At 50.9% G+C, this 127,271-nt stretch overlaps 1 protein-coding gene and 1 long non-coding RNA gene across 6 annotated transcripts; both read right to left on the minus strand.

The window, feature by feature from the left end:
* Window positions 1–4,924: 4,924 nt before the first annotated feature.
* On the minus strand, window positions 4,925–23,517 carry LOC309617791. 2 transcript variants are annotated; one of them, XR_014238140.1, is made up of 3 exons: window positions 23,414–23,517; window positions 23,106–23,313; window positions 4,925–12,472 (listed from the first exon to the last, which is right to left on the minus strand). It is a non-coding gene; the product is annotated as an uncharacterized lncRNA (long non-coding RNA). The 2 variants fall into 2 exon arrangements; XR_014238141.1 differs by lacking the exon at window positions 23,414–23,517 and having other exon boundaries at window positions 23,106–23,364.
* Window positions 23,518–27,845: 4,328 nt separating this feature from the next.
* Window positions 27,846–93,473, minus strand: RGS9 (regulator of G protein signaling 9). 4 transcript variants are annotated; one of them, XM_082370440.1, is made up of 19 exons: window positions 93,326–93,473; window positions 81,403–81,499; window positions 77,775–77,825; window positions 76,366–76,472; window positions 76,118–76,169; window positions 75,797–75,855; window positions 74,626–74,702; window positions 68,724–68,805; window positions 61,924–61,986; window positions 53,044–53,073; window positions 52,257–52,318; window positions 50,225–50,338; window positions 47,029–47,144; window positions 43,526–43,613; window positions 42,909–43,047; window positions 41,042–41,127; window positions 38,699–38,816; window positions 29,726–30,183; window positions 27,846–28,276 (listed from the first exon to the last, which is right to left on the minus strand). In XM_082370440.1, exons 1-19 carry the CDS (start codon window positions 93,380–93,382, stop codon window positions 28,126–28,128), a joined length of 2,007 nt encoding a protein of 668 aa, XP_082226566.1. In that variant the 5' UTR covers window positions 93,383–93,473; the 3' UTR covers window positions 27,846–28,125. The 4 variants fall into 4 exon arrangements, with proteins under 4 accessions (XP_082226566.1, XP_082226568.1, XP_082226567.1 ...); XM_082370442.1 differs by having other exon boundaries at window positions 28,139–28,448; XM_082370441.1 differs by having other exon boundaries at window positions 28,139–28,451.
* Window positions 93,474–127,271: the final 33,798 nt, after the last annotated feature.

Consider the following 127,271-nt stretch of genomic DNA (forward strand, 5'->3'; position numbering starts at 1 on the left):
TTGCTGGGATGGACACGGTTGCTAGGATGGTCTAATCATAGACCCCATACCATGGTGATGAACGGGACCCCAGAGCTACCAGCAGCCATGCTCTCTGCTTGAGAGAAAGGAGGTGCCCCCCCAGGAAGAAGCAGATATGGGAGCAGAGTGAGAGTCTGTGACTCTGAGGTCCTCAGAACTGCCCTGTTACCCGCTCGGTATCCTTCGAATCAAGACCCACTTTCCCTTAAGCTGGTTCGAGTTGGCTTCTGTCACTTACAATGCTGACTAATACAGCCCCCTGCCTAGACTTGGCCTCCTCCGCAGGGCTCAGTTCTTTTAGAACCGGTAGGTCAGCTTTGTTCACTGATGTGTCTAGTTCCCAGAAAGGTGCCCGAGCCATTGCAAGGATGCCATAGAATGAATGATGACAATACGACAGAGGTGGGTTCAAATCCCAGATCTACCGTTTATAAGATGCAAATTACAGGAGCCACTGAAATGTACTGGAATTTAACCCCCTCCTTTTTCAAATGGAAATAACGCACTGTCTGTTTCCCACCTGTAATTGTTATTAGAAATAACATAAACATATATGGAAAGTCTCCCAGCCTCAAGGGCCTCACAAGAATTCTTTCTGCCATGTCTTTCTCCCTGTGGGCCCAGCTGATCTGACTAACTGGAACAGCATCTATGCCTCATGATGTCTTGGCCTACGGGAGAAGCATCTGTGTGTATCGGATCTTCTGCCACCGTCTCCTTCCAAGCAGAGTGGTCAGAAGAGGTGCCTATGCGTGTGTTGCTGTGTTTTGAACCAACTGATGCTGGCACAGCCAACTGACATGAGCAGTGGTCTTGGCTGGCCAGTGGCCCTTGCGGTGCTTTGGTGGAAGAGCTCTACTCACCAGGAGTGACCTACAGTGGCCGTCCAATCAGATTCTCTCACTGAAAAATGAGGCTTGTAGAGAAAAAGAGAGAGAGGTGTGATTATAGGGTGGGGGAAGCCACTGAAAGACACACAGAGAGAAGAAGACAGGAGATGTCATAGATGGTCTGAGACTTAGAAGCTTAACATGGCAACATCCAGGAAACGGGAAGAAAGAAATCTGATGCCACTATGTCAATAGCAGCAGGGACCTACTGGCCAGGCAGCTAACAGATGTCTTCTGCTCAAAGGGCAATAGTATGACCAAGTCACTCTCTGCTGGATGACCGGCGTTGCCATGGAAATACCCTAACTCTTGAAATGCCCTATTGAAAAACCTGGCTATCAGAATCCCATAACTCCTGTTATGGTATAAGATGTTCCCGTTCTTTGTGGGGCGTGGCTATGCAGCTGCTAAGATGTTTGCTGTCTCTCTAGATTCCCTGGGTCCCCTTATCATAAACCCCATTAACACAGCCTGAACGCACCCCTGTTCCATACAGTTTAAAAGAACCTATCATACCTTTCTCTCCGCCTAACACGTGCAGGTCTTACCTCAAAAGAAAGTTTGATGTAGACATTTCAGGCATTAGTGAAAAGACTAGTTGGTACATATATTTTAAGTAAGGAAACATAAAAAATCATACCACACAGACCCCAGTGTTCAACTTATCAACAGAACCAGAATTATACCACAAAGGACTGTAGTAATTATTCTTTAAAATAGCACTCTCTACAAAAGACTTGAACAGGACTTCACAAAAAAAAAAAAAAAAAAAAAAAAAGGATATCCAAATGGCCAATAAACACATGAAGAGGTATTCAGGTACTCAGCTTCAATAAGGCAATGACATACCACTACGTGCCCATCGAAATAGAAAATACCAAGTGTGGGCAAAGAAGCAGAGCACGAGAAACTCTTACTCACTGTGAGGATGGGACATAACCTGGTACAACCACTTTGGAAAACTGTTTGGTGGGATCTACCAAAGCGGAACACACATAGACCCTGTGACCCAACAATTCCACTCCTAGGTATGTGCCCCAAAGAAACACATTCACCGAACAACATGAAAAAAATCAGAAACAATCAAATGCCCATCGGCAGGAGAACGGGTAAAATCTACTGTGTAGACTCACAGTTGTAAATGTAGTTACTCGGTGGATACTGTATGTCAATGAGCTTGAACAAACTTTAGATAAACATCATGGGCAAATCTCATAAACATACTGTGTGATCCATTTATATAATGTTCAGAAAGTTCCATCCACATAAAGTTTAAATCAGGCAAAACTAACCTAAGGTGTTAGAAGTCAGGGTGGTTATTATTGTCATCAAGGGGCAGGAAACTGGAAGGGGTACCAGGGAGGCTCCTGGGGTTCTTGAAATGCCTGTGAAAATCCATCAAGCTGTACCCTGGTTCGCTGTGTGAGCCTCTCTATTTATGTCAGACTTCAATGAGAATGTACCTTAAAAAAGAAAAAGACCGCCTGGCTCAAAAATTACACTGAATAGATCAATGTTGATGTGATTCATGTGCCTTTGTCTTTCAAAAACAGTTCAATTCTTTCAAAAACGATTCTTTCATTGTTGCATCAATATAATTCATCATGGCAAGCTTTCCTTTCACACTGTACAGACAGCTGTGTCCCAGGCCCCATGCTGGCCGGCCCTTTGTGTGGACTCATCTTGTTTATTGGCAAGGCCAGCTCTGCTCAGCACCTGTGCTCGCTTGGAACCTCTAACCCCATCCCAGATGCTTTGGCTAATTTTGCGTTCGGCAGGAAAAAACGTTGTCTGATAGACCACGGGGTAAGATGGAAAGAGCAGAGAACCAGATCTGCTTCTGTGGAGTCAGATCTGGACGACTGACACATTTCTGCCGCGTCAGGTAAGTTGCTTAACCTCTCTGAGCCTCAAGTTGCTCACCTGTAAAATGTGATCACGGCAGTTGTGAGGAATGAATGGGGTGATATAAAGTAGCCAGCCCCATGCCCGGCATATTGAACTTCCTGAGTAAATGTGAACTCTTACTGTTGTTGTTGGAAAAGGATCTGAAATAAGTTTTTTTCTAATTTCAAAATTAAGGATGTTCTATTGCCAAACACATGAAAACCACAGGAACGCACCCAGAAGGAGACAGAAATCGCTCAGCGATAACCCCCGAATCGTAATTCTGTGGTGTGTCCTCTTACTCCGTTCCTGTCCATACATCCTGGTCCCCAGCTTCAGGTGGGCAAGAAATAGATGTTGATTTCCTCTAGTTCAGCTTGAATTCTGTTATGAGCCCACCTCCCTGCAGGCAGGAATTCACCTCATCAGTTCAGCCCCCTTCTTTTCGCTGGAGTCGTATCCAAATTCTCAGGGTGGGTGGAGGAGAGAAGGAGGAGGAACTGGGGGCCGGGGGATCTGGTCCATGGCTCTGGGCATCCATCTATGTGGTTTGCTGCCCACTGCCCCTCACTCCCATCTGCAGGCCCCGCAGGTCCCCTGGAGCTGGGGGCAAGCCGGGGCATGCCACAGAGGCGGTCTGAGGCCCCATCACAGGATCCTCTCCACAAAGCACCCTCTCTCTGGGGTCAAAGGCCTCAGGGGAATTGCCTCCGATGCCCTTGGTCCTCAGAGCCTTTGAAGGTTCCTCCACCTCCATGCAGCCCCCCGGAAGGCTCTGCCTAAGAGATGAGCAAGGCTCAGGACTTTTTCTTTTTTTTCCTTTTTTTTTTTTTGGCCGTGCCTCACGGCGGGACCTTAGTTCCCCCACCAGGGATCGAACCCGTGCCCACGGCAGGGGAAGCGTGGAGTCTTAACCACTGGACCACTGCGGAAGTCCCAGGACTTTTTCTCAGGAACCCTCCAGCCTCTAAACTCTCAGCCTCTCTCCCTCTACCCCCTCCAGCATCCCTCTGTCCCTCCCCCCCCTCCGATCTTAACCCCAGAGGACATTTTCTGGGGTGGAGCTGGGGGAAAGTTTATCCATCGTGCCTTCTGTTGTGGCAGCCCTCAAGACCTTTCTGTTTTTCAAGCCCCAAACCCTGAGACTCTCCTTTTCCACTGCTTCCTGTTTTACATCCCTTCCCCGAGGCAATAAGCACCAAAGAGCTGAACTTTAATTCCGAGATAGCGGTCTGGGAGGAAGTTCAGCAAAGGGTAAAAGGAAATGGAGATACAGAAATATCCCTTAATGTTGAAAAGATATTGTCTGCACACACATGTGCGCGCACACACGCACCCCAGGAGGACGCAGCTTTGTGGCCTAATTTTTCCATGTAGCGATGCCTTGTGGACCCATGCCTGTGTCATGATGGCATTTTTATTGACTTCATGCTGTGCCATTGTCTGGGGTGCAGTCACTTACCTTAGTGCACCCAGTGTTGGAGAAATTCATGACACGTTTTCCTTGAGTTATGATGGGCTTACATCCCAATAAACCCACTGTAAATTGAAAACACCATAAGTCGGAAATGCATTTAAATCACCTCACCTACCAAACATCATAGCTTAGCCCGGCCCGCCTTAAAAGTGCTCAGAACACTTAACGTTAGCCTGGGCAAAATCATCCAACACAAAGCCTGTTTTATAATAAAGTGTTGAATATCACATGTAATTTATTGAATACCGGACCGAAAGCAAAATCCAGAATGGTCGTCTGGATCCAGCGTGGTTGTCAGTGTGTTGGTTGTTTACCCTCGTGATCGCCCGGCTGCATCTGCACAGCATCAAAAGAGGATCGGGGGCTTCCCTGGTGGTGCAGTGGTTGAGAATCCGCCTGCCAATGCAGGGGACACGGGTTCGAGCCCTGGTCTGGGAGGATCCCACATGCCGCGGAGCAACTAGGCCCGTGAGCCACAACTACTGAGCCTGCGCGTCTGGAGCCTGTGCTCCGCAACAAGAGAGGCCGCGACAGTGAAAGGCCCGCGCACTGCGATGAAGAGTGGCCCCCGCTTGCCGCAACTAGAGAAAGCCCTCGCACAGAAACGAAGACCCAACACAGCCAAAAATAAATAAATAAATTTATAAAAAAAAAAAAGAGGATCGGACCTCATATCGCCAGCCCAGGAAAAGATCCAAATTCGCACCACCTTAAAGTTGAGAAATCATAAGTCAAACCACTGTTAAGTTGGGGACTGTCTGAATCTCCAAATCTTTATTACCGTAAATAACATTGCCACGCACGTCCCATGGGCAGGTCACTCTCAGCTGTGGGTTCTAACACAAGGCTCATTATCTCTCTAAGCCTTAGTGTCTTGATTTATAAAACACTGGCACTACCTCACAGAGTCGTTGGAAGAATTAAATAAGATAGTAGATGTAAAGGTGTAAAGTACCCAGCAAAAACGTGTTCATTCAAGGATGATGAAGATGGTGATGACGGTGATGGTGACAGTCACACAGCTTCTTATACATCTCTATTTTTCTCAGGATAAAAACCTAAAAACAAAACTGCTGGGCTAGAGGTTCCTTAAAAAACTGAAAATAGAGTTACCATGTGATCCAGCAATCCCACTCCTGGGCGTATATCCATAGAAAACTCTAATTCAAAAAGACACATGCACCCCAGTGTTCACAGCAGCATTACTCACAGTAGCCAAGACATGGAAGCAACCTAAATGTCCATCAACAGAGGAATAAAGAAGATGTAGTATATAGATACAATGGAATATTACTCAGCCATAAAGAAGAATGAAATAATGCCTTTGCAGCAACATGGATGGACCTAGAGACTATCATACTAAGTGAAGTAAGTCAGACAGAGAAAGACAAATATCATATGATATCACTTATACGTGGAATCTAAAAAAAAATGTTACAAATTAACTAATTTATAAAACAGAAATAGGTCCACATAGAAAACAAACTTATGGGGCTTCCCTGGTGGCGCAGTGGTTGAGAATCCGCCTGCCAATGCAGGGGACATGGGTTCGATATCTGGTCCAGGAAGATCCCAGGTGCCGCGGAGCGGCTAAGCCCGTGAGCCACAGCTACTGAGCCCCCGTGCCACAACTACTGAAGCCCGCACGCCTAGAGCCCATGCTCCACAACGAAGAGTAGCCCCCGCTCGCTGCAACTAGAGAAAGCCCGCGCACAGCAACGAAGACCCAACGCAGCCAAAAATAAATAAATAAATAAATTTTTAAAAAAGAAAACAAACTTAAGGTTACCAAAGGGGAAAGAGAGGGGAGGAGGGATAGATTAGGAGTTTCGGATCAGCAGACACACACTACTATATGTAAAATAGATAAACAAGGGCCAAGAAAACAAAACCGCTGGGTTAAACGATAGGTACATTTTCTAAAATCTTCTGAGAACTATTTTGATTTACCCTCCATGGCCCTTGCCCAGAACCCCATTGCCAGCCTGGTGCACCTGTCTCCCACCTGTTGGGCACGTTGACTGCAAAGGGCTCACAGCTGCACTGTCATTTGGAGCGTCGCCCTTGGCCTATGGGAGCCACCCACCTGAGAAGTGCCTGGCATGTTAGCCCGCCCCCAGGGCAGGCCGCAGCCAGTGGCTGACTGACACAGGCTGCAAAGGCCAGCTCCCTGGCCTCAAGGTGGCACAACCCGTGGTTCCATTCCTGCTCCCAAGCTCCCCACGGGATCAGGTTAAGACCGGACTTCAGCTGAACCACATCGCGGCTGAGTTTCTTTCTCTAGCCCGCTTCCTTCACTTCCTTAAAGGCTTTTCTCCCAAGAGCCTTCCTCGATCAGTAGATCATTTCCCTGGGAATCCCTTCCACAGACTCCATCTTGAAACACCCATCCAATAGCAGTGGGGGGCGTCAGGTGGGAGGTCTTAGGTGCATTGTGTGGTTGTCACTCTTTAAAGCGCGTGACCACACAGCTAGGCAGCACGAGCGTGTGTGCTGGTAGAATGGGGGTCTCCATCCCAGGACACCCTGCTCTGAATGGACGCATCTCCCCAAACACACGTGCACGGGCTGCCCTCACCCAGCGAGCCAGTGAGTCTCGAGGCGAAGTAGGAGCAGACAAGCCGTGCAATAACAAACAAGCCAGCGCTACGAGAAGGCGGCGTGGAGCTTCCCTGCCCTTCACGGAGAGAGGCCGAGGAAGCCGGCACACAGAACCTGGGGGTCCAGGAGCGGTGAGGGGGTGGGCAGGCTGAGGCAGCTGAGACAAAGTCCAGAACGGGGCCAAGGTGAAAAACGGGCACTGTGACCTCGTTCAAGTACATCCGCGCAACAAAGATGCTCATTGAATAAGCAAACCACCTGATGCTTGCATGGTAGGAAAAATAATAATAAAACACCTGGCACTGCCTTTGGGTTGATCAGCCAACCCAACTCTCTCTCTGTCTCTCTCTCTGTCTGTCTCTGTGTCTGTCTCTCTCTGTGTCTGTCTCTGTCTCTCTGTCTCGGTTTCTCTCTCTATCTCTCTCTGTCTCTGTCTCTCTCTCTCTCTCTGTCTCTCTCTGTCTCTCTCTGTGTCTGTCTCTCTCTGTGTCTGTCTCTGTCTCTCTGTCTCAGTTTCTCTCTCTGTCTCTCTCTGTCTCTCTCTCTCTCTCTCTGTCTGTCTCTGTGTCTGTCTCTCTCTGTGTTTGTCTCTGTCTCTCTGTCTTGGTTTCTCTCTCTATCTCTCCCTGTCTCGGTCTCTCTCTCTCTCTGTCTCTCTCTGTCTCTCTCTCTGTCTCTCTCTGTGTCTGTCTCTGTCTCTCTGTCTCGGTTTCTCTATCTCTCTCTGTCTCGGTCTCTCTCTGTCTGTCTCTCTCTGTCTCTGTCTCTCTGTCTCTGTCTCTGTCTCTCTCCCCCTCGATGACTGAAGTACCCACTCTGTACAGCCTTTTGCTCAATCCACACTGGTAATAGTGACAAGACTTTGATGTGCTCCTCATTCAACAGAATGTTGTTTAGTTCAAAGTGAGGAACAGAGGCAATTCTTTGCTTTTAAATTATTAGCTCCCTAAGTCTTCTGTAATGATGTAGTTTGACTGAAGTGTGCAGTTTATTAACTACATAAAGACGACATTATCAGAGCGGAGAAAGGCGGCTGCGAGCTCTGCCATTCAGCTCAGCAGCAGGGGTTCTAGGTGCTTTGATCTCAATCAATGCTAAATGTCTTTGTGAGATAGAGAGCGAGCTGAAATTATCTTTGGCATGGCGGCAGCATCAATTATTCAAGTCCTTTTCCTTATGAATTAAAGTGTTCTTCAACTTCCACCCCATTTGTGGGTTTGGGGCATTTTTTTTTCTTTTATTGTTGTTTTTCCAGTCAGGAAAGGCCCTTGGAATAAACCTCCAAGCGTTTGCTAATCATACTCCAGCTGACCTTTGAAAATCCACGTCTCCTCCTCCTCCTCCTTACTAATTGCTTTCCCCACCCTCACTCAGAGCCCTGGTCCTCTTCGAGGTGACCCGAAGGACTGCAGAGAAAACAGGGGCATTGTTTCTATCTGGCTTCGTGCCAGGATGGTCAGCAGAGGCCAGTGAAGTAGCCCCTTGACAAGAAGTGTTGGTTTGAAATCTGATGAAACGGAGGCGTCCCCAGGCTGTTAGAACACCGCCCCCCGGCTGACCTCAGCTGCCCGCTGTACCCCCCAAGGAAGAGGTCAGCTATCAAACCGCCCTTCTGATCAAGACCCAGTTCCTTTGAATACACCCGCCCTCTGGGATGGTGATTTTTCCATCTCCAGGCTGAGACCCATGAGTGAGTCATCTAATCAATGTAGTGGATTGTGTCCAGCAGAACTGAAGAGAAAAGAAAAGGAAAGATCAGAATGCATTGGATGTATTAGGCTACGTATTGTTCCTTGAAACTCTACTTCAGATCTGAGTGCCCTGGGTCAACTACCGCATCACCACCACCACTTCCTCACCAGAGAAACCCTGAGACAAGGATCTGGGGGCAAGTCGCTTATTTGGGGGGGGGGGGTGATTCCAGAAAGTTCTGTGCTAGGCGGGGTAAATGAGAGAAGAAGGAAGAAAGCCAATGAACTGCATGTTAATTACTGGGCTGCCACCATGGGCCACTGGAGCTCCGTCCCTCTGGGGACATTCTGAGTTGTCCCACCAAAAATGAGGGAGCTGAAACCTTGGTCCACAAAGGCTTGTCCTCCATCGGTTAGGGTCTCGCCTGGGTATTAGCTCCCTGTCGCTTCTAGGATGTTCCATACGTAGACCAAATATGCCCCCGTGGCCAGAGAACTCCTTCAGGCAGAGGGATGGGACAGAGTGCAGAGAAACTGTCTGTGAGGACGCTGGGGGAGACCAAGGGAATATACATGGAGCACAGCAGCATTTGCTCCACCATGTAAGACGTATTTTGTATCACGGATGGCTGTCAGAACAGTCTGAACATCCCTGCCCTAGAAGATAAAGGTAGGAGAGCCGTCACCCATACCACTAGAGTATCCTTTAAGCCTTCTAGACTTTTCTTGAAAGCTCTGTATCAACTACATTCACTAACTTACTACATTTACCTTACAAGTTAGTGATGTTGGCACAGCAGAAGCCCATGGAGGTCAATGAGCCCAGCAGAGTGCTGGCCTGGAATGGCTACTCAACAAAGGGTGAGTTGAATTTGAAACCAGTTTATGAACCACGGCGGGGGGGGGATCACTGAGCACCTACTGAATGCTCGACATGGTGCTTGGTGCTGTGGGCAATCAGGGCGTTGAGGTACTGATGATCTGATCAAAAGACAAAGCTAAGCAAAAAGCGCCAGCTGGAAGACATCATGCAGCCAGTCAAAGACCGAGTCAGGAAGTAGGACTTGCCTCTGCGTGACGGTTAGGATCACGGTACCTGGGTATTTGGTCAAGCATTATTCTAAATGTTTCTGTGAAGGTGTTTGAGGATTAGATGAACATGTAAATGAGTGGATTTTGAGTAAAGCAGATTGCCCTCTATAATGTGGGTAAGCCTCATCCAATCAAAGACCTCAGAAGAACAGACTGACCTCCCTCGAGCAAGAAGGAAATCTGCCAGAAGACAGCTTTGGGACTCAAACTGCAGCTCTCCCCAGCCTTCCTCCCCCATCAGATTTTAGACTCACCAAGGCTCCACTATCATGTGAGCCAATTCCTTAAGATCTCTCTCTCGATATCTATCTATCTATCTACCTACCTACATACCTATCTGTGTATCTCCTTTTGGTTCTGTTTCTCTGGAGAACACTGATTAATAACACCTAGATTCTCCCTTTTCACTCACCCCCAACCCCTCACAACCCGGTCACCAAACTCTTTGGTTTCACCTCTTTATTATCTCCAGAATCAATCCCTCTTTCCCACCCACACCATCCCATCCACGCCATCTTCTTACCTGGATCACTGCACTCTACACATAACCAGACTCTGTCTTCCCACCACCTTAGGGACCTATGGCACATGTGTTAAATGTTGGCAGACTGGAAGCTGAGAACTTGACTTTGCCTAAGGTGACCTCAAGGGCTGAGCACAAAGGAGAAGAAGGCCAAGTAGGGGGCTGGAAGAGGAGAGAAGAAGGGTACATAAGATCCTCCTAGAGAAGGTACTGCTGGAAATGAGTCTTGGAAAAATGGATGACTGTTTACCAGGCAGGATGATAAAAGGGTGTGAGAAAATTTCTGGAAGAAGGAAGTGGCATGATGGGTTTAGAGAACCAAACTCTATTTAAAGTGGTGTTTTTAAAAAATGTACGTTTAAAATTGTAGTACCCACAGTAGGTGAAATGGGTTCTCACATATTCTGCTGAGAGTATTTTCCTGGAAGGCAAATGACCAACAGGTATGAAGAGCATTCAAATTTTTCCGCTCACTTGACAAGCAATACTTGTAGGAATTTTTTGGTAAGAAACGCCTGTAAAAGTGAAAAATTAGAAATATCCCAAATAGCCAACAAAATGGGATTAGTTCAATAAATATGCTATATCCCCTACAATTGAATACAATCTGATTATTTAAAATGATGTTGAGATGAATATCTATTGTCATGGGAAAGTGTTCATGACAAATTAAGTGAAAAAAGTAGGTATTAAACTGGGTGAAAAGTACGTGGGAACTCTCTGTACTACTTCACGACTTTTCTGTAAATCTAAAACTATTCTCAAATGTAAAAGTTTGTCTAAATATCTTAAAAACCAGATATTTACAGTCCTGTCTTATTTGTACTGATATTTGACATACACACTGAAGAATATATTTGAAGGTTATCATAGTGGTTATTCTGTGTGGTAGGATCAAGGGCACTTATTTTCTTCTTTTTACTAATCTGTATTTTCTATCCTTTCTACAATGACTGTGGAGTACTTCTGTAGTGCTTTTAATAAGAAAAATAAAGTTTATCTTAAATTTATCTTAAATGTTCTTTAAAGGGAGCTTATCAAAGAGGGAAAGAAGAAAGGCCAGTGGCTAGAGGAAAATAGTATCAAGAGATGGTTTAACATTTTATTTTAGTCTTTATTCCAATTCTAAAATAATATATTCTAATCATGTAGAAATCTGAACATTACTAAAATGTACAAAAAGTGTAATCATCACACATAAGCTTGCTTCTCAGAAATGATCACCGGGGAGTGGACTCTGGTGTTCCACTGAGAGCCCACGGATTCCTTCGACCATTTCTGGAGCTCCTCTCCTGGGTCCAGTGTGGCTTTGCTTCTCACCACGAGCACCTGTGACTCTCTTTGAAGGGCTACTTTCAGGATCCTGGAGCTGCTTTGCCCGAATGTGCAGAGAGGGAGAGGTGGCTGGGCAGACTATACGCGAAGGAGTAGAGCATGCGGTGAGGCATAATTTACACTCCTGAGTTTCCCTGTGGGAGGAGACTGGAGCTACTCTTAACTCTACTGAGACTGCATTCTGACTTGGCTTCCTCCCCATCCCTATCCTGCTTCCCCCTCCCTGACCAGCTTCTCCTGGAAGCACTTCCGTAGTAAATCACCTGCACACGAATCTCCATCTCAGGGTCTGCTTTTAGGAAAACAGCTATGTTGTTGCTGTTGATGCTCAAATGCATCTCCTTCCCTTCTTTTCTCTATACATTAGAGATTCTCCCTTTTCACTCACCCCCAACTCCCCAACCCGGAGTTTGGTGACCAGGTTGTGAGGGGTTGGGGGTGAGTGAAAAGGGAGAATCTAGAGAAAGTACACGCTGTACTTTATGGACAACTTGGCTCTGATCTTCCCAGAAGCCAGTGCTGAGAGAGCCATGATTGGTCACATGATTCAAGGCATCCATGGGATTTAAAAAAAAAAAACAAAACATAGCTGGAGAGAAGCGGAGGTATGTTCTAGCATTGAGTGCAGAGAAAAATTTACCCTGTGACATGCAGAGAACCACCTCCTCAACAACTGCCTGCAGTGATTATAGTAACAAAGTCCATAAGCTGAAGCCAAAGAGCTGAAGTGGTGTGGTTAAGGAAAAGATGCTCTGATGCTCTGATAAAATCCAAGGTTTAAATTCAGCATGTAATCAGGGATTGCACAAGCAGATGCCTGTGGAGGCAAGGTGGTGTAAACAAGGCACCAGTGAGAACAAAAATGATCGGAGGGCACATTTCCTGTAGGAGCCACTACACAGCTCTAATGGGGAGTTGCCATGTGGGAGCATTGTTGCCAGATCTTCAAGAGGACCTGAAAATCAGAATTTATATGTAAAATATCTCAATTTTTAAATACTGGAAATCTTTTTTGTTTTTAAAACACCAGGCAAAACAAATATGATTGTGGGCCAAATTCAACCCATGACTAACAATTTGCAACCACTGTTCTACGGGGGGAAATAATGCATAGAAAGGGGAAAATAAGGCATGTTCTTCAAATAAGCCAACAAAAAAACTACCTCGCACAATTTACCTTTTAACTGCATTTTTCTATTGCTAAAAGCATATTGTACAGTCAGCTTTATCTTCTATTTTCATTTATCACAAGCATTTTCTAACACCATTAAATGTCACCTATGAAAATAATTTTAATGGCAACATTACAGAAGTACTTAAAGTGCTAGGGAGTTTTTGTTTGTTTGGGGATTTTTGTTTGTTTGTTTTTACTTTAGGAAATAACACTGCATTTCAGATAATTTCCTCCAACTAGACTCTTAGGTGTGGAATTACTTTGTAAGAAATTTTTTTAAACTCTAAATTCATATCAAGATTTAGAAATGCTGTTGCATATACCAATAGTTTGTTTCTTTTTATTGCTTTTTTATTGCATTCTACTGTATGAATATACCAAACTTTGTTTATTCATTCTCCTGTTGATGGACACCAGGATGGTGATGGAATAATAAAAAGGTATTTAGTGCCAAGTTTAAGAACCACTGAGATACACACAGAACACAGATGATCATAAATACCGATGAGGGAAGGAAAAAATAATATTATTACCTGTATACCCCTCATCATACATGGTGGGTCAAGTGGGTGAAGAGAAAGGTGAAAGAAAAAGTTGTTTGAGGACTAAGCATTTTTTTCTGTATTCTACATAGGAGAGATAACACCAGGGAATTTCAACTATGTCTTGGGAAAAAGAAGAAAGAGTTGAAGGTCACCAAAACTGTGGCTGATGAGGTCAAATATGGAGAGTCAGCCTACAGGGAGAGAGGACTAAAGAACACATATTTAGACACATAAGTAAGTGGTGGGGCTGAGGCATTTGCCTATGAAAAGGCTTGTGACATCGAGTGGCCACACAACACACACCCTCCCTGGGCGCCAGCAACATGCACTCATGGTCTCTAACCGCCAGTGGGTCCTCAACGCTGCCACGCACCCTCCGCATTCCTCTGGCCCTTCTCACTTCACTCTCCCCCAGATGCTGTGCTTGAATCTCTTCTCTCCCTCTGCTCTGTCCCTCAATATCCTCCTCGAACACCAGGTCTTCAACACTCCCATCACGTCTCTGAGGAAGCCCACAAAAGCTACATCACCCTTCCCGTCTCCTCTCCCAGGAACCCATTTGGCGTCTTCAGACTCAACGTCATGAATTTATCTCCCCCAAACCACTCCCTCCTCTTGGTTTCCTGGTCCCATCAAAGGCAGCTCCGTTCTCTAACTCACAGGATTCCCCGGTCTCAGCGCCTTCGCCTTCACCCTCTCCTTTCCCCTGATGACATGTTCCAGGTCTGTTCGACCTCTGGCTGCTCTTTCCTTTCTAGTCCCATTGCTGTCACCCTTGTGCAGTCCCCTTACCTCTCCAGCCCTATGGAGATTTCGCAAGCTTGCTGTGACTCCATCCATCCCAAACCCTGTCCCCAGAGTTATTCTTCCAAAGTGTGGCTCTGATCAGCCACTGTCAAGCTCAAAAGCTTCCTGCGACTCTCCCGTCACCTATCAAGTTGCGTCCATCCTCCTGAGCTCAGCTCTGGGGTCAACCTAAGCTACAATATCATCCCCTACTGGCCCTTTAGTAAGCTGGGCTCCTCATTGTTCTGGAATGCTCCCCCCCTCTATCCTCTGGCCACCGCATTGTCCTCGTGGGTCCCTGTAGAACTGGAACGCTTTCCTTCTCCCCTTCCCATCATTTAAGTTTCAACCTAAACTCATCTATGAAAACCCTGATGGCACCAGTGGGGTGATTCTCCCTTCTCTGAAGCTCTGTACTCTCTAGGCAGTTGATCACATTCTGCTCTGTATCATTTTAATGCAGGTCTTAGCGCTCTGACTACCCACAAAGTCCTTGAGGGCTGAGGCCGTGCGATCCATTCCTGCATCTTCCAGCAACAGCCGTGCGTAAATCCTCATAACGGGTGTTCAGTGAACCCTTAAGTTACTCAGGTTGTTGAGACTTGCCGAGCCAGGCCACATATGTGGATAAAGAACTCTCTTCCTTGGCTCCGTTGCTAAACACACACACGCACCATCTCACTGGCGTTGCCTCACAAGTCAAGCAGCGCAGACACATCCCTCATTACAGACCCGCCCAACTGCTCTCTCTTCAGACCCAGATCTCTTGCCCTGAGGGTTTCCAGCCAACACCCCCAGACTAGAATCTCAGTCTCAGGGCTTAGCTGACTTCTTAGGGCCTCTTTCTTTGTCTTCTCGTCCCCAGCTTTTCACTTCTGGGACAATCCCCAGGCGCAAGAGCAAAGCCAAAGCTTGACCCCAAGGCAGAGTCCCCTCGGAACCAGCTCGAGAGCGGAAGAAACCCTGCCTTCCCCGAGATGAAAGCTCTGTGCAGCCGGGATCACCCATGGCCTAATGCCACGCTGCCATGGCAACATGAATTTTAAGCAGTCATCGGCAGAACCCGCCTCTCCTATTTCAACAGCCCTGGAGCCAGCCTCTCCTGGGTGGGTCTTCCCACTCTGAGCGTGCCGGGTGGCCTTGAGGGACCTGAGTCACTTTCTGGGGTCAGGGCGGCCCAACCTGGTAACTGATATCCTGAGACCTGTTAAGTGTGACGTCCGGATCACACTTACGTCTCCAGACACAGAGTTCATTGCTGGGGAAGATGTGGAGGCACCAGCAGCCTCAAGGGAAGAACACCCAAGAGAAGGCTGGAAACAGATTCTCACTTCTCTACCCTCCAGGAACCGGACTTTTCTGTACCTTTTGCATCCATGCAAAGATGACCGACGTGTACGTGATCCCAAGGACGTCACCGCTTCTAGGGAAAATAAACCACATATGGAAACAACACAAAATGCGTTGTAACTGAGGTCATAATAAAGGCTCCTCCACTTCCTGTTAAGCTGTAGGCTGGGACCCCGGGTGACAGTGACACCAAACAACAAACACCCAAAGCCCCAGCGAGGCTGGGATGCCCCAGAGGACAGGCAGGGAGGCACATGTCCTTCAGTGTCTGTGACCGTCCCCACTGTCCTGTCCCCCAAGGGTCAGGGGTGCTCAGAGAGACTAAGGCCCCAGCACACTTGGCCTCGTGCCCTAGACTCTAGAAAAAAGTGCTTGAGCCCAGGTGGTCTCCGTGCTGAGCAGATGCAGCACAGACAATGTAACAGTGTCAACATCAGCTCCGGCTAGCACGCGAGGAAATGATTGCCCACAGACCTTCAGATCAGTAGAAATCTGAATTAGTACAGAGTTTTAAAAAGGCAATTTGGGGACCTCCCTGGTGGCACAGTGGTTAAGAATCCACCTGCTAATGCAGGGGACACAGGTTTGATTCTTGGTCCAGGAAGAGCCCACATGCCGCGGAGCAACTAAGCCCGTGCGCCCCAACTACTGAAGCCCACGTGCCTAGAGTCCGTGCTCCGCAACAAGCGAAGCCACCGCAATGAGAAGCCCACGCACCGCAACGAAGACCCAACGCAGCCAAAAAAAAAAAAAAGAGGCAATTTGTTATGGTGGATTGGTCTTTAAAAATATGCATACTTTTTAACCCAGGGATTCTTTTTTTGTTTCTGTCCTGGAGAGGTCCTTGCAGATGTGCCCAGAAAGGAATGCACCACAGTGTTGGTTGCAACATTGTTTGTTTTCATGAAAACTTGAAAACAACTTAAAGTTCATCTACAGGAGAATAATCAAACCATGATACAAACTAAATGTATTGGTTTCCCAGCGCTGCTGTGACAAAGTAAGACAAACTAGGAGGCTTAAAATAACAGAAATGCATTCTCTCATAGTTCTGGAGGCTAGAAGTCTAGAATCAAGGTGCAGGCAGGGCAGTGTCCTTGTTTTCAGAGCGGAGTGTCCCTCTGAAAGCTCTGGGGAGTGTCCTTGTTTGCCTCTTCCAGCTTCTGGTTGCCCTGGCAATTCACAGCATCCCTTGGCTTGTCGCTGCATCGCTCCAATCTCTGCCTCTGTCTTCACATTCCCTCGGTGTGTCTCTGTGTATCGTCTCCTCTTCTTAGGATTCCATTCACTGGATTTAGGGCCCAACCGAATCCAGCATGACTAATGTTTCAGTAGATTCACCATTAGGGATTTTTTTGTTTTTTTGACTGCACGGCACAGCATTTGGGATCTTAGTTCCCTGACCAGGATCGAACCAGTGCCCCTGCATTGGAAGTGTGGAGTCTTAACCACTGGACCACCAGGGAAGTCCCAGGATTTTTTTTTAAAAAAGACATAGAAATCTGGACACCCATAACTGCTGTGAAGTCATTGACTTTTCACCTATTTCACCAAAAATAATAGAAAGTAATATGAGATGTAAAAGTGAGGTAATAATAGGGCCACCAATCCACAGTATTAGTCGCAATGTGTAGTGATGTATCTGGACGTTTCCTGTGTAATCAGGAGATTTTTATTTTTATAGGTGACCCGACATCCTCAACCCCCTAAACCCCAAACTAAGTGTGGTACTGCCTTGGGGTCTGTACAAAGATGAGGTTATAGACGTGACTCCTGCCCTGGAGAAGTTCCCTTTGTTGAAACTGATTGAGGTGAGAGTAATGGGCAGTACAAATGCTTCAAGCTCTCTTTTTGCCTCAAAGCCAAAGAATGAGAGAATATAGAGGATTAATACAGGGAAGGACCAGCACCAGGGATGCTGCAAGGAAAGTAGAAACCCATAACCTAGGTCTCTCTAACATCTAATTAATAACATATCAACACATAATAGAAGCTAACGGCTTGGGTCAAAGGTTTGCGCCCTACTGGGAATGAAGCTTGCTCTCCTCCCAGAATAGGTGGTCATGCTTCCCTGCTGGCTGAAATAGGCTCTGGTCTGTCCTCCTTCCCTGGGCTTCTAGAAACTGGATCCCAGAAGGTGTTTTATGCCAGCTCCTCACCGAGATGGGTGTCTCCTTCGTTCTATGCCTTCTCATTTTATATGGATAACATCTCACCACATTGTTTTGCATTTTATTGAAGGTCAGTGCTCTGAGATTATTTTGATATGTTTCACATGTTCCTCAAGGGAAATCCTTCCCCATACAAGCCCAACTCACAGAGAGCCACATTCTGGGGCCAGAAAGACTTTATGAAGGCTCTTCTTTGCATCAATACAACCTTGCATGTAAAAACTGCAAATAGTCATCGAGCATTCACTAGGTACCAGGCACTGAACTGAGTTTTTTTTTACATAAAATTTCCCATAATTTTCATACCCCTGTATGAGGCAGGTATTACACAGATCTCAATTTTATGGACGAGAGAACCAAGTTTGGAGAGTTTTATTAAATGTTTAAGGTCACTCAGCTAGGAAAGGGTAGAACCTGGATCTGCCCCGAGGTGCTGTGCACCAGGCAGTGTGCTCCTACTGTCATGCTCTGCCCCACCTCTTAATATAGTGTATTCTAATTCTTAGTTTGAAAGTATGTTTCCCAACTAAACTATGAATTCTTGAGAGCAGTACCTAATTTTATTCATGGCAACATACCAAATGCCTAGTTGGCCTTCTATGAAATTGGATGGATGGATGGAAATGATAGGAAGGAAAAACCTTTTCCCTCTACCAATTTATGTCCATTGCTTGGGGGCCTGCAAATTAACTGACAAAAGGACAGATTAACAGATTAATGAATGGAGGTTAATTCTCAGATTGACAGAGAAAAAACAAAGTTTATTCCTGAGCATGAGAGCACACAAAGAAATGGCTCCTGAACAACTAGTTAAGGGTCTATATGTCATCTTAATCAAAAGGGAGGTTAGGACTTCAAGGGAAAGCAAATGGTGGGAAACTAACAAGAAACAAATAGGAGAAACAAGCAAAGGGTATGGAAAGTTTTGATCAGGTTTTGTTTATGTAATTTCTCATGCAGGTGCAAGTGGTCCATCTCCTTTCTGGCTGTAAACCTCCCAGAGAGGGGGTTTATGGCAGCTGTATTTTTGAGGCTTTAAGTCAGAAAGAAAAAAAAAATCAGGTAAGGTTTTTGCTGCTACTGCTGTTTGTTCAGATATTTTCAGCTTAAAATAGGCTTCATATCACATTGGTGGGTCCAAGTGGATACTATCAGATGGATGGTTGGATAGATGGATGGATGAGTGGATTGGTGGGTGGATGGATGGGTGGGTGGGTGGATGGATGGGTGGATGGAATGATGAAAGTGGATGGTATAAACTCATCTGTGCGTTTGGGGTGGAGAGTAAAGAGGCATTTTACAGCAGGGCCAGAGCCACAGTCAGCCTCACAAGACGTTCCGTATAAATCTCCTGCCACCAAATTACATCCACAGCTTGCTGAGGTGCCTACCGTTCTAAGTTTGGAGATGCATTTTCTTGAGCCAGAGATCCCTGTTTAAACGGGGCTACAATAGAGAGGGAAATAGTATAATTTGAGAATTTATACGAAATGTATACTTATAAATATATGTGTATAATAATATATATTATATATGTTATATTGTATATATGCATATATATAATATATATACATATCTATCTATCTATATGTGTGTGTGTGTGTGTGTATATATATATATATATATATATATATATATATATATATATATATGTCAGACAGCTGTGTTGCAGTGGAAAAGAAGACCCCGGATGAACTTCTAGTTCCAGCAACAGGACAGCTGAGCTAACACGGACTCCCTTCTGTTATAAAATGCAGAAATAATACTAAATGAAGATAACAATTACATAGGCCCTGGGGGAGAACAACAGGAGGCTCAGAGACTTGGGGGATCAGACCTAGGTCCCCTCCATCAAGCTGGAATACCTGAAGGGCTGCCCAGGACAGGAAAAGGGGGCTCAGATAAAAGACAGGACTTCTCCCTAAGGTATAGCAAACATATAATAGGAGCTGCCGAAAGAGGACAGAGGAACGTTATTCAAAGGACAGTGGATGAGAATTTTGAGAATGGAAACAAGACCTGACTCCTCAGATTGAAGAAGCACCATCCTGAGCAGGACACACAGACACATGCCCACCTCTAGACACACGGCAGGGAAGCTGCAGGACCCTCAAGGTAAAGACCTCTTCTTGGAAGTGAAATGGGGAAGAAAATCTATAAAATAACAACAGTTGGACTTCTCATCAGCAGCAAGACAGGGCAGAAGGATGAAATAATATCTGAAATGCAGAGAGGAAATTACTCTCAACTTATTCTTTATCCAGCTAAATAATCATTTAATGGTAATGATAAAAATCGTGACAGGTGGACGTAGAGAACAGACTGGTGGTTGCCAAGGGGGAGGGGGTTGGGGGAGGGATGGAGTGGGAGGGTGGGATGAGCAGATGTAAGCTTTTATATATAAATAGAATGGATAAACAACAAAGTCCTACTGTATAGCACAGAGAATTATATCACTATCCTATGATAAACCATAATGGAAAAGAATATGAAAAAAAAGAATATATATATATGTGCATAACTGAATCACTTTGCTGTATAGCAGAAATTAACACAACATTGTAAATCAACTATACTTCAATAAAAAATAATAATAAAAATAAAAAATAAATAAAACTAAAGCAATACTCAAAGAAAAAAATAGTGTTAGGGTACAATAAGAATGAGGGTAAAACAGAGACATTTTCAGACAAAAAACTCAGTTTCCTAATCAAAGCCATTGATGAAAGATCACTAAAAGATGCACTCCAGTAAAAAGAAAGTGGACCTGGAAGGAGGAAGTGGGATCCTAGGGGTGACGGTGAGCAAAGAGCTGGGTAAACATGCAGTTGAAGCTAAATCAGCATTGACTATAATAAACAATAATAACAGTCACAATGACTCATTTGTTTAAAACCGTAATGGTACTAATAATAACATCAAGGTTGGCAAACCTTGAGCCTGGAGCTAAATCCAGTCAACAGCCTGTTTTCATATGGCCCTTGTGGTAAAAATGGTTTTTCCATTTTTTTGTGTGGTGGTAAAATACCCGACATAAAAATTACCATTTTAACAATTTTTAACAGTTCAGTGGCATTAGGTATATTCACGTTGTTGTACAACCATCACCACCGTCCATTTCCAGAACTTTCTTCACCTTCCCACACTGGAACTCTATCCCATTCCCCTCTGCCCCTCAGGCCCTGGCAACCACCACTCTGTTTTCTGTTTCTATGAATTTGACGACTCTAGGGACCACATATAATTGGAATCACACCGTATTTGTTCTTTTGTGACTGGCTTACTTCACTCAGTGTAATGTCCTCAAGGTTCACCCATGTTGTGGCCTGTGTCCGCGTTTTCTTCCTTCATAAGGCCGAATAATATTCCACTGTATGGACAGACCACATTTCAGTTATCCGTTCTTCCACTGATGGACACTTGAGTTGTTTCCACCTTTTGGGTCTTGTGGATAAAGCTGCTATGAGCATGAATATGCAAATATCTGTCCAGGGCTTCCCTGGTGGCGCAGTGGTTAAGAATCTGCCTGCCAAAGCAGGGGACACAGGTTCGAGCCCTGGTCTGGGAAGATCCCACATGCCACGGAGCAACTAAGCCCGTGAGCCACAACTACTGAGCCTGCGCGTCTGGAGCCTGTGCTCCGCAACAAGAGAGGCCGCGACAGTGAAAGGCCCGCGCACCGCGATGAAGAGTGGCCCCCGCTTGCCGCAACTGGGGAAAGCCCTCGCACAGAAACGAAGACCCAACACAGCCAAAAATAAATAAATAAATTAATTAATTAAAAAAAAAAAAATATCTGTCCAAATCCCTGATCTCAGTTCTCTGGGGTATAGACCAAGAAATTGAATTGCTGGATCATATGGCAACTCTGTTTTTGATTTTTTGAGGAACAACCATACTGTTTTCCAGAGCGGCTGCACCATTTTATGTTTCCACCAACAATACACAAGGGCTCCAATTTCTCCACATCCTTGCCAACACTTGTTGTTTTCAGGGGTTTTTGATAGTAGCCCTCCTAACAGAGGTGAGGTGGTATCTCATTGTGGTTTGAACTTGCATTTACATAAAGATTAGTGATGTTAAGCATCCGTTCATATCTTTATTGTCTGTTCATTTTTGCTGACATAGAAGGTGGAAGGGAGGATGGATGCAGGCAGGAGTATAGAAATATTGTTTTGCTTTTTTATTACGTATTAGAAGTAATTTGGGCAAAAAGTTAACATGAGTTAATTCTAGGTGATGTGCATATGGATGTTTGCTATGTTATTCATTGTATTTTTATGTATTTTTAAATTCCAAAATTGAATTATAATTAACACACACACAAAGAAAATAAGGTGCATTAGATTCCATTGGAGTGCTTCTACCTGTTACAAGTGGGGAAATCACACCTGCAAAATGAAGGTAGAGATGCTCTCCCCCCACAGCGCTGTAGTGAGAATGAAATGAAGCAAGAATTCATGGAGGGACTCTTTCAGTGTAAGCCTGGAAGCTGTGGTTGCCCAAATCCCTAATTCCCCGAGACGGGGATCTTCAGGACAACACAGCTTGGTGGCCGCCTATGGTTGAGGAAGAAGAGCCGGTTAGAAGATGGAAAAAGGATTTCTTTCTCAAGGTTCTGAGCAGAGTCCTGCAGGAATTCTGCCCAGGACCAGCCTAGAGCATGGGCTTGGTCAGGTCAGTTGAATCTCACTGGACCCCAGCACCCTGTCTCACATGCAGTGCCCCCTCTCCCTAAATATTTGGGATCAGGAAGACAGAGGCAGGGACTTCCCTGGTGGTGCAGTGGTTAAGAATCCGCCTGCCAATGCAGGGGACACGGGTTCAAGCCCTGGTCCGGGAAGATCCCACATGCCGTGGAGCAACTAAGCCCGTGCGCCACAACTACTGAGCCTGTGCTCTAGAGCCCGCGTGCCGCAACTACTGAGCCCGCGAGCCACAACTACTGAGCCCGCATGCCACAAGAAATAAAAATAATAATAATAAATAAATTAAATAATGAGGGACGGAAGGGAAAGAATTGAAGGAAGACAGAGGCATTCGTCACCAACATCTCAAGGACACATCCTGTGATGTTTGCCACCTGCATCGTGGTCTCCAAGTTCACCGCTGAGTTGCTGTTGCGTTGGGTGTACGTGGTGCGCCCACTGCAGCCGGAACCTGGCTCACACCCGCAGCATGCCATGTGGGCAGCACAGAGGCACTCCCTACACACGCGGACAGGGCGTTCGCATGTGGTCCCTGTGCGTGCATACGTGTGAACGCGCACACTGTCACGCACACGGGCCGGCTCCCTCCCCTCCGCGGCTGACGCCAATAAACTGGCGCCTGTACACTCACCCCGCCGTCCCTAATACGCTCCTTCTAGTCACAGCGGCCTTCAGAGACCCTTGGTTCACTTCTTGAGAAGAAGATGAGCCATCTCTTCCCTCAATCCCCTATCGTGTGGCCATACAGCGCCCTCCCACCAGAAGCGGAAAAAGCTTCTTTTCTGGCACCACTTATTCCCCCTGCACATCACCCCGCGCAGGCGCCCCCGATGCCCCAGGCCCCCGACCTCACCTGCTCAGCGGAGAAGCTGACGAATCACTCAGGCTGAGGAGGGGAGATGAAGGGGGCTTGATCAGTTTGCGGTGCCAGGAGTTGGAGCTGGACACACAGAGATGACCCTCAAAGGGAGGAATTCTCTTGGCCGTGGTCCACAGGCCAGGGAGGGAGTTTTCTTTCTGCACGAGGTTTTCGGCAGAGTCTCAACACTTATCCGAAGCCACTAGAAACAGGGCAGAGGCCCCTTATCCCCTCAGGGCACAGCAGCCAGGAGACCCTGCGGCGACCGCCCCCCCCCCCCACCCGCCACCATCAGCTCCCACCTCGCCGGCTCCGGGGGCCCTGGGGCTGAGGACGGGGTGCGTGGGGAAGCCCGGTCCCCTCTGCTCCCCACGCCACCCCAAGCCGGCTTTCCAACAAGGAAAGGACTTTCTCCACAACAGGTCCCTGAATCCCTAAGGGGAAAGCCCAGCCGCCCCTCTTTGGGGATCCATGAGCCTGGGACGCCCCCTTCTGGTGAAGTGTGGGGAGGGGACTGTCCCCAGAGCGGAGGGCGGGGCCTCTGAGGCTGAGGAGAGGGACGCCCCGTGTCCCCAGACACACAGACCCCCGGCTCTCCTTCTCTGCACCCTGGGACCCCGGAGACCTTGGCTGACGCAGACGTCACGATCCTTCTTCCGTTTCCTAAAACTAGCAACCGGCAGCACTGTCTCCTCTAAGGGTAAACGACTTCACAGCCTCCAGGGGGCCACTAATGGTCCCCTCCCCAGAGGGCCAAGGGACAAACGCCTGAGGACTCCCGGAGAAATGGCCCTGGTGGTCAATTTTCAAAAGAAGGAAAATAAGCACATTCCCAAAACTCTGACAAAGGTAACGGGATTCTGTCTCTGTTTCTGCTGTGGCCCCAAAGACTGAGAATAAACCGGTAGGTGCCCACCACTCGCCCAGGTCCAGACAAGGTGCTGGACAGGAGTGCCCACCTGGTGGACCAAAAGGTATCCTTGCCGTCCAGCCTGTTGGGGAAGAGGGGTTGTGCCCTCTCTTCAGTTAAGTGAGGGGGTGTCACAGGGCCGTTCAGGGGGCTTGGCTTGTGCTCCGGAGTGAGAAGGGCGGGACCGGAGGAAAGTGAAGGTCAGTTGAGGCCACGCAGCAGAGGGGTCGGAGGGAGGACCAGGTGCCCTGTTGGGGCAAGGATACTGGTGTCGGAGGGGCTGCGCGCGGAAGGGAGTGGCTGCAGCCATCTGAATCTCGCCCCAGGCAACTGGAGATGTGACCACAACTCAGATGGGGACCAGGGGACGCTCAAGGGCCCAGAGAGGCCCTCATGCAACCAGCAAGGGGACTCGTGGTCCCTTCTGACTACGGAAGCCGAAGCCAGAAAGCCCTCAAGGATCTAGGAAACCCCCCACCCAAGTAAGAGTCAGCAGGACGGGTGGTTTCTGCGTCAGTCAACTAAGCGCTTCCCTGTTCTCCCACCTCCCCGCTCCAGGGGCCAGAGGCTCCACAACGAGTGGGAAAGGAAGGAAAGAAGAGCAAGGCAGACAGGAGAGAAGAAGCTGACCCTTGTCTCCGCAGCCCGGGCACCCCAGGCGGCGCAGCCTGGAACAATGCAGGCTGCAGGAAGGAAGGAGCTTGACCTCTGGATGAAGTTCTGAGTTTGCTCATTACGCTAACATTTGCAGTGCAAACAGAATTAACTCGAGATGGTTTTTGTCACGGACAGTGCTTGGAGGATTTGTTTTCTGAAAGAGACCAGAAAAGATACAGGACTTGCCAGAGCTTTCATTCAGGGTTTAGGAAAAGAAAGAATGCACAGTGTAGGTTTAAAGGGAGAATGGGGTGTGTGTGTGTTGGTGGGGAAATACAGTTGTTTTCCTCTTGCACCCTATAAAGTTCTGAACAGACAAAAAGTTACATATGTATCACCTCATTTTATGTATCTCCAAATAACCCTAGGAAGAAGGTCAAATGATCACCCTGGGTTCACAGAAATCAAGGAGCTGTCCCAAGCTGGAAAGGGGCTGGGGGAGCTCAAGCATCTCACAACCCTACAATCCACCAAAGACCCACAGACCCAACTTCCCCACCTTCTTCTGAGCAAGAACAGAGCTCCATAGATAAGCAGCTTTCCTACCCCCTTTCTTGGTGTTTGGCACCTCACAGGCATTCCATCTGAATGAATGAAAAGCCACCCAGCCATGGAATAGAGCATGACTGCATTTCATAGATATTTACAAACTATTTGGCTACATAAAAACTAACCAGCACTCCAATCCTCTCCTGCCCCACCTCCTGCATCCTCCCATTTTCCCATCCCCCAACCAAGACAGTGTAAGCATTCCAGTGTGGGAGTGCCTATGTATCCACCGATATCCATTCTCCCCACCTTCCTTCCCAGTATTAGAACCTCCAGAAGTTCAGCTAGTCACACGCTGGACTAATGAAAGACTACAATTCCCAGCTTCCTTTGCACCCAGGTACAGCCACGTGACCAAGTACAGGCCAATGGGAGGTGGGTGGAGATGACACCCACCCCTTCCTCTCTTCCCACTGTCTTCCCAGGCATGACCATGGACGTGGGGGTGGTGAATCAGCTTCAGTCACTACCCCAGGGCAGTGGTTGCCCACCTTGTCTGGACCTTGGGATCACCTGGGCAAAGGCTCTAAAAAAGCCCTCTGATGCCAGGGCTCCACCTCCAGATTCTGACTTGATTGGACCAGAAGATTCTAACGTCCAGACAAGACGGAGAATAATCATACCAGCGCCGAGGGGAGGGGTGGAGCAGCAAGATGAAAACGTCTCGGTCCCTGGATTTCCGCTCTTCCTTGGAGTCCACTCACCCTGGGCCGCCTCCTGCCTTTGAGCAAGGATGTGACAGAGACAGAAACCCCTCCACGTGTGAACCACTGCCTCCCTTCCAGGCCTCTTTGTTAGTGCTCTTTGGCCTGGACCTCACCTAGTCCAACGAGGGAATCCTCCAGTCTCCCATAATTGATGCTGGGCTTGGTTTCTCTGTAGGACCCTGGGGGCCTAGGAGTACAGCCCCCTAACACAAGTATGCAAGTCCAGGGTTGAAATTCTCCTGATTTCTAGACACACTGGCTGCTGGTAGGGTATGGATTTGCCTTTAATCTCATTGTAGACGAGCTTTGCAAGTAAAGGCATCAAATTAACTGGCCTGCTCGCCTTCCAAGAAAGATCTGGCTGATTTTGCTTACTCTCTGGGAGAAATGTTTCCTTTCCCCTAGACGAGGGACTCTTGTGAGCCCCAAAGAGTGGATTCTGTAGAATCTAAGATGAGACACTCTTTCAGTGGTGAAGCATCTGTGTTCCCTGCAGGGGCAGTGAGTCCGGGTCTTGGGCACACACCTACCTGCATTCATCTTCAGAGGCGTGCAGAGAGATGGCTCAGCGGCCCCAGTACTTATGGGCTAAATAAGGTAAGTTGTCTGAGGTTACAAGCAAGTGAGGGGCTCCTACCTGCTAACTGGTTTCTGCTGAAGCTGAGGATTAACGGTGAAGGGCATAATGAGTGTTTGGCAAATCACTTACAATCTTTCCTCCGACGAGGACTTTCCAGGCAACTTTTAAGAAATGTTTTATTCACCACGTAACCCTTAATCTCAACCCACTGTCCAATCCAAGTATGAGCCCAGCGGGACCCTTTGGGGCAACACTTCAGGGCTTTGGGCAGAAACCAATGACAATGTCGAGCAGCCCAGGGCGTAACCTGTAGCTTCGAGTCCCGGGCTCCTCCACAGCGGCACTGAAATTTGAGACCAGATCATCTTGGGGGGGGGTTGAGGGCTGCCCCGTGCGCTGTAGGATGTGTAGCAGCGACCCTGGCCTCCGCCCGCGCGATGCCAGGACCGCTCTCCGCCCCAGTCATGGCGTCTGAAAATGTCTCCAGGCCCTGCTCAACGTCCCCTGCGGGCAGAGCTGGACGCTGGTTGAGAACCGGTGCTCTAGATGAACTCCACGCATTGAGAGGTCACAGCTGCCTCCACAAGGGCTCAGCGCAGACTGCACTCATAGGGGGCGCTCCGTCAATGCTTGTTGGGGCTCCGTCAAGGCGTGTTGCGTTAATAATTGGAGGAGAGGTGGGCGGGGTGCACCGAGGCCCAAACCTCCAGAAGTGCCTCCTACGTTCGTGCAGCGGACGTGAAAATGTGCGCTCAGGGGGCAAATGGACTGAGGGTCCCCAGCACGTCCACACCAGGGCCAGGCTGCCCACGGGGGCTCCCAGCCAATGACCTTGCTTGGTGGGGGTCCTAAGGCAGAACCGTTCTCACAAGACACCGGCTCAAGGACACCCGGGCAGCATGGCCAAAACCTTCTTGGAAATGCTCCGCCACCTGAGACTCCCTGCCCACCGCCTCCCCAGAGGTCAGCCCCGCACCGTGGTCGTGGTCCGAGAGCCCTCCCCCTGTTCTCCAGCCTCCACCCATCATTCTTCACAGGTGTCTCCACCAGCAATCCCCTTGCCCACCTCATCCCATCTTGGCCTCTGCCTCTGGGCGGATCGGAGCACACCTGGCATTCTAGAAGGATGCCTTTCCCCAGCCCCCTCTTCCTGTGTGATGCCACAGCCTGGGGCTTCCTCCCGGGGGGCTCCGTTGATGAGAGCATCACAGAAAACCCAGTTTAGACAGGGAGGGAGTTCTTGGAAGTGATTCAGTTCCCTTGGTCCAGAAAACCAAAGAAGACTTGAGATTATCTCATAAATAGCTAATAAAACCAGACACACACTAACATTCCAATCCAAAAACACTTTGACAAGGTAACCTTTTATCGGTTTTAAGGCAGCAAGTCAAGTCCTCTGGTCCACATGCCTCTCTTCTGACCGAGGGTCAGGGTCGAGGGAAGGGGCTGGTCAGGGGGAGCCCAGCCACAGCACTCTTCTCCATCATCCATCCGTCTTGTCTCTCCAATCCCCAAATATGATCTTAATGCGCTTTGGTTTAGAGCAAGCATGTCCCGCGGCCCCATCCAGCCGAGTGTGCGGGAGCGACTGCCTAGTCCGAGGCCCCGGGCTCAGCTAGCTTTGCCCTCGGCCAGGCTCTCCCAGGGGCAGATGACCTCCTTTTCTATGGCCTGGTCACTCCGTTCTCCTGTCCCCGTGTCCTCCAAGTCCATCAGGCAGGTCCCGCTCCCCATAGGCACATCCATTTTGATCTGGAAGAAGCTTCAGGCACAAGAGGAAAGCAGGCGTGTGGGGACAGGAGGTCACCAAATCCCCAACTCACCCTGACATCCCTGAAGAAGCGTGGACACAGGTGCATTTGCCAAAAGCTGTGTGTGCAGGGATTGGCTCGGCGGAACCCTTTCATTGGGGAAGGAGGGAGGCTCCTGTTTTCCTGCTGAATGAAGGACAACTCAGAAAATGCTTTACTTTCATTTTCAAGGGGCTTGAGTTTTTATGGTTTTGATGAATTCAGGATGTTCCTATAGAACATGCCAGGACTTAATCCTCAGCCCCTTTAAACTGCCTTCTGATGAAGTGGTGGCCACTGAGAACAGTTTTAAAAGCCCCAAGCCTGTATGTGTGGCCTGGCTGTAGCCACAAAGCTAGAACATTCCCTCAGCAGAGCCAGTTGGGAGGAATCAACAGATATGTTCACCCTGGATCCTGACCCCTCCCCTCCCCCATCCCCGGATGCACAGCGCACAGCAGAGGCCAGATACTAGGGTCTCCATGGCAACCTGAGACCTCAGCAGGCGCCTTCTTTCTCCAAGACCTGGCAGGGCCAAGCGCAGGAGCCTGTTGGTTGGTGCAAGGTTGCCCCCCCGCCTGCTGTCTCCCCCCCCCCCAACCAAATAAAGATGGGGGCTGATTCTTTGTTTTGCACTGTCTGTAACTTTTCTTTCTGCCCCTGGTCCGGCAGTGATCAAGCGCCCCTCAGAGCCTCTGTTCTGCACCCAGAGAGCTGCTTCGGGGCAGGGGGTCCTCAGAGGTGGGAGCCGCACCACCCACAGTGGGGTTTAGAGGGGCCACCCCTGCGCAGAGACCGGACACGGTCAGCACCCCTGCAGCGCCTCTGAGCCACGGGGCAGGTGTGTGCAGGAGGGGTTGGGGGAGGGGAGGGGGTGCCGGGGCCCCAGCACCGCCTGTGGGTCCCACTGCTGCCACTGACCTTTCCGGACCTTTAAAAATGCGACGGATTCATTAGATTAACGTTTTGGGGGTGGAGCAGGGTGGGTGCAAGAGTATAAAAAAGGGGAAAAAAGATGGAAAAGAAAGGCACTCTTCTCCTTTTCCTCAGAAAAACAGGAGAGGGCAGCACTGAGTGTCTGGAAACGACCCAGAGGCCGAGGAGTTTAATGGGCCTGTGGGTGGTGTCTGTTCTCCCAGAATCCTCCTTACCCAGCCCCCAGCCCCCTACTGCCCCCCAGCCCAGCCCCCAGCCCCCAGTCCCCAGCCCCCTACTGCCCCCCAGCCCAGACCCCAGCCCCCAGCCCCCTACTGCCCCCCAGCCCAGACCCCAGACCCCAGCCCCCTACTGCCCCCCTAGCCCAGCCCCCAGCCCCAGCCCCCAAAGCCTCGGTCCTCACCAGACATCCACGTGCCCGTGCGTGCGCACACAGACACACACACCCCTCCATCACACACACACACACACCCCTCCATCCTTACTTGGCTGCTCTCCGGGACCTCGGTCGTGGCAGCTGCCGGCCCGCGTCCCCCAGCGGCTGCACCTTCCCGTGGGGCACAGGGGGGCACCTAGGGGAGAGCCTGGCAAAGGCCGGGGAGGCCAAGCAGCCTCGTCTCAGGAACCGGCCGAGGGACAGGGCCACGCGGGCCTTGGGAGGGGCCCGGAGCCGGGGCTGGTCCGCGGAGGCCCCGCCGGTCCCAGCATCCGCGCGCCCGCGGGCGGCCTCCCGCTTCTGCTCCTCGCCCGGGGAGCCCTCCAAGGCCACCGTGATGGGCGAGGGGCAGACGGTGCTGCTGGGCCGCCGGAGGAAGCGGCCGGGCGAGGGGAAGGGCCTCCGCGGCGAGCGGCAGCGCGGGGAGCGGGGGCTGGAAGGAGAGGGGGGCAGGCGGGTCCCGGTGTACACGGCCAGGTGAGGGCTGGGCGCCGCGCGCTGGTCCGGCTGCGGAGAAGGAGGGGGAGAGCGCCGAGTGAGCCGTGTGGCTGGTCCACGGCCCGCGGGCCGCGCTCGGCTGACCCCGCCGCCTGGGCCGAGGGCAGGCCGCACACAGACCTCCCACCAAGGGGCCTGCCCGTCCCCAGGCCCCGGCCACGTCCCCAGAGCTGGGGGGTTGCACCCCAGGGCACAGACGGCCGTTCTTCCAGGCCTGGGACAGGGGTGTGGCCAGGCTGGATTTCCAATCGGCCTTGGACTCCGCCCCCAGCGAGCACCGCCTGCACCCACGGTCCATCATGCCCTCCCTTCTCCGTCCTCGGTACCGCCTGGAGTCTGGAGGCGTCTAACACCCTTTCCGCAGAGCAGCGGAGGCGGCACGAGGAGCTCGTGCTGACCCCCCCAGGCCTAAGACCACCCGTCTGGTCCTGAGCCCCGACCCATGTCCACGGGTCTCCCCTGGGGATGGCCGGGCCCACCCCTTCCCGTGCCCTTTCCCGCAGGCAGCGCAGCAGGACCTGGACCTTCCGCGGAGAAGGAGCCTGGAAACACAGACAAGGAGGTTATGGGTGGGGAAAGGGGAAGCAGGTCAGCAGATCAGCCTCCCCGGGCCACGGGGGCCGACCAGGGGGCAGGAGCACGGGGTCAGGCACGCTGTCGGGAAGGAGCCCGAGACAGCTTCGTCTGAGCTAACGGCGGAAGCTAGAATCCGACTCCTCAGCAGGAAGGCTCTCTGCTCTCACCTCTCCTCGGCCTGCTTTGTGTCCCCCCACCCCACCCCGAAGGCCTGCCCCGGCCACGTGCCACATCAAAGCCCAGTGTGGACGGAGCTGGGGGCTGTGCTGGTCCTGGCGGGGAGACGGCTCCCGGGACAGCTGGACCGACACTGCCTCCAGGAGAGAAATGCCTTCAGGGAAGAAAAAGCCTCTTTGAAACTGTCACCGCCACACAGACGTCCCCGTTAGAGGGAGCCACCTGTCCCCAGGGGCCTGGGCACTGCCCTGGGGCCGAAGGAGGGCAGCTCCGGGCGCTGAGCTGGAGTCTCCTGGCTTCTGAGGAGTGTGCTGGTCCCAACCTGAAGAGGGAAGGGCACATCCGAGAACAGCCCTGAGAGGAAAAGCAAGGCCAGGGGGCCACAGGGGGCTTTGCCACCGGGGTGGGGGAGGGCCGTCTCCACTCTCTCCCACCAGCTCCCTGAAGCTCAAGCAACACTCGGTTCTGAAACAGCAGCTCGGAGCCGCTGATGCTGTTCCACTGCTCAGACAGGCCGACAAACCAGAGCCGAGGCCCAGAGCTGAGGCCACTGGGTTATTACGCTAATCATCATTGTGATTACTGTTAACATGCAGTGACAATTTAGCAAATGTGTTTCTGGGCTGAGCACTTTATGTGGACTATTGCATTTATCTCCCAGAGCCACTCGGTGAGGCAGTCAACTCTCATTATGCCCATTTTACAGATGAGAAAACTAAGGCTTCCAGAAGCCAAGCCCCAGGAACGCGGGAACGGTGAGCAGATTTTGCAAAACCAGGCTCACTGGCTCCGTAGTTTGCGTGGGTGACGCCAGCCGGATGTCTCAGTGCAGACTGCAGGTCAGAATCGCGCAGGGTGCCCGTTACAAATGCAGAGCCCAGCCCCACCCAAGACCCACTGGAGGAGAACCTCACGGGGGGCACTCAGGGAAAGCACAGTCTCACAAACTTTGCGTGTGCGAAGGAGATGCTTTGCAAGACCCAGTAAGTTTGGGGCGCTGTGCACTGCGCTTCCGACACCTGCCTCCTACAGGGCACAGCCTGCAAAGGAGAGTAACAAGAGGGACGGCTGGGCCCTGATGAACGGTTTGGGAGATGACTGTCAGGTGTACGGCCCTGCAGCTTATGAAGCACTTACGATGTGCCAGGTGCTCAACGCATCTATAACCACCCCATTTTAGAGACCAGAATGCTGAGGACCAGAGGGGTTCAGTACCGTCCCCATGCTTCCACCACAAACCAGTGGCTGTGGAACACAGAACTCTAAGGTGGCACCAAGATGCCTGCCCCTGCCCTTCAGGATGGGTGTGAGCTGTGGAAGTCACGGGGCAGTCATCCCCAAGGTCAGGCTATGGCATACGGCACAGGCAACTCTAAAAAGGGATTATCCCGGTGACCCTGATCTCATCACCTGATCCCTTCAAATCTGAGTCTAGAAGCCAGAGAGACAGAAGTCAGAGAGGTTCGGAGCATGATTAGGAATTCAACGAGGGAGGAGTTCTCCACGGTTGGCTCTGAAGATGGAGGGTGGGGAGCGTGCAGCAAGGAGTTCGGGCGGCTTCTGGAAGCTGAGAGCAGCCCTCAGCCGACAGCTGGCAAAAACGAGGGGGCCCTCAGTCCCACAACAGGAGACGGAATCCTTCCAACACCGTGGAAGAGGCTCCAGATGAGAGCACGCACAGCCTCGCGACACCTTGACTGCGAACCCTGAACAGAGAGTCCTGCCCAGTCTCACCTGGCCAACTACGAGCTGATAAATGGTGCTTGTCGGTGCTAATCTGTCCCTCGGTGATCGCTAACTAATACAGTGACCAAATGAGACTCTGACCCCAGGTCTGTGTAACCCCAAAGCCTTTGCTTTTCCTACTGGTCCATGCTGCCAGCCCATTGCCTGGGGGGTTTGGATGGGACTTGGGGTCCTGGGCCAAAACGGCAAACTAGGAACCAGGCTTTGTTCAGAGAGATGGAGAGGCATCGAGTTAAGCAAGGACACACCCACCCCCAGTTCATTACCTTAAATCCCACTCACTCAGAATTTGCGGTCAACTCCTGCTATAATCCTCACTTTACAGATAAAAAAACAGAGGCTCATGGAGATGATGCAGCTTGACCAAGACGATACAGCTTAGGACAGCCAAGCCCCGCCACATCCCCCCGCCCAATTCTGGCCCCTCCTCTCCACCCCACTCCTCCCCCCAGCACCTGCTTTTTTCCAGGATGAATGACAGGACACGTTAGGAAGATGGCTACTGTCCTGCTGCACCTACCTGGCCTGAGAAGGTCCCTTCTTCTGGGCAAACAGGCATCAGCCCACGTGGCCCTGGACACTCTGAGCAAGATGCCTTTTTCTACCCACTCCCACCAAGACCCTGGCCCCTCCTATACCCACCACGGGTGTGAAGCAGCAAAGCAGCGGCGTGCGAGGCACGTGGCAAAGAAATGACACAACAGAGACACAGTGAAGGAGTGCTTGGCTTTCTTTCGTGCTGCTGTTTTATTCTGCTGCAGAAAGAGCATGACATGGAGTGGGTTCAGTGGCATGAGAACACGAGCACAGGCTTTTCATGACAGGCAAAGCAGATGATGCAGAGACGCAACTCACTTTCCGTACAGAAACTGGCTGAGAATTTGCAGGAGACCCTGTGGCCACTTCCTGGGAGCAGGCAGGCGGAGAGGGCCGCCTTCCATGCACCGGTCCCCCCTTCCCAGCCCCTCTCACTCGCCCTTTCCCTGCTGCCCCCAAAAGCAAATGAGCACAGTTGGCCCCGTGGAGAAAAATCCACATGGGCAAACACCCCATTTCTCGTACCAGTCAGCTCATCTGCCACCGCCCAGCGCAAGACCTTCCCATCTTGAACAGACGAAACTGGGGACCCGTGGACTGACCAGTCACTACACTGCTGCTGGTCAGCCCTCTCCTAGGAACTGCGGACATACGACATGACATCAATTCCCCACTCTCTTCCCCTCAAATATATCCTAATGGTCCCTGGAGAGCTAGACTCTGAGAGAGAAGAGAAGTAAGATGGCTTGGGTCAACAAGGCTTTAAATACACCTCAGGAAATGCCCTAAATAATAAAGAATAACGAACCACTGTATTGGGCAACACTGACAAATGCAAGGAAGAACAAGCTTACTTTAAGACCATGAAGCTACTAGGGTTGGTGATGATGATACTGATGACAACAATGACGATAGTGATGGTGATGATGGTGATGATGATGATGGTGATATTGATGAGGATGATGGTGATGATGATGGTGAGGATGATGGTGATGGTGATGATGATGATGGTGAGGATGATGGTGATGGTGAGGATGATGGTGATGGTGATGATGATGATGGTGAGGATGATGATGGTGAGGATGATGGTGATGGTGATGATGATGATGGTGAGGATGATGGTGATGATGATGATGGTGATATTGATGATGATGATGGTGATGATGATGGTGGTGATATTGATGATGATGATGGTGGTGATGATGGTGATGATGGTGGTGATGGTGATGATGGTGATGACGATGGTGAGGATGATGGTGATGACAGTGATATTGATGATGATGATGGTGCTGATGATGGTGATGTTGATGATGATGATGGTGATGGTAAGGATGATGGGGATGATGGTGGTGATGGTAATAATAATGATGGTTGTGATGATGATCACGGCAGCTAGCATTTACTGAGCACTTATATGCCAGGCATTTTCCTAAGCACTCTACTCTACTCCCTAGCCCTTGTACTTCCACTCAACCCTCACAACAAAAGCAGTCTTTTCTCTAAAAGCCAAGCCTGAAAATGAATCCTGGTACCTTATGGCATAACTTATATTCTAGCATCAGATATACACCACATGGGTAGAGAAACTCAAGCTGTTTACAATATTGCATTAATGGAATTAAGACGGTGCCTAAGTACGTGGCAGAATAGAGAATATCATAGTAATTTAAATGTATCAATACTATTGTCCAAATAAATACTATTTTTACACCATTTGAGATTCAAATGGACCCTGTGGGGCTACTGTTAGTGCATCAAAGCTGGCAGGAGCAGATACCAGTGGCTGGAGTCTAGAAGCAGACACACTTCCAAAACCTCAAAACTGGGTAGGGCTCCTTTCCACCAAACATGAGAATTTCCTGGTGGATCCCCCTTGACCCCCGCCAGACAACTCTCCCCCATCTCTGTGCTCCGCTAGTGTGTTGTACACCACCCAGCCTAGATCACCTCCAGGCACCCTTGTCAGCCCCCTGAGGGCAGAGAACACCTCGGCCATTTCTGCATCTGTGCCATAGCACCCACCACGGGCTCTCACACAAAACAGGTGTTTAAAATACGTTTGTGGATGGAGATTAAGAGGTACAAACTACTAGGTATAAAATAAATGATACCAGGACGTAATGTACAGCACAGGGAATATAGCCAACGTTTTATAATAAGTTTAAACAGAGTATAATCTATAAAAATATTGAATCACTATGTTGTACACCTGAAACTAATTAATATTGTAAACCAACTATACTTTAATAATAAAAAATATATAGAATACACTTGTGGAACGCATCCAGAAGTGAAGCCATGTGTCATCTCCCTTCCTTCAGAAGGGTAATGTGGAAGCACCCATCCGTCCAATAAGGAACGATAACCTACTTTGTTGACATGTCTGTGCCTCTCCTTTGACTGGGGATCCTTGTGTGTCTGACACCGAGAAGGTTTCCATCAATGCGTGCGCCACACCTACTATGCGTCTGACACAGTGCATTGGGTACTCTGCAGGAGGTTGACAGGCACATGAGGCAGACATGTCTCACGAGTGAGGAGTGGGCTGGTGAATCGCTGAGTGAAAGATGACCAAGACATGCTCTGTGTCCTGAAGAATTCAAGGTGCATTTCAACTCTCCCACCACCCCACCACCATTTTGTTAGGTGTGTAACCTCAGCTCATACAGGGGTAACTAGGATGGATGGCAAATACCTCCAGTTCCATGCTTCTCAAACTTCCCCACAGAAGCAGGCCAAACAGCAGGAGAACTGGGCAACCATGCTCTCCCAGGAGTCTGAGGGCAAAAGCCTGAAACTGCCACAGCCAGGCATGAGATATCTTTGATGTCTCAGCTTTTATCTTAAAAAATTCATGTACATCTTGCAGTCTAATTCGTAATATATTCATGATTATTTTAATGTGAAATTTTAAAAATTATCTAACTTTCCTTCCATTGCAAATCTTCAAGTAAAACTGATGCCCCAGGCTGGGTATGCTCCTGGAATTCACTGAGTCTGGTTTGAGAAACATGGATCTGGTCCCAACCCCTCATTTCAAAAATTATGAAGCAGAGAGGTGAAGTGACTTGCTCAAGACCACATGGCTAGCGACAGAATGAGGACAAGAGCCTAAGAGGCCTTCTCCAAACCCAGGGCTCTTTCCACCCACCCATCCATCCACCCATCCATCCATCCATCCATCCATCCATGTAATGTGTTTATGCAGAATTCACTAGATCTAAAGCATCAGATTCCAAATAGTGAGTGAGACACGGTCCCTTCCCTCATGTCACTCAGTTTACAATGGTTCATCACCTGAAATTTCCGCTTGAGGCGCTGCCCCTGAGTTGGAGGACTCCAACATTCTTCAAAAGAGAGATGAACAAAGCATCTCTCTAGTTGCTCTTCCAGAGTGTAAACCAGTCTATGACTGGGGAAGACGGGGAGAGTAATAGAATCCCTTTGCTAACATGAAACCAAGAGCCTCAAACCTCTTACAATGGCCTGGAAAGCCCTCGATGGCCTGCCCTGCCCACCTCTTGAACCTCATCTGGTACCACTGCCCCTCTGTCTACCAGGCTCCTTTCAGCTGGCCTTTCAGTCTGAGCCATTTCCCACCTCTGAGCCTTTGCTCATGCAGCTCCCTCTGCCTGGAAAGTTCTTCCTGCCTCACCTGCACTCCTTCTACGGCCAAATCTTTTGCATCCTCTGCTTATCCGCCACCACCTCAGAGAGACCCCCTGAGTCCACACATGTCTCATCCCCCTACTACGGCACCATATGCATTAAAGCACATTCTATGGGTTTTATCATATTTTTGTTTGAGTTGCCGATTGCAAGGATGGCCTCAGTTCTTCAGCCCTCCACATCTCCCTGTCTTTTGCCAGGAGACTTTGAAATTTCTCTCACTGAAGAGGTAGAATCGATTTCCCCAGCACTTGATTCTAGGCTGGATTTGTGACTTGCTTTGGTTATTAAGATGAGGTACCAGTTCCAGGCCTTCATCTCAAGAATCTTACGTGCTTCCACCAACTCCCCTGCAATTTTGCCATCCTCATAGGATCATGCCCAGGCCAGGCTGTTGAAGGATAAGAAACATGTGAGCAGAATCCTTCAACTCATCCCAGCCTAGGCTGCCACAGATCAACCCTCACCAGGCGTGGGAATGAGCCCCACCAAGATCAACAGAGCCACAGAGATGACCCTATATGCATAAGCCATGAACACTTACTCTTCTATACCACTCTAGTTGTGTGCTTGTTTGTTACACAGCAGCAGCTACCTGATACACTACCTGATACACCTTATTTTTTTGTCAGTCCTGGACTATAAGCTCCATGAGGCAGGGACCATGTCTATGTTATTCACCAATGCCTGGCACATAATAGGTGCTCAGTTAATTTGCTGAGTGAGTCTTCTTGATGTAGAAGGTCGGTACCTTGTTCATCCACTTATTTTATCTCTTTTGCATTCTTACACAGGTGTACAGGAGCAAACCCAACTTCAAGAATTACATTTAGGCCTCCAAGGTCAGAGCTGGAACTGTCCTGACCACCCCCACCCCCCACCCCTGACCACAAGCTAGCCTAATCTAAAGCTACGGAGGAGGGAAGCACCAACATCTAGATATCCCAAAGAGTACTATCTTTGACCCTGACTCATTTTGAAAATGTCACAGACCTCTAACCATCCCTCCTCCCATGAATGAAGACATCAGCACCTTCGTCCTTTAACCAAAAAGATGCTCCATTTTACCTGGACTTCTCTGGAAGCCTCTGGCCTAAGTCCTTCATTCCTACAAGCTACTAATTCCCCTGGCATCATGTAAAAGGGGGATGGGGAGGCAAAAGGGAAGGAGAGAGCCCACCAACCCTCAAAACTTAGGACTAAGAACAAGCTCAAAAGAAATGTCTCAGCAGAGCTTCTCCAGGCAGGTGTGACAGAGGGGCCCCAGGAAAGGGCATTTACAGGGGAGCCCTGCAGCCAGCCCCTGGTTGGGGGGCCCGTCCCTGGCTGCTTTAGAGGCAGAGTCTAAATTGGAGAGACGGGAGGAGGAGCTTCATGAAGCTACTGGAAACAAACGTGCGGAACGACACCCTGGGGGTAGTTAACTACGCCCTTCTCGCCAATGGCGGTTCACGAAGCAGCTTTTCCCTCTGGCTCTCACCCCCAAGGACTCCGGAGGGTAAGACAGGCGATGTCACAGCAACGGAGTCAGGTGCAGCCCCTCTCTCCCCCCCTCCCCCGTGCCCGCCCGGCCCCTTGGCGATCTGGAGGGGTAGGAGGAAGCCCAAGACAGGGGTCCGAGGAATCGGGGGTGAACCCGACTGGCCCACCGCCCCATGAATGGGGAGCAGAACCCTCTAGACTCTCCCCCTACCCCCTCTGCCGCCCTCGCCCGCGTGCTTCCCCCCCCCCCCTCCCCAGGAATAAATAAGTAACTGTGGATTTATTTGGGAGGCAGCTCTTTTCTGAGTTGGCTCCTGCGGTCCAGCTTGCTCATGACCTGGGTGATGTCCACCGTGGTGGCCGCTTCCCGAGCCTTGGCTTCTTCTTCCAGCTGCCTGAGGATGACGGGGCTTGGGCTGGAGCGCAGGGGGCGCCGCATGAACGGGAGGCTCGATCTGAACGGGAGGAGAGAACGGTGGTCGGTGGAGGGCCACGCGCTCCCCGAAGCGACACTGGCACACCGGGCGGGAGGTGAGGCGGACTCCGGATCGGCCCCTTATCCCCGCGGGGAACCTCAAGGGGGGCCCTCAGAGGCACATCCAGCCGTGGCTCTTTTCTCCCCGCTGGGAGGATGGGACCAGACTGAGGACCAGCTGCCATCAGATCTTAGGCTTAGACGCGGCCAGGAAGACTCAGATGGTGCCAAGTAAGACCACCTTTCATGAGGTTTAGAAATCAACGAGGCATCTTATCTTCCTGGAGGCCCTTCCAGAAAGAAGCGGACAAGGAGGGTCTGGAGACTGGAAACCCAGGGGTTCTTGCCTCCAGGGAGAATTGGAACTCTTGTTTTCAAAAGCCAAGGTTCTGGGAAGGAAGGAAAGAGCGGGGCCATGGAAGAGCGAGGCTGCACGGGCAGAGCAAGGGGAAGGGTCCGGAAGAGGGTTGATGAGCAGCCGTGCGCTGTGCGCATGCACCACACCCGGCGGACCCTTCCTGCAAAGCGCTGTGCGCATGCGCGAGCCGTCAGCCCCGTCCGCGAAAGCGAAGCGTGCATCTCCGACCCCAAACTCTCCACCACGACCTCGGGAGCCACGACAAAGCTCCAGGTATCTGAGTGAGGCAGGCGATGGAGAGCAGGCTTGGAAAATACGCGTTTCAGCAGCAAGGGGAGACAAAACCTAGGACCTCCGCAAATTTCAGGACCACGTAAGCCCCTGGAACTCCAGCATCCACCCTAGGGAGGAAGAGGGCTCCCCTACCCGTAAGTCAGGGCTCCCACCAGCCCTGACTTCCTGGAGCTCCATGTAACTTGTTCTGGAAAAATTAAGTTTTGTGCGCTGTCTCACGCCTGAGAGTCACGGGACAAACTCATACCCGCCCTGCCATCCCCACATAGTTCCAGGCCGGGCTTCCCACGTCCCACGGGGGTGTTCTCACTCCGGGTAGCGGTGACAGCATCACCGGACCGCGGTACCCGACCTCACAGCCGAGCACTGCACCTGTGGTCTAGTGCCACCCCAGCCAAGCACCCGGATGCCCCACAAAAGCCCTCAGCTGATTTCTCAGGTCTGTGCCAACTTAAAAAACATCTGGAGAGAGACATACGAGGCTCTCCTCCCTTCCCCACTACTTTCTGGCAGAACTTCTGGAGCTATTATGGCCCTTTCTTGTGGCTTAAAGAAAAGCTTTCAAGTCCCCAGGGACACTGAACTCCCTTCCTTACCCCGTGAACCTAGAAGAATAGCACCACAAAGACCTCCTTTCTCTCCTTTTCATAACAGGGCCATTATCCTCAAGAATAAAACCAAGTTGGGGTTTTTTTTAAGCTCCTTTGACAAAGGCTCTGGTCCAACCACCCCTCTTTTGAATTGACTGGAGACTCTGGAAAAAGAGCCCAGCGTGGGCTGAGCTGGCAAACGGGGCGGGGGGGGGGGGAACATCTACTAAGGGGGGGCCTGGGGAGGGGGGGACAGGACATGCGCTGGCGCTGGGAAAACCTCCGCCAAAGTCCTGCGTCTTTGTTCAAGCTGCCGTTTGGCTACTCTTTTGAATCTTTAGTCCCTGTAGAGTTTTCTTTTTCCCCCAAAAAAGGAGTTCAAACTGCCCCTCAGAACATTTCATCCTTTGCCCAAGGGCTCTGCCAGAAGGGATGCTCCATGTCTCCAGTGAGGAAGGTGAGAATGAATACAGAAGGCAGTCCCCCGGGGTCAGCAAGAATACCTAGAGTTTTCCTGTACATTTTCCCTAAGAGTCTCTGTTTTTCTTGGGGTGCAATCTGCTCTTCTCTCCACGGTCTTAGGCCGTTACAAAGGACATTACCAGGATGTAGCTAAATTAATTCCTACACATCAGTTTGGAGGTGGAGAAGTGTAGCCATTAAAAAGCCAATGAGATGCTTCCATTTGTAATAAAGGTCATTATCCCAGCTCATAATCAAAACTCTTTGAAACCAGTGTTAGGGAAACAAAACTTACTGGCGGTAATTACTATGTACATCTTGCCAGCATGATTTCAGAGCATGGTGAAGACAATAAGGCAGTCAGACCCTAAGAAATACTTCCCAGTCCCCAATATTTTCATCTAGCAAATATCTTGATAATAGCCATTTGGCTGAAAGAGACCCTCCTTTCCCTGTAAACAAAGCAGCAGGCAATGAGTGATTGCAACCCATTCCACTTGCCTTCTCTTGGTGGTTTCCTGAGGTTCAACTGATCTGGCCAGCATTTCCTTATAGATTGGGGATTTTAAGTAGCGGGCATAAGAGTCCTAGCGGGAACAAGAGAAAAGCAGTTACTGTGAGAGGGAAAGTGTCACTTCAAACGAATACACTTGCCGTTTCCCCAGCCTTCCCTTGGCAGTGAGATTGCAAAGTTAAGAGGATTTGTATCCTTGTGTGCAGGGCACTCAGATGTGTGTCTAAAGCTGCGGTGCTCAAGCGTGGTCCCCATGCCGGCGGCATCCATTTCACCCGGCCACTTGCTAGAAATGCACATTCTCAGGCCCACGCCAGTCCTGCTGAATCAGAGACCCGGGGTGTGGGACACGCTGAGTCTTGGCCAGATGCTGCTGCCCTTTGCGCTGGAGAACCTGGTCCATAGCCGCCCCCAAAGAGTCTCGAGGGCTCTTCGGCGAAGTACGCATGCAACGGCAGACCCCCCTGGTCCATAGCCGCCCCCAAAGAGTCTCGAGGGCTCTTCGGCGAAGTATGCATGCAACGGCAGACCCCCCTGGTCCATAGCCGCCCCCAAAGAGTCTCGAGGGCTCTTCGGCGAAGTACGCATGCAACGGCAGACCCTTGCTTCCAACCTTGCCCACCTAGCACCTCCACTTCGAAGCCCACTCACAACCCCTTCTCCCCTGAATTTCAGTAGAAAGGCAAGAGAATACCAAACCCAGCCCAACCAAACAAAGCCCCAGGCTCAGACTCGTCTCTCGTGTGGCTGTTTGCTGGGACCCTCGGCAGGTTCAGGGAAGTCGCTTCCTCAACGCTTGCTCCCCGCAAGCCGACTGCAAACTCTAGTCGTAACATACATGGGACAAAGCCCACAGAAACATCTAGGAGAATTTCTCAACAACCAATTGAGAATTTTTAAAAATTTATTGAAACGGTACCATTCTAAAGACTAAGTAGTAGCAGTCAAAGTCATGAGAACTATGGGCAGAAGACCTAAATAGACATTTCTCCAAAGAAGACATCCAGATGGCCAACAGGAACATGAAAAGCTGCTCCACGTCGCTAATCATTAGAGAATGCAAATCAGGACTACCACGAGTTATCCCCTCACACTGGTCAGAATGGCCATCATCAAAAAGTCTACAGATAACAAATGCTGGAGAGGGTGTGGAGAAAAGGGAACCCTCCTACACGGTGGGGGAAATGTAAATTGGTGCAGCCACTATATCATGACGGTCTATACGACGACTGCAGAGTGAGAAGCCTTAAGAAGGCACGCAGGGGCTTCCCTGGTGGCACAGTGGTTAAGAATCCACCTGCCAATGCAGGGGACACGTGTTCAAGCCCTGGTCCAGGAAGATCCCACATGCCGCGGAGCAACTAAGCCCGTGTGCCACAACTACTGAGCCTATGCTCTAGAGCCCGTGAGCCACAACTACTGAGCCCACCTGCCACAACTACTGAGCCCATGTGCCTAGAGCCCGTGCTCCGCAACAAGAGAAGCCACCGCAATGAGAAGCCCGCGCACCGCAATGAAGAGTAGCCCCCGCTTGCCGCAACTAGACAAAGCCCGTGCGCAGCAACGAAGACCCAATGCAGCCAAAAATAAATAAATAAATAAATAGATTTTTTTAAAAAAAGGGCACACAGCCTCTGCAGGCAGGCAGTCCTCCCTGGCCAGAGGGCTCAGGAGCACACGGAGGGGCCAGCCGGGCGGGCAGGAGGAAGAGAGAGTTGACAGCTCTGCATCTAACACCAGCAAAGCAGCAACCACACATTCTCTCCCTTTTCCCCACATCTAAAGAACCTTCCCGGTGCCTGGGGAGGGAAGGGCTTCCGGGCCTTCGTGCACCCTCACCACGGCCGCGCCTACCTTCTTCATGAGCATGTAGATGTGGGTCTGTGCGGCGTCCAGCACGTAGCGGTGGGGATGCTTCAGCCCCCTGACCGTGATGTCCATGGTTTTGCCGTCTATGTTTATCCACCGCCTCGCCCCTGGGGCCAGGAACAGCCTGAGACGGGGAGGAAAATGTCAGCAAAAGCAGCCAGACCGAGTCAGTGAATGAAAAGCTCACAGCTGCTTGGGAGCGAGGGGTTGACAGACGTGGCTTGGGTCCCCCGGGGTGAAAGTGGTCCTTTTCTTAGGAGACACTAAAGCATTTGAACAGGGCGTCAAGCAACGTTTCCTAGAAGCAAGAAAACAGCCCTGCCAGCATCGGGAATGTGAACTTGTGTTTGACTTTGGAATTCCCAACCTCTGGCAGAGAGAGAGCAAAAAGTGGGTGGGGTGACCCTCCCCCAGCTTTCTCCCAGGACCTCCAGCCTCCCGGAGCAGGGGTGAGGTGTCCACAGCGCGAGGTGCGGTGACCGATGGGGACGCGAGGCGTGGGGGGGCCTCCATCCAGTCTCCGACCTCAAGCGTAACCGGGGTTGGGGGGGCCGGTTGGGGTGCCGCGGGGAGGCCTCCCCACCAATCTGGCTCATCCTCACTTGTAAATCTCCTCCGCTTTCTCCTTGACCTTGGACTGATCTCCGTACTTCAGATCTTCACAGGCTTCCCAGAATCCCAGATTCTCCCCTGCGCGGGCCGGGATGGGGGGGGGGGGGGCGGGGGAAGGGTCCACAGGAGCCCAGACGGGAGGGGAAGGGAGGAAAGAAAAGAAACGGGTCAGCTGGGGTACATCCCATCCTGAAGCGGCGAGCACGTCGGGGGCGGGACCACACGCTCCTGGGGAGGAGCCCGTCCTCCGTCCAGGGCCCAGAGAGGCTTGTTACCCCAGTGAGCGCACCTACGTGCTCCGGCAGTGAACCAGGGGGGCACATGCCCTGTGTGTAGCCCTACGTGTCTGCCGGGAACCTGCGCTTTCCCCCAGGGCACGCAAGTCAGAGCTCAGATGAACCCCCAGAGGCGGTCTCGTTCCTCTTCATCCAGGATGTCGCACACCTTGCTTGGACAAGTGACATCTGATTAGGCTGGGACGCATGCGTCGCTGCTCTGTAGGTTTTCTCCGTGAAGGGTTCTGGTGACTTTGCTCCTGGTCGATGACGCACGTGACTCCCACCTCCTTTGTGCACAGAGAGCCCGTCTCTTAGGGCTCCTCGCGGGGCGTATTCCAGCCAAAGACCCTCACGGAGATGCTGCCGAAGCGGCGATGCTGATGGGCTGGCTCTCGAGGAAGGCCTGGTCACCTGAGCCAGAGAGTCTGCGCCTCTGGGCCCAGAAGGAAAGTCAGCTGCCGCCCCACCCCGTTTCCTTCCAACTTCTCTAACGGGTTCTCCCAGCCCCCAGTAGTGCGAACACCTCGGTGCACCATCCCAGGTGGCCAGTTTTCGCCTGAGAAAATAAAGGGGGTCACTCCAGTGGGAGAACAAGAGCTTATATGTGCATGCGTATGTGTGTACATTGTGCGTGCGCATGTGTCTGCGTATTCGCGTGTGCGCATGTGTGTGTGTGTGTGTGTGTGTGCATGTGGGGCGGGGGGGAGGTGAATCACGGAATGCCATGGTGGGCGGAAATGGACCAGACCATCCCCTCTCCATTCCCAGTATTCTCTGGAAGGCTCCCAGGCATTTTAGACTGGAAAAGTTTGCACGATCCTAAGCTAGCTGACCTCTGTCCCGTAACTCTATAGAGCTCCTTCCTCTTCAGCATAAAGTTCAGGGTGTTCTTGGGACCGAGGTCACAAGCATGAGTAAACAGGCCAGCAGTGCTCTTAAGTGACAGCCGCTGGTCTTACAGCAAGCGCCCTGTAGACCACCTTGCCCACGGCAAGGCGGTTAATTGCTTAAAGGTAAAATTAAATGAGCAATTATTCACACTAGTCAAAAGGCGGAAACAACCCACACGTTCATCAGCCGATGAATGGATAAACAAAATGTGGTGCATACATACAAAGTATTATTCAGCCTTAAAGAGGAAGGAAATTCTGACATAGCTACAATGTGGATGAACCTTGAAAACAGCATGCAAAGTGAAACAAGCCAGACACAGAAGGACAAATACAGTGTGATTCCATTTATATGTGGTCTCTAGAGTCGTCAAGTTCATAGAGACAGAAAGTAGAATGGTTCCCAGGAGCTGGCGGGGAGTGGAGGAGGGGGAGTTAGTGTTTAATGGGGACAGAGTTTCGGTTTGGGAAGATAAAAAAGTTCCGGAGACGGATGGTGGTGATAGTTGCACAATGATGTTAATTTCACTGAACTCTAAACTTAGAATGGTTAAAATGGTAAGTCTTACGTTATGAATATTTTACCAGGGTAAAAAAAAATTAAATGAGCACAGAAAAATGTGTACGTGAATGTTCATAGCAGTACTACCCATAATAGCCAAAAAGTTGAAACAACCCAAATGTCCACCACCTGAGAAGTAGATAAACAAAATGTGGTATCTTCACAGAATGGAATATTATTTGGTCTCGAAAAGGAATGAAGCACTGTTACATGCTCCAACGTGGACGGCCTTTGAAAATACTATGCTAAGTGAAAGAGGACAGAAAGCCACATATGGTATGATTCCATTTATAGGAAATGTCCAGAATAGGCAAATCCATGAAAATAGAAAGTAAATTAGTGGTTGCCTAGGGCTGGGGGGGTGGGCCGGGGAGTTGGGAGCAGAGGAAGACAGAGAAAAGGGAGTGACTTCTGTGGGTCCGAGGTCTCTTTTTGAGGTGGTGAAAAGGTTCTAGAATTATATAGTGGTGATTGTTGTGCAACTCTGTGAACCTACTACACAGCACTGAACGGCACACTTAAAAAGGGCATGCGAATGATACGGTCTGTGAATTTACAGCATGTGAAGCATATCTCAATTTTTTTAATTTTAATTAAATGAACTGATTATTTACCTGTTCTGTTCGTACCGGAAGCCTCGGGAATCTCATCGCGAGATCACCAATAGCGCTCTTTTAATAACGCAGGGAAATCTTGGGGATGGATTCTTACCAACACTAAGCAAGGCGTGGGTGGGATAAGCTCAGGGTGTAGTTTGTTAGCCGACCACTAGATGGCGCCGGATCCACTTATTCACCAGTTGCTTCCGGCCTAAAAGCAGCTCCCTTTCCCATCCAACTGTTCCGGGTTTTATTACCTCACGGCAATGAGGCTTAATCAGAAAAAAGCGATTTTCAAGAATCCATCTTAGCATGTAATGTGTGCACCCGGCAGTCAAACAGGCTCATGGCAAGTCCCGTGGGATGCTTTCAGGTGCAACCTCACAGGCCAGTGGGTCTTGGGAGGCCAGGCTGTGTCAAGGCTCAAATGTGATGCTCCCCACGACTGGGGACTTGGAGAGAAATAAAGGGACCCCGTAAAAGTAAATCTTTCAGGGGAGGTGGTGAAGCCCATGGCATGCTCCGCCTAGGGAAGTTGGTCCTGATCTGGCCTTTGCTTTTCCCAGGTGTCTCCCACTGCAGTGTATTTACGAGGCTGCAGGGGCCTCCCACAGTGAGCCACCCGGAGCTGGGGTATAAAATGTGGCCCCATCCATTCCATTCAAATCCTCCAAGGAAGCAGCAGACCAGGAGCTGAGACAGTGGCTCTCGATCATGGCCCCATGTCAGAATCACCTGGGGCGTTTTCAAGACTTCAGAGATTCCGCCCCAAACCAACTAAAAAGGAACCCCTGGGGATGGGATCCAGGTGAACTGAACGGGCGGCCACGGCGGAGGAGCCCTGAGCTGAAGAAAGCCAGGCCCATGGCAGCGGCAGACCTGGGAGCTCGGGGGTGGGAGAGCCAGGGATCAGGGCGAGCCGGTGAGGGCAGCCAGAGGGGACGAAGCCTTGGAAACCTGCGTCATGTCCACGTGGATTCTGTGAGCAAAGCAATTCCCCCGACTGCGGGGCCCCCGGGAGCCGATGGAGAGGCCGGGTCTGGGGTGAGAGTCGGCCCAGGCAGAGCTATGCAAACACCTGCCCAGCACCCTCGGAGCCCTAGGCTAGACGTTCAGGAATATTTCTAAAAGCAAATATTTTATTTAAAAAACTCAGAGACCCACCACTGAATTCTTTCTTGAGAAAGTACTGGAAGCTCTGTCGGCCCTTGGGGTCTCGGATCAGCTCGCTGAAGTTGAAGGCCCATCGTTCCACCCGCATCTTGGTTGGGATTTCCACCCTGCAAGGACCACGATTTGTTAAGTGCTCCAGACACTCGGGGCTGTGCCAGGGGGCGGCCTGGGTGGGGCGAGGGGGCTTCAGCCCCTGCTAACCTCCGCGAGTCCCCCGGCCCAGGGCACGACCCAACCCCCCCCCCCCCATCCCTGCACAAACAAGCCGAGTAACCCCTTGCTTGGAAAATGCAGCCTCAGACAAGCCCCCTGGGCCTCGTCTCAGGATCTGGCCTCCCCAGCGGGGGGAAGGAGGCCCCCAGCAGACAGCCTCACGCTAACCCTTCAGGGCAGAGGGCCATGCATGCCTCCTCCAAGGCCTGTGGAGACCAGGGGGCCAGGCTGCCACACCAGACCAGAGAGAACCCCAGAACGGCCCCGGTGATGGGTGCTGCGGCCACCGCCACCCCCTCGACGCCCCTTCCCTACGGGGACATCTGGTGACCCTTCCTGCCCTGCTTCAGGCCCCGTGCCCCCAGGCAGACACCCCACAGGCCCTGCCAGCCGTGCACCCTCTCCCAGAGCCTCCCCTACGATGCCAGGCCCACTCCACCCCTGCTCGTTCTGAACATGCCTCGATCTCAGGAAGGACACGCGAGCCCAGCTAGCATGGGATGGGTCTCACGGTCTAGAAAATCCGGAAAACTGTTGGCTTTTCTCCTATTCCTTATGGAATTCTCCATAACCCAACACAGCCCCTTGGAAACAGAGGTTCCCAAGTCCCAGACACCACGTTGCCCACTGATGCAACAGCTGAAACCGTGGCTGGGTACAAGTGATGTCTGTGGGATCTCAAGTCGGTCAGGCGAGCTTACACTTCCCTAACATCAGCGTGGAAACAGTAAGAATCCCGGAATAACAGCTACCACTTACGGAGTCACCATCTGTGATGCACTGTGCTTTACACACACACCCATCGCTGGGTCCCAAAGGGAACACGGCCAGCTGGATAGCATCGTCCCCACTGTATTTCCAAGAAGACGGAGGCTCAGAGAGGGTAAACCCTTGCCCGGGCCCACACAGTAAGAAGCAGGGCCCGGCGTCAAACAGGTGTGCCAACTTCAGCGGACATCAGAATCCCCTGGGAGACTCATTAAAACACGGACTGCTGGGTGCCATCCCCCAACTTCCCGATTCAGTCTCGGGTGCGGCCCAAGAACTTGAATTTCCCACGAGTTCCTGGAGGATCCTGATGCGGCTGGTCCGTGGCCAACCCTGGGGGCGGATGCTCCGAGCCAGCCCTGTGAACCCTCGCTGCTCACTGAGATCAACGGGCTGATGGGGGTGAGGAGGTAAGCCAGGGCAGTTAACAAGAGGCTTTGGAGATAAGGGCTGGATATTGGGTTTTCATCTGTTTTGTTTTGTTTGTTTGTCCGCACTGCACGGCATGTGGGATCTTAGTTCCCAGACCAAGGTTTGAACCCGCATCCCCAGCATTGGAAGCGCGGAGTCTTTACCACTGGACCACCAGGGAAGTCCCTGTTTGTGTACTTTTTTTAAGCTTCCCAGGTGATGTTAATACCGTTCTAAAATCTAAACCATTAAGAAGAAGGCCTCCCATTTTGGGGGGGGGGGTTCATCTGGCATCCACCCAGTACCCTCTGAGCAAGGGCTCCTACATAAGCATCACCTCTCTTCTTCACCAGCAAATCTCTACCTCAAGCTTCCATACTCTACTCTCCATTTCACGTAGCATCCGGCAGCATCCCGCCTCCTTCCCAAACCCTCTCAGGACAATCCCTGTCCTGGCCAGGTGGCCCTGCCTTTTCTCCCACAAGACCCGACTTCTGCACAACCTTGTGCACGGGGAGGTTCAGGCTGCCTCTCCCTTCTGATAACTGCGAGAGAGACACAAGCTCCAGAAAACCGTCCTATTAACTAGAGGCCCCGGAAGACTCCCCAGAAGATGGTTCTAGAGTCTTGGGCTCTGCGGTGGACCCCCGACTCCAGATGAGCGCCCTCCTTCACCTGTCCGCTGCCCACAGCAGGCTACACGGAGGGGGTGAAAGGCCTCCGCAGCTACGCCGGCTCACCTGGCCGGATCTGTGCCTCCTGGGTGTTCCTCATGCCTTAGGTGGTGATGGCCTTGGCGTTAACCCAGCTGTGGCACGTACCTGACGCCCTCTGTCTTTCCAATCTCCCCACCCATCTCACACGCTCATCCCGGCCCCTTCTCCCCTCTCCTCCTCCTCCTCCACCTTTCCCTCTGAGCTGCCCTTCTCTTCTTCCTCCCTATGTTAGCTTGTGCTTTTCCTTGCTGCATTTTGGCCTTTGCCCCCTCTTCCAGACGACAGATTTACGTGGACACAGGTAGCAGCAACAACTATTCAAATTTCACAAACAGCAAAGGAGTGAATGGTGTAATTCCCCAAGGCAGGTTTAGGGCTCTGCCTTCCAGGAGCTTATTTTTACTCTAATCAGAAGTCAAAAATGCAAAGCCATAAAGATGATTGTTTTCTTTTCAAAAGCGATCTATGTATTGTTAAAACAGAGTTACCACTTGACCCAGCAGTTCCATTCCTAGGTACATACTCCAGAGAAATGAAAAACATATGTCCACATAAAAACTAGCAAACGAATGTTCATAGCAGCATTATTCACAATCGCTAAATGGCAGAGACAACCCAAATGTCCATCAACTGATGAATGGGTAAACAAAATGTGGCATATGCATATAAATTAATTTTTCAGCCATAAATCGGGATTGAGTATGAATACCTGCTTCAGCATGGATAAACTTTGAAGGCATTATGCTAAGTGAAAAAAGCTAATCACAAAAGACCACATATTGTATGATTCCATTGATATGAATGTCCAGAACAGGCAAACCTCTGGAGACAGAAAGTTTAGTGGTTGCCGAGGGCTGGAGGGTTTTGGGGGGAGGGGGATTTGGAGGGTAATAGCTAAAGGGTAGGGGGTTTCTTATTTGGGTGATGAAAACATTTTAAAATTGTGGTGATGGCTGCACAATTCTATGAATATAGTAAAAACCGTTGAATTGTATACTTTAAATGGGTGAATTATATGGTGTGTGAATTCTAACTCAAAAAGTTACTTTTAAAAGGACCCCGATATCTCGAATACATACAGTTTGGCATTTAAATCCCAGAACTGGGTGTCATCCGTTACCCAAGGATTGCTAGGAAGGCAGCCCGACATGATGGCGTCGTTGGACGAAAACTGCTCACTGTACTTGACGATCCTGAAAAGCAAACGGAAAGCGATTTCCTAGAAGTTCAACACCCCAGAGACCAAATCAACACTCAGGTTGATCGACCAGGCTGTCCTCCTTCAACTTGATGGATTTAGTTACATGCTTGTTACTGTCTTCTTAGAAAAATGCTCTAACAGCCCTCGGGATTGGCAGGTGTTAAACAAGATCTGTCCTATTCTAGTTGTGAAATGAGACGTCGTCTCCCAAACCAGTTCTTTGTGACTTCTCTGTACCTATTTCATTAAAATACAGCCTCTTTACATTTGATCACGAGTTTTCAAAATGCAAAGCTGACTCTGTTTGCACGTGTTCACACAGGTGTCTTGGCACCATCTTGGAAGCACAAGGTCACCACGGACTCGGTGAGATTCTGTTGCCACCCTGGGGTCCACCCTTGGTCAAATAATGCCTGCATTTGGGAACTCAGACCCAGTATTCAAAACGGTGGTCTCATTGAGACAAATGTGGGCAAGAGCTAATTCCTCCTAGTAGGGTTAGATCTTCTGAGTCAACACGTGTCCTGGTATCTGGCAGTTCGGTAAAACCTGGCATGCCTTCACCCTATAGGTGGGGATTGCATCCGTAGTATACACGTAAGGCACCTGCCACGAAGTCTGCCCACAGCCATGAGAGTTTGATAGAGCAGGACCATGCCCGAGAGATACACCAGAGCTCTCGGTTTACAGTTCTGTGCAGAACTCAAGCCCCTGGGCTCCATTTCCCCCACGACCTTCTTATTCTTATCAGACCTTTTCAGTGGAGCAGCTGAAGGGAAGGGGAAAAAATGCATCCACAGGTCCAAACACTATAATGATGTCAAAATTATGGTAATGAGGCTTGGAAAGTGGGCCTACGAAGTATCCAGCGTAGCCTTCCAACCTCCTCTAATGGACTTTCTATTTGGTTTCACGGAATTGGGTTTCTGGAACATCAGAGTAGATGGGTCTGACTTTATCACAGAACAATGAGTATCATTATAACCCAAAGCAAGCGCCCACCGAGCACCCAGGTGCAGACCCACCTGTGACTCAGCAGCCACAGACAGAAGTCACTGCAAAAGGTGGGTGAGGTCAGGGCACGTATCTTCGGGCAGGTGGTAGTTTTGCAAACTAGGGGTTTGGGAGAAGGTCAAAAGATACTTGAAGATTTTTACAAGAGCATAACCCTAACCGCATTGGAAGAAAGGCACTGGACAAAACACAGTATCTCCCACCCCGATGGGTACCTGTGGTCAGAATAAATGACTAGTCATGTTGTGTGTCCCCAGAAATCAGCCAAGTCCATTTTCAAGTGTGCAGGAAAATCGCAGAGCTAGAAAGGTGATCCTCCAAAGAATTCCACATTTTGAAAGGGTAATTGCTTACATTTGGGGGGCACTAAACCTTTTCTTGTCTTCCAAATAATGCACTCTGGGAGACTGGATCAAAGTAGCCTGAACGTTCAAGGATCAAACATAAATTTCCAGTTTCTCCCAATGGGATTTTAAATCAAACATTAACAACGGATACTTATCAGTACATTGAACTGCAGAATCCAGCCGGTGAACTTTTGACTCTTCCCACTTTCCCATCCACACAGACAGGCTTGTCTAGGGCCTCACCCAACCCTGATTTTGCCTAGCCCGAGACCTGGAGACTAGCACTGAGTGAAGAACTAGGCACTAAACCCCCAAGAGACTGCTTTTGTCCCTCTGAGTCCTTCAGGCTCTTACGTCAACCTATGACTTGTCAAGTTCACCTTGAAGCAGTTCTCCTCCTGCTTAACTATCGTGCAAACCTCACCAAGACCAACAAAGCAGGGTCTACGGCCATACCGCCCTGAACGTGCCCGATCTCGTCTGATCTCGGAAGCTAAGCAGGGTCGGGCCTGGTTAGTACTTGGATGGGAGAACAAAGCAGGGACATACCCGCCAAGGGACACGGAAGACTTCACCGTGGACCTCATTAAGGCCTGTCGGTAATACATGATCTGGAAGAGACACAGTTGTTAGATGTCCAACTGCCCCACCGGGGTGTCGCCAACGCCGACACACACATATGGCTCCAAACCAGAAGCCATGTCCCCAGCAAAGCACCCCGTTCCGTTCCCGCAAGCCGGCCACCCCAGGACCAGCAGGGCTCAGGTCTGCAGCAGATGGGTGGCCCCCATGCCTCCTTCACTCATCTCATCGTGTGTTAGTCTCGGAAAAGGCACCAACTGGGAAAAAAAAAAGTTCTAAGGTGCGTTCAAGTGAGACACGGGATAGACACAGAAGCTTAGCTTTGCCCCCAAATGCCTCTGACTCACAGAAGCAGATCTAACTAACCTCACGGCCAACACTCCCCAGGGCTCTCTGTCTTGCGCCCCGGATACAAGATTTGCCAACACAGGTAGCCTGTCACCCTGGACAGATGCTGAGCGGCCCCGTGACGGTAGCAGCAGGGACCAGGGTGGATGCACCTGCCCCACGTCCCTCAGATCTGAGCCTCCGGAGGGCATCTCACAGCCTGACCCTGACCCTGAGCGTCAGCCCCATCCAGATCTTACACGAGACGCTTTGGCATTCCGTGCCGTCCGTTAATCGGGAAACAACTGTTCGAACGTCACACATGGTTTTCATTTCATCACTGAGTGCAGCGCAAGAAGCCAAAGTACATATGATTTGTTAAGAGGATTAAAAATCAGACTTCCCTTGAAACTGGGAGACTAATTACCTCTTTTCTGACAGAAACCACTGTTTGTTTCTGTAAAACAAAGAAGCAAAAACTGTTAAACAGATGTCATGAAATCATTACAGTCCAATAACCCATTTGAAAAATAAAAACCCTTCCCCGAGAGGAAACTGCCCGTCTCTTTTGACTTAAAAGATAGAATTTCCCCATCACCACCCCTTCCACCCTATTCTACACAACTACTAGAGAATAAGATCAACTAAGAGGTTTGGTGAGGGAAGGGGATGCTTTACCACTGTAACTTTATCCTACTCTCCTAAAAGCCAAGATGAATTGAAGACTAAGTTTGGGGTTGCTCCCAACCCACCGTAGCGCCTACAGAACGTCTGAAATGGAATGGGGGAGAGGGAGAAACTAGCAACTTGACCAATACCATATGTTGCGGGGGGGAAAGCCACGCTGTCAAAAACAAAGCACACAATTAAAAGACTCAAGAGAAGCCCCCACTGCAAGGTGAGTCCAAGAGCTGAGCTGTAACGTGGAAGAGCTCACACCGGGCCCTGGCCTCTCTGAAGCCGCTGAAGCAAGTTCGCGTCCTCTCTCTGGACTTTTCGCGTCATAGCCGAGGAAGGAGGGCTCCGAGAGGGGCCCCACGTTTAGGGTCTTGGAAGCTCCTGGAAACCATTCAGACCTGTGTCTCCTACTGAACTCTCCTACCCTCTGACAGGCTTCCCCGGTACCACCTGTCTGCCCCCTGCAACTCTTGGAGGCTGGGCACGGTGGGTGATTCCAATTCAGTTTTCCTAGGTCTGGGCCAGGGGCTGCCTGGTGCTGACTCTTATACTTCAAGCTGAGCATCTAATTGCTGGCTGCTAAAACCCATGCTGCTGAGTTTGCGCTTGAAATAGAGTCAGAAGTCCAAGGAGGACACGACCTCCCTTAGCCAGTTAGTAAAATAAGTCCTGGACCAGAGCCCATTAACGAGGAATGAAGGAAGGTCTGATCTGGAACGTCATACGCAAGTCTCTCCCTTCTAATCCACGCTGGGTTTCATTTTGCATCCTTAGATTGTTTTTATGTGCTTGCTTTTCGCAGGAAATCCTTCTTCCTGGGTGGGGTAGGGAGAGTTAACTCAGAAAGGTAATGCTCAGGTAGACCTCTCTAATCTGCCGCCCCCCCCCAAACTTCCTTCTTCATAGCACTGATCACAGTATAATTAGATACTTGTTTGTGTGACTCTTTGTTTAATCTATGTATCACCCATTAAGCACCATTAAGAGCAGGAAGGCCATGTTTATCTTCCTGAGCATAATGTATGGCACAGAGTAGGTGCTCATTAAATGTCAAACAAATGATGACTGCAGTGTGCTTGGAGGCCTAGAAAAATGGAGATGTATTTTAAGGTTAACAGAATATTTTTCCACTTAAAAAATTGAGAACACCCCCAAATATTTTGGCAATCACACTGATTATCTGTTCCAATTCTCTAACAGCCCTAACATAGGGCTGTTTTAGAAGACACATGTTTCAGGTAGAAAAGAACCCTGGGGTCAGAGTAGGGAAGCTGGACTTTTGTGTAATAATAACCACCAAGCAATAGTACAAAGCAATTTACACCTCTCTGAGCCCTTACAGAGTTTGAGGGAGGAAGGTTTTATTTTTCTGATTTTCAGCTGAGGAAACCAAGGCCCTGACATCTCCTGGTCAGTAACTGGCTGAGGCAGTATTCAAACCCAGATCTGCCCTTTGCAAAGCCGAGGAGTGATCCAGGAAAGACAGAAAATGATCTGCTCTCTTCACCAATGCCTTCTTCCTTGCCCTGAAGCTGAGGATACCGCCGAACGAAATGTCTTCTCTGTCCGGCCATTTCGTTGAAAATTAAAACAAAAAAGAGTGCTAGGGCCCCAATCACAAGAGGAAGCACACACACAGAAGACACTCTGTAATTAACACTAGTGATGGGAAAACACACTCCCAGCTAGAAGGGAAATAAGATCTGGGGACCTAAAGCACAGCATGGTGACTATAATTAATGATACTTGGGAGTTGGTCAGAAAGTAGAGCTTAACTGTTACCACCACAAAAATCGCAATTACGTCAGGGGATGGAGGTGTTACCTCACCTTATTGGCGGTAATCATTCTGCAATATCTACATGCATCTAATCACACATTGTACACCTGAAACCTACATATGTTATGCGCCAATGATACTTCAATGAAGCTGGAGTCCGGAAGCACAAACATTGGTATAAAGATGGCAATTGTACTATCAAGCAGGCACCATCACAAACACCCTCCTTCGAAGTGCCCAGGCCCCAGGATGAGCCATCCTGTGGGCCACTGTCCTCTGGCCTCGGGGACCCTGCGTGCACGAATACAGACAAGACAGGCAGACTCTCAGCCTGTCCGATGGTCTCTGGGCTCCCCGGGGAGCTGTGCTTGCAAACCGGTCACCAGCACACTCATTTCCAGTCTACTTAGCGTGGTCTGACTTCGGCTTAATACCTTTATTTCTGGGGTCATTATCTCAAGCTTCAGGGTTTTAAAATTTTTATATTTTAATTCTCTTCTTGACTTTGCTATCCTTTTAGGGCTCTGTGTCGAAGGTGTGGTTTGCTGTGGGTTTTCTGAGTCCCCAGATTACCAGCTGTCTCCTGGGAATCAGACTGCAGTGGATTTGATTGAGTCTAAGAGTTTGCCCACCTCCACCCTGGATTGTCCGTGTGGATTTCAGCATTTCTAGCTTTAAAAACAGCTGTCCAGGGACTTCCCTGGTGGTGTGGTGGTTAAGACTCCACACTCCCAATGAAGGGGGCCTGGGTTCGATCCCTGGTCAGGGAACTAGATCCCACATGCATGCCTCAACTAAGAGTTCGCATGCTACAACTAAGGAGCCCGTGAGCCATGACTAAGGAGCCCACCTGCCGCAACTAAAGACCCAGTGCAACCAAGTAAATACTAAAAAAAAAAAAAAAAAAAAAGCTGTACATAAGATCTGCCTCCTGTGGACTGGCATATAGGGTATCTCTGTGCTTTTAGGAGTGCATGTGTATCTGGGCAGTGAGGGAGAGGGAGCTGGACTTTTCTGAAAGCCGGAGAGAGAATTTGATGGGGGTGGGAGTCGTTATAAGAAAGAGTATCAACTTTGGGGTCAGAAAGGTCAAAATCCCTGTTCTGTCACTAATCGGTGACCTGACTTTGGATGACTTATTTGGCATCTCAAAGCCTCTGTTTTCTCATTCGTAAAAGGGAATAGAAAAGGGGGGATTAAATGACAGAATCCTTAAGTGACTGGCATAAGGCGGGGACTCAATGTACCCTGGCTACTGATTAGGGTTCAGATACTGCTGCTGAGAAGATACAGGGTACGGCATTAGCCCCAACTACGAGATAAAATACAGGATGCCCAGGCAATACCGGGGACATAGTCACGCCAACAAAAGTTATTCGCTGCTTATGTGAAATTTAAATTTAACTGGGCATCCTGTATTTTACTCGCTAAACCTCACAAACCTACTTTCAATATGATTATTACCTAGCCAAAGGCCATAAGAAACATTAAAGTGCAGTTATTAAAAAATACACACACACACACACACACACACACACACTTCTAAGCAATTCAAAGAAAGCCACCTCATGGTAAAATAAGAAATAAACATTTGCCGCACCTTGGAAGGCATGCACAAACCCCGGCTTTCTCAGCAGCTGGTCCACCTGGGATGAAGTCACTTCTTTATCCTTCATCCCAGTGACACATTTCACTACAACAGGGACACTCCGCCTAAGGAACTGTCAAATACTCTGCATTCTTGGGATTCTGACTTATGATTTTTCACTTGCAGAGTTGCCCAAATAGGGACGCATCCAGATCTTGTTTACACAGCTCTGCAGCCAGCTTGCTGGCCCTGAAACCCAGATGCAGGCTGCAGACGACTGTCACAGGGCAGGAGGGGTCAAGCCCATGCCCTGGGAGACCCTGGAGTGACAGTGGACAGAGGCGCGGGAGCCCCAGCGAGGGGTGAGCAGGGTCCCTGGGGTCAGGCAGCCAGGCAGGAATCTGTGCAAACAGGGCTGAGAGCCGGGCAAGCCATGGGGTGAGACGCAAGGTGGGGAGAACCACAGGGAATCGGGGAACACGGGCCTTGAGAGCAGAGAAAGGGTCAAAAGCCAGAAACCAGGAAATCCGGGAACTGAGGCGCTTATCGCAAAGCAGACAGGAAAGAGATGGGGGCAGCCGGCCGGCCAAGGGGCTGAGAATCCGAGGCTGTGAGCATCCGAAGGAGGTCTGTCCTGCCATGTCCTTCCCGATCAGGTCGGGGGGGGGATGACCACACAGCTTCTAGGGCCCAAGGCAAGATGAAAATGCCCGGCCCCTGGTCCGAAAAAGTAGTAAGAATTCTAAGACAGCAGAACATCAAGGCAAGTGCGGGCCTGCTGAGCGTGGAGCTGGGGGCCTGAGCACAGGCCGTCTGCTCCTGAAAGGGGCCCTGGGTGCAGCACCGAAGGGTGCGGTCGGGGAGCAGAGGTGGTACCCAGAGGCCCTAAATGTCCCCGTGGCTGGCCCAGCCTGGGCAAACGGCTCAATCTGTCTGTTTCCGTTTTGTCCTCTGAAAAAGGGAACTTATATAAGCCTCACTTCCCAAGCTGCTGGGAGAAGGTAATAAAATCCAGCGAAGCTTCTAGAAGCTGCGTGACGGACATCAGGGCACGTCAGCAGGACACGGAGTGGGCTCAGGGGCCCGTCCCCTGGGGCGCAAACCCCAGCTTCACCGTCTCCGAGACGTGTGACTCGGATACGTTGCCTGGTCCCTCGGCCTGTCTCAACTGTGGAGCAGAGATGCTAGAGCTTCTACCTCGTGAGCTGCTGAATCTGCAGAGCCCTGACCAGGGGTGGGGCGGCCGGCCCCGTGGCCGGCACACAGGGAGCTGTGGGCAAGCCTCAGCCCTCCCCTGCTACCACCGGTCACGCAGGAGCCCCAGGAAGGCAGCCGCTTGTCCCCAGCTGGGGGGAACACACGGCGGGAGGGGTTATCGCTCACGGAGGGCTCCAGGCCGGGGGCTCGGCAGAGCACAGCACTTACGTCTGTGTAGCCACACTTCTGTCCTTCGCCCAAAGGCCGGTGTGGCCGCCAGCGTAAACAGTGCTGTTCTCGGCAGCCGTTGGAGGCACCAGGCAGGGGTGTGGACACTGGTGTGTACCTGCCTCCCCCCCACCCCCAGCCGGGGCAGAAGGATGAGAAGCGAGAAGGACAAGAAGGAAACTGGCGAGGGACAGTCCCCCAAGCAGGGTCGAGGGCCTCCAGACCCCATAAATGCTCTCTGGCAGCAGGGAGACAGTTGTAATGATAGTGAAAGCTGCTGTGTACACGTCGGATTCCGTTCCAGACACTTCACATAAATGACCTCACTGAGGCCCCTGAAGAAGGAACTATTCTTATTCCCATTTTATAGATGAGAAAACTGAGGCTTTGAGCTCAAGAGCTTGTCCAAGGTCACAGCTCCAGGGGGTGGCGGAGCTGTAGTCACTCTGGTGTCAGAGCTCCCTCGAGCACAGGGCACTGGCCCTCGTCACAAAATGACCCTGGTGACCCTGTCGGGGTCGGGGAGGGAGGGCCGGCCCCGGGCACTGCTGCCCACAGCAGGCTGGGGCCCGGCCACCACTCAGCCCCTCCCTGCAGGGCCAAATCCTCTCTGAGATAACGGGAAGGTGGCCCCCCACCTCCAGACATCAGGACTGAGAGAGGACACGCTCCCTACGTGTCACCCTGGCTCTGGCTGGCTCCTCCCAGGGCTGGGTGCCCAGCGGCCAGCGGCCATCAGCTTGAGGAAGTGGGTCACCCAGGGTCGTGGACACCTGCCAACCCCACAGCCTCCTTCCTGTGCTCGATGGTGTTTATGGCTCTTGGATCATTTGCCCCTGTTTAAGGAAAAAAGAGATCTTTTCAAGAATTTACGAATTCTTGGAAATAGGCCATCTCTTCAAACCGGCACTGAGAGATCTTCTCTGATCGAGGCAGCAATCCGACACCTCTGCACCCCCAAGGCCTCCTGGACACACGCCCCGTCCTCCGGACCCTCTCCTCTCAGGCCAGATAAACAGGGGACACTGGGTCCCACTGTGGGGAAGGTCACACAGGTAAAGCCCAGCCCCTAACAGCTGGCTGTGACCCGCGCTGGCCGAGAGGAGGACGGAGGGAGGGTTACGCTTCTTTGTTCTTCTTAACGCACCAGGGCAGCCAGAGTGCGACAGGAGAAAGAGAGCTGGTGGGAGAGAGACACAGAAGACAGAGCGTAAACGGCAGTGACAGCACCCCGGTCACACAGCGCCGCGGCCGCAGCCTCACCCCCGGCCCGTGCGCGGACCCCGGGCTGAGAGCGTGGCCCGCGTCTGCCAGGAAAGGGGCTCGGAGAGCAGGAGGCATCTCGGCCCGAGCCTGCCCGCCAGGGAGCCTGGATACACCTCCTCGGCGGCGGGGCCTGGCCGCCCTCCTGGGAAGGCACCCCAGAGAGCGCCCGAGAGGAGGCAGCTCACTCAGCATCTGCACCGTCCTGCCAGGGCTGAAGCTAGAGATCCCGCCCCAGCACACACGTGCACACACACACGTGCACAGGCGTGCACACAGACACGTGCATACACGCACCTACACACACAGACGTGCACCACACAGACACATGCATACACGCACATACACACACACACAGACGCGCACGCACACGCACACACATACACACACACAAATAGACACACACACAGACGCACACACAGACACGTGCATACACGCACATACACACACAGACGCGCGCACACACACACATACACACAAATACACATACACACACAGGCGCGCACACAGACACATGCATACATGCACATACACACACAGACAGACGCGCGCACACACAAACACACGCATACACACACAAATACACATACACACACAGACAGACGCGCGCACACACACACAAACACATACACACACACACAAATACACATACACACACACAGGTGCGCACACAGACGCATGCATACACGCACATACACACACAGACGCGCGCACACACACACATACACACAAATACACATACACACACAGGCGCGCACACAGACACATGCATACACGCACATACACACACAGACAGATGCGCGCGCACACACACACATACACACACACAAATACACATACACAGGCACGCACACAGAGACACAGACACACGCATACACGCACATACACACACAGACACATACATACACATACATACACACACAAGACACACACAGACACATACACACACATACACACACACGTACACAGATGCATACACATACACATACATACACACACATACGCGCGCACACACACATATACACAGACACACACACACACACACAGCAGCGCCTGGTCAGAGCGAGTGATGGGCCGTCCCCCTCCACCCTCCCCTCCTCCACACCACAGAGCTTTCCAGAGCTGCCTGACCCATAATAACTGCAAATCTTCCAGCCCGGTTCAGTATTTTCCTTGATGACTCTGTTTCCTTGGTAACCAAGCCTGACAAGGCCCCGGCAATTATCTGTTATCTGACGAGGGGAACGTAGGAAAGGCCGCTGAAGGTTGACAGTGCCAAGCGTGCATCAAAGGAAGGGTGACTCTGAATTACGGACGAGGGTCCCAGCAACGTCCCCGGGGGATGCCCTCTGGGGACGCGACGTCCCCTCCAGATGGACTCCAGCTGAAACCTGGACCTCTGGCCCACACACTGGGGGGGGGGTCCCCAAAGCCATCCTGAGCTCCAGGCCCCGGTGGGCAGCATACACAAGTCAGAGCCTCCCGGCCAGCTTTCGCGTGCTCCTTCCTCTTGCCCCTCCGACCTCCTTCCTCCTCCTTTCCGGGCCCACCCCCCACCCCCCGGCCCCCGCCCAGGGCTTTAGGCACTGGCTCACGGATGACACACTAGGCTAACAAGGCCCCTGACCCCTCGCTGCCCAAAGACAACGGTAGACAGAAAGCAAGGAAACCATCTACCGCTAGTTTACGTGGGTTTAGGCTGGTTTACTGGCAGCTGTGGTTCTCAGCTGGGGCAATCTTGGCCCCCCGGGGGGCACCGGACAAAGTCTGGAGACACTTTTGATAGTTGGGACTGAGGGGCAGGCAGGGAAAGGCGCGGAGCTACTGGTATCCAGGGGGTGGAGGCCAGCTATGCTGCCGAACGCTCCGCAGCGCACAGGACAGCCCCAGGGCACGGTCTGGCCCCAGGTAACAGTGCCACGGTCGGGAAACCCTAACCGGGTGCCCACTCTTTCAGCAGCTTCTGCACCACCTTTCGTTAAATAAAAACCCGTCTTAGGAAATCGGCCATCCATCATCAACGGTGGCCTACCGGGGGGAAAGGGTCCTTTTAAAATAAAAAGCACAGGAGAATCTTTGCAAAGATCCCACCCAACGAGATGCAAAAGAAATTGGGACAGTCCAGGTCCGGTCACGCGGATTAAGGTTTAAACCCAAAGTTGATTCAAGGGTTGTGAGCCTGTGGCCTACAGACTTCGGGGCGGGGGAGCGGGGACTGGCGGAAATTGTGTGCGAAATGCCTGTCTGTGCATCTCTGGGTGAAATGGGTTCATAACTTTCATCAGGTTTTCAAAGGGGGAAGTGACTCAGAAAAGTCTGAAAACCAACCATCTAGATCCCATTGGCTCTGACCTGCACGCTGCCAACTCCGGTCTCTCTTGACCAGGACCCCTGCCATGGCCTCCCTGCTCTGATACCACACAGCCCATAGACCTCCCCTCTTTGGCAGTCTCAAAGGGGCGGTACCAGTGCCCCACAGACACAAACAGACAACAGACATGTGGACACCTTCCCAGCCTGAGACCCTGACCTAGGCCCCGCCCAACGTATGCAGCAGAGACCTACCTGTTTTACCTGATCTTCATTTGGATTGGTCACTCGGTCCAGGCCATAGTCCAGCACGTCATTCATTCCCGGCTGAGTGGGAAAACAAAACCAAAAACAACATAAGAACCACCGCTGGGAGAGTCTCCAGTTTCTGATTAACTTTGGATCTTGGTCAAGCTGCCAATCGTGAGACCAAGCTTAGGGTCGTGGTCCAGCCTGTGGGGAGCTACAGGGGTGTGTACGATTCTACAGGTGAGCTGGTGAGTTTCATGGGGCTATTCCACCACCACAGCATCCCCAGAGCCTAAAACAGAGGGATGGAGAGAGGGATGGAGGGAGGGAGGATGGATGGATGGATGGATGGATGGATGGATGGAGGGTGGGTAGGTGGGTAGGTGGATGGATGGATGGATGGATAAGTGATGGATGGATGGATGGATGAGGGGTGGGTAGGTGGGTGGATGGATGGATGGATAAGTGATGGATGGATGGATGGATGAGGGGTGGGTAGGGGGATGGATGGATGAGGGGTGGGTAGGGGGATGGATGGATGAGGGGTGGGTAGGGGGATGGATGGATGGATGGATGGAGGGTGGGTAGGTGGGTAGGTGGATGGATGGATGGAGGGTGGGTAGGTGGGTAGGTGGATGGATGGATGGATGGATAAGTGATGGATGGATGGATGGATGAGGGGGGGGTAGGGGGATGGATGGATGAGGGGTGGGTAGGGGGATGGATGGATGGATGAGGGGTGGGCGCACAGATGGAGAAACAACATGCAAACTCAATCGGAGTTCCCTGGGATTAGCACATGGGACTCCCGACTCCCTTCCCGCTCTACAGTTCATTGTGTTGGAGGGTCCAGGCTTCCGTCAGGCACCCAGAGTTTCCAATCCCGGTTCTGCCACTTCCCAGCTGTGAGGAAGATCTTGGAAACCACTTCTCCTCTCTGCCCTTCCCACCCCTGAGAACTGCAGACGATCCCTGCTGCCTGTCAGGTTCCTGTGAGGATTTAGCACGACGGAGTACGGAGCTCTCAGCAGAGCGTCCCTGTTACCAAGCAAAGGCTGTGTTCATCGTAGGATCACGTGTGTGAACACCTGGCCCAAAGCCGGCCTCAGCGTCTGTCTGTCTCCCTCAGGCAGCTACCTCCCCAGACAGTCCTGCTCCGTCTCTCAGTCCCTCGGGGCCAGCAGTTCGGGTGTTCCACCTCCTCTGTCTGTCTGGGGCGGGCACCCGTCTGGGACAAAGAAATCCCCCCAGGGTGACGGAAGACAGACATCACACACGCACACTCGCATACTCTCACACTACTCACACGTACACACTCACTCTCACACTCAAAGACTCGCTCACGTGCACACACCCTCCCACTCACAACTCACATCATCACTCTTTCGCACTCTCACAGGTATGCACTCACGCCCGAACGCAGGCACACGTGCTCATGTTTGCAGCTCACACACATATATCCCGGCACAGCCACACACACGCACACACACACGCTCCCCCCGGCCCGCGCCCTCGGGGCCCCTGCCCCCCAGCAGGCCCTCCAGCCTCAGGGGCTTCCGCGCAGTCGTCTGCTCGCGTCTTGGGCCCCTTCTCCAACTCTTTGCTCTGAACTTGATCCACACTCTGATGTGAATTCAGCTGCTGCACGGTGCACCTGTGTAATCGGCGCAGGACCCTGAGCCGGAGCCGCCCGGCGGGCCTTGTCCTGCCGGCCGGTCCCCGCCGGCCCCTCCTCACCTCTCAGCCGCTCCCATCCAGCTGCAGTCCCACCCGGGGCCCTGCCTTCAGACCTCTGCATGGGGCTGCCTTTCTCCTGCTGCCGTTTTGGGAGACTCCCAGGCTGCATTCGCTCATGCACTCATTCATTCATTCACTCATTCCCTTACCCACTCATTCATTCACTCACAAACTCATTCATTCATTCACTCATTCCCCTACCCACTCATTCATTCACTCACACACTCACTCATTCCCTTAGCCACTCATTCATTCCCTCACACGCTCATTCATTCATTCACTCATTCCCTTATCTACTCATTCATTCACTCACGCACTCATTCATTCATTCACTCATTCCTTTACCCACTCATTCATTCACTCACTTATTCATTCACTCATTCACTTATCCACTCATTCATTCACTCACACACTCATTCATTCATTCACTCATTCCCTTATTCACTCACGCACTCATTCATCATTCACTCATTCCCTTATCCACTTATTCATTCACTCATGTACTCACTCATTCATCATTCACTCATTCATTCAGGCATGCATTCATTCACCCACTCATGCACTCATTCACTCATGCACTCACTCATTCATCCATTCACTCATTCATCCATCCACTCATTCCTTCATCCACTCATTCACCAGGTAGCATGGGGGTCTCTGCTCTCCACAACAGTCACCAGAGCCACCGCTGACACAGTTTCTGGGATGCAAGAGGCAGCCGGAACGCAGATACCGCAGAGCTGACCGTCAGCGCACAGGACACAAGGGCCACGGTGGCCTGGCGGTGGGCTGTCAGCAGACAGGGAGCCGTGCAGCCGCGTGCAGCCCGGGCCAAGTGCAGGAAGCCCCGCCTGCCCAGAGACGCCAAGCCCACCACCACCGCCTCCAGCCGGAGGAAGTGTGAACGCCAGGGCGTGGTGCCCGAGAACATCCCTGACGCGAAAGCCAAAGAGACAATTTGCTAACAGCTCCTTAACTCAGGTTGGGAAAGGACCCTCGTACCCCCAAGGGCTGCTCACGAGGAGGGGACGGTCCCAGAGCCAGGGCCGGGGTGGGCGCCGGTGCCACATCCCGGTGACACGTGGCTGCACCACATTCCTCCCGTCCCTTGTCTTGTTCTCTCCTCTTCTCACCGTCACTCTCTCCCCTAACGTCCAGTTTGGACGTTTCTGGTGCACGGCACAGAAAACAAATAACAAATAAAACACCAGATAGTTTTAAAAACAAAACAAAACAGGGGACAGAGAGAGAGATGAGGTTGACGCAGGGAGAGACAGAACTGGAGGGAAGGGCTGGAGGAGGCTGACCTTGGCGTGAACGTTACTTCCGCGGAGAGCTGGTCCCAGACCCTGGATCTGAAGCAGGACCCTGCCCCTCACAGCTGTCCCCGCATCCGCACAGGACACATTCGCTGTGCAGCAGTTCTAGTCTCAGACCCTCCACCAGACTGTAAGCTCCCTGAGGGCCACGTCTGTCTCGGCTCCCAGGGCAAAGACCCCCATTGCCTCCTAAGCCCCTGGCACAGAGTGGAAATTCACAAAACAGATGTTTGGGGTTTTTCTTCTTAATTTGGATCAGAGTCAATGGACTCTCCCATCCTGTTTTAATGGTAAAATGTTGCATGTTGGACCATTTCCCCAGGTTCACAACTGGCCTTCGAAAATATTATTTTCATAGTGTCACAGCATTCAGTCACGGAGCTGTAACTTAATTTACTTTGCCCCTCTCTGGACATTCAGTCCAACCTCAGCAGGAAGTGGAGGACAGGTATCCTCTCGGGTGAGTGTCTGCACTTGTGATTGAAACAAAGGCCGTTTAGCTCGATGCTCAGACCAGCAACCACCCGACTTAGAGCACACGTGCCACAGGCCGCCTCTGTCCCCAGACCACACCCTCCTTGTACCCATGGCCCACGTGTCAGCGGCCTGTATCCTGGGGAGGCACGGATGCCACAGCAACGATGCACGGGAGGCCCCAAGGTGACTTTTCTAAAGGAACCGTTTCTCCTTCTGTTCGTTTACACACAATGAACCGTTGTTTGCATCGTGCCCAGACCTGTACCCTGTTCCACTGGGGAAAAATGTGAGAGGAACCTCGTTTTTCTTCATGATAGGATGCCCCCCACTCCCTGAATCCATCCCCCCTCGCTGTGCCCCTCACACTGAGGTCTCAGCTCCGGGAGGGCGTGGCTCACCAGGGTCAGCAGTTTGGACTTGGAGCTGCTTGAGCTGAGAGAGGGGCCCACCCGTGGGTGCACCTTCCATGGCAGCAGCGTGTCAGACAGAGGTGTGTTCACATCCCAGCGCTGCCCAGGCCGCTGCAGCTTCCCGAGCCTCAATGTCCCCACCTGAACGATGGGGCAATGACACCCCTATGTCACAGCATTTCCGTCAGGTCCATGGGATCAGCCAGGCACTTAAGCCAGAGCTTAACCCAGGCACGTGGCAGGTACTCAGTGGCCTTCAACAGTTACCTCACGCCCAGCGCCCGGCTCCTCGGCTGGTGCAGACTCAGGGCCCCAGGAAGGTTTCGCGGATTCAGGGACAGACCAGCGAACAGGGGATGAATCTGCTCAGTAAGTATGGCAGCTGGCTACAGTCACCCCACCCAGCCTAACGCTTTGTCTGCCCGGCTGGCTTCCTCCCGCCCAGCTGACAGTGTGTCTGGGGCCCCTGGAGAAGGTCTGACAGCCCCCAAGCGCCTGGGCTGCTGGGTTGTCAGTCAGATCGCTCAGTTTCCAGCCGAGACAGACCTCAAACCGGATGCTCTTCAAACAGGACACGTCCCTCATCCTGACGCTCTTGGGCCACCGAGAGGCTGAAGGTTTTATGAAAGTCAGGGAGAGAAGGAGCCAGGGCCACCCGGGCCCGTCCCCGACTCCTGGTCCGGTCTTGGGCGAGAGGATCGGCGGTGAGAGGGCCGGGGCGGGGAGAGAGGCTTTGTGTCCGGGGAGCTTCATGTCTGCTCCAAGCACATCAGGCCTCCTTCTGAACGTGGGCTCCCCAGTGCCGCCAGTGAGGGACAGGCACCTCTGAACCCTGCACCACGTGCATGACAGTGGCAGCAACCACGTGATGCTCTAGTGACCAAGGAGGTGACAAAAGGCCCTAAACGCACAACAACATCATGTGACACTGTCATCGGAGGCAAAGGAGCATGGAGACCAGGAGGGAAGGCTCTGCAGTCTGTGGGTCCAGGTCCCCTGGCGCTCACTCACTGGCTGTCACTAGCAAGTCAGCAGCAGCCCTGGGCCTCTGCTTCCTCATCAGCAAAACGGGACTAATTACGTGGCCTCTCAGGTAGGGCCGCAGAGGTGGAACGAGAAAGTGCGTGCAGAACGATGCTTGACGCACAGCCCGGGGCACCGTAAGGTCTCCACTCAGGTCTGCGGTGACGGTGACCGTGACAACGGAGGTGATGGAGGTGGAGGAAGTGGGGACCATGGGGGAGGTGGTGGTAGAAGCCATTGTCAGGGACACACTGTTGAACGTCTGTGCTTCTGCATCACATAGGGAAGAGCCACTCGGCCACCTGCCTGGTGTCGGGGCTGAGAGCTGCCCCAGGAGGCCTGCGAACAACACGGATAATCTGCTTCTCGTCGTGTCCCTGTAGACCTCCTGGCTGCAGGGACAGAGGGGAGGGGAGGGTCCCAGGGCAGATCGCGTGCACAGTCAGACTCTGTCGCCTGGCAAGGGATGCAGGCACACGGGCATCCCACAGCATGGAGTCTCCACACGTGATACGGAGGCCGTTTTCCATCCTACAAGGAGCAGGACCGCCTGGGTCACGGGTGCCACAGGGCACCAGCGCCCCTTACCATCTGAGAGGCTTATCCACCATTCGCCATTCTCCTCACCAAGGGTCCCCCCCCCTTCAGGATCAGATGACAATATGGGCTGAGCAAGGTCTGGCTCCCTCTCACACAAAGATCTCACTCCTGCGCTACCGGCGGGACGGCGGGTGTGGGCTCTGACCTCTGGGACCCTGTGCTCGGTCAGCCAGCCTTCCGCTCAGGCCCCCAGGGACCTGGGTCGGGCATCGGCCAAGTGGTCTAGCTGGAGGAGGTGCCCTGAAACAAAGCAAAACCAAACACGCCTCAACCCCAGGGCCTTAACCTCGGCAACAAGGCATCCAAACCAATGCCCTCGCAGCTGGAACACCTTATGGGCTGCCTGTCTTGAATGCAGAAAGAAAAGTAGCAAAACGGCCCAAATCTGACGGGCTCCAAGTTCAAAACTCCAGAAGCTTTGGCCCCGTGAGGGACACAGTTCACTCTCTGGTTCTGAGAACTTGGTTCCCGGCCAGGCAAGAAAACTGAAGGAGGAAGAGAGGAACGTGTGTTCCGAATGCTCCACTTTGCAGAATTCCTTCCACATCTCCCACCTCCAGTGCCCGGGAGGCAGCATACGGGTCTGATGCAGGAGGGAACCGAGGAGGCAGAGGCCCCCGCGGTGGGTGGCGGTTACAGCCTGCTTCTCCACGCTGGGGATGTGGCTTCCCTCCCAAGTAATGAGCTGCTACAAGTCGCATCTCGTATGTACAGCTTGTGCCTCTAGGCCACCTAACGTCCCAAAGCCAGAGACGCCATGTGTTCTAAGCCATGAGGCTGAGCACACATTTATCCCCTGGCTCCCATCTCCGCCGGGGACCAGATCCAGAGAGGAAAAGGAGGGCAGCAAGAGACACACAGCATGGCCGTGGCGAGGCCGGCTTCCGGTTCCCTACACGTGTGATTTTTTCCTGCGGTGGAGCCTGTGTCCTACTTTTTTCTTCTTACATTCCTCCTCTAAGGCATCGAGTCCTAGCCCTCACACAAGGCAGACTCATTCAGGTCCCTCCGCTATGGAAATGCACTCAGTCCTAACAGCAAGGGATGGGCCACCGGTGGACTCCATCCAGATAGTGAATTTCCTCTTCCAGCCAGAGGCCCTTGGATGTTAATCAACACTGAGCAGCAACTCCTGCAGATTCAATTCTAGCTCCAGGCAGAGATGAGCCACAAAAGGGGGATGGGGAGTAAGGTTGGGAGAGGTCAGGCGCAAGAAGAGATGGGTGAAACCAGGGAGGATGGCACTCACGGGGCATCGGTGGACCAGCCAATACGCCTTCTCCTGGCAATCCAGTGCATACCTGTCTGCTTTCTTCCTTTCCTTTCCAGCCCTGAAAAGCCAAAAGCCACGTTAAAGGCCAGTAAGGTTTTGCATCTTTTGCTCACTGATGGACCCCCTTCCTGCTGGACCCCATTCCGGACCACTCTCCCAATCTGTCCAAATAATCTGTGCTTTTGCCATAATGAGAATAATGAAAATAGCAAACATTAATATCATACTTATGTGCTAAATACCCAGCTAAATACTTTTATACATATTAACTCGGATCCTCCCAGTGAGCAATTCTCAATTTGCAGTTCAGGGGCTGAAGCAAAGAGAGGTTGAATGTCCCACTGAGGGTCGTGCTGTCACCAGGGGGCAGAGGTGGGACCTGAACCAGGAATCTGGTCCCAGAGTCCAGCTCCCCCTGAGAGCACCAGCGTGAGATGCGATCGTGCCACCATGATCAGACCACCTCCACCAGCGTCTCCACTGGAGTGAGTGTGGATGACGTTCTGGGCCCACCTGGCTTCCGGATCTTTCCCTGCTCTGATAAACAACATAATCAACACCTGAGTCAGGAGGCAACGGCAATGCCAGAGCCTGGGATGGGGAAAACGTGGGCCCTGGGGAGTTCTGGTTTCTCTCTGTCAGTTCCACTCTGTCACTTCAAAGAGTTCGCACCAAGTCAGGGTTTCTCTGAGCCCAGCTGATTACTGTGAAAGGTTATTCACGCTCCCTCTCATCTCCCAGTCTCCCTCTTTCCCATTACAGGTAGGAAATGGCAAGGGTTAGGCAGGGCTCATTATCATACCCCATCCAGTGCCATTGCCACGGCGACCTGCGCTCCGCTCGGTGATGCTTGTTTGCCCAGGCAACGCAGGATGACGCACGCGCCCTCCTCGAGACAGAGTCGGCGGATTTATGTGCCAGCTCATGTATTGTGAGTAACATAATATCCAGAGAGCCAGGTGGGTGGAGAGTGCCCTTCCAGTGGGGTGTTTTGCAGCCTCCTCTGGAAATTAACTATAAACACTGTCACTCCAACTTCCCCCTTGCCAACTGAAATGAATTTTCTACCGCATTAACTACCCCGTGTCCTCAGGAAGATGGGCTGCAGATGGCCTGAGGCACTCTGGACTTTCCATAATGCTGGACCACCTTGGCAATAGAGTTGATCGCTAATTTACTGCAATGCCCTTTCTGGCTTTGCTCTTGTGCTCTTGTGTGACAGAGGTTATTGGAGGAGAGTGGTGATGAACGGCGTTCAAGAGAACCAGTAAACGAAGAATTATCTTACTTTGTCATGTTGTGATCTTTACAGCAACAGTATCCCTTCGTCAATGACACTTTCATTCAATCATGTATTTACTGATCTCCACTATGTTCCAAACACTGGGAGAATTCGGGTGAACCAAATAGACTGTAATGGACTGAACGTTTGCGTCCCCCAAAAACTCATATGTTGAAGCCCTAACTCCCAATGCGACAGTATCTGGAGATGGGGCCTTTAAGAAGGAATTAGGGTTTAGAAGTAATTAGATGAGGTCATTAGGGTGGGGCCCTTATGACAGGATTAGTGCCCTGGTAATAGGAGATACCAGAAGAGTCTCTCTGTCTCTCTGTCTGTCCGTCTTTCTCCCCCATGTGAGAGCACAACAAAAAGGCAGCTGTCTGCAAGCTGAGAAGAGAGTCCTCATCAGAAACCAAACCCTGCCAGAACCTTGTACTTCCCCCGCTCCAGACCTGTGAGAAAATAAATGTCTGTTGTTTAAGACACCCAGTCTATGATACTCTGATACCGCAGCCTGAGCAGACTGACACACAGACATATTTCTTGCCCTTCCTTGAGTACCTTTAGGTCTAAACATTCCACAAATAGTCAAGAAATAAATATAAAATTACAAATTGTGTCGTGAGCTGTGAGGACACATTCAGTGTACTATAGTGCAGAATCAGGGATGGCCAGTGTGGTACTTTTTAAATAGTATGTCTACAGTCCTGTGACCCTCCTTCCATTGCCAGGTGGGTCTATGTCTTCCCGCACTGAGACCAGGTGGGGTTTGTGGCTGTGCTGACCAACAGAGTATATCACAAACGGCACTGTGTGATTTCTGAGGCTGGGCCATCGAAGGTGGGGCAGCTGCCACCCTCCTCAGTGAAGTATTTGCCCTTGGGGCTTCCAACCACCTGTAGGCAGTGTTATATGCCTGGTGCTGTGAGGAAGCCCAAGGCAGACCTTCTAGCCCTCTGGCTGCAAGCACTTGAGAGGCTCTGATCCACAACTGCCCAGCCCAGCCGTCCCAAACTCCAGACCCACAGAACACTTGAGAGATAATAAAATACTGTTGCCACTCTGAGCCATGGAGTTTCAGGATGATTGTGTGCAGAATAACAGCTAATCAGAAAAGCTTCTTTGATTGGGATTGATATACACACACTACCGCATATAAACTAGATAACTAATAAGGCCCTACTGTACAGCACAGGGAACTCTGCTCAGTACTCTGTAACGACCTGAATGGGAAAAGAACCTAAAAAAGAGTGTACATATGTCTACGTCTAACTGATTCACTTTTCTGTACACCTGAAACCAACACAACATTGTAAACCAACTATACCCCAATAAAACTTAAACAAAAAAAAAAGAAATAAAAGCTTCTTTGAGCACATGACATTTGAACTGAGGGTTCTCTCTCGAAACGGTGGGACAGGATCCTGTTTGTGTTTCAAAACTGGGGGCATGTGGGAGCAGAGGATGCTGCCACGGTCCAGCTGACAGTGAGGTTGGCTCCAGGGTGATGGAAGCAGACAGCAGTGGACAGGTGTGGCAGAGGGGTTCTGCCAGCGGTACCAGCGAGACTGGATGACTGAACACAGGACATGGGTCGGGGAGAGGTGAATGGGGGTTCGTTGTACTGCTACGCATAACGCTGAAGGGAGAGAAGGCTTGGGGAGCAAGGGGAAAACATTCAAGTATGGACAAGGTCAGGCTGAGGTGTGATGTCAACGTGAGATGTTGAGTTTATAGCGGAGATGCTGAGTCTGGGATTCAGGAGAGAGGTCTGTGTGCAGAGACTCAGGGGAACGAAATGGGTGCCTCATGAGCCAGACTACGTGGCCAACCTGCTTTTGTGGTGAGATCTTGTACTTGTGTTAGTTAGGCTTCTCCAGAGAAACAGAAGCAGTAGGAGAATAAACAGAGAGAGCCAGAGACAGAATTTATTTATTTCAAGGAATTCGCTCACACGATTGAGGAGGCCAGCAAGTCCAAACTCTGCAGGACACGCCAGCAGGCTGGAGGACTAGGAAAGAGCTGATGCGGCAACTCAAGTCCAAGCCCGTCTAGAGGCAGAATTGCTTCTTCCTCTGGGAACCCCAGTCTTGTAACGCCTTCAACTGTTTGGATGAGGCCGACCCACATTGCGGGGAGTCATCTGCTTTACTTCAAGTCTGTTGATTCAATACTCATCTCATCTAAAAAACACCTTCACAGTGACATCTGAGATGGGTATTGGACCAACTCTCTAGGCACTGTGGCCCAGCCAAGCGGACACATAAAATTAACCATCACAGATCCTAAACCTGAAATCTGAGGCAGCCTTTGAGTGAAGCAACAGAATCAGTGGGGAAAAGCCAGCATCTCAGGAGGAGAGTGGCTTTCAGGAAGCGCTCATCCCAAGGCGTCTAGAAGCGAATGGCCAAGGGGCTGCCTGCCCCCTGATGTAGGCAGCTCAGAACTTTACACTCAGGCCTGAGTGGTGGGGCTCGCGGGGGCCACTGGGGGTACCTCTGTGCTGCAAGGCAGCTCGGGGGTCCATAGTCCTCTGGGTCATGGGCTCTTCCTGCTTGGAGCAGAGAGGCAGAGGAAGATAGAGAGAGGTCAGGGGTGGGGCGGGGGCATATCCCAGCCAACTCTGTGTCCGTGGGGCCCGGCCCAGTGCTGGAACCCAGTAGGCACTAAAAACCGCCCACTGAGTGGGATTAACACTAGGCCAGGCTGGACCACGACCTCACCAAGTGACCTTGGCCAAGTATTCTGACCCCTCTAAGCCTCCGTTTCCCCGGCTGCAGGTGTGAGGGGCGACAAGAATTACTGCTCCAGGCATTTCCTCGCCCCAGCGTGGGATGAGACAGTGAACGGAACCCACCCAGCGGAGCCTCACACACAAATGCACGTGACAAAAGATTAGCAAACATCCCCCCTGCCGCTCTGTCTCAAAAATACCCAGGCAGAGGCATGTTCGTGGTGAAAGGGCAGAGCCAGCGCTCCCCATAATGCCCCTCCACATGAATTAAGGCCTGAGAACAGATTTTCCCCACGTGAGCAATAAAGCCATTCTGCCTTTCGGATTTCTGTTTTTCCCGGATGGCCCTCCTGCATAACAGTGCTCACCACCTGGTATGGTTAATTTTATGGGCCCAGGGGTGCCCAGGTGATTGGTCAACATTATTCTGGGGGTGTCTGTGAGGGTGTCTTTGGATGAGGGTGCTTTTAGTTGAAGACCTGAATAGAACAAAGAGGTTGATCCTCCTGCAAAGAAGAGGAAGTGCCTCCTGCCTGGTGGCCTCGAGCTGGGACATCGGTCTCTTCCTGCCTTCAGGCTCCAACCGAAACATCAGCTGGGGGTCCAGCTGGCCGACTGCAGGTACTGGGACGTCTCAGCCTCCACAACTGTGTGACCTAATTCCTTGTAATAAATCTCAATCTCAGTCTCTCTCCTCTCTCTCCCCCCTCCTTCCCCTCCCCCACCTCTTCTCTAGCTAGATCAATACGTAGAGATTCTGTTTCTCTGGAGAACCCTGACTCACCCACCACTACTCTTCTTCCAGGGCTGCTTCAGGAGGACGGGGTCTCCACCATCCAGCCCAACCATGTGCCAGCCACTCTAGACCTCCCGGGGTCTGGAACTGCCAGGGTGAGTGAGGCCAGGCCAGCTGGACTCACTGTTCTGGTGATCACTGGTATTGGTCCCCAGATATTCCTGACTCTCCTGCACCTCAGACACACAGGAGGACTGCACACCCCGTGTACCCTCCTTTGAAGCAGGCATAACCACATGAGCTGCCTTGGCTAGTGAATTGTGAGCAGAAGTGACGTGAGTCCTGGAGTGGGTGCAAGCATGTCAGGGCCCCAGCTGACCCACGGTGGACACGTGACACAAGCAAGAAATGAGCCTTGTGGTTCCATGCCTCTGATTGCTGGGTGATGTTTGTTACGACAGCCTAACCTCGCCCTGACTGATACACGCTCCCCAACATGTACAGCTGGCCCTTACAGACAAGGCAGGGCCCCCAGGGGGAACTTCAGGTCCAGTTTTGAACCGACAAATGAGGGCGAGCAGTGAGTGGCTCTAACAGGTGACTGATGACAGCTCTCCCACGTTTAAGATCCTTCTATGGCTCCCACAGCCCTGAGCACAGAACCTTCTCCCGATCTGCTCCTGCTAACACATCCAGCCTCCTTCCGCCAGTTTGGGGCTTTGCACTCTCTGTGCCAGCTCCAAGGGACAGCATCAGGTGGGCACTCCCATGCCCGCAGGCTCTGGTTGTCTGCTTAGAGCACCCTCCCTCCCACCTCTCCTCTCCTCTCCTCTCCTCTCCATCCACCACCACCATCCCTCACCTGGATACACCCTCTGCAGCCTCCAGATTCAATGTTGTTTCTGCAGCTCCTTCTCCAAACCCCGACATGGGGCTCTCAACTCACTGAGGCATCATGTCCTGTCTGCTTGTCTGTCGGGCTCCCTAGACGATGCCTCTACCTTCCCTATGTCTCACCCACTGTTTAACACATACACACCCAATAAAAGTTAATTTTATTAAAAAGAAACAAAGAAGGAAGGGAGGAGCAAAGACAACCAGGGGACCAACAAGATCTTTGACTCACCGGTACTGCTCTTTGGCCTGCATGATGACAAAGTCCCACTTGTAGTTAATTTTTTTGTTCAAGAAATTATAATCTTCCTAGAGGAGGAAAACAAAATGAGAACACTGAGCCCCACAACCTATGCTGTGTGCAGAGGGCAGGAAGTCCTAAGTCAACAACGAGACGCAGCCAAACGGTCTCCCAGCCCAGCTGTGCAAAGGCAGTCATTCAAAGGGTAGCACCGAATTCTCGACAAGCCTTCACAACAGAAGCCACAGGTTGGCTTGGATTTTTTGTTTGTTTGTTTTTGTTTTTGTTTTTAACCCTCGGGTTGGATTTTGTTTTAATAAATGTATCCCATATCTGATAAGGAAGAGGCTGGTAGCGTGGAGGAGAATATGGGAACTTAATATTCAACAACAGAGCACAACAAATCCACAAAGCTAAGCCCTAACATTGGTGTGATGCTGGCTATCTAAAAACATGTTTGTAAAAAGCAAAAAAAAACAGCAAGATTGTTGCTTTCTGCCCAGAAATCTAGCCTTTGAGGGTTAGGGTGTGTTCTTTGAGAAATATGACTCATCCTGCCTAAAACAAAAGTCTGCACTCCTGTTTTCCCATCTCAAACTCAAGTTCAAATTTGTCCATCCTGTAATATGCATTATCACACATATTAATTAAGTCCTATTATTTTGGGACAGCAAAAGGAAAGTGGTAGCTACTGTGTGCCCAGTAGTTACTGAGGCAAGGGCTTAAGTTACAGCAGGAGAAACTGAACCTCCACATGGAGGAGAATTTACTTCAGCCGGCTGCTTCTAAATATATGGATGGATGAGGGATGGATGGATGGATGAGGGATGGATGGATGGATGAGGGATGGATGGATGGACGGATGAGGCATAGATGGATGAGGGAGGGATGGATGGATGAATGAGGGATGGATGGATGGATGGATGAGGGATGGATGGATGGATGAGGGATGGATGGACGGATGGATGAGGCATGGATGGATGGATGAGGGATGGATGGATGGATGAGGGATGGATGGATGAGGGATGGAGGGATGGATAGATGAGGGATGGATGGATGATGAGGGTACATATGAATCGATTAACGGGGGGAACAGGGGAAAACAACTCAAGACTATATTCCACTCAATTGTAAGAACCTATACTTGAAAGCATCTCTATACCTTTTCATATTCTTCTAAAACCCCTTTCTTCTTGATATTTCTCTTGGTGAGATAGATGGCTGGAAAAGAAAACAATGACATTTTCCATCATCATCATATTTCAAAACCCCTCTATGCGTGAGCCTGTTGTGCTCAGCTTAGTGAAGAGGACACTCAGCAGACCCAGTCCCTCCCCTGGGAATCACTCCTAATACAGACGAGAACTGACGTAAAGAACTGACTGTTGTGATGACAGCAAGACAAATGTCACCAAAATGCAGCGAGTAAATAAGCAGCATGGTAAGTCCTCCCCAAGGCATAGGAGGAGGGGCGGAGTTTTACCATAGTCTGTGTCTTCAGCCGGCCACTGCTGGGTGGGCCAGAAATACGGTGTCTACAAGAGAAACCAGGGAACCAGGCTTACACACTGGGCTGTAAACCCCTGGCCCCCAGCCCTGTAGCTTAAAACATAAAGCTGCCTCAGCCCCCTCCACTGTTTCTAAAGATCTGTGAGGATGTGAAGCCAACCAATTATCTTTTCAGATGACACTAACCCCCTGTGAACACCCAAGGTCAAGGCCAAGGCTCACCTGAAATCGATAGAGGCTGCTGTCAGGCTTGAGAACGAGGTTCCTGGGGTCTTGCAGGGGGTAAATGTAGCCGTACTTGACAATAAAGTTGCCCAAGTTCTGTGCCTCTGGGGAGAAGCGGTTGAGACAAGGAAGCTAAGAGCGGGGGGCCAAGGGCAGAAGCTCACAGCCCCGCCCCCGCATAGCACCCCAAACTCAAGGCAGGTACCCCCATCCTAACAGCACTTCAGCCAAGAAGTGGGGACAGTGGTTCCTGAACTTAGCTGTGGACAGGTATCATATGGGTAGCCAAGGCTAAAAGGAGGGTCCCCCAGCCCAACCCCTGAATGACAACTCAGTAAGTCTGGAGGGGAGTCAGTGACCCCAGTGTTGACAGCGCCACAGGTCATCCACTGCAGGCGTCTGGGGTGACAGATGGGGAAATCCTGGAGGAGCACCGCTGGGCCCTTTGGGTCCGGAGAAGTCCAGAGGAGCAGGGAGAGAACGTCTTCATCCCGAGAGGGGCAGGAAGGGGAGGCTGTGTTTATGGCCAACTTCTACCCCAAGCTCAACTCTGCCTGCACCCTGGGTCCAGACCCTCGGCTCCTTGCCACTTCCCTTCAACTCCCACCTGCCTCCAGTCTGCTCAGAAACACAGTCTTGGTTCTGGATTTGCACCGATTAAAGGAAAACTGTCCTGGTTCATTCTCAGAGGCACCAGTGAGAGCAGGTGTCTTTCTACCACCAAGAGAGAATCCCAGCCCTCCCATCCTGCAGGCCCAGGGACCCAACCCACATGCCGTCCCACAGCTCAGCCTCCCAGGAGGCTTCCTCCCCACCCTCCCTCCCTCTATCAGAGACCAGACCCTCGTTGTACCAACAGCCTTTTCGCTAGTGGCAAGTCAGGTCCCCGAGTCTTTCTACTCCAATCCATCCTTCAGACTGCTGCCTAACATCCCAGCTTAAATCTGATTACTGTACACACCGCCACGCTGCAAAACCCTCCACGGGTTACACTGCCTCTCTCCCAGATAAAATTTGGAATCCAAGAATGTACCAGGTGCACCCCATCCGTCCACTGCCCTCCACACCCAGCTGAAGTCACTACTCCCCATTTCCCCTGTTACCGCTCCATTCCTCGTTCATTCCATGTTTACGACTTTGCTAATTTCCCCGCTGGTAAGACAGACCCTCTGAGCTTCCTTCCAGTATTCACAGGCAACACTTGTTTCGAGACCAAGGGTACGTATGCATCACCCCCTCCAGGAAGTCTTTCTTGATTACCCATGAAGTTCTCATCTCTCCAATTAAAATGTCAATTTCTCAGAGACGCGGGCTGAGCCCCCGTTTAGCTTCTACTCTCCAGAGATGCCCCCAGGGTGACGCGCATACAGCAGCCCTTGGTCTAGGAGGAAAAGACGAGCTCTCACCCAGACTGGAGACCCACAGCCGCTGGGTGATCCACTGGAGAACATCACTCCCTGCAAAGCAGAAGCATTTGGCCACCGTCAGAGCCTCCCCGACCTCCACGCCCTCCTCCACACGGTTGCCCAACTGGCCTCCTCCCTGTTCAGCCGTGACCTCGTCCTTCTGCTCAAAACCTTCAGGGATGCCCCTCCACCCCTCCCCCCAACAAAGTTCAGCCCGAACCCTGCAGCCCATAATTCAGGGCCGTCCATGATCCGACTCCGGCCAGATTTCCAGCCTAACATCCCCTACACGCTTCAGGCTTCACCTCTCTTGTGATACTTATTCTCTTTCCTTACAATAATTGGTGCCTGGACTGTCATTCACCGAGTAGGAAGTAAACAGACTAAGACTTAACAATGAAAAAAAAAAAAAAAACAGACCCAAAGCAAGCTGTCCGTGGAACTCTGGATGGAGCCCGGACCCAGGGGAGTAAATCAGAGCCAGGGATGGGAGGGGAAAGGGGTGCACCAAGGGCAGGGCTGGTTCTCCCACACCCCCAAGTTCCCAGGCAGAACTCTGAGGGGTCAGAGAATTCTAAATCCAAACCTGGCTTTCCAGGTCGTTGTAAAGACGCTTTTGTCAAAGCAGGAAGATGAGACACTTTTTTAGGAACACTTTGTGGGTTGATTTACAACTTCAGACCATGGAATGTGGGCTCCGTGTGCCCTCTCGCCCTGGGCCCTGCGAGGCCGAGGGGCTGGCCTGGGAACAAAGCAGACTGCAGGCCGGCGTGGAAGAAATCGGGGGAGGCACACGGGGACAAGATCAGGAGGGAATGTGCACCCCACCGCCCCCCACAAGTGTTCAGATCGACCTAAGGGCCAAGGCAAGCCGGGTCCCACCAAGTCCAGAGCTGATGCAGGACCCCAGGGAAGCTGCGGCCTCCTCCTCGGCCCGGGCCCTCTGGCCCCGTCGGCAGAACACACGCTCCTTGTAGGAGACGGGCAGGATCATCTCGGGAGGAAGGTGCATCCCAACTCCGACGTCATCTTGCAAATGCCAACAACCATATTCTCCAGCCACCCCGGCCTGCTTTCCAGAGGCTGAGCTGCGTCCCCTGCCTGTGTGGAAACCGGCCCACGAAACACACCAAGGAGGAGGGTCAGGGTCTGAAACCCCGCCTGCCTGTGTTCTTGTAGCTGGACTGTCACAAAGGACACTTCCTCGCTTGCTTGGAGGTGGCGAAGGGGCGTTTCTTCTGACGCCCGCAGGGGGGTGGGAGGGCTTAGGGCCCCTCTCCCCTCTCTGGGCTGAAGGAGCTGCCCGCAGTGTGGCTGAGGATGGACCCCCTGTAACTGCCCTTCCTGCGCACGCCCTGGGCCACAGACATCCAGCCAACAGCTCTCCACGCCCACGTGCCCCCCGCGACGGCTTTCAGAGGGTCCCCTGTGGCTCCTGGCTTTAGTCAGCGCTTTGCTTATTCAAAAGCAAAATTCTTCACCTAAACCCCTACTTAAAAATCCCAGGACTGGGTGTTTTAGACTTTCCACCCCAAGTCTCTAGACGGTGGTGTGCAGACCAGGAAAGAGAGCCCCCGGCGGAGAGCAGACGGCTTAGCGCTCCCCACCAAGGGGCTGAAGGTTTTCTCGTCCACTTGACCGCTTCCTGAACTTGATGGAATGAGATTACGGGGGTCCTGGTGTGTCCATCACGCGATTTGTGCTGACAGCACCACAGGCCTGCTCAGCGCCCCCGTCGGCCACCGTCGTCCCCTTAAGCCCTGAGTCACCTGCCCTCTGAGGAGGCGGGTGGCCCTGATGCAGTTTGCTTTGATTAGTGCCGACACTGCAGGACAGGGCTCCTCCTGGGTTCCAACTGCAGCTGGGATTCACCCGAGTAGGAGGAACAAGGCAGAACATGGCTGGGTGGGCAGCCCCCGACCCAATCCAGGAAACCAGGGGCCCCACGTGCCAGGAAGGAAAGCAGCTCACAAACCCGGACGGGGGATGGGAGCACGGACGCTGGAGCTGTGTAGCTGGGCTCAAGCCCACGCTCAGCCCTGGGTGCGTTTAGTGACCTGGGGACAAGATGCTGGAACTCTGCATCTCCGTGTCCCCGGCTGCAAGAAAGGGCTGGGGGGGGGGGTCACATCTCTCCCTACGCTCATCGTGGGTGACACAGCGCGGGACACTGCCAGCTATGGGGCCCGTGGAGCGTCACTGAGCACCGGCCACGTGTACACGAGAGCCTTGTCTGGTTCCTGCAGGCATCCCCTGGGGCAGGGATCACTACTTCTGCTTGTAAAATGAGGAAATGGAGACTAGGGCTACACAGCAAAAAAAGAAAAAGAAAAGGCACCCAAAGGATTCAATCCCAGGGTGCCTGACTCAATGTCAGCGCCCTTCGGACAGTTCGAGACCAGGATTGATTCATGCACTCGATAAACTTTTATTAAACTTCCACCCTGACCCCCAGCTGCACTAAGCGCAGGGGTTACTCAGATGAGCTAGACGAGATCTCTCCCCTCGAGGGCTGCCCAATCCAGTGGAGAATTCAAGCCAGAATTCATGACGACCAGGAGCCGAGAGGGGGTGGGGTCAGGGGTCAGAGACAGCCTGCAAAGTCTTGGGGCGCCCAGGCTCCTCTGGGTCCTAGTCTTTCCCAAGTCTAGACCATTGGAGTTTTCTTTTCTTCTGTGAGCTAGCCTGTCGCATGCCAATCCATTCCTCTACTGCTCCCACCAGCCAGAGCTGGCCTTCTGTCGCTCACAGGGAACCCAAGAGACGCTGTGCTGGCTGGGACACGCCTCCTTCTGGCCGGCTTGCCTCTGCAGAGACCCCAGTACCTTGAGTGACAAATACTCAGGTCATGGGTGAGGTCAAGAGCGAGGGCTCACAAGGAACTCAGCACAGCGGCAAGTCCCAGGCAAGTGCTCTGAGAAGCTGCCCCCCTCTGCCAACAACACGACTCGGTGGGAAAGGGACTCTTTACTGCAAAACCAAAATCACAAAACAAACGCAACGCACAGATCAAAATGCATTCTTATTTGGGGGTCCAGCCCCTTCTGCCGGTATCCTGAAATGACGCCCTTTATCCCACCCCCAGAGAAAGGAGACTAAGGTGCCCTGTCCTTGGGGGAGTCAAGAAGGGTCTGAATGTGAATTAGAAGACAGGGAAGGATGGAGAAAACAAAGGCCAATTCTTTTTTTTTTTCCAAATAGTATTTTTCCTGCTACTTGATTTTATTAAAACAAATCAAACAAGACAATCAAATAAAAAACAACAGTAAAGGTTTGTAAAATGACCTCCTGAGTAGGAGGAATGGCTTCACAAGGTGACCTACTGGATTCTTTTCTCTTTCCTTTCTGACTCCTTGCCCAGAAGGAACCTGTGGTGCATGAATCGGCAAGTAAGCAGTAAGTATATTCGGCTTTGTGGGCCACGTTACGGTCTCTGCACAGCTATTTAACTCTGCCATTGCAGAGTAAAAGCTGCCACAGACAATACATAAATGGGGGCGTGTATCTGTTCCAATAAAACTTTATTCACAGATACAGAACACGGGGCGCATTTGGCCCACGAGCTATAGTTTGCCAGCCTCTGTGTACGGTCCGTTCCAGGCCAAGACCAAATCACAAGATACATTACCCGTCATGGCGTGAGGGACGCTGATGACCGTGACCTTCTGGTTCTGCACTCTGACCCCCATTTCTGGGTCCTGCATGTCCTTGACGAGGGCTTCAATCTGCAAGACAGAACCGCCAAAGCTGGCTAAGCAGAACCATCTCGAAGGCTGAGTGAGGCCCTTCTGGCAGCACCGAGGGCGCAAAAGATGCAAAGCGGAGCGCGGGGCACGTGTAACCAGGAGCCCACCGCCTAGATGGGCACCGCGCAGCTGTCGGGCAGCCAGAACTAAACGCGTGCATCAGAGGCACAAACACCCGCCCAGGTGTGAGAGCTCGGACGGATTCGTTCCGACAAGGAGATGCTGCAGAGGCTTTTAGGAGAAGATGGGACCTGGCAGAAAACGGGTTTTGCTGGATAGAAAGTGAGAGAGCTACAAGGCACGGGAGAACGACAGCGCCCAGGGTGGGAGTGGGACGGGGGGAGGGCAGGGGCCGGGTCTCAGGGGGCCTCAGATGTCCCCCCTCCAAAGGGTGGGCTCTGTCCCAGCAGCTCTGGCTGGGGAGCAGCGCCATCGGGCCCGCATCTGGAAACGTGGCCCACACCTGAGAGAGGCACATCGAAGCATGAAGAAACCCGCCCCAACAGAGAAAAGCAGGGGCCTGTTCAACACTATTGCGATCGTCCGGGCACAAGATGATGGGGTTTCCACCCCTCCCACTTCCGCCCCTCGGCCTGTCCTCAGCAGGGCAGCCCGTGCGAGACTTTCAATTATTTTAGGCTGTATCTCTCCTCCGCTTGAAACCCCGCAAGGGCCATTCCACTCAGTCAGGGGCCAAGTTCTCCTACTGGTCTACATGGCTGGGATCACTTCCCCCCGGCTCTCCCCCTAAAAGGCTCAGGAGCCACTCCCAGCTGCATCCTACTTCGTGCTGCAACCTCGGACTCCCCCCCCGGCATTCCTACAGCACTCACCTTCCAACGTATGAAATAATCTACCCGCTGATCATCACGTTTGCCATGTGTCTCCCTCGCTCCTAGAAAGTAAGGTCTTCAAGAGCAAATCTTTTTTTTTTTTTTTTTAATTTTTTGACCGCGCTGCACAGCATGGGGGTTCTTAGTTCCCCGACCAGGGATCAAACCCACGTCCCCTGCAGCAGAAGCACAGAATCTTGACCACTGGACCGCCAGGAAGGTCCCGAGGGCAAATCTTTTGTCTGTTGCTGTTTGCTGCTGTATTCTGACTGCCTGGAACAGCGCCAGCACACGGACAGTACCCAGTAAACAGCCAGCGCATGAATTAATAAATAAATAAAGGCGGGGGCAGGGAAGGTGATAAGAAGGCATGGCTTTTAGAGCCCTCGTTCTGGCTCTAATTACCTAGAATTAACTGCGCATGCAAGTGACTGACTGGATCAGTCAGGGCGGCAGAGAATAACGGCAAAGTTTATAACTTATACGATCCGAGTTGCCAGTTACCAAAATAGAAGTTTCAAAAGGAGGAGCACTTTGAGAGAGCAAACACTTCGGCTTTTGGAATGCTGACTGTGAAGGGCTGCTGAGATAGCCACAACGTCTGGAAGGCGATTGGAAACGAATGTCCCAACTTCAAAGGACACGACGGTCAGAGATACGAACTCGATTCACGAACATCAGTTGACACCAGAGAGAATCCATGAACCATCAGAGGAAGCTGGAAGTGCAGGAAGACACCCAAGCACAGCCCTGATTGTCTTTAGAGTATTTTTTTAACACTGATGAATACAAAATATTTTTCCACTTGAAAAAATTAATGGGAGTAAACTTAACTGAAGGATATTTTAAAACAAACCGGATGGGTTGGCACAATTGCAAAAAGACACCCAAGCGCTTCTCTGGTCAATGCTGATGACAGGCATCGACAAAGCCTCACATGCAGACGCTTCAAAGTTCATGCTCCTCCAGGAAACTCCTCGCGAGGGGGAAACCGTGCACACCCCCAGCCCCCCAGGTGCTTGCAAACGATCAGTCCGTCATTCAACCACCAGGCAGCCATGGTGGACTCAGGGAACCAAAGATAAAGAGATCTGGTCCCTGAGCTTAAGGAGTTCACCATCTAGTGCAAGGATATTACAGGACGACACAGGAAGTACAGCGACCAGGGTGAGGCCACGGTGTCCTGAGAACACACCTGTGCCAGGAGGTGGCCGGGAGGGGCACTCCTGGAGTGGTCATAAAAAGACGAACAGGAATTAGGAGGCAGAAAGGGCAAAGGATGGCAGGCAAGGACCCTAAGGCTCAGTGAGCAGCAAAAGCAAAAACACAGAATACGAACGAGTAGGTGGAAACAAAGACCTCTCCTGTCCTCCTCCGGCTGGAAGCCCTCTCCTGAGGTCAGGGCAGCTGCACACGGCTGGACAGATGCTCGTGGAGGGTCGCCCCTCAAACCCAACCTGCCCACGTCCCAACCACGACCCAAAGCAAAACGGCTCACTGAGCCACCGCTTCCCCCAGTTTAACTAGCTTGGTTACATGACCCTTATTCTCCTGCAGCTTCATAAAATAACTCATCCTCACACTGTACAGCCCTTTACAATTTCCAGAGTCCTTTTAGAGTTTGCGTGTGCTGGTGGCCCAGAGAAAAGGAACCCAAGATTCTCATGACCTCAAGGTTCTCTCCTACCTGCAGGAATCCGCTCAACCTCTCTGAATTCCCGTCCTCTACCATAAAATGACAGTATATTCGAGATTGATAGCGTTTTGTTACCTCTTAGAATCTAAGTAATTGTGTAAAACTGTTTTGTAAGGACAGATATATAAAGATATATAAGCATAAAGATATATACTTTATAAGGAGAGATATTTGTTAGTGTTTGTGGGGTAGAATCATTAACATCAGTAGTGTTTGTATAATCAGTGCATCTTTAAAATTTTGCACGCAGAGCTGTCTTTAGATGCCTGGGAATAAAAACCCCGCTCCACCAATCATCCAAATATAGGTATTTATTGAGCATGTATTAGGTGCCCAGCCCTGGCAGGGGGGTTGGTAAAAGACAGCCTCCCAGTCCTCAGAGAGTCGGGAAGATATTGGTATGAAGATAAACAAATGAACTAAGACAAACACTAGGGATCTGCGTGCGAAGAAAGTTCAGTTCAAATCCCCCTCCAATGAGTAGGCGAGGTAAATCACTAAACTTCACTAAGACTCATCCTCTGTAAAGCAGAGATGAGCACAGTACCTACATCAGCAGACGGATGTTGTGAAGATCAAAGGAGATGAAGCACTGAAAGCACCTAATACCATGCTACGCACAAAGAATTTATTAGACAGCAACTGCAGACTGAATTGTGCACCAAAAAATAGGGAAAGCAGTGATGGGAGTAAGGGCCAGGAGAAGAAGAGGATGGCTGAGATGATCCCCAAAAATCACACGCAGAGAGTGAGAAGGATTTTCCCAGCCGGCCGCTGTACTGAAAAGGAGGGATGGTGTGAGGGGCCCCGCGCCGCTTGACGCAGGAAAGTGAACGGCTGAATTTGGAACCCTCGGGCACGGCTGGTGGGAACGCAAAATGTATGCAGGTTCCTCCCAAAATTAAAAATAGAACTGAGACAGGCTGGGACCTGGGGCCCTTTGCTGCAGTGCCCGCACCTGGACACACGTCGCCTCAAGCAACAGAATACAAAGAAACTATAAGGGACGAAAAATGACTGCACGCATGCCCAGTTGGGGCAAATTCTGGACAAAAAGATACAAAAAAGGCCAAAAAAACCCAACTGCCACTGCCAAAGAGCCGGGAGCAAAAGCAGGGTCCTGCGCAGGCCCCCTGCCCTCAACACCACCTAAGGGGCGGGCAGACCACCTCAGCCACCCCTCCTGCCAGACCCCCACGACAGCACGGATGAACCTGAAGGACGTTATGCTAAGTGAATAAGCCAGTCTCGGAAGGACTGCACGATTCCACTACCTAAAATCGGCTAATTCACAGAACCAGTGGAAGGGTAGTTGCCAGGGCCTGGGGGAGGGGGAGACGGGGAGATGCAATCACTGGGCATAAGGTTACAGTCAAGAAGATGAAGTAAGTTCTAGAAACCTGCCCTGCAATATTGTTTCTATAATTAACAACATTGTGAATTATACACTTAAAAAAATGTAGGAGGGTAGTTTCTTGTGTGACGTGTTCTCACCACAATAAAACAGAATTTTTTTTAAAAGAGAGAGAGAGAGAGATGGCCAGGCTGCGCTGGAGGTGAAAGGTCATGCGGGGAGCCCTGAACTGGAGACACTCCACCCACCACCCCGGAGGCTGGTAGGCCCCCCACGTCCACAGGGCGGGAGGAGGGGGGACACAGGACGTCCTAGGTCAGCGCCGAGGGCTGGGCTGTCCTATTTCCACCTGCTGCTAAACCAGCACCGGCAGCAGAACCACAATCCTGAGAAGCGGCCGAGGTCAGGGCCAAGGTCACGGCCGCTCCGGGCCCAGCGCCGGCCCCTCAGCCGCCCGCGGGACCGGCCGGGGCCCAGGGGCGCCCGGGGCTCCTCGTGCAAGACCCACCGTGAGCTCATCCGCACAGACGCGCTCTCGGCTCGCGGGATCCTTCTGGAACGGAAATGATGCGTTTCCGCTCCACTTGGAGCTGCAGTGCTTGGCCTCCTGCAAGGTCGGGGCCTGGGGGCGTCTCGGGCCACGGGGGCACCGAGCGGCTCCCAGCGGAGAAGGGGGCACAGGGACACCCCAGGAGGTGGCCGGAGGGCGGCCGCTTCCCCATGGGCGGCAGGGGTCACCTTTTCTGGAGTTTGTTTTTCTAACTGAAGCACTGTTGATTTACAGTGCTGGGCCAGTCTCTGCTGTACAGCAAAGTGACTCAGTTACACACATACAGACATTCTTTTTTATACACATCCTCTCCCATTATGGTTTTCTGGAATTCTTGACTGACCGTGAGCCTCGGATTCACCTGCTCCTGCCAGAAGTGCCCACCATTCTGACGTGAGAGCCCGGGACCCCCCCGGCCCATGGTAACTGCCAGAGGAACGTCCACATTTGCTCCAAAACGTTTATCAGCTGAAACAGCAGCATTTCTTGCAGTCAGGGCGCCCATATATTGGAGAAGAAATAGAAACCCCCGTTATGAGTTAGAAACCTGAGCTTCTCCGATAGAAAGTCAGGGGATTTGATTCGTTCTCTCCGCATTAAAAAAAAAAAAAAAATCTAGTTATAAAGAGTTTGAAAATAACCTTCAGAGGAGGAGTAATGAGAGTTATTTTAAAAACACAATGAGGGGAGTCAGATTTCTTTCTGGCAGGTATGTCACCTTCACAGAAGAGAAGGGCTGGGGGAGCAGGGCGCGTCACAGGGGCCTCGAGAACATTCTGAGGGAGTTCAGCCCATTGGGGTTTGGATCCATTTTCCTCAGAACTTTCCTTGTATCAGTTCCTCTGAGGGGTCTCCCCAGGCACCCAACAAGGAAACCGTAGGACTCTGGCTGGTGGTCCCGTCGCTGAGAAACTGTGCTATGGGCTGGCTGGCGTCCACCCCTCAAATTCATAGGTTGGGGTCCTACCCCCCAGGACCTCAGAATGTGACTGGATTGGGAGAGAGGGTCCTTGACAAGGTAACTGAGTTAAAAGGAGGTCACTAGGGTGGCCCTGTGACAGTGTGACTGGTGTCCTTTGAAGAAGAGGAGATGAGGACACAGACACCACGGGGGACGAGCACGTGGGGACACGGGGAGAAGACGGCATCTGTAGGCCACGGAGAGAGGCCGCCGGAAAGCACGCCGCCCACACCTTGCCTGGGCCCTGCGGTGCTCTGCCGTGGCGGCCCCAGCCCAGCCATACAGGCTCTGCGCTCCAGCTCTGCTTCCAGCAGAAAAGCCTCTCTGCCCATCCCAGACAGGGGACAATCCGAGTTGTGTCCCCAGGTCCCCAGAGGGTGAGGAACCCTTGCCTGTCTGCTCCCAACTGCTGCCAACTCTCACGCCCTCCTCCTTGTGCCTGGTGGGCATCCCTCCAGAGACGGGGAGGGACGGCCACCCCCGCCCCAAACGTCAGGCCCCCTCCAGTCTCCCAGACTCAGCTCCCCGCGATCCTGGGCCACACGAGGACAGCGGGGTAACCGGGCGGTGCTGAACCCCGGGTAACCCCGAGCTGGGGGCGGGATGGGGGCGTCGGATGCCACGTGTCTCCGCGCGACTGCAGGTGTGTCACCAAGTGGCAGGAACAACAGCTCCTAAGGCCTCGACGTCCCACCTCCCACGCCCACGCCGCTCCTGGCTGTCACTCCCTGTGCGAGATCTCCGGCTGGGATTTTCCTTTGAGCCGGAGAAGGTTCCCCGGGGGATGATAATAATCAGTACTTTTCTGTACAGGGAGGGAGCAAGTGACCCGGAACCACGGGGTTGTCTGGCAAACAGAAGAGGCTCCCACTAAGGAGCCTGCCCGCCCAGAGGCCAGCGGACCCCTGGGCCATCTCACCCCGAAGCCTCTCGGACCCTCGGGGGCACCACACACACTCTGGTCGGTGCTTCGGCCACCCCAGCCAGAAGCCCAGGAAGCACCCTCCGTGACCCCGGCCAGCTTCTGCGGACCCTGCTTTTGTTTCTGACCTGTCTCCTAACAGGCCTCTGTGGAACGTCTCAGCTCCCTCCTGGACCGTCAGGCTCGGCCCACTGGCCTCTGCCTTGGGCCTGGCAGGTCCCCAGCCTCCAGGGCGCCGTCCAGTGGTGGTGCTGTTGACATTTGGGGCCGGCTGTCCTGTGCACCGTAGGTGTCTAGCAGTGTTCCTGCCTCTTCCCTCCAGCTGCCAGGGGTAGCCCCCTCCCCAGCTGGGACAACCCCAGATGTCGCCAAATGTCCTGGGGCTTTCCTCTGGGCTGTGCATTCAAATCACCTGGGAAGCTCTTCTGTATTTGATTTTATACATAGGCATATATATATATATATATATATATATATATATATATATATATATATATATATTCACCGCACAGCATGCGGGATCTTAGTTCACTGACCAGGGATGGAAACTTTGCCCCCTGCAGTGGAAGTGCGGAGTCTTAGCCACTGGACCACCAGGTAAGTCCATGGGAAGCTTTTCTTTGAAAACACCAATGTTTCGGGACTTCCTTGGTGGCCCAGTGGTTAAGACTCCACACTCCCAATGCAGGGGGTTCAATTCCTGGTCAGGGAACTAGAGCCCGCATGCCGCAACTAAGACCCGGTGCGGCCAAATAAATAAATATTTTTTTTAAAAAAACCAATGTTTGGACTCCATCTGACTTAACTACTTAATTATCTCCTAAGTAAATCAGAAACTCTAAGGATGGTGACCTGATAACATTGTTTTTTAAAGTGCAGCCAGGGTAGAGAAGCACTCCTACCCTTTAATCAGAATCATCTTTCTAACATGGGAACCAACTCATTTCATTCGTCCCCGATTGTAAAACGTCAAATGGCTTCTCAGCGAACACAGAAAGCATCAAACCCCCGGCTGGACGTGCGAAGCCCCCAGTTCTGGAGCCTCCTTCACTACCAGCCTTTCCATCACCAAATTCCTGCCCACCCCTGCCCCCCAGCCAGCTACCCCAACCCCTGAAGACTCTCCCACGGCACAGTGCTATTCCACACTTCCAAGCTTTGCACTCCCCCAAATGCCACTCATCTTCCCATCCTCCTGGCAAAAAAAAAAACACCTACTAATTTTTCACACCTCCACTCAGTTACAAGCCCCCCTGTGAAGGCTGCTGGTCCCCACCCCAGATGGCACTGACCACTCCCTGCTTTGTGTTTTATACACGTGCATCTCCTCTAACGACGTCTCCCACGACCTACAGAACATTCTTCTTGCTTATACAGCGGTCCTTCTCTATTAGACCCTAAGCTCCAGGAGGAAGGGGCTGTGTCCTAATCCCACAGTGTCCCCAGCATCAGGCACGGCGCCCAGCACAGACGCGCACGGCCCTGTGCACGTGTTGAATGAAAGAATGATACAAGCGAAAGATCCCGTGCTCTGCCCAGGTCTCCTCACTTTTGTTTCCGCAGCCCCTCGCCCCGCAGCAAAAGGAGATGCTGGATGCCACACAGGAAAGCAAAGCAGTCGAGGCTTCTCCATGAGGCACCAAGACAGTCAGTCCTGAGGCGCATCCCAAGGGCAGCAGCTGCTCCTGGCTGGTATGGAGATCCGGACATCACGGGGGAGGGGGGAGATGGGCGGGACGGGCCAGCACTAGGACAGGAGCCCACAGGAGCCACAGGAGGCGGTCCACCGTGCGTCATCACACACACACACACACACAGACACACACACACACGCACACACACACACAGACACACACACACAGACACACACACACAGACACACAGACACACAGACACACACAGACACACACACGCACACACACACACACGCACAGACACACACACACAGACACACACACACAGACACACACACACATACACACACACACAGACACACAGACACACGCACACACGCACACACACACGCACATGCACTCAGCACACGCCGTTCCCCTGCCTGGAACAGCCTTCTTTCTCTCCGCCTAGAACCCCCATTTATCCTTCAGTTCTCAGCTCCGCGTCCGCCAGGCACCTTCGGTCAGGCCTTCCCACGGCCTCTCCTGCACCCAACATCACAGGAAAGCTTACAGCACTGGATCACACTTGGCGACAACCTGTGTTTTTCCTGGTTCCACCACTTAGCGGCTACAACTGGGGCGAGTGACTTCACCTCTCTGAGCTTCCTGCTCTGTAGAATGCTGACGATAAGTCTGCCTCATGGAACAGACGAGAACACGCATGTACGGCTCCCAGTGGGGACACAGCCTACTTCAAAAATATCCATTGAGTGGTGGGTGACAGTTGCACCCAAGTCCACATTCCTTAGGTCTGGGTCCTTCTCCGAAGGCTGGGCACCTCGTTCAGCTGCTTCACGGTTGAGGGCCCCCTGGCACAGGCTCTTGGGACCTGCTCTGTGATCTGACGAAGGACCTCGGAAGACACAGACAGACGGGGGTCTCCCCCCATCCAACAAGGCAAAGGGAAAGAGCAGCGCTGAGGTGCAGGCAGCATCTGCAGGGCGGGGGGTGGGGAGAGCCGGCCGTCACAGGGGAGGGGCCCCTGAGCTGGGCCTGGGAGCGGGGGGGACGGGGGCTCGGCCGGTGAGAAGGGGCAGAAGGGCTTTCCCAGTGGAGGTATCTGAGGCTTGAAGGGCACAGGGTTCCTGGAAAGACGAGGAGGTCGTTGAGGCCAGAGCCCCCCTGAGTAAGGGGGGCTGCTCTGTTCTGTGTCCCCGCAGGGCAGGTGCGGGAGGCCAGCGGGAGGTCAAGCCAGAGGGGTGGCTGGGAGCAGGATCCTCAGTGGCCGGGCTGGGAAGGCTGGACGTCACCCTGTGCATGTGGGAAATCAGCGGAGGGTTTCAGGTCGAGGGGATCCGCATCAGTTTGGGAAAGAAACCCAACACGCCGATGAATGGTATTGTGGAGTCCGGCAGGTGGAGGGGAAGACAGGAGGCTGGGGTGGAAAAGAGGAGGCAGCGGTGGAGGACGGGAGGCTGGGGTGGAGGACGGGAGGCTGGGGTAGAAAAGAGGAGGCTGGGGTAGAAAAGAGGAAGCAGCAGTGGAGGATGGGAGGCTGGGGTGGTAAAGAGGAGGCTGGGTGGAAAAGAGGAGGCTGGGATGGAAAAGAGGAGGCTGTGTGGAAAAGAGGAGGCTGGGTGGAAAAGAGGAGGCTGGGTGGAAAAGAGGAGGCAGCGGTGGAGGACAGGAGGCTGGGGTGCAAAAGAGGAGGCAGGGGTGGAGGATGGGAGGCTGGGGTGGAGGATGAGGGGCTGGGGTGGAAAAGAGGGGGCTGGGGTGGAAAAGAGGAGGCTGGGTGGAAAAGAGGAGGCAGGGGTGGAGGATGCAAGGCTGGGGTGGTAATGAGGAGGCTGGGGTGGAAATGAGGAGGGAGGGGTGGAGGACGGGAGGCTGGGGTGGAAAAGAGGAGGCAGGGGTGGAGGACAGGAGGCTGGGGTGGAAATGAGGAGAAAGGGGTGGAGGACGGGAGGCTGGGGTGGAGGATGGAAGGCTGGGGTGGAAAAGAGGAGGCAGGGGTGGAAAAGAGGAGGCAGGGGTGGAGGATGGGAGGCTGGGGTGGAGGATGAGAGGCTGGGGTGGAAAAGAGGAGGCTGGGTGGAAAAGAGGAGGCAGGGGTGGAGGACGGGAGGCTGGGGTGGAAAAGAGGCAGGGGTAGAGGATGGGAGGCTGGGGTGGAGGACGGGAGGCTGGGGTGGAGGATGGAAGGCTGGGGTGGAAATGAGGAGAAAGGGGTGGAGGACGGGAGGCTGGGGTGGAGGATGGAAGGCTGGGGTGGAGGATGGGAGGCTGGGGTGGAGGACGAGAGGCTGGGGTGGAGGACGAGAGGCTGGGGTGGAGGACGGAAGGCTGGGGTGGAAAAGAGGAGGCAGGGGTGGAGGACGGGAGGCTGGGGTGGAAAAGAGGAGGCAGGGGTGGAGGACGGGAGGCTGGGGTGGAGGATGGAAGGCTGGGGTGGAGGACGGGAGGCTGGGGTGGAGGACGGGAGGCTGGGGTGGAGGACGAGAGGCTGGGGTGGAAAAGAGGAGGCTGGGGTGGAGGAGGATGGGCTGGAGACCAAGACACCAGTCAGAAGGCTCAGGTAAAGACAGGAACGTCGACCACATAACAGTCATGATGAAACACAATGTCTGAGGCTCAAAAACAAACAGCATATCTCCAGACAATTGCTCTCAGAGCCTCAGCGCCAGAGCTGCCCTGTCTGGGAGAAGAAGGCAGTCCTGGGGAATCCTGGAAGATGACTGACGGCTCTCAGAGATCCAGTCTGGGCAGTTTTCTCTGATTTTAGGAGCTGGTGTCTGCAGTAGAGGTTCTCAGGGTTCTTTCCCAGCGAGACCACACTCTGCCTCTGTTTTATATCCTCACACCTCTACCACCTGGAATACGCACAAGCTTATTGAAGCAGGTGGACCGAGGGTGACCAACTGTCCCAGGGTGCCCAGGACTGTCCAGGGTTTAGCGTTGAAAGACTTAGACAAATCAGGACAGTTTTTACTATGCCAATTTGCTGAGCTCCAAGGGCTCAGAGCAGGGCTCTTACTGTCACAAAGCATTCAGCTAATTCTACTCAAGACAAGCCTAAGACGGTGGACACCACACTGTGAAAAGTGGCTGCAAATGGGAGGAAGGGCGGGCAAGTGACCCAGGACCTAATCCTCTGCTGACCTATTCTGATACTGGTCACCTCAAAAGCCCAGAACAAAACGAGCCATTTCATCCCCAAATACATCACCCCACAAGGTGCATTCCACCCCGCACAAGTCCCCAGTATGGACACCCCATGTGCCCAGCCACTTGCTCTGAGAAAGCCTTTGCATGGGGAGGGTCCTGACTTCCGCTGCGCACAGAGAGACCTGAGATGCACAAATACACACACTTGAATAAGGAATCTAGGGGTGCTGCAAGTGGGGTGTCCCTTTAGCCTGCAAATCACACCGTTTTCACGGTCTATGTGTACACACTCACCACACACACACGCTTTAAAATACTGCAGTGTTGAATCAGAAAAACAGCAAACGTGTTAATTTAACATCTGGGAGCCTCTAACAGTATCAGGAGGCTGTCTCAAATCTGACCCAGCCTCGCTGAACTGCCTTCCCGCCTGCTCTCCCAAGTAACAGGTTGTTTCCAGCCTCCAGCCGGCAATCGCCCACGGCTGCAGATTCTCCACTACAAACAGGTAACAAGGAAACCTAACCATTAGAGTCTTGAAAAGACGTACAGACAGAAACACAAGGCAAGTAAGTCACTTAATGACATCAAGCGGCACTAACCGACCACAAGGGCTGCCCCCCGCCCCTCCCCGCATCGCCGCCGGCACTTCCCGGAGTTGGTCCCCGCGCCGCTCCCGGGCCCAGGTGATGGGACCGCGCTCACCTTCCGCAGAAATGCCATCCTCGGCCTGTACTGCTGGCCTTGGTGTCGGACTGTCATCGTGGACCCTGGCGGACGCAGAACCGGGACACAACCGGAGGGAAGAGGAAGCCCCCGGAGAGCGCGCCGGCGTCCCCGTGCGCGGGCGGGGTGGTGCGGCCTGCGGCGCCCCCGGGAAGCTGCCCGAATCCGCGCCGGCCAATCAGCGCGCCGCGCCGCGGGCCGGGCGTGCTCCGCGCCGGCGCCCGCCTGCCGCCAGGGGGCGGTGTCGGGCTCCGCCGGGGCCCGCGGAGCCACAGGTGAGCCCCGCGCGCCCGGGACCCGCGTGGGAGGCTCTGTGGCCGAGGGCGAGCCCTTAAGGAGGATGGGACTTCGGTTAGGACGGGCGACTAGGCACGGGAAAGGGGGGGAAGGGATAGATTCGGCGTTTGGGATTAACATATATACACCACTATATCTAAAATAGATAAAACGACTATAGCCCAATAAAATTTATTTTTTAGAAAAAGGACATTTATGGCAAAAATAAAATAAAATAGATAATCCTGAAAGACCTACTGTACAGCACAGGGAACTCTGCTCAATATTCTGTAATAACCTAAATGGGAAAAGAATTTGAAAAAGAATAGGTACATGTATACATATAACTGAATCACTTTGCTGTACACCTGAAACTAACACAACATTGTAACTCAACTATACTCCAATAAAAAAATTAAAAATTTTTTAAATGTTTAGAAGTGTTTAGGGGAAAAGCAAATTCTACGTGGAATTGGTAAGATGTTGGTTAACAAAAGAAAGGAAGTGAAGAATAAAGAAGGAAAGTTGAAGTCCCTGCTGGGCCAGCTGCCTGGTCTATTTTTTCAGTTTCTTTTCTGTTAGAGGTTATTACAAGAGATTGAATATAGTTCCCTGTGCTCTACAGTAAATCCTTGTTGTTTAAGATGCTCTATATCTGGATGGGAGTGATGGTTATACACAGGTAATCATGTTTGTCAAAACTCATCCAACTGTACTCTTAAAACTGGAGCATGACATTGTCTGTAAACTATACCTCAATAAAAAGACTGACCCAAAAAAGCAAGTATTATCTTGCAAGGCAGCAGAGGGACATCGTGCTAAAATGAAATTCTCCTGTGACTCGGTCAGGTAAGTGGACATCTAATCATCATCACCACCATTATCACCACCACCACCATCATCACCACCATCACCACCATCACCACCGTCATCACTATAGTCATCCGCAGCCTCCTCTTCATCAACACAGAGGTGTGATTCAGGACCTATATGGGGGTCCTGCTGCCCTGGATACCATACAATGGGATCTCCGTGAGCCTGGCCCCTGTAGGATAAACCTCATCCAAGCACAATGATATGGTCATTTACTTAGCAGTGCCCTTTAAACCCCAGTTCCAAGGTCACCTCCCAGGAAAATGTCCCAACACCTCTGGTCAACTTAACAATTCAGTTCAGTCCACTGTGCTTAGCGCTCAGGAGATAAAACTTAAAACGTCCTGCTCTCAGCCCTTGTGCCCTCCTCCCACACTGGGAGGAAGGGCAGAATCATCAACAGTTCATCTCTCCATGACGGATGCCTCAGACTGCCTGCAGGCAGAGACCTTCTTAGAGGGGTGAGGGTTAGAGCAACCGTGGGACTCCACTGCCCTCACCCAGGCCCGAGGGATGGCAAGCCAGAGCCCTGGTGGGGGGCTGCCATGCTGGGGCTGTCATCCTGGAGGGACACAGCCATGGCTAGAAAGGGTGCTGGCGGAATAAATACCCCGACTCTCTCTCCTCTGAGTGCCTCCCATTTGTCAGTCCTGACCGGAAGCCAGAGGGTGATAGAGGCCCGGCGATGCAGCCTGTCAAGATCAGCCTCCCAGGGCACACAGCCAGGCAGAGAAGGGCAAAGGGTTGGGGGTGGGAAGGACTTAGGGGAGGCAAATCGTGAAGAAGCAGCACCATGGGTTCAATGTCTTCGATAGCGTGGACGCCCAGAGCACAGATCTTGGATTTTGTGTCCCCAAGCGCTCTGGACAGCTCGGTGACAGCACCACCCACCCCGCACAGACGTCTCCCTGACTCAGATAGAAGTCACGTTGAATTCACCTGACTCCCTGGGCATGCTCTGGGCCATGTTCGCGTTTCATATAATTCTGTCTCGTTTGCATTTTGTCACAAGTGTGTATTACACTGGCGATTCTAAAAAGTCATATATGTAAAAAAAACCCTTAGATGCATGAATGTTTCTTCCTAGCTCCCCTGAGAGAGGCAATAGCTCATGAAATAGCTATAGCTATAGCAATAGCTCAGGCAATAGCTGAGTTCTGGGAGGGAACTCAGAGGGCCTTAATTTCCACGCAGTGAGCACACTGGGCCTGTGGACAGACCCTCTCTGCACACTCACTGGTCAGCGCCAGTTCAGCAATAAAGGGAAGGAAGTGTGGGTGGAGCCCTACGTAGCCCACACCTACGCTTCTCCCTGCCTTTCACCTTCTCCACAAGAAGCTACTTGAGACCCTCAGAAGCTGACCACACCTGGTGTGGCTCTGAGTGCTTGACCTGGGAGAGAGGGAGAAAAAGAGGAACTTTGGGGAACTTTTCTGGAAGGTTTCCTGCTTCTTCATCAACTGGAGATTGTTTGCAAACTATTTTGGCCCAGCAGGGGCTACCAGATACCACCACCAAGTACAGTCCTAGAATAAAAATCCCATCCTTATCTGTTTTCTCCTAAATTAAATGCATTGGATGCATCCAGAGGTGATACTTTTCACAAGCATGGCTAGAGATAAACACAGGAAAATAGAACACGATCACGCCTCCCTCTGTCCCCACCCTCTTCCCAACTCCGTTGGGTGCACTTCTGTCTACCTGTGGAGCAGGTCAGGCTGCAACGAGTAAATGGCATCTGCAACTTTTTTTGTTGTTAAGGGCAGTACTGTTTTTCATTATAGAAAATTTGGAGCTATGGACCTTTTAAAAATGACAATTATGTAAATTGGTACAGCTACCACGGAAAATAGTATAGAGGTTTCTCAAGAAACTAAAAACAGAACTACCATAGGACCCAGCAATTCTACTCCTGGGTATTTATCCAAAAAAGAAAAACAAAAAAACCCCCCAAAAAAACCCTAATTCTAAAAGATACATGCACCCTATGCTCATAGCAGCACTATTTACAATAACCAAGACAGATGGATGGACAAAGAAGATGTGGTTTATATATACAATGGAATACTACTCAGCCATAAAAAAAGAATGAAATAATGCCATTTGTAGCAACATGGATGGATCTAGAGATTATCATACTAAGTCAGAAAGAAAAAGACAAATACCATATGATATCACTTATATGTGGAATCTAAAATACGACACGGGGCTTCCCTGGTGGCGCAGTGGTTGAGAATCTGCCTGCCAATGCAGGGGACACAGGTTCGAGCCCTGGTCTGGGAAGATCCCACATGCCGCGGAGCAGCTGGGCCCGTGAGCCACAATTACTGAGCCTGCGCGTCTGGAGCCTGTGCTCCGCAACAAGAGAGGCCGTGATAGTGAGAGGCCCGTGCACCGCGATGAAGAGTGGCCCCCACTTGCCGCAACTAGAGAAAGCCCTCGCACAGAAAAGAAGACCCAACACAGCCAAACATAATTAAATAAATAAATAAATAAATAAAAAACTAAGTCTCTTATAAAAAAAAATGTTAAAATATGACACGAATGAACCTATCTACAAAACAGAAACAAACTCACAGAGAGAACAGACTTGTAGTTGCCAAGGGAGGGTGGGAGGGAGAGGGTTGGACTGGGAGTTTGGGGTCGGTAGATGCAAACTGTTTAGAATGAAGAAGCACCAAGGTCCTACTGTAGAGCACAGGGAACTACATCCAATCTCCTGGGATAAACCCTAATGGGAAAGAATATTTAAAAAAAGAATGTAGATATGTGTGTAACTGAGTCACTTTACTGTACAGCAGAGATTGCCACAACTTTGTAAATCAACTCTACTTCAATTTAAAAAAAACTAAAAACAGAACTACCATATGACCCAACAATTCCACTCCTGGGTATTTATCCGAAAGAAAAAAAACCACTAATTCGAAAAGATACAAGCACCCTTACGTTCAGAGCAGCACTGTTTACAATAGCCAAGACATGGAAGCAACCTAAGTGTCCATCAACAGATGAATGGATAAAGATGATGTGGTACATATATACAATGGAATATTACTCAGCCATGAAAAAAGAATGAAATTTTGCCATTGGCAGCAACATGGATGGGCATGGAGGGCATTATGCTTAGTGAAATAAGTCAGACAAAGAAAGAAAAATACTGTATGATATCACTTATATGTGGAATCTGAAAACTACAACAAACTAGTAAATGTAACAAAAAAGAAGCAGACTCACAGGTACTGAGAACAAACTAGTCGTTACCAGTGGGGAGGGGGATGAGGGGAGGGGCAATATGGGTAGGGGATTAAGAGGTACAAACTATTAGGTATCAAACAAGCTACAAGGATATATTGTACAATATGGGGAATACTTCATAATAGCCAATATTTTATAATAACTACCAATGGTGTATGACCTTTAAAAATTGTGAATCACTATATTGTACACCTGTAACTTATATAATATTGTACAGCAACTATACTTCAATTTTTTTAAAAAATTTTAATTTAAAAAAGGAAAAAATGGCATTATGGGAAAAGGCATTTTCACAACTTGAAATAGGCTTTCGTTTTAAGACAGCTGAGGGCTTCAGGGGAAGTGTGAAGGCCTCTCTGGTCCCTGCTCAGCCTCTCACCGGATGTGAGACTTTTTTCTAACAGCTTTATTGAGGGATAACTGACACACACTAAACTGCATGTATCTGAAGTGCACACTTTGATGAGTTTCGATATATACATACCCCCATGAAACTACACCCACGGTCAAGATGGGGAGCACATCTGTTACGCCCCGAAGTTTCCTTATGCCCTTTGTGATCCCTCCCCCCGCTGTCCCCAGGCAACCCCTGACCTGCTTTCTGTCACCGTGAATTAGTGGCAGGGTTTAATCTGATCAAGTCACGTAATCTCTCCAAGTCTCTACTTTCTCAGTAGTAATAAGAAAGAGTCCGACTTGATGAATTCAAAATTCCCCTCCAGTTTGAAAGTCACATGACTTTAATAAGTGAAGGTAAATAAATACACAGCTCAATCAGCCTGAAGGCTGGCAGAGTGGGATTTAGCGCGTCCTACAAAGCGAGGCCTCTCTGGACTTAGACCAGCCACCCCAAAACGGGATTCCACATGGCAGACATTCAAAAGAGCCGAAGAGCTGAGTGCCACCATGGACGTGCCCCCAACCATTCCTGCCACACGTGCTCGGGGAGGGGTGGGGGAGAGGGGCAAGAGGGACCCACCTTAGGAGAAGAGACCCCAAGAAAATGTATTACTTGGTGCACCCCATCTGCGTCAATCTTACTGAAATCCTTCTCTTTTGTCAAACATGCCCATCCTGCGAAGGATTTTTAAACCCAAAGCATGCCAGCGAGGGTCGTCTACTGATACTCAGATGCTCCCCCTGCCTGTGGGGTGGCTCAGCCTCCAAAACCCTGGGTTCCAGCCCCTGTCCTGCTCCCAGCGGCCACCTCTGTCCACGGAGAGCAAGTGTCTTTCTTAGGGCTTCCAAAGTTCCTGCGTCTTCTCTTTCCCTTGGCTTCCCCAGGAACAGCGATGTCTGGAAGGGTACAGGAAGATGAACGCTACAGGAGATGCCAAGGAAATAAAAATATTAGCCCAAGCAGGAATTTTCTTCTAAGACTATACTTTCAGGGATCATTTCTATAGTTCGTTACTAGAGAAGTTTCTCTGAAAGAGATATGGGAACATATGTATACGTATAACTGATTCACTTTGTTATAAAGCAGAAACTAACACACCATTGTAAAGCAATTATACTCCAATAAAGATGTTAAAAATAAAAAATAAAAAAGAATTTTTTTCTGACACCCATAGCTTCCACGTCACCCAGATGCTGCATTTGAAGATCAACTTCACCCATGCTCTCTGCTCCCATGTGTGGGTCTAGTACTGCTTTCTCTCTCTTCTCTCTCTCTTCTCTTTCTAGGTAGGTAGGTAGGTAGATAGATGATAGATGATAGATAGATAGGTAGATAGATAGATAGATAGATAGATAGATAGATAGATAGATAGATAGATAGATAGATAGATAATGTCTGGTTACATCACCTGAACCTTGGAAAAGCCAGTTCTGCTCTTTCCCTTTCCCTCTTTATGTTTGGTACACAGCCCTCCTGGGTTCAAACTCAAGTCACTTTACAGACAACCAAATTTGGTGTTTTGCAAAAAGTGCAAACCTTTAAGGGAGGAAGGAGTGACTGCTAATGAGTATGGAGTTTCTTCTTGGGGATAATGAAAATGTTCTGGCATTAGACAGTGGTGATGGTTGCACGACCTTGTGAATAGACTAAAAGGACAGAACTGTACACTTGAAAACGGTGAATTGTAATGGTATGGGAATTATACCTCAATTTTTTAAAGTGCAAGCTCAGAGAAATAATTTTCCCCAGGTTTTGCTATTATAAGGCCCCCTCTCTCAACAATCTTCAGCGGCTCTCCATCACCTCCCTAATGAAATTCATTCTCTCCCAGTCTGGCCCGATCTGAACTGTCACCTGTAGTGTCACTGCCCAGCGACATGGAGTTTCTTTCTCTCGCCAGCCTTGAAGTCTGCTTTTTCACCAGCCTGTGGTGGATTTTCTGCCCCCAAGTCTTTCCCACCAGGTTCTGCTGACACCTCCCTCCTCCCATTCCTTCACCACTGAGTTGATGCCATCCCCGTGGCATTCTTCCATGCACAAGTTTGGGTGGGACATCATTGGTGAACATCTTACATCTCCTGCTAATCGATGAGTTTCACCAAGAATAAGGTCAGCCAGCAGCTTGTGAGCAGCCGTCTCTGGGTTTTGGTTTTGGTTCTGGCAGGGGGTAGATCTGATTGTGGCACTGCCAATCTCTGAGGTGTAAACACTCCTGTTAATGTGACATCAGTGACCACAGAATCACTGGACGGGAGGTGAAGGTCCTTCTATATCTGTTGGATTCATTTTGCAGCACCAAAAACTGCTAAGGATTAGCAAAACCTGAACCAGAGCATCGTTACATAAAGACTGAGCAGAAAACTTTATAGCAACTAGAACTGTTCCAGAAACTTCAGAGGTGATCTCATGGACCAGGAGAATCGGGAGTCATTGGAATATTCGCAGCTTAAGAGGCCATGGTCTAGGATGTTGTAGACAAGACCTACGCTACACTCAATGGCTGCATCTCTTCCGACTCTGAGAATGATTGAGTCTCAGATGGGTGTGGCTCCAAGGGAGTCTTGTATGGCTGGTATCACTCACCCAGTATCACCCTCAGAGGCTGGGCAATCACCCCTTAGAAAGGGTTTTCTGGCTGCCCCGATCCACCTCTTCCACGCACCTAAGGAAGCCTGCCCTGTTAAGCCCACTCTTCACTGCATCGTATGTGTGAAGTTTTGCACATGAACGTTGGGCTTGCAGGGCGGTGTCTGATATCTTGCGGGTAGATTTGATTTCCTTGAAGGCGGTGGTTATTTCTCCTGGCCAGTCCCCAAGGGAAGAAATAGGTTCCAAGGCAGAAAAAAAGAAGCAGGAATTCAGAAAGTCAGTCTTGGGTACCAGTCTATTGCTGGAACTCACCTGCCCACCATAAGAGAGCAAGTCCAGGGCCAGGAAGAAATGGAGTCTGCAATCTCCAGGGATCACACCATTTTTGTTAAGAAAATTGTTCTAGTTTCAGGTGGCTTTCGCCATTTCCCTTTTGTTTCTCCTCTAGGATTCACGACATTTTCATTCATTGTTCCAGCGTTCTCTGCTCTGTGTCAGGGAGTACTCAGTTTTGTTCAACAAACCTTGACTGAGCACCGTTTCTGGGCTGGGAACCATGTCAAGCACCCATGGTATAAAGGTGAATAAGACACGGTCCTGCCTTGAAGATGTCTCCAGTAGAAAAGAAAGACATAAAATATAATTCTGGGATAGTGCAGTGGATGGTGTGGGAGTATGTGGAAGGCAAAAAAGGAAAGGAAAGAACAGAAAGGTGGTAAGAGACTGCTCAGATGAAATCATAATGGTTTCGCATAACAGGCCTTAGTGTACCTGCCCACTCACTGAGGGCTCGCAACAACCTAGAAGTAGTTGTCTATTATTAAGACCCCCAGTCAACAAATGAGTCAAGAGAGGGGAAAGGTGGGGAGGGAGATAAATTAGGAGATTGGGATTACCACACACACACTACTGTATATAAAACAGATAAGCAACAAGGACCTACCATATAGCACAGGGAACACTACTCAATACGCTGTAATAACCTATATGGGAAAAGAATCTGAAAAAGAATAGATGTACATATATGAATCACTTGTAAATCAACTCTACTCCAATATAAAATTTAAAAAAATTTTTTTTAATGAGTAAAGAGAAAAAATAACAAGCTGAAGTTTTTGCCCCTATTAAGCATCAGAGCCAGGACTGGGACCCAGGCAGACTGGCCTCTGACTTCACACCTCACCTCCACGCGATGCCAGGGTCCTCAGATCGGCCAGGAACTGCGTCCCGTGCCCGCCTCAGTCGTGAACTGAGAGCTAGCTGGTTTCCCACAGAAAAATCATGGTGTGAAAACCAGAAACAGAGAACACTGGGTGCTAGGCAAGCAAAATCAACAGCTGTCCATGGTAGAGTCACCTCAAAAATGCAGCTTTTCCTCTCTCTCGGATTGTTGGACTGGGATGAGTTTTCCACAGATGGTCATCTCATGTGTCAAGAGTCTGAACTTACTTCTTCAATGGCTTCTGACACAGAGCGCCAAGTAGTTTTTCAGCAGGATCGCATATTTACATTCCGTTTGCCCAAAATGAACTAATTTCACCACGCCTTTGTTTGTGTTGGGTGCTATTACGTTTCTTATACCTAGACAATTCTAATTTTTCTAGATTCTGTATTTGTATGTGCATAGTTTTCCCTTCTTAGACCAGAAAATCCAAATAAGAGGGTACTATCTCAAAGTTGTTAACGTGACCCTCTGAATCCACAGGTGAGCCAGAGGGGGCGCCGGCGCGAGGCAAGGGCAGGTGTGCCCGTTCATCCCTGCCGTTTTAGGGGACAAGAGGGCTGCGTCTGGGAGAAGAAAACAAGAGCCGCAGGTCCAGCACCCAGACTGGGGTTCACGTTCAAAAGGCACTTCGGTGTAAAACCTTTTTTAAAAAAAATTATTTAGGGTCATTTCAGCTGTGTGATTGCATGAAAGCTAGACTCCACGTCATTAAAAAATGGATGTGCGCCTGCCCTGGTAAAAACCGGCTAGAAAACTGATGGGGAGTTTGGGGGAACCCTACTGTGTTCCTGCATCTCCGTTTTTAAACATCGTGATGAGGGGAATTTCCGCCTCTCTGCTAGCAGTGCGGCCAGGTGCGCAGATACGAAAGGGCAGGGAAGGGTTCCGCGGTCCCCAGCGCCCCCTCCCTTCCCGCAGAGGGGCCGGGCCCGGCCCAGACCATAGAGGCGCGGACACCTCCAAAGTCCTAGGGAGGAAGCGCAGGCTCCCGGAGGCGGACTTCCGCCGGGGGCCACTTCCGGCCCCGCCCCTCCGGGTCCGGGCGCCGGTTGGGCGTGGGTCTCCTACGGGGAGCTAGTGGGCGGCGCGGACCCCGGAAGTTTGGGGCCCTTTCCCCGAAATGGGGGCTCGGGGTTGGCCCCTCGAGTCCCCAGCGCTGGGGACTTGTTTCCTCGTTACAACTCCTCAGGCCGTGGTGAAACCCGCCCTAAAAATACGTGATTTAGGCTTGTCTTGGTGTATCTGAGAGAACGCCCGGCTGCCTGTGTGAAAAACAGTCAAGTAGCTAAAACAAACAAGTGTGTCTTCGTGTTTCGTCGTGTGCAGATGCGGGGGGAGGACTTGGGGCGCACGACGAGGCCCTGCGCCCTGGAAGGAGCTGGGCGCCGGGGGAGAGGGCGGCCCGGAAGGTCGGCACGGCCTCCCCCGGCGGGGGGCGGGCAGGGTGAGGCTCAGAACCGAGCTCTCGCCCGGAAGTGGGCCTGGCGATTAGATCCCTGCGGAGCACTGGCCGCGGTTCTTCCTCTTCCAGGACCGCGCTCGCTACAGGCAATGACTGCCTAGACTTTGACTTCAGTGTCCTCGATTTTAAAGTGAGGATGGTATCGGCCATCCTGTTCTGTGGGATCCTGTCCTACTGGGGAGATCCCGTCCTACTGTGGGATCCTGTCCTACTATGTATCATCTTATCCTACTGTGTGGGATCCTGTCCTACTGGGGGGGATCCCATCCTACTGTGTGATCCTGTCCTACCATATGTGATCCTGTCCTACTGTGTGTAATCCTGTCCTACTGTGTGTGATTGTACTGTAGCATATGTTCTTTAGTGAACCGGATTTACCTTCTCTGATACTAGAAGACTGTGTTGGGGGAATGTTTCATAGAAAGAAACTTTCACCGCAGTGTGTTCCTGAGGGGAAAATAAAAGATGGACAAGTTTGGGATTTGAACTGCGGTCTCTCACCACAGTTACTGATAGAATATTAAATTGTTCTGAGAAGCTCTGCAGTAATGGAACTCATCTAACTCTGTTGAGCCGGGTGTTTCTCAAGCATTTGACCACAGAAACTTGAGTAACACCCTACTAATATCTCCCCAACGCGGTTTTGACCAGAACACATTTTTGGGAGACGCTGACATAAATCATTCACGTGAGCACAGACCTGTGCAAGAGTCACTCTCACTTCTCAAAAGACATTTCAGAACTACTTTTTGAAAATCACCTGACTGGATTTCAGTAAGGATAGTTTCAGTTTTACAGACATTGGAGAAACTGGTCCATAAATAATGAAGTACTACAAGCCGTTAACATTCGGAAAAGGAAGTGAACCTTCCTCACCCTTCCTCCTTCGTACATCATGGACAGTAAATAACATCTTAACGTCACTGCGCCAGTATTATCAGCGTATTATCAGCATATTATTCATAAAGCAATAGGAATAATTACTTTGAAAAACACGGATTGTTCCAAGTGGAAATTCTACAATTCAGGGCTTCTGAATGACAAACCTTGGACATTTGTTCAAGGACCTACTTTAGTAAAACATGATTAACATTTCCTGCTATAAATAGAATGTAGCTAAGAAACGCTTAAGTATGTTGTATGTATATATGAAGTGACATTCACTCGAAACTTGCCCTAACATTATAGAATAAAATTTAGTACAGGGACTGTCTTCAGCTTTATTCATGATGACTTAGCTGCTGAAGTAACAACAGAAGCTCTTAAGGCAATTTCATGTGTTTGGTGCAAACCTCTATCAAGGGGAGCTTTGAAGTGACTTACCAGTATGTTACTAAACTTGCAGTTTCAAGCAGGACCTGCCTAAGGATGACAGTGACAAGACATTACAGTGTCCTTGTTCCAGTGTCTGGTCCTCCATCCTGTAGGGCCAGAAACCTACACCATTCGCAGAGATAACCAGGCTCCAGAGGACACACTAATGCTAACCAAACTCAAAAGGGACCAATGGATAAACCCGGAGTGTAAGGTAATTCCTTTCTAGTGAAAAATGTACCTATCAGGCAGCTGGCAAACTTTATTCACCAACAGTGTGTTCCTTCTTGAAAGAAGATCTGCATGGGAGTCCAGATTCATATACTATGGGTATATCATATTGGAGACACATGGCATGGAATCAGAACAAGAATGATACCCAAGTTTAATGGCGTTGGGTGTCTTCACCCTACAGATGTACCTGTCAGGTTAGCTAGATCTTCATGTTCCTGGGTAAAAGCACTCTCATCCATGGTGCTAGAGACAAGATAAGCCATTTTGTCTCTTTGAACATCTCTTTCAGAGATGCTCTCCCCATATTCTTTCTCGAGCTGGAGTACAATGCAAGTGACTTGGTTCAATCTTTTCTGTTTACAGCCCCCATCCAGCTGGACCTCCGTGAAGTTGCACCTGGGGCAGAAAGATAGGGCACTGAGTGGTCACACAAAGACTTTCCTCCCTGGGGGCAGAGGAAGCCTGAAGGCTGCTTGGGAGACCCTGTCTCTGTCTGCCTGAAGCACAGGTGAACTGGATTGCGGAGGGCACCTTGACAAGAAGAAAGATCACAGCTGGGGCAGTCAGGGAGGTCTGATGGAGAGGGCCACTTACTGCAAAGTCACACAGGTTTCTTCAGGAAGCCATCTGCTTGAACAGTGAGTAACGTGTGCCTGCGATGCAAAATTCTGCTTCTTTAAACAGAATTTAATGATTTAAAATATATGCACCACATTCTGTTTGTGAAAATCATGTTTGTGAAAACATGTTCAAAAGATCTGTATATGTTGTCTTTTCTAAGTGAATATTATATTTCGATTAAAATATACGTACATATAACATGCTAATCAAAATGCGTTTTACTTAGATCTCCCTCACCTTCAATCCATTGATATATTCTCAATTGATGTTTTTCAGGCCCTTGACCTTCACCCCATAAGAGGCATTACAGTGTTCCCCAATTTTATGATTGAGAATGGTCTGAATAGGGAAGGGGCATAAGAGAAAGGCCAAATATAATTTTTCTGCTAATTAACTTCATAGAACAACCAGCAAAGATTTTAAAAATAATTTCCTGGTCATAACAGGCAAGAGAGAATTCATTGTCAATAGGTCTGCAGAATGAAAATGAATCATCCTTGGGACTTCCCTGCTGGCACAGTGGTTAAGAATCCACCTACCAACGCAGGGGACACAGGTTCGATCCCTGGTCCGGGAAGATCCCACATGCCACGGAGCAACTAAGCCTGTGCACCACAACTGCTGAGCCTGCGCTCTAGAGCCTGCGCACCTGCAGCCCGTGCTCCACAACAAGAGAAGCCACCGCAATGAGAAGCCCGTGCACCACAACAAAGAGTAGCCCCCGCTCGCCACAACTAGAGAAAGCCCGCACGTAGCAACGAAGACCCAACGCAGCCAAAAATAAAATCATTAAAAAAAAAAAATCATCCTAGTCAGAAACATGGAAATGCAGGAAGGAATGAAAAATACCAGAAAGGATAAAAATACGGGGAATTATTAATAAATATTAAATGTCAACCCAACAATTATCATGTCTTGTGGAGTTAAATTTATGTGTAGAACTAAAAATGTATGAAACAACACAAAAAGAGGAAAGGGATAAACTTTTAGGAAAGCTAAAGTTGTCTAAGGTTCTAGCAGTACTGGGAAACTGGTAAAAGTAATAAATTGTATTAGACAGAAATAAGACAAGATTACATATTGTCTAATCTCTAGGATATCAACTAAAAGAAAATAATGTATAATAACAGAACATATAACCTACAAGTTTGGGGTGGGGAACAGAGTAAGAGATAATATTGTATTAAACCACAAGAAGGCAAGAAAAAAGAAAAGTGGAACATAAAACAGATTAGCCAAATAGAAAAAAAAAATACTATGAAAGTAGGAATAAATCCAACTATATCAGCAGTTACTTTATATGTAAACGGACTAAATAATACAAGAAAAAGACTAAGATTGTCAGATGGGATAAAGAAAAAAAAAAACACGTAACTTCTAAGAGAGACACTTTAAATATACAGAGACAGAATGATTAAAGTAGAAGGACGGGAAAAGATAGATTACACAAACCCTAGCAAAAAGAAGTCAAGTGTATCTATACCAGTATCAAATAAGACTTTAAGGCAAGAAGCATTACTAGAACTAAAGAAATATCATAATGGGTCAATCCAACAAGAAGATAACAAGTCACAAATCTGTACATAGTCAATGACATAACTTCAAACTACATACAGCAAAAATTAAACAAAGAAAGAGGCAAATCCACAATCATAGCGAAAAACTAAGACACTTTCCTCAATAGTTTATACAACCAGCAGATAAAAGACCAATCAGGATATAGAAGATAAAACACACAACAAACTTGACCTGGTGGCTTATACGTAGAATTCTGTACTCAACAATGACAGAATTTACATTTTTAAGTGTAAGTGAAACATATACCAGAATTGACCACATAGTGGATTATAAAGAAAGCCTCAACTAATTTCAAAACATTGAAATCATTCAGACAATGTTATTTGACCACAGTGGAATTAAGCTTAGAAATTAGTAATAAAAAGATTATATGCATTGTCTGGAAATTTAAAAATATATTCCTAAATAATTCATAAACTAAAGAAAACCCCCAGATATTAGAAAATATTTTTAATTGAATGATAATAAAGACATAACTTATATAAAAACTCACAGGATTCAGCTAATGCAGGGCACAGAGAGAAACTTATAACCTTAAAAATGTACACATTAGAGGGACTTCCCTGGTGGCGCAGTGGATAAGACTCCACGCTCCCAATGTAGGGGGCCCGGGTTCCATCCCTGGTCAGGGAACTAGATCTCACACGCATGCCGCAACTAAGAGTTCACATGCCACGACTAAGGAGCCCACGAGCCGCAACTAAGACCCAGTGCAACCAAATAAATATTTTTTAAAAAAAGAATTCAATGGCAGAAAGACATCAAAAAAAAATGTACACGTTAGAAAAATGGTAGGCTGAAAATCAGTGATTTATTCTTCTATTTCAAGAATGTATTAAAAGAACAGCAAATTAAATATAAGGAAAATAGAAGTAAATGAGAAAGATGATAAACAGTGAAGTAGAACACAAATATACAACAGAGAAAATCAACAAAATCAAAAGTTGGCTCTCTGAAAATATCTTTAAATGGTAAACTCCTAACGATACTGTCCTACAAAAACAAAACAAATTCCCAATATTAGAAATGAAAAAGAAAGTCACTACAGAGCCTACAGACATCAAAAGGATTAATAAACATATTATTTTTTAAACTTTACACTAAAATTTTGGAATTTCAGATGAAATGGAAAATTTTCTTGAAAAATGCAGCTTTCCAAAGCCCACTGAAGAAAACGAAAATTTTAATATCTAATAAATAAATTGAAGTTATTCAAGAACTTCCCACAGAGAAAACTCCAAGCATACATGGTTTCATCAGTTAATTCTTGCAAATATTTAAATAACACGAATCTTGCACAAACTCTTCCCGAGAATAGAAAAACAGAGTATACTTCCCAACTCTTTATGTGGCCAACATAACCTTGATAGAAAATTGGACTAGAATCTTACAAGAAGGAAAAATCACTGGCCAGTCACTCACGTTGTGATATAATAAAAGTAAATATTTGGCCTTTGTCCAGGTTCCTGGCACACAGCTCTGAACCCCTTGGAATCTCAGGGTAACAAGAGTGTCCCTTGTATGCTGATGAGGTGGCTGGTGCCTGGAAGCCCTTCGGGCTGGTCACCAGAAAGGAGGAGGCCTGATTAGAGGACTGAAACTTCCAGCCCAGCCCCCTAAGCTGCAGGGAGGGAAGAGGGATGCAGATTGAGCTAATCACCCATGGCCAATGATTCAATCGTGTCTACATAATGAAACCTCCATAAAAACTCCTAAACGACAGGGTTCAGAGCGCTTCTGGGTTGGCGAGCGCATCAAGGAACCAGGAGGGCGACCTGCCCGGAGAGAGCATGGCGCCTCCAAGCGTGCCCTCAGCCCCGTATCTTGCTCTACGCCTCTCTTCCATTTGCCTATTACAGAACCCTGTCATTTACAATAAACCGGCAGCAGTAAGGAAAGCACTTCCCTGAGTTCCGTGAGTCATTTAACGAAATATCTAAACTTGGTGGGTGGGGTGGGGGCGGGTATGTGGAAGCCCCCAGTTTACAGCCAGTTGGTCAGAAGCACTGGCGACCTGAGCCTTGGGACTGGTGTCTGAAGTGGGGGGGCGGGGTCTTGTGGGACTGAGCCCCCTACACCTAACTCCAGGTAGTTAGGATTTCAGACAAAAAAAAAGTGGCCGGCCATTTCAGCAAGCAAAGAATGGTGCCTGCGGCCAAGTCGGGGGAACGCCGGATGGAGAAAAACAGGCTACTGGCCCCAGAGGGTTAAGATGCAGATCTAAGGAATTTCAATGAGCCCAGACCCTTGCATCTCCCCATACATAGGAAAGGACTAAAATCATTTACTTGGCGTGTTTGTTTTTTGTGAGTAGCAGTAATCTTTTGATGTTCGACTACACAATTTATTTTTCAGCAAAAACTCCTCTATATCCTGACTCCTTCCTTGCCTCTTTGGAATGTTCTCCAGAGCTATGTGAGAGGCTGTCTCCCAGGCCATAGTCCTCGGTAAGGTCCCAGAATAAAACATAACTCACAACTTTTAGGTTGTGCGTTTTTTCTTTTCAGTCGACCGTGTCAAAATTGAGTTGAATTGTTAGATACCCAGTTGGTGTCAGAGAATTAGAGTGGGTGTCAGGAGGGGGAAAAAAACCTCACTTGTGAACATTAGATGCAAAATCCTAAATAAATTACTAGCAAATAAAATCAAGCATCCAGCTAGGGTTTATTTCAGGAATGCAAGTGATGCAATATACTAAAATCAATCAAGGTAAGTCATCACATTAGTAGAAAAAAGAATCATAAACCATGTTGGTGCACACCTAAAAATGATGACCTCAGGGAAAGTGGTTTCAAGAAGTAAGATCAGATGTATCTTTCCTTCCTCCCTCTGAGTCCTACCCCTCCAGTCTGAGTTAATTTGTAGGAGAAAACTGCAGTCTGTTCCAGGCCTGGCCTGGCCTGAGCTACAGGCTGTATCACCTGTTAAGTCACAAGGACCCCTGATTACAGGACCCTGTGGCTTTGCATTTTGACCCCCATCTCTGGTTCTGCATGTCTTTTACTGATGCTTCGATCTGCAAGACAAAACAGAAGGAGGCTAGCATGCTGGTACTATTGAACAATTAATTATTGTACCAGGTGCTCTGGCAGGTCCTAGAAGAACAAATATGAATCAAGGTCCTGGAAGATTAAGTAACTCATCAAAAGTCCCACTGCTGATAAATGGCAGGGCTGAGATATGAACCCAGTCAGTCTGGTTCCCGAATTCACAGTCTTACTCATTCTGTGTCACTAACTCTATGTGTGGATCACTAAGCATAATGCTAAGCTTTAAGCGTCAAATTGACACAAGTTACACATGCTGTGAAAGTGTAAAGGAAAGAGATTAATTTGACTGGCGCTAGGTTGGTTTAGAAGAGCTTTAAAGAAAGAAGCAGCATTTAAACTGGAACGTAGACGATGACAATTTTAACCAGCAGAGAATGAAAGTGTGTTAGTCAGGACAGACTGGGTTATGCTGCAGTAACAAAGGTTTAACACAACAAAGATTTGCTTCTCTCACGCAGATGCTAATTCATTGCCCTGGCAATGTCCAGGGCACTCCCTCAATGCCATGACTCAGGGATGCAGGCTGCTACCGTCCATGGTCCACATGCCTTCACGAGCGCTGTGCAGGGAAGACACCAAAAGTGGAGAATGTGCACCTGCCTTTCAATGCTTTCAGCCTGGAAACCACACGTATCACTACTGCTTGTAGCCTGTTGGTTCTAAGACAGCACATGGGATATTGGGTGAGAATTTTTTGCCTCTGCCACTGAGAAAAGGGGCGTTCCAGACTGAGGAGCAAACACGTGCAAAGGCATGAGAGGATAAAAATGCATGGTATGCAACGTAAGAGCAAAGAGACCTAGGACCCAATAGGCCTTGACGATCATTTCACAGGTGTATTAGTTTGCTCGGGCTGCCGTAACAAAATACCACAGACTGTGGGGCTTAAACTTCAGAAATTTATGTTCTCACAGTTCTAGAGGCCGGAAAGTCTGAGGTCAGGGTACCAGCAATGTTGTTTTCTCCTGAGGCCTCTCTCCTTGGCTTGCAGACGGCCATCCCTCGGCCCACGTGCCCCTGGTGTCTCTCCGTGTGTCTTAATCTCCTCTCATTAGGACACCAGACAAATTGGATTAGGGCCCAAATGAATGGCATCATTTGACCTTAATCACCTCTTTAAAGGCTTTATCTCTGTTACAGACTGAATGTTGGCACCTTCCCCAAATTCATATATTGAAGCCCTAACACCCGATGTGACTGTATTTGGAGGTGGCGCCTCTCGGAAGTTATTAACATGAAATGAGGTCATAAGGATGGGGCCTGGATCTGATAGGATTAGAGCGCATGAGGAGAGAGACCAGAGAGCTTGCTCTCTCCCTCTCTCTCTCTGGGAACTCACAGAGAGGTGGCAGCTGCCTACAAGCCAAAGAGAGATGCCTCAGGATGAGACCCACCTTGCCGGCCCCTTGATCTTGAACTTCCCAACTTCCAGAACGGCGAGAAAATAGATTTCTGTCGTTTAAGCCGCCCAGCACGTAGCTATCCTGAACGGACTAAGACAGTCTCCGAATACAGTCACAGTCTGAGATGCTGGGGGTTAGGGCTTCGACACGTGAATCTGGGGGACACAATTCAGCCCAGGACAACGGGCACGTGGAAGCCGTCGGGGAGGAACGTCATCGTTTGCCTCGATTCACAAGATCACAGAAGGCAACACAAAGGGGGGCACGCAGAGGTGGGAGCCCAGAGAGCGGGTGAGCGCAACAGTTCAGGCGGCAGCGCAAGGACGGGGAGGCCGGAGACCGGGGGGATGCTGGTCCTTGGAGACTGGATTCGCTTTGGGGAGGGGAAGAGAACAGGACCGCAAGGTGTCCAGGCTCCAGCGTAGGAAGCACAAGAGCAGCAGCCTGCTTTGGAAGAGGAAGATTTCAGTTTGCGCCGTGCTGCTGGACCGTCCTCAGAACGTCTAGGGGACGACTGGCAACAGTGCCCCCAGCTCCGGGGGAGGAGGGCGGACGGGAAGCCAGGGGGAGGGCAGAGCAGAAGCAGAGGGACGGGGGCTGGAGGGGTCAGCGTGTGTGCGGACGACGGCCCTCGGGACTCGGGTCTCCCCTCCCGCCCCCCCCCACCACTACCTCCTGCTGCCGCACGCCCAGCGGGGGCCCCCAGATGCGACCAACGCCCTGACTCCTGCCCACCTAGTCAAAGCCATCCAGACCGATTGTTCCCTCAATCTGTCTCACTCTAGCGATGCTCCTGCAGTTCATCCAATTCCATGTAACCTTGTATAAACCCTCAGTTCACAAAGCCCTTTCACAGGCATGAAGGTACCCGTGGTCTGAACGGGGCAGTGGTCTTCCCAGCCTTGCGGAAGCTTTCTCTGTCAGCTCTGTGACCCTGGGCCAGTCATCTAACCTCTCTGAACCCTGAAAACCTCAGGGTTTTCATCCACTGCAGAAAAAATGCAATACCCGCTTCATCTACTTAAAAAAGCAGCTGTCAAGATCAAATGAAAATACTGAATGTGAAACAGCTTTATCATCTCTAAGGCAATATAGGAACAGTGACATCTGGGGTGGGAGTGGCAGTGATAGAAGTTATTGTCACATGATGCCCTTTAGGGGTCAACCAATAAGGTTACATGAGAAAAGCTCAGCCAGACAACCAAATCCAAAGAGAGCGACTGAACTGAATGCTTCCTCTGGAGCCAACTGTATGATTGCTACAAATAAACAACACAATCTTCGTCCTCTGGGAGCCGGGGCAGCAAAATACGGAGACAGGTAGAGACGAACACACAGCACAGGATAAAGCGTGCCGCAGCTGGTCGTACGGGTCCTGCGCAGGAGCTCAGAGGGAGCGGAGATCTTCTGGATGGTCAAGGGGTGCTTCCTGGAGGGAGCGGACTTTGAAGGGAGCCCACAATGTGGCCAGGCCGGGGTGGGTGCCCACTGACCTGGCTGCGCTGGAGGTGAAAGGTCATGCGGGGAGCCCTGAACTGGAGACACTCCACCCACCACCCCAGAGGCTGGCAGGCCCCCCCACGTCCCCAGGGCGGGAGGAGGGGGGGACACACGACGTCCTAGGTCAGCGCCGAGGGCTGGGCTGTCCTATTTCCACCTGCTGCTAAACCAGCACCGGCAGCGGAACCTCAATTCTGAGAAGCAGCCAAGGTCAGGGCCAAGGTCACGGCCGCTCCGGGCCCAGCGCCGGCCCCTCAGCCGCCCGCGGGACTGGCCGGGGCCCAGGGGCGCCCGGGGCTCCTCGTGCAAGACCCACCGTGAGCTCGTCCGCACAGACGCGCTCTCGGCTCGTGGGATCCTTCTGGAACGGAAATGATGCGTTTCCGCTCCACTTGGAGCTGCAGTGCTTGGCCTCCTGCAAGGTCGGGGCCTGGGGGCGTCTCGGGCCACGGGGGCACCGAGCGGCTCCCAGCGGAGAAGGGGGCACGGGGACACCCCAGGAGGTGGCCGGAGGGCGGCTGCTTCCCCCGAACGTGGGCGGGGACCAAGGAGCCACGGGGCGGCAGGGGTCACTCCTTCCCCAACACACACACACACACACACACACACACACACACACACACACACACCTGTTACGCTCATTTCTGATGACAGGGCTTAGAGCTCCATCCTCTCCCTCATAGCTTTGCAGGTTACACACAACTCTTCCTGAAAATACTGTACTTCGCTGGGTGAAGCCACCAGCTTCTTAGTAGAGAATCAGGGGTAGCTAGTTAGGCGTTTTACCTGCTTCGCCAGTGAGAAATGTAAACTCCTCTGATAAAAAAAAAAAAAAATCAGCAGGCTCATTCCTTTCCCTTTGTGTTAAAAAAAAATCAATCTACAAAGAATTTGAAACCCTTCAAAGGGGATTAACAAGAGCTATTTTCAAAAACCCAACACAGACAAATTTCCTTCCAGCAGGGAGGGCCCACTTTGCACAAAGGGTTTGCCAGGAAGAGGGGAACATGTGTGCACCATGTATGTTCTTAGGGAGTTACCATGGTCTGAATGTTTGTGTCCCCCCCAAATTCAACCTAACCCCCAAAGCAATCATCTCCCACAGCAGGTGGGGTGACGAGGGTGGAAACCTCATGTGTGGGATTAGTGCCCAAATAAAAGAGACCCGGAAGCTCCCTCGCCCCTTCTACCATGTGAGAACACAGCCAGAAGTCTGCGACCAGGAAGAGGGTCCTCACCAGAGCCCAACCCTGCTTGCTGGCTCGCTGATCTCAGACCTCCAGCCTCCAGAAGAGGGAGAAATAAATTTCTGTTGTTTAGAAGCTACCCAGTCTGTGGTATTTTGTTACAGCAGCCCCAATGGACTCAGGAAGGAGTCTTCCCATTAGCGTACAGAATAATTTTCCTCTGTAAATTCACTTAAGTGGTTCCCTTTTAAAAAGTTATAATACATGTAAAGTGCAAAAAAAAATATGACTGACTCCTAGGATCTCAGGGAGGCAACCTCAGCCATCTCCTTTTCTTAAGCAGAAACTCTGTCCACCAACAACAGAAAATCTGCCTTGACTTTAAAGCTCTTCAGAAAGGATGCTGCGGTGGCCTTTCTCCGAGCCCCCCATCATCCCTGTGTTCTGTGTGCATCCCTCCTGCGGGTCTCCTTTCATCAGACACAGGCAGGACCCCCTGGCCCCTTCCCAACACACAGACACACACACACACACACACACACACACACACACACACAGAGTTGACCAGACCACAGCTTCCCGGCTGTAACAAGAGGTCATCGTTGACCTGTCAGACCCCACAGCAGGCCTAGCGTCTCCGCTCTCAGATTCCAGCTCACTGAGGTATGACATCAAGCATTTCAAGGAATCCAGTCACTAAAAGTATCAGAAGCCATGGCTTCAACATCCGTCATCCATCCACCCACACTTATGTTTTCTTCTCACATTACGTGGCTGTCATTCTCCACGAGATCTCAGTGAGCAGTGCTCCCATAAACCAGAGAGGGCTCCCTGCCAACAAGACTCATCACGCCCTTTGCTGTGCAAAGCTGTAAATAGTGATCTTGCTTTCCTCATAAGGGCTCGTGTCCCAACTACAGCGCTGCCGTCCACAGCCCAAACGCCCAAGCCCCCCAACATGTGGCCTCTTAGCTGCATCCAGCCTCGATATAACTTTTGTTACATCCCCAATAACCACTGAGAACCACTGTCAAGTCTTCCAGAGCCTCCCTCTAGAAACAGAACTGCCTGTTGGCCATCGCCATTGGGCTCCAGTCAACAACAGACAGTCAACAGATCCACGGCTCTATGCACGTCCCTCCTCCTGCGTCCTGGTCCTCTTCCGGCGCCCCATCGGCCTCAAGAACATCCTCCAAGCTCCAGCTAAACTACCACCAAATCTCCCAGAACCCTTCTGTGACACTCCACCCAGGATAAAGTGAATGCCTGCAAGGGCGCTTCCTCTACCTTCCGGGCATCTGCCATCGCACCTGTGATGTGCCATCGGGTTGGTGTACATGACCGCCTCCCACTACTAGACTAGAAGCCACCTGAGGACAGGGACCACGGCCCCACTGTCTTTGTTATCCAGCATCTAACGATGTCTGACACATAGTAGGTGCTTAATAAATGCTTGTTGTGGGAGGATTGTATAAATGCTACCAGCAATTCTAAATCAGCCCAACCCTATACTATAATTTGAAAAGATACATGCACACCAATGTTCATAGCAGCACTATTCACAACAGCCAAGACATGGACGCAACCTAAATGCTCTTCAGCATAGGAACAGATAAAGAAGATGTGGTACATATACACATATGTATATGTATATACAATGGACTATTACTCAGCCATAAAAAAGAATGAAATAATGCCATTTGCAACAACATGGATGGACCTAGAGATGATCACACTAAGTGAAGTAAGTCAGAAAAAGAAAGACAAGTATATGATATCGCTTATATGTGGAATCTTAAAAAAAGAAAAAGATACAAATGAACTTATTTACAAAACAGAAATAGACCCACAGACATAGAAAACAAACTTGTGGTTACCAAAGGGGAAAGGGGGGGAAGGATAAATTAGGAGTCTAGGATTAACATATACACACGACTGTATATAAAATAGATAACCAACAAGGACCTACTGTACAGCACAGGGAACTCTACTCAATATTTTGTAGAGTAAGGGAAAAGAATCTGAAAAAGAATCTGAAAAAGCAGGGTCAATTCGGTGCGTGTCTGTGTCTGTGTGTCTGTGTGTTGGGAAAGGGCCAGGGGGTCTTCCCTGTGTCTGATGAAAGGGGACCCGCAGGAGGGATGCACACAGAACACAGAGATGATGGGGGGCTCGGAGAAAGGCCACATGTGTATATATATGTGATATATATATACACATATATATATGTATGTATCACTGTTCTGTACACCTGAAACTAACACAACATTATAAATCACCTACACTTCAATAAGTAAATAAATAAATCAGTCCAAGCCTCATTATGATCCCTATTCCTTGCAGTCCTCGCCCAGGACCACCTGTTTCCCTAAATCAAGAGGAAAGCTTTTCAGAGGGCTGCAGCAAGTTTTTTCCCACCTCCCCCTAGATGGTCAGGGCTGCCGGGACACAGGAAATGACAGCCTGGACCGGGAACAGAGCCCTGCGGGTGTCAGAGTTCACGCTCTTCGGACCACTGTGTGTCATCAGCTAACTCCACCAGGTGAAGCCCCTGGCTTTGGATACTCCAGCACTTTCTGCCACATCTTAAACAAGCCCAGGACCCTCCGTCGTGGGCGCCCATCACCAGGCTGTGCAAAAAGAAATCAGACGTGGGGCTGGTGGTCACGACCACGTAGGGGTGGCACTGGGCCCGAGGTGGCAGCCTGGGAGCCACAGGAGAAAGAAGGGTCCTTCTGACCAGCACCGTTCCCCTCAGCCCTGTCACAAGCCTGTCATTTCCTAAGCAGCTGGACTTGGAGTGGACACCGGAGGACCCTGAGCAAACTCTCTAAGCTCAGGGAAAAGTCACTCCATCCATTCCTCTGGCTCACAGCCGAGTGGTCTTTTGAACTTGAATCTGACATCGCTTGCCTGCTCCAAATTCCTCCGTGGCTTCTTTTGGGAAAAGTCAGACCACCTTTGAAAGGCACAGGAGATTTTTACCATGTATCTTTGCCTGCCTGTCTGGCCTCACACTCCCTGTGTATAAAAATCTCAGCAACAAGGAACAACTTGCCTTAAACACACCAGACTCGCACACACCTCTGCTCTGACGCACGCTGCTCCCGCTGCCTGGGCCTTCCTTCTGCCTCTTCTGGGCCCAGCAGAAGCCCCGATGCAGCATCCTTCAGTCTTAGATTCAAGGCTCTTCCTCTGCTGGGCCTCTCCTGCTCCTGGAGTAGAATCCGAAGCCCCTGCCCACTAGACGCTGTACTTTTTGTTCCTAGCCTTGTAGCGAGACCAGCTTCACTGTATCACACCGACTGTTCTTCCAGCGCTGGTCCTTACTCGCCTCAGTTTCCTTACCTGTAAAATGGGGATAATTGTCAAACCTATTGCTATAGTGTCAGTGGGAGGACTGACGGCCGGAAGTGGCCATAGTGGTTGGAAAGGGAGCCTGGGAAAGAAAGGAGGGCAATACCCCGTGCATTCCTGTGCAGGTGTGCAGGTTCCCCCCCTCCGTGGGTCACTGGGGTTACGGGGAGCCTCTGGGAGCAAGAGCATGGAGGGCAGAACACCCCCAGGACAGTGCGGCCCCAGTGGGGAAGAAGCTTCTGGTAACGGGCTTCTCACCGCCCTACATGGACCAAGAGGCAGCCTGGAAACTGATATCCTGTGGTTATTAAGACCACAAGGGCTGCCCCCCGCCCCTCCCCGCATCGCCGCCGGCACTTCCCGGAGTTGGTCCCCGCGCCCCTCCCGGGCCCAGGTGATGGGACCGCGCTCACCTTCCGCAGAAATGCCATCCTCGGCCTGTACTGCTGGCCTTGGTGTCGGACTGTCATCGTGGACCCTGGCGGACGCAGAACCGGGACACAACCGGAGGGAAGAGGAAGCCCCCGGAGAGCGCGCCGGCGTCCCCGTGCGCGGGCGGGGTGGTGCGGCCTGCGGCGCCCCCGGGAAGCTGCCCGAATCCGCGCCGGCCAATCAGCGCGCCGCGCCGCGGGCCGGGCGTGCTCCGCGCCGGCGCCCGCCTGCCGCCAGGGGGCGGTGTCGGGCTCCGCCGGGGCCCGCGGAGCCACAGGTGAGCCCCGCGCGCCCGGGACCCGCGTGGGAGGCTCTGTGGCCGAGGGCGAGCTTGGACCGCAGCACCAAAGGCCGGGGAGTGAAAACAGTGCATCACGGGCCTTGGACCCCGGGCTGGGCTGCCACCAGCTCCCTGCATGGGCCTTAGCAAATTGCTTAAGAGCATCTGTCTCCTCATCTCACGGGAGAAAAGCAAGTGAGTGAGTGGGAAGCGACACCTGTGTGTCAGGTACTATGAGGACGGAATGAGTTTCCGGGCTAATCGGCAGTGAAGTGTGGCTGGCGGTGAGGAATGCTGCCCCGCCCCTTCAGACGGGCTGGCTCCGACCCCGGAATCTCCACTGGCTGTGCGGTCTCAAGCCGGTTACAGAAACTTTTCCCCATCTTGTCAATGAGGACGGTGCACACTCCCTGTGCTTTTTCTTTGTGTGTGTGTGGGGGGGGGTTGATTTGGGTTTAACATTACTGAGCTAATACATGTAAAAAGCACTTAGACAATATCATATGATCTCACTTATATGTGGAATCTAAAAAAAATGATACAAATGAACTTATTTACAAAACAGAAACAGACTCACAGACACAGAAAACAAACTTATGGTTACCAAAGGGGAAGGGGTGGGGATAAATTAGGAGGTTGGGATTAACATAGACACACTGCTATATATATTAACAAAAGAGATGATCAACAAGGACCTACTGTATAGCACAGGGAACTGTACTCAATATTCTGTAATAACCTATATGGGAAAAGAATCTGAAAAAGAATGGATATATGTATCTGTATAACTGAATCACTTTGTTGTACACCTGAAACTAACACAACGTTGTAAATCAACTATACTCCAATATAAAATAAAAATTAAATTAAAAAAAAACAGAACCGTGACTGACACATGGTGAATGTCAAATAAACCATAGTTTCTCTTATGTCTCTTGGGATTCTTAAAAATTACCGTCCCTAGTGGCTTCTTTATAACCATAGTCCGAGACCTATATTATCCCAGAATAATACAAGAAGTCTTGGAGTAGTCAATGGAGGTAAGAGTACAGACTCTGGAGTCAGATTACATGGGATCAAATCTCAACTCTGCTATTTACTAACGAACAAACTGTGTGACTTTGGGCAAGTTACTTAACCCCTCTGTGCTTCAGTTTCTGTAAAATGGGAATGGCACAACGACCGCCTACATAACAGGGTTGTTAAGGGGAGATAAAGGAGTACACAAATCAACAGATATCAGTTGTTACTATTATTAATATTAGTATCATTAAAGATAGTGTAATAGAAAGAGCACAAAATGAATGAAAATAGTCTCAACTTGACAACTACATCATTCCCCTTGTCCTCAATTTATTCATCTATAAAGGAGGGACTAGAGCTAACCAGTCTCCGACAGGGTGAGACCTCCCAGGTCTAGCAGGCAGGATTCTCAGGACCAGGGACTTGCCTGTTTTTCCTTCTAGAGCTGGGCGCCGGAGCGTGGCAGATAACGCTGACGTCAGAAGAGGGCGGGTGGGCAGTTGCCGTCAGAGGGGCAGTCAGCAAACAAGTCTTCAGATAATCTGGTTCCCATCCCAGCGGAAGAGCCGAGTTCCTGCCACGCCACTCTGACATCTTAGCTCTGGGTTAAAGTGCTAGAATAAGCGTTTCAGAAACCAGACTCTGAGGTCTGGTTGATTCACAGGGAAATGACTTGACAGAAAGCAATGAGATGCAGGGCCAGCCCCGGCGAGGCCCTGCGATGGTGTGTGACAGAGGGCGAGAAACCGCCCATTTCATCCAGGTTCCCAAATTCAACGGGACGGGCAGAGCAAAGTAATTTCAGAATCGTTTTAAATTGGTGTGCGTCTGTAATTGTTTCCCCGTTCTCTTATCTTGTTGATTTGGGCTTTCTCTCTTTTTTCTCAATGAGGTTAGACGGTGATTTGTCTATTATGAGATTGTGTGTGTGTGTGTGTGTGTGTGTGTATTTACTTGAGAATCGGATTTTATTGAAAAGCTAGAACTTTAAGATCATCTAGTCATTGGATATTTATGCTGTGTAAGTTACGTAACAGATGTGAGAGGGCTCTGTAAACTAGAAAAGAACTTTAGAATCTAGAGTGGCCACCTGTATCACTTCGTGTCACCTGTGCCTTGCCTGACGTCCCCCAGCGGATCCACAATAGATTTGGGATCAGAATCCAGGTGTCCTGAGTTCCAGTCATATTTGTGTCCCCTACCCTACAATGTCTCCCTCATCTAGGACACTTGTCAGTCACAGTTCTAAGTGCTTTTTTTAAAAATTTTATTTTATGTTGGAGTAGAGTTGATTTACAATGTTGTGTTAGTTCCAGGTGTACAGCAAAGTGATTCAGTTATACATAGACATATAGCCATTCTTTTTCAGATTCTTTTCCCATATAGGTTATTACAGAATATTAAGTAAAGTTCCCTGTGCTTTACAGTAGGTCCTGGTTGATTATCTATTTTATATATAGTGTTGTGTATCTGTTAATCCCAAACTCCTAATTTATCCCCACCCCTTCCCCTTTGGTGACCACAAGTTTGTTTTCTGTGTCTGTGAGTTTGTTTCTGTTTTGTAAATAAGTTCATTTGTGTCACTTCTTTAGATTCCACCTATAAGTGAGATCATATGTATTAGCTCAGTAATCTTAAAACCAAAACCAACCCCCCCCCCACAAAGAAGAAGCACAACGAGGGTACAATATCCTCATTGATAAGATGAGGAAAAGGTTCCACGACTGGCTGGAGATGGAAGAGCAAGCAGCGAATCCGGGTTCAGAGCCAGCCCACCTGGCGGGTCTTTGATTGCTTGCAGGACTTGAACCTCGTCGTGAGGAAAATGGTTTCACCTACAGGTTCCTCCACATCCCTTCCCCCGACTCCCTGGCTCATATTTTGGACCACGTCACTTGACCCATGGCTAACTGGACCAGGGGCCCTGGAGCACCTGACCCAGGCCACCAGTCCATAGCAAGGCCAACAACCTGTAACATGGCCAAATGTCAAATGATGAACTGGGCCAACCAGATTATCACTCTTGGAGGAACCACGTGAGCCAGTAGTAGAGGCGGCCAGATCTGAAAAGAAGCCCCGAGGTGGAATCAGGCCCATGGTGGGGCAAAGCCATAGGTGAGCTAAAGTTAGGAAGGGGACAAAGTCTGAGCAGGCAGTGGAAGCCTGGGGTAGAAATGAGAATGAAACAGCAGCACAGAGCAAGACAGAGAGGCCCCAAGAGCTCTTACAAACATAAGTGAAGGCCCCTGGGGCCCTTGTTGGCAAAGAGCAAATTGCACTGTCTCTAGTTAGTTTTTCGTGGAGGTAATGGGCTACAGATCAGGAGAATGATGGAGATACAGTACAGTTGTGTTTCAGCAAGACGTTTGTGGTCCACAGGGGAAAACTGAACTTTATCGCTGCCCGACCCCCAAAGCCCAAAACAAATTTGCAACCAATCTGTAGCAACAGTAGGATTGTACTGCCATCATATCTTCACTCTTTCCAACCTCACCCTATACCCACCCTGGTCTTGACTCCATAGTTAATGTTTTCCTTGTCTTGGTTTCTAATTTATAGCTGAGCGTTTTATATTATGCATCTCCTGTATGCCCCATTGGCCCAACTGTGAAAAGAGACATGGTGTAAATGAATACACCGTTCAGATGAGAACTAGCTTAAGAGGACTCGTGTCTGAATGACCAAATCCCCAATTCTTCCTTAATCATGGAGATAGGTCTCTCGTTGCATGTCACAGGATTTGCCCAAAATTGCACCCTATTAAAAATCATAATGATTTGGATGACAACACTGGTGACATAATGTTTACATTTTCAAAGATGCAAAATAAAAGAATGGCTAATACATTAGAAAATAGCCTTTGCCTCCAAAAATTCTTGCCAGTCTGAGCTTCCTCCGGTGTGCTTTCAAATGCCCACAATGAATCAGCATCTCTGGGTAAATCTGCAGTGTTCGGGTTTTTGACTATTACCAAAAGTCATTACTGGAATAAGTCATACGAATTTCTTTTTGAAAAAATTCTGACTTGACCCCAAACGGTTGTCAAGATAGTGTCCATTCTGTCTCTCTACCACATACTGTAGGAGAAATTTCTTTCCACATTTAGTAACAAGAAAAGCTAAGTCTTCCCTGAAAAAGAAAATCACAATGTATCCTTTTCTCTGATCAAAAGAGATGTGTATCCAGTTTCCTTTTTCACCCTGATCAGCAAAACACTTCAAATCTGGCATTAGGGTCCCTTGGAGCAACTGGAATGAACTTTTGATTTTTAATTTTTTTCTCCAATCTGTTTTCCTATTTGAGTTCATATATCATCGGTTTTATTATCTGGGTTTTGTCATTTGGTAAGCCACAACAACTCCTTTTTGGAATGACTTGGGATATAAATTAATTACATAAATTATATTTGAGTAATGAGTGGGAGAGACAAGGTGGGGGAGAAAGGAAAAAAATGTGCAGTCTCAAGGGTCTTCAAGATAAGTGACTATATTTATCCAAATATTTGTCCGATCTACACTGTTTAATTTGAGCCCAAGATAACGTGTGAGAGGGAGAACAGTGTGGTGAAAATGTATTCGAATTTGATGAACATCTTGCTTTCCTTACAAGACAATTGATTAGATCACGCCTGTCCATCTAAATTGATCAGCTCAGCTCGGAAGTAAAAGGATGTCTCATTCCTGCAACTTGAGATCTCCTCTCTCCCCCCTGCATCCACATAACTTCCAGGTGAGATGGGTGAGCAAGTGAGGGAGGGAGGAAGCGGGGAGGAATGGAGGGAAGTGGCTGGCTGCCAGGACTTCAGGAATTTCACACAGAATCATCTGAGCTAAGTGAGACCTCCTAGTCACCCCCAGTTCGTCCCCCCTTAATAGGGAATGTTTCCCTCCATCCTCGCCATCCTAAGGAGTAGCGTCCCTGCAGTGAGGCCGGGGCGGAAATTTCCCAGAAACACTTGCTAGACATTAACAAAGACAAATAGGACCATACTGTCCCAGCCTCTGTCCGCCATAAGAAATCACATTCTACCTCCCTTAAACAGGAGTCAGGTGGATTCTGCTTAATAATATTGACGCCTTTGCTTTTACAAGTCTCTTTTTCCCACTATAAATATATGCTCACTACTGAAAATCTGGGAATAGAGAGAAGTGCATTTTTTAAATTTTGATAATAGCTAATCTGGGAAAAGAAGTTTGAGTGACTGGGGAGGCAGGACGGAAAAGGGCGGACTGGGGCCACCAGCGCTGCTTGCCTGGGCAACTATGACGCTGTCTAAGGGGGTGATGCGCTCTCCTGACCCCCTACCCCGCCAAACTCCAATTCACTCCTCCCACTGCGACAGGAGCCATTTTTTGTTTTAACTCCATATCTGGACATTTTACTCTTCTGCTTCAAGGGCTTCTGTTGTCCACCAGGCTCTTAGGAAAAAGCCCATCTGTAATGAGTGCTGCAAGACCCCTCAGGTGCACCCCGTCACCCCCTTCTTCATTATGCCCCTGCCACTCCGGCCCCCTTTCCATTCCTAGAACAACCCAAGCCTCTTTCTGTCCCAGGGCTGTCACGTGTGGCCAAAACCCTTCTTCATTTACTTTTTCACCTGGCTAACTTCTCATGTTTGGGGTTCCAGCCAAAATGTCACTTCCTCAGCTGAAAACCTTCCCTGACTCCCTCCCCAGAATGGGTTAGGTCCTTCCACTCTGCCTCTTTCTTCTTGGTCCACTTTCTGCAACTATAATTCTTTTCACTTGTAAAAGGAAAAGGTTGGATTTGCACACCCAACTTTCATAGTAGTGTCAGTCACAGTAGCCCAAAGGTGGAAACAACCCAAAAGTCCATCAATGGATGAATGGGTAAATAAAATGTAGTACATGCATATAACGGAATATTATTCAGCCTTCAAAAGGAAGAAAATCTGGCCAGTGCTCCAACATGGTTGATCATTATGTGAGTCTCTCGGTACTGTCTGTCTGTCTTCCTAACCGGACCCTCAGCCCCATGAGGGCAGGGACCTGATTCTCTTATCCACATGCTATTTCCAGCACTTGGGGTAGAGGAGGCTTTTAGTCAACATATGAGAGAAGAAGGAGATTCAGAAAGACTCGCAGAGAACAGACATGAGGGACCCCGGGGCCCAGGAGCCTCAGTTTCTGTTTCTTCAGCTCTCATAGGCCCCGCTGTCCACTGATTTTGCTGCCTGTCCTTGGATGCACGGACATGTCATTGCAATCACTTTACGTAAGGTGGCACAAGGGCCTTTCTGTTCCTGGAGTGCCGGAAACCCCCCTGGAAACCTTCCAGATGATAATAATGACAACAAAACTCATAGGGCCAAGCTATCATGAGCCCGGCACTGGTGTGTTTTTTAAAGACAACCTTCATGTCAACTGGATACCCTGCCCACCGTTCAGGGGAGAACCTAGAGGCCCTGTGAGGCCTGGCACAGAACTAGGAAGTAGCAGAGGTAGGATTTCGGCCTAGCAGTGCAGCACCAAAGTCCACAGAGTAACTGCTCTACTGCATTGCAACTCCCCCCGTGAAGTGTGGCGTAAATGTTTGTGGAATAAAGATGCAGGAGGTGTGGGGTAGCTGAACTGAGAAGGCTCCTCTCCCCTCCAGGCTGCTGCTCTCCGGTCCCCACCTTCCCATCCCGGCTCCACCCCTTCACTCCCTCTGTTCTGGAGGAGGTGGGGTGACTCGTCTGATGGGCAAACCCTTTCCTCCTAAGCCTTGAGCTTCCTGCAGGCGGCATCTCTTTTGCGGCGCCCACCCTAAGGAGCCCTGCCCTGGACCAGGTGGGAGATCCTGTCTCGTTGTGGCTTCCGTGGGCCCATTTGACCCTCAGCCGAAGCTCAGGTCTCCAACTTAGCCCCTACCAGAAAGAAAAGTGTTATTTCCATGTCCTTCCAACTGTGACCTTCCCAAGTCAGGGATTTTCCAAAGTTCCCACCCGGCTGCCTTCTGGCTCTGATTTTCCTGGGAAGAGCCCCTCTGGAAGGGCTCAGGAAGCTGACTGATGCAGGAGAGCGGAGGAAATGAAAACAGAGGCACCTGCGAGGATTCTGTTCAACATCCACAAGTTTCACTTTCTTTCTTTAGACGGGGAGTTTCAACCCCCATCTCCCACACCCTTACTTCTCTTTGCTCCCCATGTGGATCTCAGCACTGCTTCTCTCCCTCCCTCCCGCTCCAGCCGTCTTCTCCCCGCCTCCCCACTCCGTGTTCTCTCTCTTTCCCCAGTGGCAGTAGTGGGCACCTTGACCTTGGAAGCAGTAGTCCTACCCTTTTGTCTCCTTTCTCTTCTTGGGTAGGCAGCTTTTCCAGGACCGACGCCAAGCCTGCCCTACAGACACCGAACTTTTTTCTCTTTTTCAGTCCAAACTCAGAAGTGATCTTCCGGGCTTCCCTGGTGGTGCAGTGGTTGAGAATCCGCCTGCCAGTGCAGGGGACACGGGTTCGAGCCCTGGTCTGGGAAGATCCCACATGCCGCGGAGCAGCTGGGCCCGTGAGCCACAATTACTGAGCCTGCGCGTCTGGAGCCCGTGCTCCGCAACAAGACAGGCCGCGATAATGAGAAGCCCGCGCACCGCGTTGAAGAGTGGCCCCCACTTGCCGCAACTAGAGAAAGCCCTCGCACAGAAACGAAGACCCAACGCAGCCATAAATAAATAAATAAATAAATAAATAAATATTTAAAAAATAAAGTAAGTTCTCTTCCGCGGGGACGGCCAGCATCCCGAGCCTCCTCGAGGAAGCCGGCGCCCCATCCCAGCCGGCCCGGGATCTGCGCTAGTTTTCCAGCCATTGCTGCTCCCTAACCCTCCCCAACGCACTTCTTTGGTCAGTTCAGGCGGCCGGCTCTGTCCTGGGCACTCGTTGAGCCAGTTGCCTGGCTGAACTGGTTGCCTCCTCCTCGGCCTGAATCCCCGCCCGCACGTCCACATCTTTGACCGCTGCTGCGGCCCCGAAGCCCCCTGCGCCCCGGTCGGAGCCACGCTTCCTTCCTCTTCGCTGGGGCTGGCTCGTGCCTGCATGTGACACACAGCTTCCCGGGGCACATGTCCCCTCCGGGACAGCTTCCCGAGACCCCTCCTCCTGCCCCGGCATCGCACACGCTCCACCCGCGCCCCCATGGGACCCCCTTCCTAAACAAACTGCCCTCCGCCCCCCAGAACTCCACCCTGAAATGCAGCAGCCCTCGAGGGGCCACTCCCTAGCTGCTCCCCACCGGCCCGGCCCGGCCCGAAGGCTCCTCCTAGCTCCCCGGACACGCCCGCGATCGGACGCCAAAGGCCCCGCTCCTCCGGGGCGCGCGCCGCCCAGCTCCGCCTCTTCCCAGCCACCCAGGTACCAGGCATGGCCGCCAGGTGTCTTCCCTGTGTTCAGCCTCGTGTGCTCAGGCCCCTGGGTGACCCATCGCACTTCCCCACCTCACAGACCCCCCCAAGGACCCCTGCTGCCCCTTCGCTTCGGCCACCCACCCACCCCCAAAGCCACACCCCGGACCTTGTCCTCACCCAGAAATGTGCTGCCTTCAAATCCTGGATTCCAGCTTCTGGCCCCGTGAGCCGGCTTCCGGGCCCTCCGGCTCTCTCTCCCTCGCTCCCCTCTCCAGGCCCGGAAAGGCCAGGGCACACCCCGCCCAGCCCCTCGGGGCACCGGTCCCTGGCGGCCACGCTTCCCACCTCCTTCACGGGACCCCAGGTCAGCAGGTGAACTGACTTCTCAGAGCCTCGTGGGCCCTGCCGCCCACAGACGTGCCTGCACATCCCCCAGGCGAGCGGAAACCTACATGCCAGAGCATACGGAAACCTGAGGAAAACCCGGCTGTGACACGCGTCAGCCTCGTCACCAAGGCTACCAGCTCAC

The sequence above is a fragment of the Balaenoptera borealis genome (genome assembly GCF_965194805.1).
Source record: "Balaenoptera borealis genome assembly, chromosome: 20".
Taxonomy (NCBI): Eukaryota; Metazoa; Chordata; class Mammalia; order Artiodactyla; family Balaenopteridae; genus Balaenoptera; species Balaenoptera borealis.

Coding starts and splice junctions, on each gene's coding strand:
- RGS9 (XM_082370439.1), bottom strand. CDS start 93,382: ATGACAGTCCGACACCAAGGCCAGCAGTACAGGCCGAGGATGGCATTT. Junction 61,987..68,723: donor GGCTGGTCCACCGATGCCCC/GTGAGTGCCATC, acceptor TTTCCCACTCAG/CCGGGAATGAATGACGTGCT. Junction 52,319..53,043: donor TGGTTTCTGTCAGAAAAGAG/GTAATTAGTCTC, acceptor TGTCTCTTCCAG/ATCATGTATTACCGACAGGC.